General features: G+C 40.0%; 7 protein-coding genes and 1 long non-coding RNA gene across 12 annotated transcripts in view; 6 read left to right on the forward strand and 2 right to left on the reverse strand.

Annotated features, from left to right (window-relative positions):
- The window catches only part of pld3 (phospholipase D family member 3), a 10,422-nt gene extending 1,532 nt beyond the window's left edge, over positions 1 to 8,890 (forward strand). The window contains exons 2-12 of the mRNA XM_085130817.1: positions 1,471 to 1,557; positions 2,735 to 2,782; positions 2,941 to 3,104; positions 3,336 to 3,516; positions 3,698 to 3,815; positions 5,437 to 5,564; positions 6,575 to 6,772; positions 7,346 to 7,485; positions 7,714 to 7,879; positions 7,995 to 8,094; positions 8,415 to 8,890. Coding sequence (XP_084986943.1) covers positions 1,531 to 1,557; positions 2,735 to 2,782; positions 2,941 to 3,104; positions 3,336 to 3,516; positions 3,698 to 3,815; positions 5,437 to 5,564; positions 6,575 to 6,772; positions 7,346 to 7,485; positions 7,714 to 7,879; positions 7,995 to 8,094; positions 8,415 to 8,608 — 1,464 coding nt within the window. The 5' untranslated portion in view covers positions 1,471 to 1,530 and the 3' untranslated portion in view covers positions 8,609 to 8,890. The remainder of the gene's footprint in view (positions 1 to 1,470; positions 1,558 to 2,734; positions 2,783 to 2,940; positions 3,105 to 3,335; positions 3,517 to 3,697; positions 3,816 to 5,436; positions 5,565 to 6,574; positions 6,773 to 7,345; positions 7,486 to 7,713; positions 7,880 to 7,994; positions 8,095 to 8,414) is intronic.
- On the forward strand, positions 1,564 to 2,243 carry LOC146503802 (uncharacterized). The gene is made up of 2 exons (XR_014868715.1): positions 1,564 to 1,989; positions 2,026 to 2,243. It is a non-coding gene; the product is annotated as an uncharacterized LOC146503802 (long non-coding RNA).
- Positions 8,891 to 22,396: 13,506 nt separating the features above from the next.
- prx (periaxin) lies at positions 22,397 to 72,224 on the forward strand. The gene is given in 12 exon segments (XM_085183862.1): positions 22,397 to 22,620; positions 43,762 to 43,811; positions 46,889 to 46,996; positions 50,493 to 50,618; positions 51,175 to 51,334; positions 52,410 to 52,603; positions 52,754 to 52,989; positions 53,210 to 56,333; positions 56,433 to 57,345; positions 57,440 to 57,729; positions 57,731 to 69,122; positions 69,904 to 72,224. Coding segments are annotated over 12 exon segments (16,941 nt in total). The 5' UTR covers positions 22,397 to 22,562; the 3' UTR covers positions 70,194 to 72,224.
- Positions 72,225 to 74,611: 2,387 nt separating this feature from the next.
- On the forward strand, positions 74,612 to 92,876 carry LOC146503804 (uncharacterized). Its single transcript, XM_085183867.1, has 6 exons — positions 74,612 to 75,014; positions 75,696 to 78,646; positions 82,385 to 82,584; positions 83,611 to 83,732; positions 85,781 to 85,895; positions 90,255 to 92,876. Exons 2-6 carry the CDS (start codon positions 76,255 to 76,257, stop codon positions 90,384 to 90,386), a joined length of 2,961 nt encoding a protein of 986 aa, XP_085039993.1. The 5' UTR covers positions 74,612 to 75,014; positions 75,696 to 76,254; the 3' UTR covers positions 90,387 to 92,876.
- Positions 92,877 to 98,476: 5,600 nt separating this feature from the next.
- kcnk6 (potassium channel, subfamily K, member 6) lies at positions 98,477 to 125,905 on the forward strand. 2 transcript variants are annotated; one of them, XR_014877823.1, is made up of 4 exons: positions 98,477 to 98,999; positions 106,707 to 107,099; positions 113,053 to 115,132; positions 125,038 to 125,905. XR_014877823.1 is itself a non-coding variant. In XM_085183883.1 (3 exons), exons 1-3 carry the CDS (start codon positions 98,684 to 98,686, stop codon positions 113,292 to 113,294), a joined length of 951 nt encoding a protein of 316 aa, XP_085040009.1. In that variant the 5' UTR covers positions 98,477 to 98,683; the 3' UTR covers positions 113,295 to 116,978. The 2 variants fall into 2 exon arrangements, 1 of the variants encoding a protein (XP_085040009.1); XM_085183883.1 differs by lacking the exon at positions 125,038 to 125,905 and having other exon boundaries at positions 113,053 to 116,978.
- sertad3 (SERTA domain containing 3) lies at positions 109,707 to 123,161 on the reverse strand. 3 transcript variants are annotated; one of them, XM_085183886.1, is made up of 3 exons: positions 122,048 to 122,927; positions 119,652 to 119,908; positions 109,707 to 119,420 (listed from the first exon to the last, which is right to left on the reverse strand). In XM_085183886.1, the coding sequence occupies exons 2-3, from the start codon at positions 119,902 to 119,904 to the stop codon at positions 118,990 to 118,992; spliced, it is 684 nt and encodes a 227-aa protein (XP_085040012.1). In that variant the 5' UTR covers positions 119,905 to 119,908; positions 122,048 to 122,927; the 3' UTR covers positions 109,707 to 118,989. The 3 variants fall into 3 exon arrangements, with proteins under 3 accessions (XP_085040012.1, XP_085040011.1, XP_085040010.1); XM_085183885.1 differs by lacking the exon at positions 122,048 to 122,927 and adding an exon at positions 122,939 to 123,161 and having other exon boundaries at positions 109,707 to 119,908; XM_085183884.1 differs by having other exon boundaries at positions 109,707 to 119,908; positions 122,048 to 122,930.
- On the reverse strand, positions 124,093 to 128,099 carry blvrb (biliverdin reductase B). The gene is made up of 5 exons (XM_085183887.1): positions 127,891 to 128,099; positions 126,479 to 126,640; positions 125,321 to 125,410; positions 125,101 to 125,232; positions 124,093 to 124,507 (listed from the first exon to the last, which is right to left on the reverse strand). The coding sequence occupies exons 1-5, from the start codon at positions 127,973 to 127,975 to the stop codon at positions 124,353 to 124,355; spliced, it is 624 nt and encodes a 207-aa protein (XP_085040013.1). The 5' UTR covers positions 127,976 to 128,099; the 3' UTR covers positions 124,093 to 124,352.
- A 1,404-nt stretch (positions 128,100 to 129,503) lies between these two features.
- sptbn4b (spectrin, beta, non-erythrocytic 4b) overlaps positions 129,504 to 144,179 on the forward strand; it is a 103,615-nt gene continuing 88,939 nt past the window's right edge. Inside the window, exon 1 of one of the 2 annotated variants that reach the window (XM_085183866.1) lies at positions 129,504 to 129,917. Coding sequence is in view for 1 of the 2 variants with exons in the window: in XM_085183865.1 (XP_085039991.1) it covers positions 138,981 to 139,156 (176 nt within the window). In the remaining variant the exon portion in view is untranslated. Of the gene's footprint in view, positions 129,918 to 138,669; positions 139,157 to 144,179 lie in introns of those variants that run through there. The other variant, XM_085183865.1, reaches the window with a different exon arrangement.

The following is a 144,179-nucleotide window of genomic DNA, read 5'->3' on the forward strand; positions in this document are numbered from 1 at the left end:
ACATCCACCGGGTCACCAGCAAAACTCGTAGTGTTCCTTAGATGCATTTGGCCCTTAAATATGTTCTGTTTAATGTTTAACATGTCAAAGCTAGTAAAATTTACAATTTGATACAAACAAAACACTCAAAGACTCTTTGTGTAATGAGGTCAGGGCCATTTTGCTTTTAGCGTGTTAGCAATAATTAAGCATTTACATTCATTCATCTGCTTTTTCTTAATTTAAGAAATTTCTTCATATGCTTAAAACAACAACAACAACAGTGCGTGAAACTAAAATATTAGTCACGTGTTCCTCTCTGACCAGAAATATGTCTCTAGCAGGAAATATGTTTCCCGTCTTTGAAATCATTTTTCAGGAAGAGTCGGTTACCTGAAATATGTCCTGTATGTTAAAGAGCTTGTTTGTGACTGAGCTTTATAAGGAGCGAAAACTTCCGGTGGCCTGAAGTGTATAAATGTGTTCAGTGTGTTATATTAAAAGTTCAAAATGATGCGGTTGTTTTAATTGACTTTGGAGTAATGTGTATTACAAACTAGCTATCAGCCATCACACTGTGCTGTAATGTAATAGCACTTATAGTGGGAGTAGTAGAGAAATATCTTGGTGCAGGTCGGACAGCCTGTATAGCAGTATGTCTGTGATAGACCACAATGGACTCTACTTTCATAAAAACTTTCATAAGTGTGACTTGAAAGATTTCCAAATATTTGTGCATGACTCAGAGCTAAAATGCTTTTGCTTCGCAATGCAGTATCACATGCTTCTTTGACTCTTGTGACTTCCAGCTCAGCGATATCGCAATTTTACCAAGTCACAGCACTTCCTCTGTCTTTGATGTAGTCAGATCTCGTAAAGAAGCATCACATTCTGTCTTTATCACGTTTTTGTGTTTGATCAGATTAGATTTCAGTACAAAATACACTAATCCTTAATCTCTGTACTTGTAAGTTTGTGGGGGTCCTTTTTTCTAGCTGCTAGCTGTAAGCTCAGAGGCCCTGTCACCCTGCAGGCAGCTTTTCAGCAGCTGGAGCTGTCTTTGTGCTGGAGATGGTGCAGTTCATTCTGTGTATGTGGTGGTGAAAACAACTAGAACCTTCTCTTTGTTGAGTGTGTAAAGGACAAGCTGAGGTGTGTGTCCCACGTTTGGTTGTGTTTGAGACTGCTGTGTTGTTGAAAACTACACTGCTACTTTAAGTTAATGACAACCTCTTAAGTCAGATAGAAACTGCAGGTCCGTCCTTTCTCAAAGCCATGTACCATTAAATAGCATTAAATGAATATCCACTGCTGCTGGTGCTGTTTACAGATATCATTACAGCCAAAACTTGGAAATGAAATGTTTTTTAAACCGTGCAGGAAAGTTTCCTTGGGTGCAGCTTCGGGATTGGTTGAGTCGTCATGTGTTTACCCCTGAAACATGATGACTTGAAGTAACGTTTGTGTTTTGTTCCTCTTGTTTGGTCTCAGAGCTGCAGAGCAACACAGTGAATGTGAGCTGACAGGACGGAGCTCATTTCTTCTGTGAACATGAAGACCGGCATCCCGTACCACCAGGTAAAGTTCCTTTAATATGTGGGCTTCATCAGTGTACAAACATCCCAGTTTTTAATCATTTCCTGATGCGCTTTTAATATTTATTTAAGTTACTTATTACTTAATTATTTATTACTTACCTTCACTGTATTCTTTTCTTTCATATTTTTTAAATCAACTGTCGCCCCTTTGATGTGAGACAGAGTGATTAATGATTTATGCAATCACTGGTCACTGTGCATAGAAAATTAAGTGGTCAGTTATAAAGCTGTGTACAGTCTCTCGCTATGACGCGGTTCACCTTTCGCGCCCTCGCTGTTTTTTTTAACAGCGCATTGTGTTCTGCGTCCTGATTGGCTGTAGACCGTTGTCAATCAATCTGGTGCCGTGTCTCCTGTACAGTACAGAATGCATTCAGCTTGTCAAATTTACATAAATCTTTTATCGCTAGCAGTGTGACTCTGAAGTGCTTTACTGCATGTTTGTAAGATTTCACCCCAATAAACTCAACAATCACTGTCGAAGGCAACCGCAGGTTTCATTCTCTAATACTGGACTTATTTTTCTACGAAGGTTTGAACTTTGAGAGTATTTAAACAAGAGAGAAAAGTGTGAAAATGTTCATGCCTGTCTGAGAAAAGTGCATAAAGTGTGTAGTGACGGGTTTTACAGCCTTGAAGTGTCTATAATAACTGTAAAAAATAACATTGGCTACTTTGTGGATTTCACCTGTCGCGGGTTATTTTTAGAACGTAACTCCTGCGATAAACGAGGCGCCACAGTATAGTCAATGTTCTGTTTTGTTGTGAAAAATATTCCAAGCATGTTGCTGAAGTTTGGCCACGTCGTTGTTTTTCCTGTAATGTTGCAGACGTGCCAAATGCTGGAAGTCAAGGGAATTTTTAAATCATGTGAGGAAGTGAAGGATTGTGTTTCAGGAAATGCTTTTGCTTTAGATTTATATTGACTGTAACTGCTTAAATTAAATGATGTTACTCGAATGAGTGCCAGTTTAGGAAGCTGGCAGGCATAGAACTCTTTTCCTTTGTATGTTCAGAGAATGATGGTTTTTCCATGACTTTAGCGGGTGCTAGCAGTTATTGAGAGCGTGGATGTCTGGTATGATAGAGGTTTATGGTTCAGTCTGGATCGAATGTTCTCACAGTGTCCTTGTGTGGTGGTTGTGTTTGTGCGTTAGCTGGAGGATGAGTCCCGGGGACAAGAATACAACAGGAGGACACAGGTGGTGAGTTAGAGCACTAACACACAAATACACCTGAATTTTTACTCGTCAATATAAATAAATCGCAATGATTTTTTCAGTTTATGTCAAAAATAAAGACAGAGAAATAAACGCTGAACAAGAGCTGCAGATTCTAAGGACGTCTCCTCCTCCCTCCTCAGTATTACAGGTGTTTGATAGCTCTGGCCACTGTGGCTAGTGTGCTGCTGGTCATCATGGCGCTCTGTAACCTCCTGATACCGAGGGCCTCCTCTTCCTCTCCCCACCCTGTTCCCGACATCAGCCTCCGTCTGCCTAACATGGAGTCCTGCACAGATCCCTGCAGGTAAGTTTACTTTAGAAACCACCACCTGCTTCCAGCTTAATCTGCGTATGCAGAAGAGTTCAACATCCAGGAAAACAAAAAGCTTTTTAAAACCTTATTTGATGACAAAGCCAGCAAACTTTCTTACTTAAAGCTTAGTTAAACTATCTGCTTCACATGAATTCGTGTAATTTCATTTTTCTTGACGTTGGACGTTGAGGAAAAAACTCTCCCACTCTCCTCTGTCTCCAGGATCGTGTTGGTGGAGAGCATTCCCGAAGGCCTGGAGTTTAACTCCAGCACCACTCATCCATCCATCTTCCAAGCGTGGATGAATCTGATGAACGAGGCTCGCAGCAGTGTCGACATCGCCTCCTTCTATTGGACCCTCACCAACAAAGACACGCACACTCGTGAGCCGACAGCCAATCAGGTCAGCTGGAGTTGTCTGCGGTTTTCTTTTTCTATTTTCCTCTAACATTAAATTATGCTGAAGAATGATTGATTATTAATTGATGCAAAGTGCTTTTAATTGTGCCGACTGACCTTGATCTAAAGCAGTTATTGTGAAACAAACAGATAACTGATCCCTTATTTTCTCGCCGTGCTCACAGGGTGAGGCTGTTCTGAACAGGCTCGCTGAACTATCGGGGAATTTATCAGTTCGTATTGCTGTCAACATGCCGCAGGAGAAACAGCCACGGCACGACCTCAGGCTGCTCAACGACTCAGGTGACTCTTGGCTTCCTTTGAACGTAGGGCTGGGTATCGTCACTGATTTCTAGAATCGATTCAATTCCGATTCACAGGGTCCCGAATCGATTCGATCCACGATTCGATTTAATTCGATTCGATTCGATTTAATTTGATTCGATTCACTTTGATTTGAATCTGGGAAATTTTGACAGTCAGAAATATTATAATTCAGATCAGTACATTTACATATTTTTGTATCTATAAAAAGGAAGCTGACACACCAAGACTTTATCAAAGGTGTGAGCATCACAGCAGAGGCCTTTGTGTCAAAGTAGCTGAGGATAAAACACAGAAAAACATGAAGGTGATTTTCCTGTTCTGGGATTTTATAAAAATTTTCTGCAGTAGATCAAAAACGAAAGAAAACCATTAATCAACACATGAACATTACCTCTGAAGTTACAGCGGTTTTATTAGAGACAAGGCTGAGCGTTTTGCATTTTGCATAATTTTAAAAAGTTTAAATTTGTTCGGTATTGAACGGCAGAAATTAGGTTTTATTTTCGGAAGTATATAAAACGAAAAAAAAAAACCGTCGGCCGACAGCGCTGTAAACAACGGTAGACTTGTGCGTAACAAGCAAGCGAATAATGCAGAAAACAGTACAGAGAGAGAGAGGGAGAGAGAGAGCGCAAGAGAGCGAGCATGCGAGAGAGCTGTGCATCGTGGTTGAAGCAAAACAATAAAAGTCAGAGTGAATTCATGATGTTGTTTATGTGAAGCCTAGTTTGGATCTTCTTTTGCTGCTGGTTCGGTCAATATTGTTTGGAGAGAGATAAAACTAACAGCTTTAGAATCAGCGCATAAAGGGCGTGAACACAAAGCGCGGACCGCCGACAGATCAGAATCAGCGCGCTGTCGGCTTTCAGCCCCGACTGTGAGAAAGGCAACATCTCACTGATTCTGATCCGAGGTTGGGCTGTGTGTTTAAGTCTTTGTGCAGAATCCATGTTCCTGCTCTCATTTACTGTCTTAGCTGTTTGGTGGTTGTTGAAATTTTGTGAGATTTCACCAGAGATTCTGGCATTTCGGGCAAAATAAATTTATATTAAAAAATCGATTCAAGATTTTAATGAATCGATTTTACGTTATCCAAGCCAGAATCGATTTTAATCGATAAATCGATTATAAAAACCCACCCCTATTTGAACGTCACACCTGCAGGGGTCAGACTGATCTGAGCTGTCTGAGTTATTATGAAATTAGTTTAATACACATATTGTGATGTCTCACTGTATGTGGGACATCACATGAAGTCTGTGAGCCTCTTATCGACACTTGTGTTAAGTTGGTTGGTTGTGATGGGAGTTATTTAGCTGCGACATTAACAATAACTCTGGTATTGCAACATACAACTATGCATAAGCACCATTTTTTGTTTTTATTTCTTTGTTTTTGTTTTTTGGTGCATAAGACTGATAAGCATTCTGATTTACTAAATGGATTATTCTGAGATGCTGAGTATCACTTCCTTCTGTCTAAAATAATCTAAAATGAATATGTTATGTTCATTTATCATTGTCCAGTATTCCTGTGAGCAAAATGCTTCCAGAATTGTTAGTTTTTAGGAAATAAGTGTTTGTTTTGTGAGTTTTAGGAGCCCATATTAGGACCGTAAACATGAAGGAGCTCACCACAGGCGTTCTTCACACCAAGTTCTGGGTTGTGGACAAGCAGCATGTTTACATTGGCAGTGCCAACATGGACTGGAGGTCCCTCACACAGGTACACAAACACTCAGACTCTCTCTCACTGTCATGTAAATGCTGTTAGAGGTGGATGCTCAGTACAGTCGGTGTGTTTAAAGGTAAACAGAGCAAACTTATCAGTATATTTATTATTAAACAGTTCTTTCTACTATTGACTTGGTGTGGCATTAAAGGGAGTGGATGTCCCTCTGCTTAAGCACCAACCTCTGAATATGACAACAGCAGCACTGCCCACCTGCCCATCAGAAGGGCGTCCAATCAGAAGAATGGTGGCCCAGACCTTATGTTGGATTCTCTCTTCAAAGGGTGAAAAAAGTCCACACACCCACTCCCAACAACCGTTAACAATAAGAAAGAATCAAAAGTTCAGCACGTTTAATAATTTTCCCTAAATACAGATCAGCATGGTCTGTATATGCTCAAAAATCTATTGTTTTATTATATTTACATTAGCTTCACTTTCTTCACAACAATTTGTGAACTAACGGCTTAACTGGAACAGTGGGGAGGGGGTCTGAAAGTAGAAAGCAGTTTATTTCACACAGGATGAATTACGGGGCTCCACCAGTAAGAATCATCTGAAGCTTCTCTAACAGGCCTGTAAATCTATAAACAGCGTCAGTGTCGGTAGTCCCGCCCGAATACTGACACTGACTCTGTCCCATTTCTTCTGCTTTCAAGAAGAAGTTTTTATGTTGGTATAAAGTTTCAGTCACATGCTGACACATGCTAATGTGGGACCATCAGTGTGGTAAACCACATCTCCCATCTACATTTCTCAATCAGACTTTTGCTGAGCTGTCATTCGCATCCTCTTTTTACAAGATTGTGCTAAAGTCCCAGAAACATATTTGTGATAAATTAATCAGAAAAGATACTGGCTTAACAGTAGGCCAAAGAAATCTAAACTGGGACAGAAGAGAAGGAACAACTTTTCCTTCCTATTTCCTCTTTGTTTTCTGCAGTTTCAAAAATGCAAAACCAGCAAAAAACGAATGTAACTAATGTTCTAGTGTTGGTCTCCAGGTGAAGGAGCTGGGTGTGGTGGTCTACAACTGCAGCTGCCTGGCAGCAGACCTCAGTAAGATCTTTGAAGCCTACTGGTTTCTGGGGGAGAGCAAGTCAATCCCATCACCGTGGCCAGAGAGGTTCTCCACCATGTACAACAAGGATACACCCCTCCAGCTGCCTCTTAACAACACGCCATCCAACGTCTATCTGTCGGTGAGCGGGATTTTCTTTTGATGTTGAGTCATACAAGCCAGTTAATCACCTCTAAGCAGTTTTAAGGTTTGCTTTCTGACCAAATGGGAAATAACTGGTGTTTCTAGATGGTCACATCATGCAGAGAGAGGGACATTTTCAGCATTGTGCTTGTATACATGTAACGTGCAACCACAATTTGTCACTTTCTGACTCACAGTTGGCCATCAGTACTGAAAGAAGATGTGAATGTTTGGTTTCTGTTACAGTCACAGAAATGGGCAGATATCGGCACCTCTTTCAGGGCGATGCAGGGCCGGGGGATTCCAGAGCTTTTTGAAAACAATGTGCAGCACAGAGTTTTGGTTTCTGTTACAGCGCTCACGTTTCCAGGATTCAAGATTCAAAACCTTTTTAAAATGTAATGTTTTTTAAATACAGCCCCACTGAGGCTACTAAATCAACCCACAGTCCCACATAGCCGCGTGTTCATCCAGTCGTTACTGTGCATTTGTAGTTTAGCATATTGTAGTTTTTTGTATTTTAAAAAATGCTGCTAAAATGAACTGATAATCCTTTTTTCTGCTCGATCAGAGTTCCCCTCCATCCTTATGTGCGGCCGGCAGGACTCCAGACCTTCAGTCCATCCTCAGTGTGATGGAGGATGCTGAGAGCTTCGTCTACATCGCTGTCATGAACTACCTGCCCACCATGGAGTTTTCACATCCTAAAAGGTGCAGTTTTGTTGATAGTTGTGAAATGTAACTACAGGAAAACAGTTGACCTTTGTTTTTGTTTTATGGTCCTACATCAACTCTAGTCAAATCAACAGTAATAAAATTAATATGAACGTGTTTGCACAATAAAACACCAGGATATCCTGATCAAATCATCCCGAAAGGAAGTGAGAAACATTAAGTTTTAACATTGTGCTTGTACTGTGCGTATGGCGCCCTCTGCAGGTACTGGGCGGACATTGACACGCAGCTGAGACGAGTTGCATATGAGAAGCGGATTAAAGTGCGGCTGCTGATCAGCTGCTGGAACAGCACACAGCCAGTCATGTTTTCTTTCCTGAAGTCTCTGGCCTCGGTTTATAACCCCAAGAATAACCTCGACATCCAGGTGGTGAGTGGCTCTTATGGTCAAGCATCATCTCCCGCTGGGAAAGGAGGTTATACGCTTTATAGCGCTTATTCTTAATAAAAACATTATGTTATGACTTTGTGTTTTCTTTATTTAGAGGCTCTTTGTGGTGCCTGCCACCCCCAAGCAGAAGGAGATTCCCTTTGCAAGAGTTAACCACAATAAGTACATGGTGACGGACAAGATAGCATACATAGGTGAGGCACACTTTTTTGTTTACTAATAAATTTGTTTTCTTGAAATCATTAAGAGGACTTAAAGAGTACACATAGAGAACTTTTTCAACCAGTTTCAATTAATCCCCCAAAAAACAGAAAAATGTGATTTTCATCAAGATGAGAAAATACATCATGATACTGAAATTGAATACTTGTTGGTGGTGTTAAAAGCCAAGCTGATGGCTGCTTTTCTAAGCATGTCATTAGTCACACATACTTTATTATCATCTGTCCAATCAGTCTTTCAGAAAAAAAAAAGATAATGTGCTTAAATATAATCTGTGGCTTTCTGTTTTCAGGTACATCCAACTGGTCAGGAGACTACTTTGTGAACACGGCTGGCTCAGCATTGGTTGTCAACCAGACGGCGTCACAGTCTGTTGAGTCAACTGTCCAATCACAGCTGAAGGCTGTCTTTGAGAGGGACTGGAACTCGGGCTACAGCACTCCTCTCACCCAGCACTCAAACCTCAAAGACTTCTGTTACTTTTAACAGCATTACAGACACACAAAGTCATTGTTTCGGACTTCGACACAGCGCACTTTGATTTTAGTAGTGAAGTGCGAAATGTATGAAAATTGATCAGCTGTAATGTGGAAACCTTTGAGCTTAAAATCAGCAACAGGCAACCTCTTAGCAGAGTGTTTGCTAGACTGCTGAGGTTTAATGCCGCACTCTTATTTCATCAGAAAAAAGAGAGAATAGTTTTTTAAAGAGAGTCCAACATATGCTCTGTATTTTAGACTGGTTTTAAGTAACGTTGAAGCTGATCTGTTAGACTGTTAGTAAAGTTTTCACACCAGCATTCACATGGATACAAAAAACATGAAACTGGCTAATACTGGCTGGATATGTTAAGCTCAACTTTCAACTACATTTGGCTGGTATCACAGTGTTATAGTATACTGATGTACTTACAAACCCCAAGAGTTTGATTGCCAAAAATAGCACCGCAAAGAGTTGCTTTTCTTTATTCTTAAACTGGTACAGAGATGCCAATTTGAGGCCATATTTTTGTGCACTACAGAAATATGCCAACAGAAGTTGGGAATATTCATCTGAGCTCAGTGAGCTGTGAAATATGCCAACTGCAGGAAGTATTTAGGAATTTTTAGAGTTCATTTACATGCAAAGCATGGGCAAAGGTGTATGCAGGATTAGTTTGTAGATATTTGCAGATAACGACGTTAACACATCTCGCATTATATTTGTCAGTGTGAGCAGGACCTCCTGCAACAATCTGTGGGTGAAGGTAGCGGTGCCCCTGATCTTCTCAGCTGCTGATTTCCTGATAGATTAAATGTAAATACACACTGGTCATGCAGTGATGGGTCCGGTGGTTGTGTCTTTTTGTTGTGACACAGCCTGCATACAGAAGTGTTTTTCTTTTCTTCAGTGCCTCAAAGACTGCAGCCTTGAGTAATGAGGGGTAGCTGCAGTGAGTCTGTGTTATAGATTGATAACATAAATAATTCATTCAGCATATTAGTATTTCTTAAAGTGAGAGGAGTAAAGTTTGTTTAGTCAGCGAATCCCTCACATCCATAGCTGCAAAGGTTTGTATGATCAGCAGCTTTTTGTACTGTCATATATTGTATATACCAGGAAAACGTTATGATGGGATAAAAACATGCACACAAATGCACACCATATCTACTGTTAAAGGTTTTCCAGCAGTACCGAAGCAAAGGAGTCAGACATGAATGTTTAACTTTCATCATGTGGTTTCTATCATGTACTCCCAATAGCTGTAGGGTGCGCTGTTTCAGCATTGGCATCAGGTCAGTGGTGAACGTCATGTTTTCTGTAAAGGGATCAATTCAGTGAATCACAGCTTCAGCCTCGGTGGGAGTTTTCATCCCAGTTCATCTCAGGGAGTTTGAGTGCTTTTGTAATTTTCTGGAATTTAAAATGATTGATGCTGAACCAGGTTTGCTGTGCCTGTAAACAAGAAAATCATTTAAAAATCCTCTCTGGACTGCTTTGAAATAAGCAAATAAAAGTAAAGTCTGCAGTGCATCTAAGGGAAATAAAAACTTCTTTCATACCACGTGTCATTATTTGAATTACTCCAGTGCAAAATAGTTTTTTCACACACTGATCACAATTTGACCATTTGAAATCAATTTAATCCACCTATAATGTGTTAATTATGATTGGAGACATTGTTTACAGTGCTAGAAATATCAAACTGAATTAATTGCGTGGATTGTAAACTCATCAAATATGTTGGAAAACCCCTAGTTTGTAAAAACACATATAGATTCGGGGCCAAATGAATTAGCTTAGGCAAGCAATAAAAAAGAGAAGCACAACATTTTATTGCTTGCTCAAACAGCCCAAGTGTTCCTAAGTAATCTAAACTTAGTAACAGAAACTTGCTAGACATGTCTACGTACAAATGAAATGCGAAAGCACATAGCAAAGCCTCACTACCTGCCATTTAAAAGAATAAAAACCATGCTATGAGTTAAGCTTGAGCTGCTCTACCTGAAGGTTCACATTTGTGATGCTGCAGTATCAGATTTCTAACACTGGGGGGCAGTGTTGGTGCAGTTTTGAGCCTTGTCCGATCTGTGAGATTCAATTTCAGGATTCTGTTTTAAAATTTGTTTCTGATAAAAAGTCTAAACTAAAAAGTCTCATGACCAATGAAATCAAAGTTTACCAAAGGGGGATAACCTAGTGCTGCTCCTATATGATGTAAATACTGAACTTTACTATGAAATAAAAGGAAATCCTAGTATCGGTGCTTTTTACAGCCTGTGTATTTAATACTATGTTGTTGTAGTTGTTTTTGTTTTCATGTTTTGAAGTGAATCTGAGCAAAAACACTCGTTTCAGACTAAGAGGGTCCAGCTGTGCTCCTGTGGATCTGATTATGGGTGGTTTTAAATGTGAGACTCGAACACACCCAGTCTCTGCTGACTGCAGACCAGGCTGATACGTGCTGTTTGATAAATACCTACTGAGTAGGTTTGTGGTTGTTAACTCAAATACACTACAAACACCAGCAGTGAAAGTGTTGTGTGCAGTAAGATGATCCCTGTACTTTCAAATTAATTACAATGTTTTTAACTTAATATACATATACAATATACAGACATGTAAATACTACATGTCTTTGAAGAACAACCTTTTATGAACTCCACAAAACAGTCATTTTTAAATTGGAGGGTTTTCAATATACTGGAAACTGAAATTGTAATGAAGTAAACTTTACATTATTATATTATTATATAATATTAGCCCCTCAATTTGCAATTGTGGGTCCTTTCAAAAATTGTTTCAAAACAGCTATGCCAAATTTCTTTTTTTGAAGATTATTCATAGCACCAAAACACTAAACTCACACAATTTTCTCACACAGCTGAGCTCAAACATCTGCTGACTGATTTTAATGTTATTTTGCACTTGAACAACACGCCTGTAAGTCACAGGATCCAATGAGCTCTGCTTATACCATCCTGAATTTATTTAACTGTGGTTGTTCTACCGGATATCCAATACAAAAGGAGTCCTGCTGCTCTCTGTGCATTAAAATACAAATGCCTTATAAAACTACACAGCAGATCTGATGAGCCAAAACTCTGATCAGTACATTTGCTCTTCTTCAGGAATCATTTGATGGTGTCACCAGCACCTCAAACAGCATGTTCCCCCTCCTCTTGCCGTGGTCTGAATACCCAACAATAAACTGTATCCCTGATACCTCACGCTGATACCTGTCTCTGCTCAAACCCACAAGAATAGTGGGTTGCAAAGTAGTGTTCCTTATAAATATATCTAAACCCGAAACATATCCTCTTAGGTATCTGCGACATGTTGCTTCCCGGTGTGTAAACTATGCAGTCGTCAGTGGTCATGGAACGCAGAAGAGCCCAACCCAGGAGGTTATTTCCGTCCATCGGCTAACTATCCAAAAGTGCACAGTCTCCACCCATTCAGTGAGCCATGAAGTGTGTCTGTGGTGGGAGAGGCAGCTTGGGTTTAGGTCTTCTGTGGACACTTGATGGAGCTGCTCAAAAATATTGAGTTCAGGTGCACCTGTGATGGGATTTAAAAAGATGTTTGTGTCCGTAATCTTCCCTTTGTGAGGTTGTAAAATTATATTTGTACCTTGAAACTTAAACGTTTCAAGGCTGACAAAATTTATATCTTTATCTGTGGAGCACTTATCACTGCAGCATCAAGCTGCACCGCCCACTAAATGCTGTTACGGAAAAAGTCTCTGCTGCCAGGGGGCCACTTCAGTCTGTTTGTGCCAACCTCAGGACCACCCAAATTACTCTTTTACTAGCTGCACTGTGACAGATTGATATATTTTTCTCTTTTTGCTGCTCTTTGTGCAGATGTTTCAGTGCCAAGGTGCTTAGACGCGCAGGAAACACTAACATAATAAGTATTGTGTGTGTGTGACATTTTGTTTTTATCTTGAGAATAACAATTAAACAACAGTATTTGCTCCTGAGTGGGAAGACAGCATCTGTATGTTAAATATTTATGCCCCAGATTGTTTGAGGTGATGTTGATCTTGCTCTAAGTGTTTTCTGTGAAGATACTAAGCTTTGGGAAATTAAAAACTGAGGAAAAAGTTTGGTGTTAGAGGTTTGGTGATCCAGGTTTGTACTTCAGTATTTTATTTTAAAAAATGAATAAATGGAAGATAAAAGGAGATGGAGAGAGAAACTGTAACCATGGTTTTTATAAAGGGAACAAGTGTACGGTCAGAGAAGTATGTGAGGCTGGTGCAGGATATGAGGACAGCAAGATAGTGGTGAGCTGTGCGGTAGGACTGACAGATGAGTTCAAAGAGGGAGTGGGATCATCAGAGATCAGCTCTTGTTTGGAGGTTGATAGATGAGGTCAGTCTCTGTGGGCTATGATGTTTGCAGATGACGTTGTGATCTGTAGGGAGGGTGGGGAGAAGGTGAAGACAGCCTGGAGAGGTGGAGGTATGCACTGGAGAGAAGAGGCATAAAAGCAGAAGCAAGACAGAATAACTGTTAATGCGGGGGAGGCAAGAGGGAAGGTGAAGGTGCAAGAAACAGTAGTGAGGATGGATTGTTTTAAATACCTGGGGTGAACCATCCAAAGAGACAGATGTAGTACAAGAGAGGTGAAGAAGAGAGGGTGGACGGGGTAGAGTGGGTGGAGATGAGTCTCAGGGCAAAGTAGAGTTGGAGATGCTCAGATTATCATTTGCAGTTACCAGAATGGACAAGATTAGAAATGAATACATTAGATCAGGGTGGCGGAACTCCAGGCCTTGAGGGCCGGTGTCCTGCAGGTTTTAGATTTCACCCTGGGTCAACACACCTGAGTCAAATGATTAGTTCATTAACAGGCCTCTGGAGAACTTCAAGACATGTTGAGGAGGTCATTTAGCATTTTAAATCAGCCGTGTTGGATCAAGGACACATCTAAAACCTACAGGACGCCGGCCCTTGAGGCCTGGAGTTTGACACCTGTGCATTAGAGGGACAACTCGGACTGAGTACCGGGAGACAAAGTTAAAGAACATGAAGAATAGTGGATATACTGGGCAAAGGATGTTGAAGGTGGAGCTTTGAGGTGAGAGGGAAAGAGGAAGATTACAGAAGAGACTCACTGATGTAGTGAAGAAGACATGCTGGCTGTTGTCAGTGAGGAGGGTGCAGGGCAGGGTGAGATAGAGATTTTTAATTACTTCCTCGAAAAGCTTTATTGTGATGTTTGAGTGCTGAAGTCATTGCTAATTCCTGTGGAGAAAGGTGTGATTAAAGCTGATTAAATCATTAAAACTAAATGTGTGTAATTTATAGGCATTGTGAACTAACCACAGAAGCGAATACAGTGTGAGAGAAGAATAAATGGCGTGCATTTGTGAGTAAATGCCTTTTGCCTATACTGAGCATCGGAGAGGAGTGGTGGTGTGGGAAAACTTGAGATGGCTGGATACCAGGCACGTAGCAGCTTTCTGAATTAACTGCAGAAGTCTGCAGGTCCCCCTACCTTGGGTTATAGAGGAAAAATGATGGCAGTGGGATACTGCTGCAGTGAAAAGTGTAAGCAGGCGTGTCTAAACTGGAGAAGGGATTCTAGAAGACGATCAGTGACAGTACAGGTTTATTTTATAGGATGTGCGCCTCTGATTGAATAGCCTTCAAATAAGGCAACACACAAATGGGAAGAGGGAACAGCAATACCAGCATGTGGGAGTGTCAGCAACAGGTGTGGATGTATTCTCTGGTGTTGTCGATACCTTAACTAGAGCAAGGAAGTGCAGGGAGAAATTTCCACAATCCGCCACCACCTGGAAATGGTCTGAAAGAGTAGGCTGAAGGGTCAGAGGCTCACATGGCGCTCACTTAGAAGAAGAGTCAGACGTTTGAAAGAGTCTGACTCCTTTCTTTGTTCTAGCCTTCATTCACCCGTCTTGGAGGATATGCTGCATGCATGTCATGTCAGAGTGACTAATTACTTGTTTTCTACTTCCAATTAGCAATCATGTCAACGTCCGACTGGGAAAGTCGTATTTTTTAAGGCTCCAAGGTAACAAAAAGAATTGAGTATGAGCAACAGAAAGATAACATCAGCCAAAGTCTGGTTCAAAATAATACTTTCTCCTATATCTCATATAGTCTCTTATATTGTATTAGATTCAAAATCGCAACATAGCAGCTCAATTTATGTTCAGTTATATGACATAACATTTATGTCTTTATTAATGCTCATGTTTATTGATAAAACAGACTGGAAAAATCACCACTAGTATTTGCTAACACAAGTAAATGTATAGAAATCCTCCCATGGGATGTGGAAATTGCACTCTGCCTGAGTGGATCTTCTTTTGTCTGAACGCTGCGTGCCAGGAGTGCAGACCCAACTCTGGAGCTATCATTATGATTAAAAGCTAAGCCCAGACTCACACTGGCAGGTGAACACCATTAAGTCTTATACCATATCTAAAATCTTGTACATTTGTCCTTAAACGTGCTATTTTGAGGTTTCAGTATGTTCAAACCAACAAGTACAGCTACAAGAACTGCACTACGAATACCCGGGTGATGCACTAATAACAGTCAACATGTTGGCCCCCCGAAAACGCATAACCTTAAACGATAACCACTGATTATGCAGTGGAAGTGGAGAGACAACCAACGAATTTTCATCCAGTAGCGTATCAGCTGCACATTTCTAACATTACTAAATCATTGCAGAAATGAATCCAGTTGCTCTAACTAAGTACTTTTACTACCGGTCAGGTTTCACAGCAGGACTGGGAGCATAGATGAGGAAAACTATCCTTCTGAGTATCTATATAGTCCCTTCTCCTCATCCCTGCATGCCTTTGAATGTAATCAAGCGATTTAGATCATTTCTTAAATCTCTTCAGTGTGATTGGACTAATTCAGTTGGTCATTAATGGGTCTGGAAAGCTGACGCCAAGCCGTTTCAGTGCGTCTCTTGTGTGATTCATTAAAGGTCTTTAACTCGTACAGGATACTTTCCTGAAGCACTGAAATGGATTGCCAAAACATGTTTTGCAAGATGGGCTTCTTGAGGAACGCCTCTTCAGAAAATCTGTCACAGTTCCCACATGGTGATGCTGGCAATAGCTCAATGTAAAATAAAATCTTTTTTACTTAAAAATTGAAAACCAGATGGATTTCAATAATTTAGCTAATTTAGAATCAATTACCTCCAAAACTACCCAGCAACTTTCCATTTTAAATCTTTTTCCACTGTAACAGAACAAATGTAAAGGATAGATGGACAGTAATGAGGAAAAAAGCAAGGATGAGGGGGGGAAAGGACAAATGAAGGGGAATAGCGGTCGTCTACTAGCAGTTCTATGAAACTGTATGTACAGGATTTTGCTTTGAGAATAATGCTGTCATCTTACATCGTAAGTGTTAGGATAATGTTGTTTAGATCAAAAACAAACCTGTTTAAATTTTAAAGACATTGAAATGATAGGAAGCCACCTTTTGGTCATTTTTAGCATTAACCTGCATGTACATGTAGTCACTTCTGGTTCAGCCTGTGTCAGTTTTTGCAGCAAGTAATTTTCTTGTGGTCACCTCACAGCTTGACTTTACATCTTCTTTATGCGCCTGTGTGTTTGCTCCAGTTCCCCATCTTTCTTACACAGTCTAAAGACTTACATGTGAGAATAACTGATAATTATAAGTTGGTCATGAGTGTGGGAGTGGATGGTATGTCACTGTGTTAGCCCTGTGATAGACTGGCAACCTGTCCATGTTTTACTCCTCCATCTATTCTATGTTCAATTCAATTTTCAATTCAATTTTATTTATAAAGCGCCAAATCACAACAACAGTCACCTCAAGTCACTTTATATTGTAAGGTACACCCTACAATTATACAATAATACATACAGAGAAAAACCCAACAATCATATGACCCCCTATGAGCAAGCACTTTGGCGACAGTGGGAAGGAAAAACTCCCTTTAAACAGGAAGAAACCTCTGGCAGAACCAGGCTCAGGGAGGGGCGGGGCCATCTGCTGTGACCTGTTACGGTGAGATACAGTCTTTGATTTTTTTTTTTTTTACACATTCATATACACATTCCTTTCAGCGCTCCTCTGCATTTTCTTAGCCATTCATTCAGCCAACGTTCCATCCTTTCATCATTTTCTTCTACTTTATATAATTTAGTGTCATGGGATGCTGGAGCCTATGCCAGGCAGGTACACCCTGGACAGGTTTCAAGTCTATTCAAGAGCCAACACAGAGAGGGCAATAATACACATTCACATACCCAATTTAGAATCCCAAATTAGCCTTTGGTATGTGGATGGAAGCTGGAGTACATGGAGAGAACCCATACAGGTTCAGGTAGGACATGCAACCCAGCTATCAGGTGGATTCAAACCAGGACCACTCTCTTTGTGAGAAGAAGCTTAATTTCAATTTCTAGCTATCTTAAGTTAAAACCAAGAGGACCTATATAAGGAAAAAAAAGAGCCGGGAGAGCATTATGAGTGGCAAAAAGTGTCAGCCTTCCCAGGCTAACACAAGCTTGCCCTTTTCCATACCTTATCAGGTGTTGACAGCAATCAGTTAAGTAAACACTTAAAGACTCTTGCAGCAACACTGCAGGCGCTGCAAAGGGCAATAACAGGAAATACTGCACTTTGACCTTCTGGCTGTGTTTGTGGCTGATACAGGAGCATTTGGAGTCATAAATGCCAGAGAATCATGCAGAGTTATATACCTGCAAAATGCACCTGGATGCAGTAATTGTATTTCTGGCATGTGACAGAATACATAATCTGCATTTTATGCATTCTGGCATGCTAAATAGTATGGTAGCATTATTATTGGAGCACATTCTATAAGATCTTTCAGAAAAACAACCACAAACACCCAGTTTGGTTCATAAATTGTTGGACTTTTCTCTTTGTGTCCTTACAATATCAACAACCTTGAAGCAATTTCTTTGTGAATAGACACTATGCACATACAACGGAATTGGACTGAACTAAATAACAGTGCTCTGGTTTCTTTGTGTTGTTATTCCTCTTCTGACAGCAGCAGACAATAAGGATTCATGGCTCAAAACAAATGATTCCTCTGTCTGAATGGTGGGAAAGCAAAGGAGTGCTGTCAGTGGAATTCTTAAGATTAAAGAGCTGAGCTGTGAGTAGGCATCGGGAGGAGAAAACCTGTGTGATCCTTCTGAGTTGCTTTCGGTTAAACCCACAGGATTCTCAGCTTTGTGTGAAGTCAAAGTGTGTGCGCGCACCACTCCACCCTCGATGACTCAGCTCTCAACTGCTCTGCACTTTGTAGGGATTAACCGAGGCATGTGGCAGACAAATGTTGTTTCTAATGAGTACGGAAACTGCATTTATCACCCTGAAAACTGACGAAGCATTGCATACTCTCTGTGAGGCAGAAATCACAATTTTCTTAAATTGCAGTCGACCACCTTTCAAAAAGAAGCACTCAACCAAAAAATTGTTTGAGGTAGTGAATAAAATCAGACTTTGTACGAAAAAGTGACTGAGGCGGGTGCATTTGAAAAATTTATTATAAAATACATAGAGTAGCTCAGGTGTCTTTCTCTTTGTCCAAACTGGGATGGGGATCAAATTTGGTATATTTGTCCTTTTATATCTGCCACCGTTGTCCTTAGTATTTCGAGTAGCTCCTTGGTGTAGTGGTAGACACATTTACCTTGCATGTAAGTGAAACCGAGATGAGACACAGAACGCTCAGATGGTCGAAAGCTGTGATGACCTCCGCCAAAAGTATGCATAATAATTATGTGATCAATACTGGTAAAAACATGAGAAAAAAACAGAGCTTCAATCATTTCAGCAGATTCTACAAAGGAGTTCTGGTTTAGATTCAAGAAATGTTCTCAAGCTGCTCAATCAATCCACAGCAGGAAACTAGGGGCTGGTGTCTTGTTGAAGGAGTGATTTTCAAATTGGGTTGGGGAGAGCTCGTACTAGATAAGTTCAAACAGTATTTTTCGTTGTACTTGACAGTTGTGCAGCACACACTGGTGCCAGTGGTACAGCATAAAAAGCATTTTCTTGTGTTGTTCAGCCAGCACAGTATATGCAAGAAAACCTGATTTAGATCACTTTAACATAAAGTCTGAAGCTGAGATGACAAAGAAACATAGCTTCTCTTCTTGAGCTCACGATACATCATCAATATAAAATACCCTCAAGCAGCAAGAGCCTGCAGTGCTGCAGCCAGGGAGCTGGAGAAGGCTCAGACTGAGTAATGATCTTCCCCTGATTAGTCAGAGGGCGGGCAGGACTGTACAATAAGCAGGAGACAGGAGAGACAGTGGAGAGAGGTAATGACTCGGCCTAGAAACAATGTTTGGACTAACAGGCTCCACAGATGAGGAGCCACTACAGACAAAAGCATAGCTTCTTGTTCTTTGCAAGAATTTCATCACGAGTCTCACAGGTTGAATCAACAACTGCTTCAGTGAGAGATGGTCTCTGTGGAAGGAGACGATGCTGCTCTCATTTTCAGTCAGAAAAGAAAAAAGAATGCTTGCACTTTCTTAATAGGAGACACAAAATTGATTAATATTAATAAAGAGTGAGTGAGGAAGGAATCAGGAGCAGCTTAACAGCTTAATAGTTGTTCATTAGTGGTTTCCTAATAACTTGCAATCCATAGCCAGAGGTTAAAGTGGGCGGAATGGCATTCTGGCACTTTCAGTTAATGTTATAATTCATTTTAGATTCACTAATAAGTGTTAGAGCTGTACATGATGTGTTGTTGAAGTCATCTGGATGTTTCTTAATCTATTTTTTAAGGAAATTAAATAATGATAATTCCATGTTTTTCAGAGTTTATACTAGACACTAAGTGCAGGTTAAACTGGATAGTTTGCAGTGTTGTGTTCCAGATTAGAGTGAGAGACTATGTTGGACAAGTGCATGGCCCGCTTTGGTATCTTTGGCCCTGGGAAGCACCAGGGACATTATAAGAGAGAGAGACTGGGCACTCAGTACTGAATTAACATTTATGAGAAAATTTTGGATAGAAAGTAAGTGGGGGAACTATCAGAGGGGAAGCTTTTAAAACCTCGCAAAGTCAGCAAACTTTTTGGCAATCTGTATCAGATTTGACTGAATATCCTGTGCATGGCATTTTTATGTGTAGTTGAGCTTTGAAGTGAAAGATAATGCTTCAAAATAACTGTAACTATAAGCCATTGGATGTGTTTTGATATAGCTGACATGTAAAGAGACTTTATCATTTTGAATATAGGTTTATCATCCACTTTTCAGCTTTAATGGTACATGTAAACTCCGCCTATGTAGCTTTTCCCACCTCCCAAATCCCACTAACTCTTGTCTGTAGCTGGTAGTACTTGGAAATATTGATTTCTGATAATAACAGTTTACTAAAGAACGAGCTTGAACATATTATGTTAGGATCAAAAGTAGTTTATAATTATCTATAAGTCAATCTTACTCATTTTCTTTGTGAGTTTTTACCTCTGATCCAAACACATTCACTGCTCTGTAATTCTCTTTGTGTCAGCATCATTATGAGTAGTTACACATATATGTAATGGTTCTGGATGTTAATAATGTTCCTGTTTTATTTCATACTGCTTTCAATTTCCCTTCCTTGCTATGGTAGTTTTCCCTCCATCTGCACCACCTGCTCCCAATCAGTTAATCCCTCTCCCCAGTAAACATTCTCCCCTCGGTGTTTCCCTGTCACTGACCAGATTGGGTTGTTACAACCAGATGTTGAGGTATTTCAGCAGTTTCTTGAGTTTCAATGTTTTTTGGGCCATACTTGTTTTGTTTATTTTGCTTCATTATGTTCTCTGCACAAATAACCTTCTGCCTGTTTTGTTCTCTGTCCATCAGCTGGCCACCCGACCGCCATGAACTTTTGATTTAAGATTTGGATTTTATTATCGTCTCCTGTGTATCATTTGTCATTACAAGATGCTCTGAGGACATCTTCCCAATTAGCTTCTATGTATCTGTCCTCTTAAGTAAAATAAAGCTAGTATTGGTATATAAATATACAAAAGAGTGCTATTACAAAGTTAAGAAATAAACCCATCACCCAATTACCTTTATATATACCTATATGTATATATGTATGTGTATATATATGTGTGTGTATATATATATATATATATATATATATATATATATATTTATTTATTTATATATTAGGGGTGCAACAATATTCGTATCGATATTGAACCGTTCATACAGTGCTTTCGGTTTGGTACGCATATGTATTGAACAATACAAAATTTTTAATTTATTTTATCAACTTTCCTTCTGACGATGCTGTCTGTGTTGAGCGCTCAGTGGATCTGCACTCGACAGTGCAGCCTAGGCGGAGTAGTCGAACGCAGATTCACTGAGCGCAGGACAAACTAGCCAGACAGAAGTTAAGCTCTCCTTGCAACATGGCAAATTTAACCTCCCCCACCCTCATTCAGATCTGGCGTTTGGAAATATTTTGGTCTTCATGTGAGGCATGACCCTGAAGGTAAGCGAGTCATGGACTAAAGTAAAACAGTATGTTGGATGTGCCAGGCAATGCTCAATTACATTGGTGGGAACTAGTGCGTTAGCGCAGTTAGCTCGTTAAGGTTTTGGCCGTCCAGCCCCATGCATGGGACGATCCTCGGTAACTCCTTAACGGAGATTTGCCGTGTTGTGGCGTAACGTCATTTCAACGAGATTAACGCTGACAGCACTAGTGGGAACACAACGAATATGACTGCACATTTACTCAGACATCATCCTAGTGCAAAGACAAGTGGAAGCAGACAAAAACAACAAGCATGCATGCTACAAACTTTACCCCAGTCGTTTAGACAGCCGTTAGCACATGATTCTCCTTATGGGGACCTGATATGTTTAATATGCTGCTGAGAATATAGCCCAGAAGAAGCGTATAGTATAGCTTTTATTTTGGAAAGAGACATTTCTCTGTAATAAACTCTTTTCCTGTAACTTTACTAAAACTTTATTTATAATTTTAATAAATGACAAATTAAAAAGGCATGAACATTTTTTTGTATCGAAAAAATATCAAACCGTGACACCAAAGTATTGAACCGAACTGAACTGTGAATTTTGTGTATCGTTGCACCCCTAATAAATAAATAAATAAATATATATATATATATATATATATATATATATATATATATATATATAATCTGCAGTATGCAATCACTACCTTTAGCTTTTAAGTGAGTTTCCTGACCACTCCGTAATGAACTGCTATAAGCAGAGGTCATGTTGTCCAACTGACTGTGTGTCGTTGTGTCTGACTGGTATCCAGTGTCCAGCCCCTCTAAGCCCAGGAACAAGGCCCTGCTGGGCCACAACTAAAGCCTCCAGCACCACAAACAATGGAGCAGGGCTTTATGATGGGTCGAAGCAAACTGCTGACTGTCCACTAGTGCTAATACGCCCCTATTCTGTCTTATCTCAGTGGTGTCACTCTTCCTTCACAAACACATGCGCACACACACTCACACATATGTGCATATTCAACATCTATTTGGTGGTTTGCAGAAGAAAAAGGGATTTTAGCCATCGTTACATTTATAAGTCCATACACTAAGATGGCCCCTCCATACTCCTGTAGCTCCATTCACCATCTACTATCTATCCATTTACCATCCATCCATAGATTCATCCATCCATCTCTCCACCCATCCATCCATCCATCTCCCAGCCCTCAGACCTCTCCACCCTCTCTCAATTGCTCTCTTTCTGTTTGTGATTGATGCCAAGCGTGTAGCTCAGTCTCCCTCGGGCCCAAACAGTCAAACGGACCCCCTGGATAAACTCCAACATTCACCTGCCTCCCCCAGCTCTGCCTCCCAGCTCTTCCAATCCCGCAGCCTGCGCTTGGGCTGCTCCACCGGTGTGTTTCCTCCTTCGGATTCCCACTGTGGACCATGTGTGAGTGTCTGCGTGGAATATTCAGAGTCACCTGGACACCTTCCTCCGATGCAGGTCAGGATGAATCAGTTATGTGTTGCTTTACTGCCCGGAGAAACACAAGCTCCCTGGAAATATTTTGCAAACTTTGTATTTGATGCAAAAAAATGTATTTTATACTAAATTATATTTGCTCATCATCAAAGGAAACAGATACTGTATCTGTTAAGCTTTAGGACCATCTCCGGCTGTGAGTAGGTTAAAATAAAAAAAGTTATATTTGGAAAAAGAATTGTCCACTTAATTCACTTTAGTTTAAAGAAATATCTGGAGTAAATTATGATAATGAAATTGAGGCTCATTACCATGGATTAACATCCTCTTCCGTGGTTTTACTTTTCTGCTTTTTTATTGTCTTTGTTTATAAGATTTTTTTCCCACTTTTGGGATGAATTTAGTTCATCTTATCTTGTACCTACCTTGAAGTTCATCAGAACTGGTTTGTGATTAATGCAAATATTGTGCCTTGGCTTAAATTTTAAGAATATTAAGGGTTGATTTCAAGTCAATAGCCTCTGCTGCATGCTGTTTGAAACAGGAATAGCTCTTTCTGGATTTTTAGTCGTAAGATGTGGGCTGCATGGTGATTTGGTCTTTGTTCTTGTTCAGTATTTGGTGATACTTTGGCCAAAGCTTGGTCACAAAATTGTTGTTGCCCATTGTAAATCGCTGTAAAAATAACAAAAATTATGTCAGCTTGACAAGCTGATAGTGACTTATTGGCTGTTAGTAGATCTGCCAGGCAGCAAGTCAAAATGTATCCTGTTACATGTAACTCTGTTTCATTCACACTGTATTCTGCACATTATTAGAATCAGCCTTGTTACAAACGATTACGTACGTACTTTCTAGTTAGACTGTTTTACATTTTTGGATCTTCACAATCAGCAGATTTTGCTTTACTTGCAAAATTCTCCTAATTAGAATAAACATTTTAGTCCGATGTATTTTTTCTTTTACATAATAACAAATTAATAAAAGGCACAAAGGAGTCGCATATATAGAATTCACTTGATATAGCATTTACTGTAATGTTGACCACTAGGAGGGAAGATAAGCAGAAGAAGAAACTAGTAACAGAATAACAATATCTTTAGCCTGATACATTCATATGTGCCAAGCTCACAGTAATGTAAGCATTTGATGAATGAAGTCTAACAGTTGTTTGAGATTTTTGTGTCACTCTTTTGTCATGTAGTTGTAATTTTGTTTATACACTACTTGCTTTATCAATTTTCATATGATAAAAGTTGTAAATGATTACATTAATTTTGGGCTATGAAGTACCTACTACCGCTTATACTTTGTGCATTGAACACCCCCAACCAAGTTTTCGTTTTAGCTGTAAACACAGAAGATGAACATTCCAACAAAAACACATTTCTTTCTTTCTTCTTTTTTTGCAGATCCAACTATTCATAAAATGTCATAAACAATCAATCTTTGTCAAAATGCAGTTCAAAGGCTGCTGAATCCTTCACACCCATCTCTATTAATACCCTCAGGTCAGGTCAGTGCGGTGAACGGTCATCAGGTCACAGGTTAAGGTGAAGCTGAGGGAAGGAAGTGAGCCTTTTGTCACTGATAACATTTTTCAGTTGCTGTTTAGTTTATCTGCTCATGCTGATGAAGTGTGTACACGTAGGAGAGGGAGAACAGCAACAGTCTGCTTCCTCCATGTGTTTCCAAGACATATAATCCAGCATGACGTTAGTCCAGGCAGACTGAGACGATACCCTTCTTCTCATCCAGTTGGGTATCGCATTGAGCACACATTTGCTCTGCATATGCAAGCCACCTCTTTTCATGCTGTAACTGACTTAATCAATGTCATATCTGTTGTCACTGATGTTTTGTTCTGTGTGGGGGACTTTCTGCTGCTGTCCATGGGACATACCAGGAAAGAGAGACAGTGGCAGATATAAATAGAAATAGACAATATCTTCTAACACATACAGCTACATCTGTCTGAAAGTCCTGCAAAATGTATCTAAAATAAATGTTCTTGTTGTCAGACTGCTTCTTCACTCTGAAGGTGTCAGATTGGGTTATGTTTATCGTGTCCACCTGGAAGAACATCTAACCTCAAGCAGAAATGTCTGTTGAGAATAGTTTTCACTTGTATTGATATGTTAATGTTTTTAAGGTGTTACTTAAATTTTAAGCTATATCATGTTTTTATGCTCTAATGGCAGCTGAACTGCTAAACAGAACTGTATTTAAGGCAATAAGATGTATAGTGTGCATGGATGACTTCCAGCCAATCAGAAACTGGTATTTTCAGCAGCCGCAGCAGGCATAAATTAAAAAGTAATAACCTCTGAGAAGTGGTAGCTATGATATCACCCAGCACCCCACCCCCATGCACGCAGACAGGCTGTTAGACGATGTTTTTACTGTGACACACACTGACACACACACATACCTACACACTGCCTGCTCCAGTTTCCTGGCCCATTTAAGCGCTGACGAGGGCATAACTGTGGTTCTGGTGGGACCTCGTGCCCAGTGCCACACCTCGCCCCGTCTCGCCTCCTCCACCCCCCGTCCCACTCTCTAGAAGCACCGCTCCTCACTCCCGTGTTTGCTCTCCTCTATCTGATCCCTCAGTCCAAATAACATAAAATCATATCAGCAGATCGTTGCTGTTTTATGAAAAGCTTCTGCTGAAATTAGGAAAAATATGTGTTTTACTCAGTGATACTTCTGACATAGGACTATGTAATCCTTCAGACCGGGTGAAAAAAATGTATTACTACAGAGTAAAATACCTACAGATACCTTCCACTTTCTTTCTCTCTCAGCCTTCATCCCGCTATTGTCTGGCCCTGCCCTTGATTCAGGATCCCCGGCCTTCTCTGTATCTAAATCCTGGCTTTGTGTTGGAGCTGAAATGCAACAATGACCATGTTAGCTGACACAGTGTTGGCTGCCTGATCTGCGCTGACAGCAAGCCCCCCACTCCCCCCCCCCCCCCCCCCCCCCACACACACACACCTCTGCTTGGCTCACTGGAAATGCAGATAGCTATTGCTCATCTGCAGGGCTATGGGCTGGTTGGTTGGGTCGGCTCTATAGGGGGTTACGTGGTTGGTGTGCAGGTGATAGGTTATAAAGCTCTGGGCTTTGAGTGGAGGTTTAAATGGCCTGCAGGTGTTTTCAGTTGTATTTTGTTTTTTTGGCTAATTAAAAAGATGTCAGCCAAGTGCTGTGTGGTCATATCCACAGTCCAGAGAAGATGTGTGTAAGCTGCCCTGCAGGGACTGTATTATTCAAGTATCCATGAACTTCATCGGTTCACCAAAACATTTTTGTTTTTAAATTGCCCCACCTGAGCCAAGGCTGAGCATTATTCTCTGTGTTTTTGCTTGTCTTTGTGTGTCAGCAGAGAATTGTGCAAATCACTAAACTAAATTTCTTGAAACTTGGTGAAGAGGAGGAGAATGGGCAGAGAAAACATAAACTTTGGTTGAAGACACCTTTAGCATTTGCAATTAATAATTCTCCTATACAAAGTTCACTAGAGGGTGAGACCCTTGTGTTTCCAAGTGAAACTAATTCACCTCCTGGGACAAAAGAAGGCTTGGAAAGAAATGTTTTGAGTTTTTGGAGGTGGTACAGCAAGATGCGTGTTTCTACATGTTGTAAATTAAATCCAAAGTTTTCTTCACATACTTGTTATTGCTGATTATTTGGTATGGACTCACTGCGGCCAAAAACAGTATTCCTCCTTCTCTGCTCCTCTGGTTATTTAGCCATGCAGTTACTGAAAATGAATTCCTTTTTCATGTGAGTAAACCATGAGCATGTCTTTTACTTTTTTACTTTTTCGTCTGTTCGCTACATGATGCCTTTTCACATTCTTTCAGTAGCCCATATCTTTGGACTAAACAATATTATATGGTGCCTTTGGCACAGGAAGCAGGTCATATTCTAATTGCAAGGTTGTCGGTTCGATCCCTGGCTGCTCCAGTCTTCATGGGATTGGATGTTGAACCTTGAGTTGCTCCCAATGCATTCATCGGAGTTGCTTACAAATGAATGTGTGTGAATAGGTTAATGAGACATGCTGCATAAAGCACTTTGAGTGCAAAAGCGCATATCAGAACCAGTCCATTTAATATATTCACTATGAATCCTTTGGGCAGGAGCACCTTCTCTGGAGAGTTTAGCTGTGATGATCTGCATAATTATCCTACATACCGCTAAGCATTTAGGAGTGGAACCTGCAGCTACGGCTGATGAAGTTGTTTTGGTATTTACTTTCCAGGATCAAATTCCTTTTATGCAGCTGAGTTACTTCCACTGGAGTGAGCGCCTCTCCACTTCGTTTCACCTCAGTGAGTGTGAAGTTGTTGGTTGTGTTTTGGTTTGCACGAGTGCCACCTTGAATCTCTTCTGTAAGTGGCAGCTGCCAAGTATGAGTTTGTATACAGCAACATGCAAGTTCTCAGATGAGTGGGGATGTCAAGGGAAGGAAATATGGAGTGAATCTGAAGTTTAATAAAATATAATACTGTTAATGATTTATTTAGAAAATGTCAGTGTAGATGTAGGTGTTTTAATGCTTCTGAAAGGAGAGGAGAAAAACATTCCCAGTGCCACTGCATTAATATTTGGACAACATCCACAGTGTTGAAGATCCTTGAATCCCAACCAGCTCAGTGGGTGTAAAGGAAAAGAGAGTTCAGCAGCAGGTAATCTTTTGGTTTCTAGATGACAGTTGAGAGGACTTTGGCTCGCCAGCTGGCATGTATAAATTCTGCAACCAGCTGGATTACTGCAAATCATCATGAATTCAAGGAAGCATACAGAGACATACACAAATACACAGACAGACACGCATGGCAATGCTCAAATTCAGGCAGGAATACACAGAGACAAGCATATATAAATACACACACAACATCCAGCTCACAACAGCAGCTGCCTCCTTGAAATACATCACACTTTCTCTAAAACAAGATCCAAGGCCTGCTGTTCCTATTTTCAGCCACTTGGGATAAAAATAGCTTCTAGGGAGAAACATCACTCACTGATAAATTCATCCTGATACTTACTGGAAGCAAAGACGAGCTGAGTTTTTATTAGAGCTGTTTTCTTGTTTATATTGGCTCAGCTGAAACACCGAAGCAACCAACAGTTGGCGTCTTGCTGGAAAGAAAATCCACCTTTCAGATGTCACACAGCAGGCGCTTACACAAACTCAATACACTTTTCTTTGGAAACAGTCCCATTTTTCTTGCATATTAAGTCATTATAACTTATTGGAAGATCAATGACTCTGGCATATTTTGCAAGCTCAGCAATGTGCAGTTGGATAGCAGATGAGTAGGAGGAGCGATTTCAAAGTAAAAAGAGTGACCTTTGAGCTTTTGTTTTATAGCCTGTTGTCTGTGTTTCAGAAATGATATATCATTAACTCAATATTGTTATAGGCATTATTTACATTCCTCTTTGAAACAAGTAAAGGGGTCTCTCTATAGAAGCTAAGAGTTAAGTCTGCTTATCTCCTCATTTTTAGATTTAAGATGATGAAGTTCATCTTTCCTATTGTTTTCATTCACTGTCTTAATAGCTTGCAGCAGGCACTGAGAGACAGAGAAACACTCGCTGCTCCTGCAGTCTACTATGACACAAACTTTGTTATCTTCTTCTCCTCCCTCCTTTATTACTATGGTCGTTCAGCCCCACCTCCAGGTGCCCTAATATGGGGGCATATCTCTACCCTCCAGCCAATCGGGTGGCTGCATGCATCCCTCCTCGAGATGGGGCACTGGCCAGGCCTGAGCTTTCAGTGAGGGGAGCAACAGGCTGGCTGGTGACAAGGGGCAAATGTTTAAAGCAAAGAGAGGGGGAAAAGAGAAAAAAGTACCAACAACAAATTAATGACAGCAGCCGACCAACACGAAGTGAGTGTGAAAGAGTCATAAGAACAAGAGAAGAGGACGAGCCTGAGAGTGAAGCTCTGCTTCTGTTGCTGCTGCTGCTGCTGCTGCTGCAGGTGGAGGGCCTGTCACCTTTGAGGACACGCTGAGGTTGAAAATTAAGGTAGGCTGTGTGGATGTGGTTTAATAAAGTCTGTGCTCATGAAACACTGCAGTCTGTGGATACCAATCTGTTGCTGTTAGGAAAATGTGCTCAAAGATGGGGAAGATTTTTGCTGGTTAGAGCAAATATGAAAGCATGTGTTCCTGATATTCTGTGTTATGGAATAGCAGCAGTGTTTTTTTCCCCTTTTTTTGCTCTGCGTCTGTATAATTTAGCTATAAATCTGCCTGAAAACACATTGTTGTTTTTCTGAAAGGTTGGTTTAACATTTGGCAGCTCAGGAGCTGCTGAGAGCTGAGCAGAATAGTTTATGGAGCTGCCTGCAGACTCCAGTTTGCTGACATTGGAGAGCATAACAATAGTGTGCTGTTTAAATGCAAAGACAGTTTTAGTAAGACAGCTGCTGCTAGTGTTTATTCCAACATGCCAGTTGCTGGTTACAAACACTCGAGTATTCACTGAGGTTTATAGTAACTATTTGCAGCATGACATGTCATCATGCTCCAAGTTTATAAGGGAGTTTTGTCAAGAGACCCAAGAGAAATAACACTTGAAAATTAATCAGAGCCCTTATTTTAACTGTGTATCTGGCAGTGCCATTTGTTCAGCCCACATAACAGAGTGCCCTCATCATAAATAAACCACTCAACATTGTAAGTAGTTTACTGCTCTTTTAAACAACTGTCAGTAAACTACTCATGTCCCAGCAAGGTTTTTTTTGTAAAAACACCCAGTGACCCAGCTCCTGGTGTATGTACTAGTAGCTCTTTATGCTGCAGAGCACGCAGTCATTTCCAGTAGTCCCTGTCTTAATGTTACACACAGTGACAGCTGCAGTGTGACGGTCACAGGATCTGTTTGGCCCCCAGGTCCAACTTCACCGCTTACCAGCCTGGTATGTACGCTGGCTTAAAGTGGGTACAGAGGTATCACAGCCAAAACACACCCACTCTGTGATTGAAGATCACAAACAAATAAGTCCCTCTGGATTACATAATGCATGCACTGGACATTTTTAGGCAATAAAAGCTACATCTTTGACAACAACACCAAAATAGACCAGCGAAACCAGAAGGCAGATTCTTCTTTCCAGCAACATTTGCACCAGCGCCATAAAGGTTAAAGGTTAAAATGGTTTCATTTTTCCACTAGTTTAGGTGAACACATTTGCTGTGTGTGGATATGTGTGTCCACACTGAACTGAGAATAAATGACGTCAGAAATGAAATGATGGATGATGATGATAGCAGTTTCCTGGCGACAGATTTTGGGTGGTGGTTGCAGTTATGGGTGGGGTCAGTTTTAGACTGGCATTTAAGGGGTCGAGTGGGGTTAAGAGCTGACGGGGTAGTTCATGGGGGAGACCTCATGAGGAAATACCACTTGACGTACATGCAGGGTGAACTTCCTCTGGTGCACGCAGAGAGCTGAGAGGATGTTACAGGAAGGAAGACTCCTGTAAACAAAAGACCTGAAAGTACACTTGTTTTGCTTTGCTTTGCTTTTCTTTGAGGCTTTATTTTAAACATGGTAAAATAACACAATAAAACATAAGGAAGAAGGAGTGGGAAGAAGCATAAGGTTATTTAATCACACCCCATCTTCAATATTTAGTAACTTAACTTCCTGTTTTTTTTCCTTCTCGCTGATAAATCCTTGTTTACATTCTTCTTTCTATAAATTTATTGTATAAGCCCAATAACACGCCAAAAAGACGCACAGATAAGAAGGTATAGGTATGCATAGATACTAGGGGTGGGGGAAAAAATCGATACTGTGTAGTATCGTGATATTTTGTTTGCTAATAATGTATCGATACAGGGACAGCAGAAATCGATATTTTGTCACAAAAAGATTTTTGTGCTCTGACTTCAGAGCATGTTGATCCTTTTTCTGAGCAAGAATCCTGACATTCCTTCACTGTCCAAATGTGTTTAACTTTTTTTTGGGAGTAATAAACATGACAGTTTACTTATTTTAATTTAAGACATGTTTTATTTTAATTAAGTTTAAAACTTTTTTATTTAATGTAAAATTATATTTTGTTTTAATTTACTTTCAAATTCTTCAGTTGCTGAATGGGCTGCATAGTTTTCATAAATTGCATAGTTCAGAATAGCTATAATTGTACCAGATGGTTGCATTCAGTTAAGTTGGACTAGACTGTAATACAAACCGTTCAGTTTGTCAATAATACAACTGACTGAAATGAGAGACTGAGTGTGAGACTTTGATATTAGATAAAATGAATATTGATAAAGTTTACCTTTATGTACAGAATCGGAATATTGCAAAATATTTTTAAAAATTGCAATAATATCGTATCGTGCGTTAAGTATTGTGATAATATCGTATCGTGGGATGTATGGTGATTCCCACCTCTAATAGATACGCACACTTATAAATACATATACATGCACATGCATCTATATATACATTTAAAAAAAATCAAAAATAGAAAATAAGTATAAATAATTGGTGAGACATCCAATCAAAACCTTTCTTTGTTCCTTCCTTCCCTGTAAAAACTACCTCTACTATTTTACGTCTTTTTAAACTGTGTCATGCTTGTGCATTGGTTCGGTTAATCACTCAGTCTGTTCCACAACTTCTCTCTGCATACAGAAAATTTTTTATTGTTGTGTGAACACAGAACTCCCCCCTCAAATTTGGTCTCCCCTTCTTTTCTTTTCTCTGTCAGTTAATTAAGATTTTGTTCAATTTATAAGATGTTTATAGTTTGTGTGTTTTATCCTAAGCTAACCTGAGCCGTGACTGAATTTTCACATAGTGAAAGACAATCGTTTAAAATAAAAACAAACTTCTGTTTATAAGAGGCATTTCCTGTCCAGAGGCTAACGCCTCCGGGTGTGCCTTGTTTTGCCCATCTGATGTCTCAAAGGGGCAGGAAACACACTGGGATCTATCTCTCTCATCTTCAATGGTTTGGACATGATGCTGTTTGCTTGGTGCTTTTATCTAAAGTGGCGCACGGCGGCAACACTTCTGAAATTTTCAGTTGGAAAAGACCCGGTGGGAGTCAGGGCCACCCGTGGTTTAGAGGCCACTGAGCTCCACAGTCTCTGTCTTCTTATTCAAACAGGACAGCACATAGTCACCCAATCACAGTGCATTTAAATTTACTTGTTGAACACCATTTTCCCTTTTGGCTCCAGATTGTTTGTAAACGAATTACAGGTTAAGATTCAGGTAATCAGTCTTTTTGCAATCAATGTTCAATATCCAACAGGACAAAAAAAAGCTGGAGCATCTCTTGGGTCCACCACTGAATTTTGCACCACTGACGCATTCTGCAGACTTCCAGTGGAAAAGATATTATGTAACATTTAGACAGGCAATAAAATAGCTAAGTTGTAAACTAACATTTATCTGTAAATTAAAACCAGTGGAGCATCTTTCCTAAAACAATGCCCTTATCAGATTGAATCATGACAAGCCTCATTATAAACACTCCAGTGTGTATTATACTGCAGGTACTAATCCAGAGTCCCTCATAAAAACACAGAGCTGCACATATCCAAACATCAAAACTCTCTGCACGTACAAGTGCTGATATTTTAGGTGGGAAACTTGTTTTGAATGTGGTTGAAGTGACCCTCTCACTATAATCTGTTTAATACTGTTTACTGTTCACTGTTTGTTGCCAATATGTGTTTCTGGGACAGTGCTTCACTGACTTACGTGCAAGTTGAAATAAAATCAACGCAGTGTGGGCTTGCATGATATAACGCTAATGTATGAGCGCAACTGCAGTCACATCACTCCCCTTTGTCTGTTTATTGCATCACTTCTAAATTGTCATATTTTGAATTTCATTTGTTTCAAAATGCAGAATTTACAGTGTATGCAGATGACATTCAGTATAAGCATCATACATGAAGGGAGTTAGATATTATGGGAAAAAAGATATATGAAAAACATTGTATGTAACACACCCTGAACAACAAGTATGGCATTTGTTTTAAATTATTGTTAAACATGTCAAGGAGAACTTGTACTCTTTGCTAATACTTAATTACTCACTTACATCATGCATTTCTTCTGATTTTCCACCTGCAGCTCCAACATACCAGTAGAGTACATATGTCATGATACAGGCAAACAGAAGGTTTGTTATCACTCCCCAAGACAAACATCCGTTTCCCTGAAAACAATCGAATGAAGATTATTTCCATCTGCAGTAATTTACATTTGGCACCATGGTGCTGTTCTGGGACATCTCAGCTTCCTTGTTCACGTGTGCAGAAAAATAGTGAGGACAAAATAAAGCAAACATCAGTGGCATCAGACACGAAGGAGCTGAGTCGGAGGTGGGTTGCAAAGTGGCTTGTAGATTTAGAGCAAACGCTATGACATGAGACAAAACAGTGTTGTTGTTTTTTTTCTTCGTTCTGTTCATTCGTGTGGACGGTAATGTTCTAGTGAATGTTTTTCTACATATCCATTAGCAGTTTTGCATTTTCAGTGGTGACAAGAACAATCTTTTTTTAAAGCACATACAGTGGTCCCTCGTTTATCACGGGAGTTAGGCTCTAAAAATAATAAAATAATAGGTGAAGGAGTGAAGTTTATTTTTTACAATTATTATAGATGCTTTAAGGCTGTAAAACCCGTCACTACACACTTTATACACTTTTCTCAGACAGGAACATTTTCACACTCTCAAAGTTCAAACCTTTGTAAAAAAATAAGTTCAGTATTATAGAATGAAACCAAAGATCAAACCCTGGTTTCAGGTTCAGAACCTGGGAATAGAGCAGCTGCCAGAGAATTCAACATTAATGAATCAATGGTACAGAAGTAGAAGAAGCAAGAAGAATGAGTTGAGTAAAGTTTGAATTATCTGACTGTTTTGTTTCACTTAATCCGTTTTATAATCTGTTGTGCCTTATGGTCTGAAAAATACGTTAACTTCGACCTTCCTTTAGCATGTCCAGAAGTCCAACTTTTTGAGCGATGGTTAGCATCTTCCTCTGCCTTTTGGGTGCTACCGCAGGCGCCTTTGATGGTGCAAAACGTTTCGTCAATATTGTTGTGTTTGATGGGGAGAAAACTTACAAACATACAGTACAGCACTTCAGAGTCACACTGCTAGCGATCGAGGATTTATGTAAATTTGACAAGCTGAACGCATTCTGTACTGTACAGGAGACACGGCATGGAGGAGATTGATTGGCTGTAGATCACTGTCAATCAGGACGCAGAAACATAATGCGCTGTAAAAAAAAACTAAGAAAAGCATGCAAAATTGCACAAAAACCATGAAAGGTGAACTGCGTTATAGCAAGGGACTGTTTAAAAAACTGTACAGGTTTTTAAAAATTTGAAAGAAATTGTTTAGACCAGGGGTGGGCAATCTCAGTCCACGAGGGCCGGTGTCCCTGCAGGTTTTAGATCTCACCTTGGGTCAACACACCTGAATCACATAATTAGTTCGTTACCAGGCCTCTGGAGAACTTCAGGACATGTTGAGGAGCTAATTTAGCCATTTAAATCAGCTGTGTTGGTTCGAGGACACATCTAAAACCTGCAGGGACACCGGCCCTCGTGGACTGAGATTGCCCACCCCTGGTAGATCCACTTCAACTTCATACATCAGGTACGTGAACAGACTGTGCCAGAACAAACCAGTGATGCTGAATCACAGATTTCATTGTTTTCCTTTTTTAAGAGCTGATGTTTTTTGAAGTATTTACAGTCAGTCTGGAGACTGGAATAGAAACAGCTTCCTTCTTTTGCTCTCTGTCCTAAATTTAGACCCAGTAAGTTTTGTGTTATCTGCTCAGTCTCCCACCAATTGTAAAAAAGTGTGGCGGTATTTCCTCTGTGTGTGAACTCTTGCATAAGTGCGTGAGGAGAAAAAATATTTTTATCTAGAGTATATGTGGCCTGTGCTGATAATACTCCTCTCTAGAAATAAATCACAAACACATCCTCAGCTGTTTGTCAGGCGCTATGTAATGTGTTACGTCAAAGACATGTTATCAACTTTTTAAAGGGCAGACTTGTTTTCTTTGTGTGGACACCTGATGCTCAAGTCCGGCCATCATTGAGCCAACTATAACATCATTAACTTGTCCATCTTTAATAGGCTTAAAGCAGCCGCTGAACAGGATTAGAGCAGCAGGGTCAGTTTCATGAGGCTTCGGCTTTAAGGCACTGCGGGACAACAAAAACAATTCAGCTGACATCACATCATCACAATTCGTGATGGATGTCCAAACTAGTGTGAGGAATCACAGCTATCAGTCACACACTGACAGCAGACAAGCGATACTGGTTGTTCAGACAAGTGCCTTCTTGCAGCTATACATTGTTAAAGTGATAGAAAAAGAAATCAATGGGTTGTGAGGACAAAATGTCTAATTCAACCGCGTTTACCTGTGGTGTAAAGTGGTACATGGGTATGTAGTGAGTCGTGGTAACCTGGAGCTGAACTGGAGCTCAGTTCTGCATAACTCAAAACAGATATGGTGTCCCATGAATGCCCATTTATCCATTTTCTTAACTGGGTATCCAGTTCAGTGTCACTGGGTAGCTTGGAGGCTATCCCATATGTCTTTGGATGCTGATACGAAGGCTCCTACCAGCTAAACACTCTGCCCATGTACACGATTGAAAAAAAAAAAGACCATTTAAAATGCGTAAAGTAAGGTCTTGTATGAATTGGTGTGAATGGGTTAATACTGTTTCTAGTGTAGGACAGCAGTCCCCAACCTTTTTTGCGCTACGGACCGGTTTATGTCCGACAATATTTTCACGGACCAGCCTTTAAGGTGTCGCGGATAAATACAACAAAATAAAACCAGTACTGGTACCCAAAAAAAAGAAGATTTATTCACAAAATACACACGAAAGACCCAGGGAAATCCCAGGGACATCATAGAACACCCATTAAATCCTAGTCCATCTAACTAAGCCCTGGAAGTAAATGCTAAAGATGCTTATGTGGTATTTTAGGAATCTTCCGGCAAGGCTTTGATTTTGGGCAAAACCTTTCTAAAGCCAGTCGTTTATTTTAGCCAGTCTTTGCTTCAGAAACAGGCGTGAGCCTCTCCCACACATGTCAGTAGAGCAGTGTGATTGGTTGATGTGTGGTCCGTGTTAAGCGTTAAGAGTGGAACAACCATCTTTGCAGTTGCAGAATTCTCCCACATAATCTACTAAGGACTTTTTTTTTTTAAGTTTAATGTCTCCCACTCCCATAATGTCCCAGCTTTGTTCATTTAATGTTCTGGAACAAATGTAGGTACAGAAAGTCTAATCCCTAAATATAAAAAAAAAAAAAAAAGCTGGAGTTGGGTTTTAAAATATGTGAAAAGCAGGGTGTCAGAGAGCTCAGCATTACTGACGTCCAAATGTTTACATGTACCATGGCTAATATGGAAAGCAGTTCTTTTCTCTATCACTAGAGTTCACAGACCATTAGACACATTTGTTTAAAAGATTTGTCCACCAAATCACTCACTTCCCTTCTGTGTAGACTCCGAAACCAGAAATGCTGTGACGAACAAGACTAACTCCTTGCTCTCCTTGCAGCTCACTGACAGTTAAACTGAAAGAATGGATCATCTCAGGAGGTGATTGGGGTCAATATATTTTACTGAAAGGTGATTTGTTCTTTTAAATGATTACTTCACAAACAACACAATACCGCTGCATTTTAAGGGACATGAGAATTTGTTGCTTCTTTAATCCAAACACTAGAAAACTAGAAAAATAGTTCCGGTATCTTTCTCTGAGAGGACATCTCTCTTATTAGTGTGAATACTTGATCATAATATTGGTGCAACAGGTAAAGACAAACCAAGTAACACTCTCCATTCAGGAAAGGCTGCATCTATCCCCCAGAGTTTTTACTCCGCACTGACCTACAGCGCCATAGAAATGTTGCAGAGCTGTAGTTGGCATTTAAATCCACTTAATCCCAGCATACTTTGATAAACACTGCATAACGATTTACATGTGAAACTGGCAAAGAAGCTTTTTGCCCAAACTTAGCAGTGAAGCTGTGAAGTACTGTCAGGCCCCGTTTAAGTTTTTTTTCCACTCTGACTTCATAAATAAACCCACCCACACCATCAAATATACTTTAGACAACTTAATCCAGCTCCTGTTAGGCAAAATGCAGAGTGGCTGACAGCACTAACACACTCTTTGGCTTTCAAGTTTTTCCTCAGATTCAGAGCCCATCGTAAGACCAGTCAGGCACCAAGGAATAAGACTATTAAATACATATTACTGTATCTGTCTTGGACATGTTGCTTAGAAATTATACGACTGTACACGTTTGGGCTTAATTGTAACCTCCTGGATATTGTTCATGGTTTTGTCATTTTGCACAGTGCAAAGCACTTTGATTGGATTAGGAGCCTGTGTTTATACTAGCCATACACACTACACAGTTTTTTGATTTTGTACATGCACAAGTACATCTCTCAGCTGGCTTGGGAAGACCTTTGTTTCCCTCCAGACGAGCTTTACAAGCTGATCAGGGAGAGGGAGGTCTTGGGGTCTTTCTTTAGAATGCTAGCTCCACCACCCAGACCCGGATGTGTGGTGGAGGCAGAATGGGAGTAAATGGATGGATGGACAATCCGGTCGTTAAGTGATGACGTGACGAATCCTACTTCCGGGCCTAAAGTAGTCTGCGTTTAATATGGCTTTTGTGTTGTTAACATGTTTAATGTTTTGTATTTTCTTCTATTTAATCTCAAAAAGCTCCTAAAACAGTCAGTGATCACTGTTGACCTCCCTCGGCTTTTATTACCACTAATCATTTATTTAAGCTCAGTTTTTAAAACCTTACGATGTAACTACAGCGCAGCCCATGCAGCAGTATATGAATGACTAACCTCGTATTGTGGATGGATTATCTCAGTTGTTCTCCTGGCTGAAGTTTGGTCCTTTTACAGCATCCTGCCATGCGATTACATTTGTTCCTGACCACTGAGAACACTCACGTTAACTTTTATCGAGTGGAAAAAAAGTTAGCTTGTTTATATTATGCTAACATAGCTGTGTCGCTAGCGGTTACGTAGCACATCATTATATACCAGCTAGCCAAACTTCAGTAACCCTACAAACGTTACTGCTGTTTAGTTTTCTGTCTTCATTTATGTTGGAAGTGATAGCAGAGCTGTACGTTTTAATTTGTTTCCAAAACCCTGCAGTCAGGACATGCTATATTGTATTTAGATAGAAGCTAGCGAGCTAACTTCCTGCTAACTTCTAACTCCGTTAAATGTCATAAATTCTGTTTTCATGGATGCCTGGATGTTAAACTCAATTGTTACACCTGGTAGAGCAGAACGCTGATCATTTTATTAAAGATGAAAGACTTTAGACAGTTTTTCAACTCTCAGTAATGCCATAGTGATCGTTTGATATATGGACCTGCAGCGGAGTTTAGGCCCAGACACGGCTAGTGACGTCAGACTTAACGACCCGATAGTTTGAAATAAAACAAGTTCTCCCAGGTTTAACCAAGAACCTTTGACTCTGTGCATATACAGGCAAAGTTTTTTGGCCACCTTTTTCAGGTTTAATTTAAGGAAGTATTTCCTGTTCATTTTGTTTTCACTCACTTCAGAAGCTTTAAACATTCACTTCATACCTCAGGCCATTTCGCTAAAGGTCAGGGACTCGAAATTTTAAATAAACTGCCTGAAAATTCACCAGAATACAGAAAACACCAGACCACCTGCATAATGTGCATCTCCAAATTCAAAGCTGTGGCCATGATTACATTTACATGTCGTCTTTAAAAAAAAATGCATTACAGTTTCATTATGCTCTCTGTGTGTTGTCTTCACTTCAGTGGCCGTGAAATCAACAGTGTAGAGAGGAGATGAGTGTGAAGGAGAACCATACACACATGCTTAGTCTTAACCAGGAGATTTATCCCTGAATGGCTTCCAGCTGCTGTTATAATGTTGAACATTTCCCGCTGGCCCGAGGGTTGTTCTGGCCTGTAGTTTTCAATTTCAAGAAAAGATTGTACCTGAAGTTTTAGAACGCTTCAGTATGTTTGATGGTTTGCTTGTTAATGCAATCATTAATATTTCCACCTCATCTGTGTAGGCAGATTGGTTTGTGTGACTAGTCTGTGTGCTGAGTTTCGTATATTTGTGTGAGCTACAGCAAACACAGTGATCCGCTTTAACCTTTTCCTCTCGTAGTTTTAAGTAGAAATGTAGAAGAACCCAAAAAAGGATAACAGAGGGTTAGACTGCAAAACCGGCAGTCTGGTAGTTTACAGGAACACAGTGGTCTGGAGATGAGTCAAATTCCCAGCCTGGGCTGTTGTTTCAGTCCATACCCTGTGATTCTGCCTTGAAGAAAAATAAAAGAGTGGATCCTGTGATGCAGCAGAATAGTTATTTACACGAACAAGCAGTAAGTATGGTTGCAATACTTGCAGTTATAACTAAACAAATACAGTTACAATACTACAAAACTGCTTTACCCGTAAATTTATTATGTAAATATTACTTTAAATGCATTGTAGAACACTGTTAAAAGAGGCTAATTTTCACATTTTTATGAGTGCCACAAATTTCCATAAGTCCTAATCAAGGAAGTTTTCTCCCAAAGAAAACAGGTCTTCTAAACTACCCCAGATAGCTTTTTTTTGCAGTCCACATTTTTCTTGATTTATCTGCACCACTATGTACCAATTTTACATAGTATCCACCTAGCGGGTATTATTCAAAGTAGTTTGGCACTCCCTCAAAAATGAGTGAACAGCTGCCATGCAGTCTCCCTCTGCAGTGCTGCTTTTGCCAACTGTAATCTCTCTCAGGGACAACCAAAGCATAGAGATGCTGTTATTGGCTGTGACCTTGGACACACAAGTCTTCATGCACTCCCGACCCCTGAGAGGGTGAACATCCAGCATCTAATTGTTATTTTTGATTGCAGTGTCCCCTTTAACATTGCAGTGCAAATTGAACAACTTGTGTGGTTAGCTTTAAATATATTCCCACTGGCCATAGTTGCATTAAAATTGAAAGGATAAGGGTCAATCAGTTTGAAACCAATAAATAGCCATACTCAGTTAGTTGTTTGTTAGTTCCTGTGTTTTCACGTCATGTTTTTGTGTTATTTACTGCAAATTATACTTGGCTGCCTTTCTGAACACTTCCCGATGGTATGTAAAGGATCCTTTTGCTCACCCTCCAGGTCCTCAGCATGTTTCATTAAACTCTGCTCTGTAATTTCCTTGTAATTTTGCTGATAGTGCTCCAACTAGACTCACATTGGCAGAAAAACTAATAATCAGAAAGTAATTTGTGTGAATTACTATGAAAAATATGAAAATAAAACTGCACCGTGTAACGCCTTAATGCCTGAACAAGTTGATTCTGGTTCTTATACATAGGGGATACATAGCTGAACTCCAGGGTGTCGTCACCCGAAAGCTGGCATCAAGGCGACTGCATAAATCGAGTGTTATGTCTCTATTTTGCCTGGTTGTTTACTAATCAGAGCAGCAGCAAAGAGGCAATCTTTCAAGCAGTGATGTAGTAAAGTATGAGGAATGATACTTTTCTAACATCCTCTTTTCATTGAAGAAAGTTTTAAACTGTGGGTAAAAATACCTCCCACTTCACTACTTTACACCTACACATGCTGGGGTGTTTGTGGGGCAGTCGTGAGGCGTGTGGGGGCCTGCAGATGTGAGTCTGATCTATAATAAGACCACTCTGTGAGGCATTTCAAATCTTCTCCTCCTCCTCCACTGCCATGCCTCCATTCCTTAGCTCCATCCAGGGAGTGGCACCTCCTCCACCTGTTGCTGTCCATCTGCAGCACAGAGCTGCAGTTTAAAGCTGCTGTAGGTGAAAACCTACACAAGCTTAACAATCCCCAGTCATCTGCATGTTTACACTTTCACTGTAATATTCTCACCTGAAAATGTTTCTTCACTTTTCTAATTTCACAGATCAGGAAATGTAAAAATGTGTTTTAAGTGTCTTTTATTTTTATTTCGTTTATTACAGTTTCGATAATTGAACAGATTTCTATATAGTTTGTATATACCGATACCGGTATCGGTGCATCACTAGTTAGAATATCCTAAATAAAAATATTCTGTTTCTAAAGATCATATTTTGTCTTTAGTCTGTGCCTGATTTTAAGTTTAAACTATATTCAAATGCACGTGAAAACACAGGAGAGTGAAAACATCTTATTCCAGAGCTCAGTGTCTAAAAGTAGATCATTATTCTTTAGATAATTGTCTTAAAACCTTGAAGAATAAACATGTGTGAGGGTGAAGTCTCTGTCACTACTAGAGCACTATTCAGTGAATTAGCAGGTACTCTGGGAAGGTTCTGATGTCTCCACGGATCTTTTAAAAGCATCAGTCTCTTCAAAATGTTGTTCTGTTCCATTAATTTGTGTCCCTGCTCCTCCGTGACTGATACACTGACGGCTGGGATGCAGCGAATGTATGTTATGTGTTCCTCTGACCCGCTAGACACCAGATACCCCCTACCCACCCAAACAGGCACGGCATCCATGCTGACACTACACGCCCAAACACACGCACTCAAATTCACACGCACATAGCTGAGCTGAGGCACCGAAAAGTAACCACATGATTGCAGAGAAACAGAGGTGATTCCTGCAGAGTTGCGCTGTTGTTGGCAAGTCCATGAATTCAAGAACGTTCTTAAAAATATTTCCAACAAACCAAACTTTGTCCAGCAGATGCACAGTGCACAGGGGCAAAATATTAGCCCACTTCCTGATTTCTTAGTTTATTTGTTTCTTCCATATTTGTCTCACTTAAATGTTTCAGATCATCATGAGTGAATACAGTGTGGGAACAAAAACTAATCAAACCTACCTAACCCTGTGTGAATAAGTAATTACCTCCTTCAATCTCTGATTAACTCTGATTAACAACAGCTTTTGCAAAGCTGAGACAAATTTCTCTAGCCACCCTTAAAGAGAACATGTCTGACAAACCAAAGGAGTCTAAAAGATCTCAAAAAGCAACACATCGTGCCGTGATCGAAAGAAACTCAGAGTTACAAAACCATTTCTAAGGCGAACCATAGTGAGAGGTTTCATCCACAACTTGGAACAGCGGTGAACTTTCCTAGGAGTGGCTGGCCTACCGAAATTTCAAAAATAGTGCATTGACAAGTCAGCCCAGAATAACTTGTAAAGAACTGCAGGCCTTACATGCTCCAGTTAAGGTCACAGTTCATGATTCGGCAATAAGAAAAAGACTTGGCAAAAATGGCATCCATGAGAGAGTTCAGAGGAGAAGATCATTGCTACCAAAAAGAACACAAAGGCACATCTCACGTTTGTTAAAAAAAAAAAGAAGATAATAATGAACCCCAGGACTCTGTAGACTAATGGGACAAAAGTTGAACTATTTAGAAGATTTGATTAATGTTTAATCTGGTGTAAAACTAACAAAGTATCTCAAAAAGAGAACATCACACCAACAGTCAAACTTGTGGGCGCCAGTGATGTTCTGGAAGTGCTTTGCTGCTTCATGACCTGGACCATATGTCATAATTGATGGAACCATAAAATCTGCTCTGTACCAGAAAATCCGGAAGGAAAATGTTCGGGCATCAGTTTGTGCCGCGAAGCTCAAGAGTACTTGGATTATACAGCAGGACAATGATCCAAAACACGCCAAGATCGTTTTGACAGTCTGGATTTATCCAATTGAACAGCTTTGGCATGACTTGAAACAGACTGTTCATGCTGAAAAACCTTCCAATATTGCGAATGCCTGATTGCAGTTCTTGCTCCTAAGGGTGGTACTTTAGGCACTTTTTCACATAGGGTCAGCCAAGTTACACTGGATAAACAGAAAGGTTAAGACAAGCAGTGGAAGTATTTTTGCCTTGATCAATCCTCATTTTAAACACGCACAAACCTAAACCTGTATTTTACTGTTTGACCTACAAACAGCTTGATTTGTCATGCTTGTATCTGCACTGCAGTCTGTAGGACATCGCCTTTGTTTAATGAAGTTCATTTGTGCCATGTGAACAGTTTATATAACTCAAAAACCAAGAAACGCTGCACTCTCATAGGCTAGAAGCTTGCAGTGTCACATGAAAAAAATGCCCTGCTTTATCATCCATTTTAACTCTTGTGGCGCCTTTAACCACAACAAGAGTGAGTAGAGTCAGACGGTGCACCTGTAAGGAGGTCAGTTCTTTCCTGCCGTTATTCCAAACGTTGCATATTGCCACTGCGGTAATATAAGTTTATCAGCCTTCAGGGAGCATAGTGGTGTGCATCACCTCTGAGCAGCTGCTGACATGAAAAGTTACCAAAATAATCAATTTTGGCATTTTAGTATTTCTACAGAATATTTATAAGACACTAGTTTAGGCTTGTTGGGATCACTGGTTTCCTAAAGGTGTGAATGGACAGTTTGTGCAGATGGCTGTCTCGGGCAGTCAGTGCAGAGCAATAACTGAGACTATGGAAAGAATGTAAACCCTTCCAGAAGCTTCAGACTGACAGCTGTGTCACTATATCAGAGCCTCTAACTCCATATACTTAAACCTGACATGAATACCAGATGTTCATTTTCTCAAGAGCACTAAGGGGCTAATTTACTGTTACATGATGCTGTGATATTTCGATGGCATGTGAATAGTGACTGGTGTCCTGCTGTCTTAAAGAAAATGCTTTATGTCACCAAATGTCCACTGAAACAACAATTATTGGCGTTTTTTGTTCTAGTTTTATTCTGCTCTTTTTGCTGGGCAAATTTTCCCAAGCATCCGCACTTTCATTGCTTTTGATTTATACATGGAAATGAACTCACATCTGAACCATCTTCATTTTTTTTCTAAAGAAACTTGAGGTAATTGCACAATTGCATTCTTCCTTGTTTATCTTCTTTCAAATGCAGGAAAATGGGCTGAATAAATTCAGGAAATGTCCTTCCACTCTCATTCTTTATGCCGCTCAACAAATCACTAACATGCTCCGTACAATCTACAGATAATACCAAAGACTTTCTGTTCATCACAGATTGATAATCAACGAATTAACAAATTAACAATGAGTTGTTTTCTTTTAATGTTTTAGACAGAGACCAAGAGGACAGCCATGTTTTCAACCAGACCAGAGATCCAGCCGTAAGTACACAGCCTTCTTCCTGCTCATGCAAACACACCCATAAGTCATGTTACAGGTGTTACAGAGAAAATGTTTGATACGAACAGTACCAAGAGTTACCTGCATGAATGAAATTTGGAATTTACTCTAAACAAGGTGTATGTAAAAACTGAGCTGTCACTTTAAAATGTGCAGATCTGCACATAAACAACCAAACAAAAGCTAAACTATCTTGGTGCACGCAGAAACTATTATGTTTAGGTTTTAAAAGTCTGAACAGCTTGAATAGAAAATAAGAATACAAAGGAGACAAATTCTTAATCAGTGTCAGAATTCCAAAAATAATTCTTCATCCGTGAGTTTGTTAGGATCCGATTGTCTGTGAGTGACAGACATTTCATCATCAGATGTCAAGTGGACATCTGGACTTTAGTTATAATTCACCAACTACACATGCATCTTTCATTTAGAGACAGAAATGGCAACTAATTCATGATATCTATGTGCATGAAAGGGTCCCTGGTCTCAAAAAGGTTTAAGAACCCGTACCAGACTTTCTTTAGATCTTGGCATAAATTCATGAATTCTTAAAAATACAGAGCTGACATGCAAGAGATTTAAACAGATCATTCCCTAATCAGTGGCAAATAATCTCATACATAAATGTTATTGTGATTTTAAAGTTTTATAGATTTTTAGGCATGATAAATATAAGGAATATTCACTTCTCCATTAGACAGTTTTGGGGGTTTGTTTTTTTTATACCCTTTTCTTGCTTTCTGTCCACAATGTCGATGATCATATGAAACACGGCCACCAGAGACTCAAACATTAAGTAAAAATAATAATAATTCAGACTCCACCAAATGCTCAGTTTCATGCATTTTTTTTCTGCTTTTGGATTTGTATGATTTGTATGATTTGGCATGTGGTCATATCAGGCAAACAGCTCTAGCTGATGTCCCGCCCACCTGCCATTTAAACCCTCTGTTTACAAGAAGCAGCAAATCAGAAGAAAGCTGACCTTAAAAAGGAAACCAAGGAATCAGTCTTAAATAAATAATGGTGATTTTGCACAAAACATCATGCAATGCGACTTTTTGTCCAACAACAAAAATACGATACTGGAAATGAGCTGAACGGGTCTCCTTTAAATTACAACATAAAAACAAAAAGGTAATTTTTCAATGTCAATTGAGTATTTTAGATTTTAATTAAGTAACTGCAGTGTTTGACCAAGAATCAAATGGTAAATGGCCTGCTTTTGTATAGCGCTTTTCTAGTCCTTAAGGACCCCAAAGCACTTCACACTACATTCAGTCATTCACACACTGGTGATGGCAAGCTACATTGTAGCCACAGCTGCCCTGGGGCGCACTGACAGAGGCGAGGCTGCCGGACACAGGCGCCACCGGGCCCTCTGACCACCACCAGTAGGCAAACATGGGGTTAGTATCTTGCCCAAGGATATTTGGCATGCAGCCAGGAGGCAGCCTGGGATCAAACCACCGACCTTCTGATTAGTGGCTGACCTGCTCTGCCACCTGAGCTACAGCCACCCCAAAATCAACCGTTTGCTTATCCCAATACACAAAAAAAAAAGTTGAGCAATTTCCATTTGACTGTATATAATAATAATAATAATAATAATAATAATAATAATAATAATAACTCTGTAACTATAAAAAACATGCAGCATTTCAGCTCTAAGTACCCAGCAGACACTTTCAGTCAGTGGAGTGATTCTTTTATGCGACAGCTGTTTAACTTAAACGAGCATCGACAAACGTGACTGTTTGTCATGTTGCGCAGCCGTGTATTTTACCGTGGCTGTTCATTTGCTCTAATCAAATCTATTTTAAATGTAGTGCATTATTGCACTTTATGAAGCAAGCTGCACATTATCTCTGGTGGCGTAGCACCTCATAAACAGAGCACTAAGTCATTACAGCTTTAAGTTTTATGCCTGCTGACTGCTGTGTTTCTGTGAGAGGAAATGTGTGCATTTATGTATCTGTGAACAAGCAGCTTGCGGGGTGAGCACTAAAGACATGAGCATGGTAAGACAGCTTTCAGGAATATTACATTTGGTAAGCAAAATGGTTTAAAACTGAATTTTTCTAATGGGAACAATTATAAGATGTATTATCACAGGCATTCAGCTTTCACTGTGTGCTGGGAATTTATAGTTTGTGTCAGAGGTTACACTGTCAAAGTGTTGGAACATAATGTTTTGACAAGATCATCTGTGCAAGAGTTCATGTCACAAGCAGAGGAAGGAGATATAGGAGGGTTGGACATGGCGTGCTTCCTCTAGAAAAGGGGGCGAGAGGTAAATGCCCCCATTTTTAACTTTGACTTAGTCTAAAATTAGTCTTGGGGAGAAACACCGTTTCAGTCCAAGAAAAAATATTATTTGCAAATTAGAGGCAGCAGCATAATAACAACAATATGTCATGGTGGATTTAATCAGATAAAATGAAATTATAAAGTAGATCACAAAGAGTTTATTTCATAATTCAATTTATAGTGGTTAAGAGTCACCTGAAAGAAAATACCTTCATCTTTTCTTGCAGCTGTCTCTGAAAAACCTGCTTCAATAGGAGAACACAGCCAATGCAAACAACAGAATCGCCAGTCATGTGGGGGACATTAAAAAATGTAGCTGCTTCAGAAAGAAACTTATATTTTTCACAATGCTTCTGTATTTTGCAAATACTGTTTGCAATAAAACCTACTGTGATTTTCATCCTGATACTGGATGGTACTGAAGCATGACTAGCACACAGAGTCAGAAATTTTACTCATGCAGAGGACGTTTGCTGAGCTGGACATGCACACTGTAGCTTACATTTTTTCACATTCCCAGTACATTTTTCTTCTGTTAAACAGCTTCACTGGAGCAGCAGAGAAAGAAATGTCAATATGTGTTAAAATTTAAAACATACGTCTCCCTGTTCTTAAGATTTTTCCCACAGCTTCCACTGCAGAGCTGTTCACAGGGCCAAAATAATCGTATTAATTGAGTTAAAGGGTAAAACCACCAGAAACTGCTGCCTCATGCGCTCAAACATCTCACTTTCTGTTGTCTGGGCAGGTAAAAGATAAGAGGCGGTCACCCCCGTCTTCCAGATCCCCCTCCGCCCCCCAGCGCAACCCTCACCACAGCGGCTCCACAGAGGAACAGGAGAGCCCTGAGAGAGTGGTGAGACACAGAAAATGACCTGCAGTGATAGGATGCACATGAAGGTTTCATACATAAACTGAGTTTTACTGCCATGCATCCATGTGTCAGATTAAAGGTGTTTACAAATCTAATTGTCAATAAAGAAAAAAAAGGTTGTCTGAAAAGCAACAGCGCTGACAGATCATTTTTTTCATCCATTGTTCATAAAAGGTAAAAACCTTGGGTCATTTTAAAGTGTATCTGAAAAGACTTTTAGGTAATCCATCTTTTTGTGATCAGTATAATAACAAATGCCACTTCCTACCAGGCAATATCTTACACTAGCTTTATGAATTTTACAGAATTGGTCTTTACCGTACAAAATAACGTATCTTGCAGTAATTGCTGTTGTGATGTGGCACTATATAAAAATAAATAAATTGAATTAAATTTGGTTAGGGGGAATTGATTTACCTTTGGAGCCAGCCTCTAGTGGCTGCTGAAGGAACTGACAGGCATTTAAATATTAACGTTTTTCAGCTGTGGAGCTTTCTGTATGTGTAAAGGGTTCTGATCAGTCATGTACAGTGTTGGTTACTTGAAAAAAGTAATCAGTAACTAATTACTGATTAATTCCCCAAAAAAGTAATCCTGTTACTTTACTGATTACTTATTTTCAAAAGTAATTAATTACTTAGTTACTTAGTTACTTAGTTACTTTTTAAAAACACGATTTACAACCTGAATAGGTGATAAAGCGATAGATCTTTCAGCCCAATTCTACTTTTTCTGCATAATCCATCATACAAAATGTAATCAAATGGAAAAGTCCCTTTTTAAAACTTGTTTTATTAGTTTTAATCTTTTAACTTTATGCATCAAGCAAAAATTTAATTATATGCAACATTCTCTGACTGGAAGAATTTTGTTTAATATTTAAACCTATTTTCTGCACATTCCAGCACATAAAATATTTTTTTTGTGTGTTTACACTCACTCTTTCAAATAGTAAAACACAGCAGAAAATAAATAAAGTCAAAGACTAGCGGTCCTTTGGCTCTATTTTCACCTGTAAAGCAGGAGTAGGGTAGGCGGAGGTTTACCCTGGTGCAGGTGTGCCGCAGCGGTCAGTGGAAGAATCCGCGAGTTTCTCTGTGCTTGCTTGGAAGTTTAGGGGGGTTTTTTTCACTGTAAAAAGAAGTTTTCTTCCCACGCATAATGGATGCTAATGTTTTTGTCACTTTTTATGGAATCAAACTTAAAGTAAGGTCAGTACTTCCACGCTTTAAACGCTGTATGCTCATACTCTCTCCCGCACTCGATATATTATCCATTGTTTATCTGCACACAGCTGTTGTCACGAACGCCGCACTCGCTTACGTCACTGTCATGAGACATTCTCGCAAAAAAAATCACGGTTTTAGTAACGCAGTAACACAGCGTTCCTACGGGAAAGTAACGGTAATCTAATTACCGTTTTTGTAATAGTAATACCTTACTTTACTCGTTACTTGAAAAAAGTAATCGGATTACAGTAACAGGTTACTGCCCATCTCTGGTCATGTAAATATCAGATTCTCTATGCTAGTGTTAAAAATGTAACCAAAAAAACAAAAAATCTTTATTTATTTAGCTTATACACCGTATCAGTTTAGTTAGTTTTTGCTTTATTTCAGTTAGGTAACACTAATTTTATTAGCTAGGTTCATATTTATTTATGATTTCTTTGATTTGGGTCAAAGCCATCACATCTCCACTCACATTCAGAAAATGTCTATTTAAAAAAAAACTATGTTGGTATATGGATATATTCAGAGCAGAGAGGTGACTGACCTCCTGACCTGGACACAAACCAGGACCATTCAAACTGGAATACAATAGCTCAGGACAGATATGCTGAGGTCATTGTCCCACACGTAAACAAGCTCTCATTTCTCCCAGCTCAGCAGGAATGTCACTCCAGTCTTTTCATGCAGCAGCAGGTGACCGCCAGCCACTGGACGCAAAATGAACAACAAAATGTCTAAATATGATGAAGCTGAAGTGACAGTGCAGGTGCTGGGACTCTGTAAACACCCCAACGCACAAACTAGAATGTTAGCAACTTTAGGAGGAGGAATTTTAGGAGGATTTTGCAAAAAGCGGTTGCTGTTGGATGGGACCGGACAGTAACACATACTGGTTGCAGTTATTTTGTGCCCATTTGTCTGCATTGCTAACAAAGTGAATGGGATTTATGTTGTTATCATGTGGGAACAACAACAGCTGGAGGGGGGGGGGGGGGGGGGGATATATTATTATCCAAAATTATTTGAATATTAGCTAGGTGATATTTTTAGTTACATGGTTAAATATATAGTAATTATATGCATGTAATTAAAATTCAGTTCTTATTTTTCACATTTAGATGTGTAAAAGCATGTTGTAAATTTGCATTCTTATGTAATTATCAATTAACAAGACAGTCTATACAAAAACAAAAGTGGGTGCCTTGTAACAAATGTATCCAATTAATTACGTTTTGGTTTTTTTGGGGTTTTTTTTAAATTTCATTGATTTTAAGTTTATTTTTTCTTGATTACTATTTACAGGTATTACACTAAATAATGATATTAGTTATCTTTTAGCTTTCAGTTATTTTACAGTTTTGTCCTTTTTTCCAAAGGCTTGAAAGTAACACAATAAACTGCTGAAAATATATCTATTTTTATCTTCATTATGTTAAACTATATTTAAGTAATTTTAAGCCCTCACACTTTGAGTCAGCTTTCTTATTATGGCTGCCAGAAGTTAACTAGTAGTTTGAAAAGGTGGTGGGTCTAAAATGCCATGAGAAAAATGTCTAAAACTGAAGATTTAAGGCACTCTGAAGGCAAAATTTGGGATATACAGTAGAGTGTCATGAACTGCAAAGTTTAAGCAACAGACAAACAAATGTTTGTTTGTTGGCTGACAAACAAAGGGTAAGCTTTATTCCAAAGCTGATAGCTTTAGTCCAGGAAGGGAAAAGATAAAGTGTAATCCAAGAATATGAAGCTGGTTCCCAAAAGGCTATAAACAGGACTACAGAGACTTATGCTGAAAAGACAACAAAGGCTAGAATAAAGACAAACTGTTTCTACACATGAAGGCAGATGTCAGGTAGATGGAAACGCTTCTCCTTCCATCTACCAGCACAGTTGAACTTAATCTAGACAGTGAGACAATTCAGCAAGAAACATTGCGAGACATGCGAGACACAAATATCTACCAAAATAAATCAGGAAGTGAGTGACAAGAACTGACACGGCAGATGTAGAGATTTGAACTTTCACACATCGGAGGATGCAGGGAGGAAGGGAATGCAAGTGACAACTTACAAACAGAACCTGGAAGTAAGAATTTGAAGTTCAAAGCACATGAAAACAAAAAACATAAATAACAAACTAAGAAAACAAGAAAAAGCATAACAAATCCACTTTGGTGTTTTTCTTTCTCTCTTTTTTTGCTGCATCATGATATGGCACCTCAACCCCTGTCATCTGTGTTGTTGCAGGTGCAGAAGGAGAAGCTCCATGCCGAGCTGAAGCAGGTACTGAGCCAGAAGAGAAGTCATCTGAGAGAGTCGACCTGCCAGCTGGCCCAACCAGAGATGGACTCTGAGCCAGCAAATGAACAGACAGTAAGCAGAAGTCTGATAGACTTTTCAGGCTGAAATACATTACCTTTCTATGTATCAATGGCTTAAAGCTGTAATGTGCCAGGTGATGCTCAGCTAAACACAGAAAACTGTTAACTTTTTCCTGCATTTTACTTCCTCTCTTCAGCCTGTGGAAACGTGAATGTAGTCTAAGAATAGAATGACCTTTCTTCTGCGACAGCTTCATGGATAAAATGAACTTTGAAGTAAAGTTGAGAACAGTACAGTAAAACATGCACCTACTCAAACAAGTGCAAAATTGGAGCCCAAAAATAATTAAAATTCAAGACCGAAAAGTGGTTTTGGCAATTTTTTACTTGCTTTTGACCTGCTATTCAATTCTGATGCAGTAGTGTGATGCAGGCTGACAAATCCACAGGATTTATGCACTGACTAACTTCTTTTAAAAGACTGAAATAATGACTAGTTTTGTGTTTAACTATATTTTTGCTATTACTAAACTAGAATTGGTAATAAGAAAACAAAAAAAGAATCTCGTGGATAACCGAAGTTTTGTGTTGGTGTCTGTGTGTCGCAGAGTGTGGAGGAAGCCTCTAAATCTGTGGAGATTGTGGTGGAGACAGAGGCAGGGGCTGGAGCCAGCGGCTACAGCGTGACTGGTGGAGGAGAGCGAGGGATCTTTGTAAAAGACGTCCTCAAAGACTCTCCAGCTGCTAAACACCTCAGTCTACAGCAAGGTGCCTGCAAGCACACCTGAATCATTTAGAAAGCACTACTAGCATACATAACATTTATATACGATTTAAAAGGTAATTAAAAAGATATTTAGACTTCTTTTAAGGAGTTTGCACAGAAAACTTTATTTTTTGTGGGGAAAAGCCCAATATCACATTTTCCACATCATCTGTTCTCATTTTATTTCATATCAGCTTTGTTTATATCCCAACTTTAAAAATAGAGTTCATGAATTGCTTCAGTAATATAATGAAATATGAAACAAAAAGCCAAAGTGTTGGGGCCAAATAAAGCAAATAAAATTAAGGTGAAATTAAGTTGAAGTTAAAAGGGGAAAAAAATCTAATGTAACATAATATCAATAGAAGATAATAGACAAGTCTTGACCCAGAAGGTGGAAATCTACAAATTCCAACAACATTTGAAGCCTATTTTTGTTACAGAATTTTGCAGAATTTTTGTAAAAATCTTCAAATATTGATTAAAGGTCTTAGGTGTCGGCCGCTGTTTGTTTTTTGTTTTTTCGTTTTGGTTTGTTTTGGGTTTTTTGCTTACTTCCGACAAGAAAGCCTCATTTCTGCTGTTCAATTCTGAACAAATTTAAACTTTTTAAAATTATGCAAAATTGCAAAATGCTTAACTGTGTCTCTAATCAAACCTCTGTAACTTTGCTCTGCTTCCCTTTGTGTCAGCTTTCTTTTTATAGATATAAAAATATAGATATGTACTGATAAGTGATCAGAATTATAATATTTCTGACTGTCTAAGGCAAAATTTCCCCGATTCGAATCGAATCGTGGATCTAATCAATTCTAGAAATCAGTGACGATACCCAGCCCTAATTGTCATGGCTAACTGTAAAAAAAAAAAAAAATCAACTGGTTTCAGGATTACTAACAGATTTAGGTGTACATTTAAATTTGCCAATTAATCTAGCTTGACAGAACTTTAATTATTTGTTATTTAATAAATCACTTTTACTTTTTCAACTTTTTCCACTAAATGCATCCTATACTAAATATACATCACAAACTGATGTACATGAATATATTGTTCATACTGTTTTTCTGTATGAAGGTGACCAGCTGCTAAGTGCCAAAGTCTACTTTGACAATGTGAGGTATGAAGACGCTTTAAAAATCCTTCAGTGCGCAGAGCCATATAGGGTCAGCTTCCAGCTTAAGCGAACCATCCCTGGAGCGGATGGCAGCGTGCGCCCAAAGGTTCCCAGTGTGGAGGTCAAAGGTCCCAAAGTCAAGATGGCCAAAATGGTAAAGTAGCTTTATCAATTTATTGTAATCACTTTTAATCTTGAAAGCCATTGTGTTGAAAAAATATATTGTGAGTGATCAATTAGTACAGATAGATGCAGGTCTTCAAATGTTGTTGACTGATGCTCTTGTCACACGTGTTTCTTTCAGAGTGTGAAGGGGACCAAACCATTCAAGACTCAGAAGAAACGAGGTGGACGTTTTGGTCTGAAAAGGCTAAAAGAGAAGCGAAGAGAAGAGCTGGTGGTAGAGGGAACACCTCCCAGGCTGGAGATGAGTGATGTAGAGTTTTCTCTTCCCAAATTCAAACAAAGGAAAAGTCCAAAAGTTGAAGTAGAGGAAGCCAGAGGAGCAGCAGTTGAGAGGAAGGCAAAGAAGAGGATGAGGTTGGCCTCTTTTGTTTGTTTTTTTCTCTTTGGGTAGCTCCAAATAATACTACAATTCAATGCTTGTTGTACATTAAATTGCACAACATTAAATTAGATCTAATTTAATTAAATTATATCTAATTTAATGTTGTCCTTTAAATTAGATATAATCTTTTGGGGAAATATTACAATGTTCTTTCCTGTTTCTTTTTTTCCTCTCTATACACTGTTTTCCAAGGTTCCCGCAAAAGGGAGCAAAAGTGGAGACAGGACGGTTTGAAGGACAAGTGAATATTTCCCCATCTGAAATGCCTGGGGCTAAAGTGAAAAGCAAAGAAAAAGGACACAAGTTTGGCATCACCTTTCCTACAAGCAAACACACAAAGTCAGGCTCTACTTTGGAAACTGGATCTGTGGAGCTGAAGCCTCCGGGGGTAAACATCCAGCCGCCATCTGTGGAGTTCAGTTTGTTGGCTAATAAAGATGTGGAGAAGGGAGCATCTAAAGTTAGCATACCTGATGTGGAGTTTGCTCTCCCTTCAGGAAAAGCTGAGACATCTTTGCCCAGTGTGAAGGGAATCAAAATCAAAGCTCCTGAAATGGACATCAAAGGAAGAGCTGAAACAGCTGAAGGAAAAGTTAATGTAGATGCAGACAAAGGAGATGCAAAGGTCAGAATGCCAAAGTTGAAACTACCCAAAGTTAGACTCTCACACCATTCAGATGAAATTGATGGTGACATCAAGGTAAAAGCGGGAGGCATCAAAATGCCTCACACTGACATAAAACCTCCAGAGGTAGAAATCAAAGGAGATGGACAGATCGGTCTTCCCTCTGTTGATATTTCTTTGCCTAAAGTGAAGGGAAAGACTGACATATTGATCAAAGATCACGAAGGAATTAGGAAGACTGCAATCAACATGCCTGCCAGTGACATCTCTGTAGCTGATATTGATTTGGAATTAGACAGCAAACTGAGAATTCCCGATGAGGTCGAGGGCACTTTTAAAGGGCCCAAGACCTCTATGCCAAAGGTTGATATCTCACTACCTAAGATGGGATCATCGGTGGACACTGAGTGCCCAGAAGTGGAAGGAAAATTCTCTCTACCTTCTGTTGAGCTCTCACTCCCAAAGGTCAAATCAGACAGTGGAGATGTCCATATGGACTATTATGTTGGTGGTGATGGAAAATTCAAAATGCCTGATTTTGACATTTCTCAACCAGGAGAAGTAAACATAAGGGGACAAGGTATGGAAGGGGAATTCAAGTTACCAAAAGTGGACCTGATCCTTCCCAAAGGCAAAGCAGGAATGACTGATGTTGAAGGGGAAGGACATTTTCATCCAAAAATAAAGCTACCTGACCCAGATGTCAAACTTGAAGGACCAGAACTTCCAGGTGTTGACTTTTCACTATCCAAGCCAAACATTGAGGCCAATGTGGAGCTCAGTGGCAGTGGTGGTGACAAGTTCCAGCTCCCAACATTTGATATCTCACTTCCAAAGGTGCCCACCAAAGAAGGAGAATTTGATATTGAATCTAAAGCCAAAGGAGGAGCAAAGTTCAACGTCCCATCACTTGACTTCTCTCTTCCTGTAATGAAATCACCAGAGGGAGAGGTAAAGATTGAGAACCCTGAAGTCAAAGGAAGAAAATTCCTGATGCCTTCTTTGGATGTCTCACTACCAAAGATGAAGATGCCTGAGGGAAATCTTGTCCTAGAAGGACCTTCTCTTGACATCTCTCCGCCAAAGGGAAAAGCAAAAGGAAAAGCCGAGGGTGACATACAAGTAAAAAGTAAAGGAGAACCTTTTCAGATCCCTTCAGTTGATGTTTCTCTACCTCAAATCAAATCAAAGCAAGGTGATATAAATATTGAAGGACCAGAAATTACCTTTGAAGGTAATGGAAAAGGAGGCAAATTCAACTTGCCATCTGTTGACATTGATCTTCCTGTTGTAAAAATGCCAACTGTTGATATTTCACTTCCAAAAGGTAAAGAAATGGGAGAAGTTGACACTGGCATTGACATAAACAGTGAAGGGCCTGAAGGTAGAGGGGGAAAGATAACAATGCCAAAATTTGACATTTCTTTACCAAAGGTAAATTTTCCTGAGGGTGATGTCAAATTAAAAGGACCTGAAACAAAGGGAAGAAAGATTGAAATGCCAGATATTGACATATCACTCCCCAAAGGAAAAGTAGGGGGGGAAATTGAAGGGCACACTGGCAAAGGCAATAAGTTCAACATGCCCTCTATTAACATCTCTCTCCCTAAAATGAAATCTAAAAGACCAGATATAAATACTGAAGATCCTCATGTCAAAGGTGGAAAACCAAACATGCCATCCATAGATATTTCTACACCTAAAATAAAATCTCAGGATGTAGGTGTCACTCTTGAGGGTCCTGATGTCAAGGGAGGGAAGATCAAAATTCCATCTGTTGATGTTTCACTTCCTAAAGGAAAGGTTGAGGGTGACATAAATATCGAAGGCCCTGAAATGAAAGGGGGCAAATTCAAAATGCCAAAATTTGATGTTTCTTTGCCTAAAGTCAATCTCCCGAAGACTGGAGTCAATGTTGAAGGACCAGATGTAGGAGGAAGTCTTGAAATGCCCACTGCTGATATTTCTCTTCCAAAGGGAAAAGCAGATGTGGATATTGACATTGAAGGAAAAACTGGTAAAGGTGGCAAGGTTCACATGCCTTCAGTTGATATTTCTCTTCCTAAAATCAAAGCAAAGGGACTTGATGTTGATATCCAAGGACCTGAAGTCAGAGGTGATATGTCACTCCCTAAAATCAAGTCTCCAGAGGTAGATATAAGCCTTCAAGGTCCAGATATTAAAGGGGGGAAATTTAAATTGCCCACTGTCGACATGCCATCATTTGATCTCTCGCTACCCAAAATGAAGTCTCCAGATGTTGATATCAATCTTGAGGGTCCTGATGTCAAGGGAGGGAAGATCAAAGTTCCATCTGTTGATGTTTCACTTCCTAAAGGAAAGGTTGAGTGTGACATAAATATTGAAGGCCCTGAGATGAAAGGGGCCAAATTCAAAATGCCAAAATTTGATGTTTCTTTGCCTGAAGTCAGTCTCCCAAAGGCTGGAGTCGATGTTGAAGGACCAGATTTCAAAGGGAAACTTCAAATGCCCACTGCTGATATTTTACTTCCAAAGGGAAAAGCAGATGTGGATATTGACATTGAAGGGAAAACCAGTAAAGGTGGCAAGTTTCACATGCCTTCAGTTGATATTTCTCTTCCTAAAATCAAAGCAAAGGGACTTGATGTTGATATCCAAGGACCTGAAGTCAGAGGTGATATGTCACTCCCTAAAATCAAGTCTCCAGAGGTAGATATCAACCTCCAAGGTCCAGATATTAAAGGGGGGAAATTTAAATTGCCCACTGTCGACATGCCATCATTGGATCTCTCGCTACCCAAAATGAAGTCTCCGGATGTAGATGTCACTCTTGAGGGTCCTGATGTCAAGGGAGGGAAGATCAAAATTCCATCTGTTGATGTTTCACTTCCTAAAGGAAAGGTTGAGGGCAGCCTTGATGTTGAGGGCCCTGAAGTGAAGGGTGACAAGTTTAAAATGCCAAAATTTGATATTTCTTTACCAAAAGAGAGTCTTCCAGAAAGTGGTGTCAAAATAAAAGGTCCTGACATTAAAACTGGAAAGATTGAGATGCCAGACATCGATATTTCACTCCCCAAAGGAAAAGCAAAAGGAAAAATTGAAGGAGATGTTGGAAAAGGTGGAAAGTTCCACATGCCATCTATTGACCTGTCTTTTCCTAAAATCAAAGCCAAAGGTCCTGAAATTAATGTTGAAGGCCCTCAGGTTGATGGTGGGAAGCTAAATATACCATCCCTTGATGTTTCGCTACCCAAAATGAAGTCTCCAGATGTAGATGTCACTCTTGAGGGTCCTGATGTCAAGGGAGGGAAGATCAAAATTCCATCTGTTGATATTTCACTTCCTAAAGGAAAGGTTGAGGGTGACATAAATATCGAAGGCCCTGAGATGAAAGGGGGCAAATTCAAAATGCCAAAATTTGATGTTTCTTTGCCTGAAGTCAGTCTCCCAAAGGCTGGAGTCGATGTTGAAGGACCAGATTTCAAAGGGAAACTTCAAATGCCCACTGCTGATATTTTACTTCCAAAGGGAAAAGCAGATGTGGATATTGACATTGAAGGGAAAACCAGTAAAGGTGGCAAGTTTCACATGCCTTCAGTTGATATTTCTCTTCCTAAAATCAAAGCAAAGGGACTTGATGTTGATATCCAAGGACCTGAAGTCAGAGGTGATATGTCACTCCCTAAAATCAAGTCTCCAGAGGTAGATATCAACCTCCAAGGTCCAGATATTAAAGGGGGGAAATTTAAATTGCCCACTGTCGACATGCCATCATTGGATCTCTCGCTACCCAAAATGAAGTCTCCGGATGTTAGATGTCACTCTTGAGGGTCCTGATGTCAAGGGAGGGAAGATCAAAATTCCATCTGTTGATGTTTCACTTCCTAAAGGAAAGGTTGAGGGCAGCCTTGATGTTGAGGGCCCTGAAGTGAAGGGTGACAAGTTTAAAATGCCAAAATTTGATATTTCTTTACCAAAAGAGAGTCTTCCAGAAAGTGGTGTCAAAATAAAAGGTCCTGACATTAAAACTGGAAAGATTGAGATGCCAGACATCGATATTTCACTCCCCAAAGGAAAAGCAAAAGGAAAAATTGAAGGAGATAGTTGGAAAAGGTGGAAAGTTCCACATGCCATCTATTGACCTGTCTTTTCCTAAAATCAAAGCCAAAGGTCCTGAAATTAATGTTGAAGGCCCTCAGGTTGATGGTGGGAAGCTAAATATACCATCCCTTGATGTTTCGCTACCCAAAATGAAGTCTCCAGATGTAGATGTCACTCTTGAGGGTCCTGATGTCAAGGGAGGGAAGATCAAAATTCCATCTGTTGATGTTTCACTTCCTAAAGGAAAGGTTGAGGGTGACATAAATATCGAAGGCCCTGAGATGAAAGGGGGCAAATTCAAAATGCCAAAATTTGATGTTTCTTTGCCTGAAGTCAGTCTCCCAAAGGCTGGAGTCGATGTTGAAGGACCAGATTTCAAAGGGAAACTTCAAATGCCCACTGCTGATATCTCTCTTCCAAAGGGAAAAGCAGATGTGGATATTGACATTGAAGGGAAAACTGGTAAAGGTGGCAAGTTTCACATGCCTTCAGTTGATATTTCTCTTCCTAAAATCAAAGCAAAGGGACTTGATGTTGATATCCAAGGACCTGAAGTCAGAGGTGATATGTCACTCCCTAAAATCAAGTCTCCAGAGGTAGATATCAACCTCCAAGGTCCAGATATTAAAGGGGGGAAATTTAAATTGCCCACTGTCGACATGCCATCATTGGATCTCTCGCTACCCAAAATAAAGTCTCCGGATGTTGATATCAATCTTGAGGGTCCTGATGTCAAGGGAGGGAAGATCAAAATTCCATCTGTTGATGTTTCACTTCCTAAAGGAAAGGTTGAGGGCAGCCTTGATGTTGAGGGCCCTGAAGTGAAGGGTGACAAGTTTAAAATGCCAAAATTTGATATTTCTTTACCAAAAGAGAGTCTTCCAGAAAGTGGTGTCAAAATAAAAGGTCCTGACATTAAAACTGGAAAGATTGAGATGCCAGACATCGATATTTCACTCTCCAAAGGAAAAGCAAAAGGAAAAATTGAAGGAGATATTGGAAAAGGTGGAAAGTTCCACATGCCATCTATTGACCTGTCTTTTCCTAAAATCAAAGCCAAAGGTCCTGAAATTAATGTTGAAGGCCCTCAGGTTGAAGGTGGGAAGCTAAATATACCATCCCTTGATGTTTCGCTACCCAAAATGAAGTCTCCAGATGTAGATGTCACTCTTGAGGGTCCTGACGTCAAGGGAGGGAAGATCAAAGTTCCATCTGTTGATGTTTCACTTCCTAAAGGAAAGGTTGAGGGTGACATAAATATCGAAGGACCCGAGATGAAAGGGGCCAAATTCAAAATGCCAAAATTTGATGTTTCTTTGCCTAAAGTCAGTCTCCCAAAGGCTGGAGTCGATGTTGAAGGACCAGATTTCAAAGGGAAACTTCAAAGGCCCACTGCTGATATTTCTCTTCCAAAGGGAAAGGCAGATGTGGATATTGACATTGAAGGAAAAACTGGTAAAGGTGGCAAGTTTCACATGCCTTCAGTTGATATTTCTCTTCCTAAAATCAAAGCAACAGGACTTGATGTTGATATCCAAGGACCTGAAGTCAAAGGTGATATGTCACTCCCTAAAATCAAGTCTCCAGAGGTAGATATCAACCTCCAAGGTCCAGATATTAAAGGGGGGAAATTTAAATTGCCCACTGTCGACATGCCATCATTGGATCTCTCACTACCCAAAATGAAGTCTCCAGATGTTGATGTCACTCTTGAGGGTCCTGATGTCAAGGGAGGGAAGATCAAAATTCCATCTGTTGATGTTTCACTTCCTAAAGGAAAGGTTGAGGGCAGCCTTGATGTTGAGGGCCCTGAAGTGAAGGGTGACAAGTTTAAAATGCCAAAATTTGATATTTCTTTACCAAAAGAGAGTCTTCCAGAAAGTGGTGTCAAAATAAAAGGTCCTGACATTAAAACTGGAAAGATTGAGATGCCAGACATCGATATTTCACTCTCCAAAGGAAAAGCAAAAGGAAAAATTGAAGGAGATATTGGAAAAGGTGGAAAGTTCCACATGCCATCTATTGACCTGTCTTTTCCTAAAATCAAAGCCAAAGGTCCTGAAATTAATGTTGAAGGCCCTCAGGTTGAAGGTGGGAAGCTAAATATACCATCCCTTGATGTTTCGCTACCCAAAATGAAGTCTCCAGATGTAGATGTCACTCTTGAGGGTCCTGACGTCAAGGGAGGGAAGATCAAAGTTCCATCTGTTGATGTTTCACTTCCTAAAGGAAAGGTTGAGGGTGACATAAATATCGAAGGACCCGAGATGAAAGGGGCCAAATTCAAAATGCCAAAATTTGATGTTTCTTTGCCTGAAGTCAGTGTCCCAAAGGCTGGAGTCGATGTTGAAGGACCAGATTTCAAAGGGAAACTTCAAAGGCCCACTGCTGATATTTCTCTTCCAAAGGGAAAGGCAGATGTGGATATTGACATTGAAGGAAAAACTGGTAAAGGTGGCAAGTTTCACATGCCTTCAGTTGATATTTCTCTTCCTAAAATCAAAGCAACAGGACTTGATGTTGATATCCAAGGACCTGAAGTCAAAGGTGATATGTCACTCCCTAAAATCAAGTCTCCAGAGGTAGATATCAACCTCCAAGGTCCAGATATTAAAGGGGGGAAATTTAAATTGCCCACTGTCGACATGCCATCATTGGATCTCTCGCTACCCAAAATGAAGTCTCCAGATGTAGATATTAATCTTGAGGGTCCTGATGTCAAGGGAGGGAAGATCAAAATTCCATCCGTTGATGTTTCACTTCCTAAAGGAAAGGTTGAGGGCAGCCTTGATGTTGAGGGCCCTGAGATGAAAGGGGCCAAATTCAAAATGCCAAAATTTGATATTTCTTTACCAACAGAGAGTCTTCCAGAAAGTGGTGTCAAAACAAAAGGTCCTGACATTAAAACTGGAAAGATTGAGATGCCAGACATCGATATTTCACTCTCCAAAGGAAAAGCAAAAGGAAAAATTGATGGAGATATTGGAAAAGGTGGAAAGTTCCACATGCCATCTATTGACCTGTCTTTTCCTAAAATGAAAGCCAAAGGTCCTGAAATTAATGTTGAAGGCCCTCAGGTTGAAGGTGGGAAGCTAAATATACCGTCCCTTGATGTTTCGCTACCCAAAATGAAGTCTCCAGATGTAGATGTCACTCTTGAGGGTCCTGACGTCAAGGGAGGGAAGATCAAAGTTCCATCTGTTGATGTTTCACTTCCTAAAGGAAAGGTTGAGGGTGACATAAATATCGAAGGCCCCGAAATGAAAGGGGGCAAATTCAAAATGCCAAAATTTGATGTTTCTTTGCCTAAAGTCAGTCTCCCAAAGGCTGGAGTCGATGTTGAAGGACCAGATTTCAAAGGGAAACTTCAAATGCCCACTGCTGATATCTCTCTTCCAAAGGGAAAAGCAGATGTGGATATTGACATTGAAGGGAAAACTGGTAAAGGTGGCAAGTTTCACATGCCTTCAGTTGATATTTCTCTTCCTAAAATCAAAGCAAAGGGACTTGATGTTGATATCCAAGGACCTGAAGTCAGAGGTGATATGTCACTCCCTAAATTCAAGTCTCCAGAGGTAGATATCAACCTCCAAGGTCCAGATATTAAAGGGGGGAAATTTAAATTGCCCACTGTCGACATGCCATCATTGGATCTCTCACTACCCAAAATGAAGTCTCCAGATGTTGATGTCACTCTTGAGGGTCCTGATGTCAAGGGAGGGAAGATCAAAATTCCATCTGTTGATGTTTCACTTCCTAAAGGAAAGGTTGAGGGTGACATAAATATCGAAGGCCCCGAGATGAAAGGGGGCAAATTCAAAATGCCAAAATTTGATGTTTCTTTGCCTAAAGTCAGTCTCCCAAAGGCTGGAGTCGATGTTGAAGGACCAGATTTCAAAGGGAAACTTCAAATGCCCACTGCTGATATCTCTCTTCCAAAGGGAAAAGCAGATGTGGATATTGACATTGAAGGAAAAACTGGTAAAGGTGGCAAGTTTCACATGCCTTCAGTTGATATTTCTCTTCCTAAAATCAAAGCAAAGGGACTTGATGTTGATATCCAAGGACCTGAAGTCAGAGGTGATATGTCACTCCCTAAAATCAAGTCTCCAGAGGTAGATATCAACCTCCAAGGTCCAGATATTAAAGGGGGGAAATTTAAATTGCCCACTGTCGACATGCCATCATTGGATCTCTCGCTACCCAAAATGAAGTCTCCAGATGTAGATGTCACTCTTGAGGGTCCTGATGTCAAGGGAGGGAAGATCAAAATTCCATCTGTTGATGTTTCACTTCCTAAAGGAAAGGTTGAGGGTGACATAAATATCGAAGGACCCGAGATGAAAGGGGGCAAATTCAAAATGCCAAAATTTGATGTTTCTTTGCCTAAAGTCAGTCTCCCAAAGGCTGGAGTCGATGTTGAAGGACCAGATTTCAAAGGGAAACTTCAAATGCCCACTGCTGATATCTCTCTTCCAAAGGGAAAAGCAGATGTGGATATTGACATTGAAGGAAAAACTGGTAAAGGTGGCAAGTTTCACATGCCTTCAGTTGATATTTCTCTTCCTAAAATCAAAGCAAAGGGACTTGATGTTGATATCCAAGGACCTGAAGTCAGAGGTGATATGTCACTCCCTAAAATCAAGTCTCCAGAGGTAGATATCAACCTCCAAGGTCCAGATATTAAAGGGGGAAAATTTAAATTGCCCACTGTCGACATGCCATCATTGGATCTCTCACTACCCAAAATGAAGTCTCCAGATGTAGATGTCACTCTTGAGGGTCCTGATGTCAAGGAAGGGAAGATCAAAATTCCATCTATTGATGTTTCACTTCCTAAAGGAAAGGTTGAGGGTGACATAAATATCGAAGGCCCCGAGATGAAAGGGGGCAAATTCAAAATGCCAAAATTTGATGTTTCTTTGCCTGAAGTCAGTCTCCCAAAGGCTGGAGTTGATGTTGAAGGACCAGATTTCAAAGGGAAACTTCAAATGCCCACTACTGATATCTCTCTTCCAAAGGGAAAAGCAGATGTGGATATTGACATTGAAGGAAAAACTGGTAAAGGTGGCAAGTTTCACATGCCTTCAGTTGATATTTCTCTTCCTAAAATCAAAGCAAAGGGACTTGATGTTGATATCCAAGGACCTGAAGTCAGAGGTGATATGTCACTCCCTAAAATCAAGTCTCCAGAGGTAGATATCAACCTCCAAGGTCCAGATATTAAAGGGGGAAAATTTAAATTGCCCACTGTCGACATGCCATCATTGGATCTCTCACTACCCAAAATGAAGTCTCCAGATGTAGATGTCACTCTTGAGGGTCCTGATGTCAAGGAAGGGAAGATCAAAATTCCATCTATTGATGTTTCACTTCCTAAAGGAAAGGTTGAGGGTGACATAAATATCGAAGGCCCCGAGATGAAAGGGGGCAAATTCAAAATGCCAAAATTTGATGTTTCTTTGCCTAAAGTCAGTCTCCCAAAGGCTGGAGTTGATGTTGAAGGACCAGATTTCAAAGGGAAACTTCAAATGCCCACTACTGATATCTCTCTTCCAAAGGGAAAAGCAGATGTGGATATTGACATTGAAGGAAAAACTGGTAAAGGTGGCAAGTTTCACATGCCTTCAGTTGATATTTCTCTTCCTAAAATCAAAGCAAAGGGACTTGATGTTGATATCCAAGGACCTGAAGTCAGAGGTGATATGTCACTCCCTAAAATCAAGTCTCCAGAGGTAGATATCAACCTCCAAGGTCCAGATATTAAAGGGGGAAAATTTAAATTGCCCACTGTCGACATGCCATCATTGGATCTCTCACTACCCAAAATGAAGTCTCCAGATGTAGATGTCACTCTTGAGGGTCCTGATGTCAAGGAAGGGAAGATCAAAATTCCATCTATTGATGTTTCACTTCCTAAAGGAAAGGTTGAGGGTGACATAAATATCGAAGGCCCTGAGATGAAAGGGGGCAAATTCAAAATGCCAAAATTTGATGTTTCTTTGCCTAAAGTCAGTCTCCCAAAGGCTGGAGTCGATGTTGAAGGACCAGATTTCAAAGGGAAACTTCAAATGCCCACTGCTGATATCTCTCTTCCAAAGGGAAAAGCAGATGTGGATATTGACATTGAAGGAAAAACTGGTAAAGGTGGCAAGTTTCACATGCCTTCAGTTGATATTTCTCTTCCTAAAATCAAAGCAAAGGGACTTGATGTTGATATCCAAGGACCTGAAGTCAGAGGTGATATGTCACTCCCTAAAATCAAGTCTCCAGAGGTAGATATCAACCTCCAAGGTCCAGATATTAAAGGGGGGAAATTTAAATTGCCCACTGTCGACATGCCATCATTGGATCTCTCGCTACCCAAAATGAAGTCTCCGGATGTAGATGTCACTCTTGAGGGTCCTGATGTCAAGGGAGGGAAGATCAAAGTTCCATCTGTTGATGTTTCACTTCCTAAAGGAAAGGTTGAGGGTGACATAAATATCGAAGGCCCCGAGATGAAAGGGGGCAAATTCAAAATGCCAAAATTTGATGTTTCTTTGCCTAAAGTCAGTCTCCCAAAGGCTGGAGTCGATGTTGAAGGACCAGATTTCAAAGGGAAACTTCAAATGCCCACTGCTGATATCTCTCTTCCAAAGGGAAAAGCAGATGTGGATATTGACATTGAAGGAAAAACTGGTAAAGGTGGCAAGTTTCACATGCCTTCAGTTGATATTTCTCTTCCTAAAATCAAAGCAAAGGGACTTGATGTTGATATCCAAGGACCTGAAGTCAGAGGTGATATGTCACTCCCTAAAATCAAGTCTCCAGAGGTAGATATCAACCTCCAAGGTCCAGATATTAAAGGGGGAAAATTTAAATTGCCCACTGTTGACATGCCATCATTGGATCTCTCACTACCCAGAATGAAGTCTCCAGATGTAGATGTCACTCTTGAGGGTCCCGATGTCAAGGGAGGGAAGATCAAAGTTCCATCTGTTGATGTTTCACTTCCTAAAGGAAAGGTTGAGGGTGACATAAATATCGAAGGCCCCGAGATGAAAGGGGGCAAATTCAAAATGCCAAAATTTGATGTTTCTTTGCCTAAAGTCAGTCTCCCAGAAGGTGGTGTAAAAATAAAGGGCCCTGATACTAAAGGTGGGACAATTGAGATACCCGAAATTGATATTTCACTCCCTAAAGCAAAAGCACACGGAGAAATTGACCTCAACATCAAAGGTCCTGGCAATAAAGGAAACAAATTCACAATGCCCAAAGTTGATATTTCACTTCCAAAGATGAACTTCCCAGAAGGTGATATCAAAGTGGATGGACCCAACGTGAAGGGAGAAAAGGTCACAGTTCCAGAGGGTAAAGTAGAGGGAGATATCAATATTGAAGGACTCTCTGAAAAAGGAAGGTTTGATATCCCAAAGGTTGAAGTTGATAAAAAAGGAGGTGGATTCCACATGCCAACTCTTGACATAAATCTGCCCAAATTTGACCTTGACCTCAGCCTGCCCTCTGGTGTAAAAGCTAAAGGCTTCAAAGTTGATACTCTAAGTCCTGATGCATCTGGAGATTTGGAGATGTCTGGTCTTACAGGAGGCCTTAATCCTGCCAAATTGGAAGTTAAGAATGAAGATATAGGGACAGGTGGTCTAGAAGGTCCAGGTGCATCCCTAAAACTTCCCACAGTAAAACTACCAACAGTTGACATCTCAGCTCCAAAGATGGATCTCAATTTTGGCCTTACAAAACCCAAAGGTGATGATGTGGAAGTAGAACTTCTGAAAGCAGAAGGAGGAAGGCCTTCTTCAGGGGGCAGCTTTGATCTACCTGTTTTCCTCAAAGTACCTAGTTTCACTCTTCCTAGGTTTGGGGGAAAGACAAAGAGCTGTAACTTGGAAATACCAGCACCTAAGGGAGATACTTCACTCAGTTTACCACATGTAGAAGGAGAGATCAGAGCACCGTCGGTGGAGTTTGATGGAGGTGGAAAAGTCAAGGTGAAAAAACCTAAAATCAAACTGCCCTCATTTGGCATGTCCAAGAAGGCTGCAGATGTATCAGTCTCTTGTCCTGATGTTGATGTTAAAGGGAAAAAGGGAAAAATTGACATTCATCAACCGGATATCAATGTTGACAACTCAGATGACATGTCAAAATACAAAATGAAATTTCCCAAGTTAAAAATATCATCACCCAAAAGTGAACTCCCAGAGGAAAAAGTTGAAGGAAAACTGGATGTAGATGTAGAGGCGAAAGGTGGCTTCCATGCACCTGACGTCTCTTTAAAACTGCCAAAGTTTTCTATGCCAGGCTTTGTCTCTAAAGAAAAAGACCTAGGTAAGCCAAGTGGTGACCTTGAAGCTAAAACCAAGGTTAAGATGCCTTCTGTTGAGCTCTCGCTACCAGAAGCTAAAACACCAGAGACTGAGGTTCTTCTCCCAAAAGCAGAAGTTGATGTCACAGAGGCTGATATAAGAGGTTATGAGGGAAATCTTAAAATTCCCAAAATGCCAACAATTGATGTTTCTCTTCCCAAATTAGACCTTGATGTGTCCTTGCCCAGAGGAAAGTCTCCAAAGATTGAAGGACCAGACCTGGAGCTAAAAGGGGGTGACGGAAAATTCAAAATGCCTCATTTTAATATGCCTGCACTTGATATTTCACTTCCAAAAGCAAAGACTGATTCACCAGATTTAGAAATGAAGGAGACTACAGAGGGAAAGTTAAAAATGCCTCACATAAAAATGCCCAACATTGACATATCGCTTCCTAAAGGAAAACTCAAAGGTACTGAGGCAGAAATAGAAGTGGATGGACAAGGAGAAGCAAAAGTCAAAACACCTTATCTGAAAATGCCCAATGCTGATATTTCTCTGCCTAAAGGTCATATTGAAGGTCCAGAGATAGAGATTCAAGGAGAAGGTGGAAAATTCAAGATGCCACATCTAAGCATGCCTTCTGTTGATATTTCATTGCCCAAAGGGAAGATTGGAGGTCCAGATGTTGAAGTAGAAGGACATGGCAAAGGAAAATTTAAGATGCCTCACTGGAAAAAGCCAGATGTTGATATCTCTCTAACCAAAGGACAGATTGAAGGTCCAGAAGTGGAGTTAAAGGGGGAAGGTGGAAAATTTAAGATACCACATCTAAGCATGCCCTCTGTTGATATTTCACTGCCCAGTGGAAAGACTGGAGATGCAGAGACTGAAACAGAAGGAAATGAAAGAGTGAAATTCAAAACACCACAAATGAAAATGCCTTCAGTTGATATTTCAGCACCCAAGGGAAAGATTGAAGGTGCAGATCTCGAAATGAATGTTGATGTTTCTCTACCTAAAGGAAAAGTTGAAAGTCCAGGAGTTCGAGATGTGGAGATCAAAGGAGAAGCTGGAAAATTCAAGATGCCCCACATCAATATGCCTTCAGTTGATATTTCACTACCTAAAGGAAAAACAGAAGGTGCAGAGATCGAGCTGGAAGGAGGTGCAGGGGGGGGGATCAGAATGCCTCAGGTCAAAATGCCAGGTTTTAACGTCTCTCTACCCAAAGGAAAATCTGGCAAAATTAAAGGAGAGATGGAAATTGAGGGAGATGGCAGAAAAATGCCACATATGACAGTGCCTTCAGTCAATATTTCACTTCCAACGGGAGAGACTGAAGGTGCCAACGCTGCAATTAAGGGTGAGGGAGGAATATTCAGGATGCCAAAAGTTGACATTTCTCTTCCTAAAGGAAAACCTTCAGTGCAAGGTCCTGAGGCAGATATCAAGGAGGATAGAGGAGAGTTCAAGATGCCAAATGTGGGCATATCACTTCCCAAGGGAAAAGTAAACATTGATACACCAGCAGAGAAAATGGAGACAGAGGGAGGAATCATCAAACTGCCAGATATCAAGATGCCAAAAGTTGATATTTCACTCCCGAAAGGCAAAAGTAAAGGTAGTGAGGTACCTGTTGTAGAGATGAAAGTAACCAGTTCTGATATTAAAGTTCCAGAGGGACAAGTACTACTGCCAATGGCTAAAACCACTGAAGCAGAGATTAACTTACCAAGTGGTAAGGCTGATCTGGACACTGGGGCTCTTGGAGAAGCTGATTTGCATTTTGAGGGTGAGCACAAACGCCTAAAATTAAAAGTCCCAACAATAGATATCAAAGGTCCAAAAGGAGGCTTAGAACTTGATACTGGATTTCACAAAGGGGAGGGCAAAAAGGACAGGAAAAAGGTTGATCTACCTGACTTAGATGTCACTACAGAAACCAGCAGAAAAGTAAAAGGGCCTAAAGTCAAAGGAACAAAATTCAAGATTGGAATGCCAAAAAAGAAAAACGGTGGAAAAAGATTTGAGTATTTTGAAGTTGAAACCCAGAATGGTCATAAAGATGACAAAAATCGTGTTAACCATCCAGTACCAGAAGTTACATTACCAAGTGTAAGTCTAAAAACAGAAGTCAAAGGAGAGGGTGGCTCCTCATCTCCACATGCAGGAATCAGACTCCCCAAAATACCAGACATAGAGTTTGATATTGGCTCATCTCAAGATGGAGATGACAGCAAAACAGAAAAAGGCAAGAAAATCAAAATCCCGAAGTTTGGCATCCCATTACCTTCCCTATCCTCACCAGAGGAAAGTGTGAATGTCCATGGGCCAGAAATTCAGTATGAGGGCCCTAAAATGCCTAAAGTAAAGAAAGCGGTTTTTGTCTTGGTAGACACTCCTCCAACAAATGAGCCTGCTACAAGCACAAGTCCCTTAAAAGGGGAAGCAATGGCTGAGGCTGAGACAGAGACTGTCAAAGTGAAGATGCCCAAAATCAAAAAGAAGCCAAGCCAAAAGTCAGCTGCTGCAAGTGCAGAAAAAGAAGGGGCAGAAGAAGAAAAGTCAAAGGGGGGAATAATAAAGATGCCTAAAGTGTCGTTTTCGTCTGGCAAATCTGCATCATTTGGTGGTGACACTGTCAAAAGAGAAGGTTCAAGTTCAAGTCTCAATGGTGAAAGCCCTCACAAGGGCTCCAAGGAAGAGAAGGTGGCATTCAGTGGTAAAGTCAAACTCCCAAAGGTGGAGTTCACCAGTCTATATGGGAAGATGGGTGCAAGAGGAGCAGACATGGAAACAAGTGGGGAACTGGGAAAGCATTCATCACCAGAAGAAGTACAATCAAGCACAATGTTACCAGGGGGTTTCACTGAGGAGCCTTTGAAGGATTTGGTGTCTTCTCGTGCCAGAACAGAAATGCTGGACAGGGACAGCTCAGAGTCCCCTTCTGGTTTTGCCACAGAGTTCACCTCAACAAAGTTTCAAGCTTGGAGCAAGGTGGAGAGCAAAAGCAGGGAATCAGAAGAGAGAGAGTCTTCCTCATGGTTTAAGGTCCCAAAGGTCACCTTGAAGCCACATGCCACAGGTAAGGCTAAAGGAGATGCTATTGGGCTGGCATTACATCAATACTGCTGTTAATGTTATTATTAAAGCCGCTTTTTGTAAAAACCCTCTGAGATATTTAATTAAAAACTTCACCACAAGATGGCAGCATTTTACCAGAAAGTTTTAGTGCAGGTTTTGAACCCAACCCAGTCAGCTTCTGCTTTCATTTGAATCACTGTGCATTGCCACACTAAAAGACTAGTCATCCAGTGGTTGATGTTTCTTTAAGAAAAATGCATAGCCTGAGCTCTTATATATATTAATAAATATAGTAAGGACAAGAAAATAGAGATTTTTTTATCAAAGCACTACATGGAAAATTTAGAAAAATCAAAATTTGTATCTACCCCGTCTATTAAATTTGCCTGTTTAGTTGCATTATGAGAACTGTAAGACTCGAGACTATAGATCAGTATATAAATGAGAAAATGAAAAACTGTAAAAGTCTACACATTCAAAAATGATGTTTAATCAATTTTGCATGTGGTTTTCATATGTTATGTCTGGATTTTACTGTGTTTTTTCACTATATTACCACAGGATTTATTAGAATATACTTTACACTATCTATACTTTATTCTTGCTGCTACCTTTGATGTGTTTTCTATATTTTTTTGTGTGCCTGGTAAATAAATCTCTAATCTATATACTCTTCTGTTTTGTCTCTTCTACATAAGACTAAGTTTCTTTTCCCTCTTGATTTCTTCACCTATCCTCCTCTTTTCCTTTCATTTCTCTATTTCCTGGCCTACCTACCGCAGGCTTCCTCCAGATAACTCCAGAGGGTTCTCCTCAGGCCCAGCGGAAAGGTGAGGTAGGGGGTGAGGCAGATGTCTCAGGGTCTTTCTGCCTCCACACCTCAGGGCTCGACTTCACCACCTCGCAAATGACAGAAGAGCACCAAATCTCTTCCTCCGAGGAGGGAACTGTCACCATGGTGACAAAGACTACCAGAATCACCCACCTGGCTGAAACACGAACAGACGAGTCTTCAACGACCACAGCAACAACAAAGACAACAACAGCAGCTCACCAGGTGTCAAAGTACTGAAGATGCTGGAATGGTATCTTTAATGTATTTTACTTTTCTTGTTATTGTTGTTTTGTTTTTTTGTGAGGTTGCCGTGTTAATATAAAGTAAACCTCTAATAAAAGGACAGTTCATCCCCAAATTAATGATACATTAGTTTTTTCTTCTGACCTGTTGTGCTGTTTATCTACTGAACTTTTTTGAACTGATTATTTGTGGGCTCCACGCATCATTTCTCCAGCTAATATCGCCAAAACTGGGCAACTCTAACCAAATCAATTTAGATGGATAAATAGTAACATAGCCCAGAGGAACACCATGTATATTAATTTGGGGTTCATCTGTGCCTTAACAAAAAAAATTACATTATATTTTCATAGATGATGTATGAATGTGATGAACTACAATAACATTACATCAAGCAGTATTATTGTCATTATTATAGCTAAAGATTACTATATACTTCCTTCTCTCATCTTACATGTGACGACTTTTTTTGTTACGGTTTGTTAGTTTAGTCCAAATTATTTATCCGATTTTGTTTGGTTTTTAAAGGTTTCACTCTGAATGTAAACATGTCGGACTGCTTCATTATTTATTTTTGTTTTGTGTTTGAAATGCGCTGGAATGAGTCTTTTACTCACATCGACTTCATGGTTCATGATTCAGTTTCATGATCATTTAAAAATATTTCATTATGAACCATCACAACATAGGCCAGAGGAATATTTATGTAAATAAAACAATATAATTGCTTTTTTGAAGCTGTTTCCTTTTCAGTTCATAATGTATTTTCATATTTACCAAAGCATAAATGATATTGTTTTGACCTGAAACGATGTTTTGTTTATCTTGAAGAAAAAGTGTGAACTTTCTGAGATTATGGGCTTTTTTTTTTGCCATAGTTTTATATATTAGCACATTTAGCCTGTGCTTTTTTTCCCCCAGAGACGGTCAGTGAGTAAGCAGGACGCTCTGGACTCTTTTTCTGCTGTGGGGATCAAACCTGTGACTATCTGGTTATAGGTTGCTCTCAAATATTTAGCCCAACCTGCTGCTAATATATTTTTTATTAATGTTTTTACTGTACAATGCCAAAAAAAAGGGCACCACTGTATTTTTTGTGAATGAGGCTGTAGCTTTAAAATACACTGATATTTATGAAGCTCGGCTGTTAAGTATTGTTGCGTTTCAAAACATCAGCAGTGAGCTGGACGGAAATTTGGGGATTTAAACCAGAAATTCAGAAATTTTAGAGAGGAAACTGTAAAGTTTATTCTGTTGATCCAAGTTGCTAAAAGGCTGCTAGAGTGAGACTAGTGGGGGTGGCGTGTCTTGATCTTGTTGCAAAGCAATTGTGTTAGAAAAAAAGGCCAGAAAACAAATATTTATTTCTAAAAACACCAAAAATAACTGTCAGAGTGATTGAAACTTTAAGTGCCTTTACCCAGTACATTTTAAACAATGTATCTACTATTTAATGTATAAACTGTTTTAAAATGGAATAATCTTCTTGAATATCAGTTTTTATGTCTCTAAATTTTGATATTTAAGTTTAATTTATAAACAAAGAACTTACCATTTATAAACATGTTTGTAATTTTTCTGGTATTCTGTTAAAACGTCCTACCTTAAAGGATACACCAATCAGGCTTTTTGAACGGTTTTCTGTTTTCAAGTAGATGTAAAACATTTAAGAATAAACACTTTTATGTTTCCTTTATTTGGTTGACTGATGGAATGAAGCTGCGTGGTAAAATGCATGAATCCATAAAAGAGTTGTCTCATTAACAACGTTTAGCACAGTGCCTTTTTTTGCAGCTGAGAACTAGAGCTTTAAAAAAAAAAAGAAGCTGAGACGAGTAGTGACATGTGAAGGTAACGCGCACTGAGGTAGGATGTACATGCAGAGAGATTTTTAACTTTCTGGTTTAACGAGGTCTTCGAATTTCTTTTTGATTCTAAGGGTTTCAGTGGCAAGTGTTTTGTCAGAGCTGCATTGAAAGAATGTTTGTAAAGATGTTACTTAAATAAAGTAATATTCACACAAAACTCTTCTGTCCTGTAGTCAAATTTTCAAAGAGCCAACATTATTTCCTACTCCATATTTTTATATTGCATAATTCACATCTCAGAGTTATTCTTCATCATAAGCTGGGCCTTGGTGCAGATCCTCACTTCATTAAATGTCTGAAACAAGCTGTTTTTAAATCTTCACTTTAAGGCCACCTAACTGTCATAAACCAACTGCCCCCTGAATCGATGCCCCTCACAGGGGCAACGGGTAGGTGGAGCTTGTGTGTAGCACTTTGTGCCTTAATTGACCATATTAGGGAGATCCTTCCTCTATGACATCATCCCTAGCCAAGGGTATAAAAAAATGACTGAAAAGCCTATTTAAAGCAGTATATAGCAATTTATGGTATGTGTATACTGGCCTCATTATTTGAAAACAGCTTTTTTTAATATAAGCATACACCATTTAAGAGTATGACAGAACATATGAACAAAGCACAACATGTACATTTTAAATTCCTAATATAAGAAACGCAGCGGTCTGGAAGCCCATTTAAATCCAGAAAAATAATTAAGACTCTTAATAATCTTTAATGTATTTCTTTTTGAATATTTTGACTATATAATACCAAATTAGGATAAGCTCGGTTTTCCTGGCCTGTTTATATTAGAGTTATGAAAAAGATGCATAGCACATGAATGAGGCTTATTGAAAATGTCTGGAGAGGAGGACTTTGGAGGAAAAAAGTAAATTGTGCACATGGATGTATGACGTCTTCTTTCTATGTGTGTGTGTACTCATCTGCTGCTGTGATGATGCTGTGAAAACGTAGGCTCTCTGGTGAGAGTATGTGAGGCTACACTAATGCTGTATGAGGAGTAAACAATGCCATGAAGCAGAGACAGGGGAGAGTGCAGCATCACCAGCTACAAACTTACTGTTTTCAGTTCACTGAACAATTTCAGCATTTTTAAAATCTCATAATTTCATCCCTTTTAAAAGAAAGTTTCTTTTGGCCAATACCAGGGTGTTTTTGTTGTTGTTGTATTTGTTTGGAGCCCGAATTAACCATATTTGGATGAATCCTTGCAAGTTCCGTTAGCAAGGGGTTAGCAAGGTAAATGCTAATGCTAAGCAATGGAAACATAAATTACTAGAATTGTAATCACTGAAACTAAAATCAACGCCTCTTAGATGGTGTCATAAAAATTTAAACATACTCCACACTGTACCTTGATATCCAATATGCTGTCACAAACACACACACACAAAAAAAATGGTAAAATCATAAACTATGGGTGAAAGTAGCATCTAGTCTGCACTTTTACTACAACAAGCACAGGTACTGGCTCCCTGATAGGTGACTAACTCACTGTCCTAATATAGATAATGTAGATAATACAGTGAGTAGAAAAATAAACAGTTATTAATGCAATGAAACTCAACCATTACATAAACAGTAGCACTGTAGCCCAAGTGACTTATGTAAACACAGACACCTGTGGCTAGTCTACTGGTAATTTTGGCAAATTAAGCTAACAAGTAATATAAAAAATGACCTCTTAAATTTCAGAATATTTACTCCTTTATTTCAAATGCTTATAGAAATATGGAGAGAACACAAATACTTTCATAGGTGACCTGTGGGTGACATTTTAACTTTCCGTAACTGTTTCTCTTGTGTATATTTTTCTTCTGCACATTGAAAAAAAATCAACTGATTTGATTGATTTTATTTATTTATTTTCAGAGAAAGCTGCTTGTACGGAAGAGGATTAGGGACACTGGGGGAAAAAAAAATAATAATTCTGACTTTTTTCTCAGAATTCTGACTTTAATCTCAGAATTCTGACTTTAATCTCAGAATTCTGAGATTAAAGTCAGAATTCTTTTTTTTTTTTTTTTCCAGTGTCCCTAATCCTCTTCCGTATGCTTGTCATATCTCAGGAATATATCAGAGAAACTGGGAGTGTTCCCAGAAAAAGCAAAAGTAGCCATATTTTTCTGTGATTTGTTACTTTTTCTAATAGTTATTTGAATTAACTCACCAGTCAATAATAATTTTGCTACTGGGATTCTTTCACCTGTACTTAAAAAACACATTTCGTCTAAAATGTCCCATTTTGTTTGGTTGTTTTTTCAGAATAAACCCATTAAAACTATTTTAATGGGGAATGGTTAAAATTCCAGACTCTGTGTTTTTATTACATGTTATATTCACCTCTGAAAATGTCAGAAATCAACGTACATATGATAAATTTGTGTTAAATTCTAGCTCTAAGTCTGAAGCTCCCAGTAGCAAACAAATAGATTCTGTATTTTAGACCAGCGTGTTCTTTCTCCTTAAGTGTGGCATCACGAACCCTCCATACACTTCCGCTCGCCTCACCTCTCCCTGCTCTGTGTGGCACGAATCACGCCTCCTATCAGTGAGTGGGCTGTAAGTCAAATTAGCTCTTCGTCATCCTGCTCGCTGTGCACACCGGAGGCTACTGCGGTAAGATGCGGCGGCGCACGATGCCGAGCCGCGGCGGATGAGATGATGCGCAATGGCTGAACGAGTCGGGAGGAGAGAGCGAAAATAAAGAGGCTGTGCTCTGATTTAAACGATGGGACAGGACTGAATGGATGTTCGAGCGATTTGTAACGTTTGTGGTGCAGGCCGAGTAGAAAGATGAGGCGGCGCTGATTCCACTTTAGGATGCTCCAGAGCCCGAGAGGATGGAGAATAGGCTTCGTCTGTAAACAATAAGGAAGCAGAGGGGCATTAAGTAAAGGACACTTAATCCAGAGCCTGGACCTGAGACCCCGGGGCTTCGAAAAAGGTAAGAAACAATTAGCACTCGGCTGTGGGCATCCCTCTCAGGACATGCTGGCTGGGAACACAGGTAGTGCTGGTACACTGTGTGGTTTGACGTGGCTCATCTTCATCACAGTGGTGCTGATAGGAGTAGGTTAAGTATGACATACGTGGCTCAAACCTATTTTCGTCGCTTATGTGGCGGGTTATTGATGCTCTTCGGGTAAATCCTTTAAGCTGTGTGGGCAGGAGAAGTGGATTTATGGGTTTATGGCCACCTGTGTTTCGTTTTTAGTCTACTGGATGATTGTGTGTGGCTGATGCAACAACTAATCTAATTCTCACCACAATGCAAATGGTGTCAGTTCCCATTTTCATATATATAAAAGAGCCTGTTTGGGTCAGAGTTGTGGGAAAAGAAGTCACTTTGGATTCAAATGCATGACCTCTCACAGACTCACACCTCCCACACTGAATTATAGCTGCAACTCATTGAGCCAAACCAAAGTGAAGTCAGCATTAAATAATTTTAATAATTTTAAGCTTTTTATTCATTAGCTCATCCTGGTTTACTGGATTGGGCCTCCTCCTGGCGGGATCCTTGCTCTTTAATCATATCACACTACCTTATAATAAGTCTGCACTATGAGTCTTTAATTTCCATGTTTGTTTTATTTATTTATTTATTTTACCCATTCCCCTGCAGGGTGCTCTGTGACAGCTGAGTCAGTCCTCAGTGAGGAGAGGCCAGTGAACGGGGAGGGCGGCGAAGCTCCGGAGACGGCGTCACTGAGCGTCAGCCTGGAAGAAAACAAACTTCTCATTTCCCTTGCTCTCATCAGCACTGACAGCTGGACATCACACCTGCATGTTTCTCTTCTTCATCAGGAGACTTTCTAAGTTGAGGAGTTATAGATGCAAACAGTGGCAGGTCGCCCGTCAGAAAAACAACTGATTCTGTCTTCAGATGCAGTCAGAATAATCTGCTAAGATATGAGATTACAAAGAGATTCATCTCCCTCCGGCCATGTTAGGAAACATCGTCTTCGGTACCACTGTCAGAATTAATCAGTGAGAAATTTGTTTTAGCTGTTTCATGTGATGTTTTTCTAAATGATGATCTTTTTACCTTTGAGCTGTCAGGCTGTGAATCAAGAATAGATTCTTGATTGTGGCAGCGCTCCCTCTCACAAATGAGAATTGAACTTGAGCCGACAGGCTGCATTTTAATAAAGGATAAGCAAAAACCAACTAATAAAAGATAGATGAGGCCCACAACAAGCACTATGCTCCAGCAGAATAACAACAACAACTACCCGTGCCTGAGCATGTCAGGCTCTAGCCGGGAGATGCTCCAGAAATGCTCCAGAGCCTCTCTGCCCTTCCCCAGCCGACTGGAGCTGGGACTGGCAGATCTGCCGCTCATTCGGGGTCTCCGAGCCTGGGCCCTGTGTTCCAGGAATCGCCACAAGACTGCTAATCTGCTGGGAGGAGGACAAGCACCCACAGCTCCTCCTGCAGGTCGAGGAAGTTCAGCGTCCTGCCCCAGGCCTGCAGATGTTTGCCTGAGTGGCGAGTGGGGTCGCATGGGATATGGGCTTCCGCTGGGGGTGGACAGTAGGCAGGCTGGAATCGGAGCTTTGGTAACAGTTGCCACTCTGAAGACCTCAGAGGGCAGCGGGAAGACTCAGACTCAGTGTTTGTTCCTCCGGACTGAGAAAGGAAGCTGTTTGTATTCAGCAGCTAAGCCCAACTCTGGAGTGACAACCAGTGCAGCATCCAGCGTGGTTGGAGGATGGCTGAGAGGAAAGACTGGAGTAGGAGGAGGATGCAGAGACACTCCAGCTGGGCCAACTCCACCGGCACAGACTGGAGCAAACCGGGTTAGGGTGCGATCGGGGCGGAGATGGAGGAAGTCTGGTAATGCAGCGTGCCGGGAGAAAACAGGCGTGAGCAGAGAAAGGCAGCAGAGGAGCAGGGAAGTTCCTGCTGGTGAAATCGCTGTGGAAGAAAGGCAGGAAGAGCAAGACAAAGGAGGCCTGGACTGTAAACAGTTTCCCACCCCACAGCAGGACAGCCGGCGAGCCAGATGCAGCCACAGCGTTTCTCCTAAATCCTGCGTCCAGTGTGGAAGGAGAGCACAGAGGAGGAAAAGCCAGGATGGACACGAGGGAGGCATCCCGAACAGGCTGAACAGTGAGGTGACGGGAATGAGGAAGGAAAGGCAAAAGAATGAAGAGGAGGATAAGGGAGGCCTCGGCAAGTTAGAGTCTTCCAGCTCTGTTTTGACGGAACTAAACCCTGACCTAGAATCTACCCGTTCTTACAGTGACTCCCATGACAGCTGCGATGTGGGAGAAACGAGAGAAACTGAGAGCAGCGAGGGGCAGAAGACACAAGCTTCTCAGAGCAAGGATGGCTATTCAGAGGAACAAGGGGACAGATACACTGAAGGAAATATCGTGACCCATGGACATTCTGGGTTGACAGATAATTTAAGACATAAGAACAGCGTTACTGAGAGAAAACCAAGTGAATGTCCCTGTGAAGAAGAAGAAGGGGCTAATGTAAACAGATTTTCTGATCTCGATGAAGCAGGTGAAGAATCAGAGAAAAGGGCTGAGTGTGCAGATGTTAAAGATGAAAAGGAGAACATCAGCGAGGCTCTTGATGAATTCTCCAGCTGGTGTGCAGTCTTTACGCCTGCCTCCAGCAGCACTGCAGTCTCCCTCAGTTTTAACAAGTCAGCCGCACCCATAGAGGGCAGCGTCTGCAGTGCTGACCGTGAAACTTGTTGGGTTCAGGCTGAGCAGGAGAATCACGTTGAGGGGTATCAGCAAGAGGAAGAAAACTCTGGGGTAGAAGAACAGGCCAATGGGAAAACCACTGTGAATGAGGTATTACATAATAAACCTCAATCTGTGTTTAAAAATGAGGAGGAAGTGTTACCTTCACCCCTCACAGATGGAGATCATTCCATCTCTGAGTCAGGCGAGAGGATTGTGGCAGACAAGAGCAGCAAATGTGGGACGAAAGATGAGCTGGAGTCAGAAGAAGGAAATTTAGAAGAGAGCCTCAATCCTGAACATGGAGACGGAGCTGGGGAAATTCGGAAGTCGGATGAATGTAAAGGAGAAGTCACACTCAAAGATAATAATGAAGGGACAGAGATAAACTGTGCTTCAGAGGAAGACTGGAGGTTACAGGAGGTTGAAGATGAACACAGGAAGTGGGAGGAGGATGGATACACCTGTGCACAAACAAGCAATGCTCCTGTTGAACCAAGTGGAGAGACTAACATCACTAACACTGCCTGCACCAATCTCCCCACCTCCCCTGCGCTCTCCCAGGCTAATCCTGCCCCTTCCCTGCCCACCCTGGGATCCATGGCAACCGGCCTGCCCTGTCAGGAGAGGGAGGAGGAGGAGGCAGTCAGTGCAACAGCAGGAGACAGAGAAGGAGGCCAAGAAGGGAAGAGAAGAGAGCTGGAGGAGCAGGGTGAGGTGGAGAGTGGCTCCACCGTGGCCACTGACGAAGGGAGGAAGGAGGAGGAGGAAGATGAGTTTGGAGTGTTCATGCAGGCGGAGGGAGAGCCAGCCTGGAGCGAGGAGTTCACCATGTCTGCCTCAGTGCCTTGTGGGAGCAGAGAGAGTGTTGGTGAGTCTCGTGGTTGTTCATTCTCTGTCCCTTTCTGTGTTTACGAGCCAGGCTTTCCTCTCATTTTAGTATCTCTTTCACTCCTTTGGGATCTTTAGTAAATTTGCCTTTCTGTGTGCTGTAGACTTGGATCTTTTGGTCCTGAACAACAAGGCTGACACAGAAAGGCTTCAGAGATTTTCAGAAAAAAGTCAGAAATGTGCAGATTTAGACTTTTTAACACTCTTTGTGTTGTGTTGGGAAACAAAGAGTGAATGGCAATGACTCCCTCAGAGAATTAGTGCATTTTTAACCTTTTGTACACTTTGAGGAATGCAAGTGCACACAATCTGTTTTCAAGAAGCGCACAAGTAGTCATGCACAAGTGGGTATTTACTTTTATCTTTCCAAAATCCTGTTGCTGTTATAGTTTCTATTTTATAAAGATGTGTTTGCGGCTGGAAGTCCTTACTTAAACTGCATTACTATGTACTATTTAAATACTGCAGACTTAATTTTTACTGTTTGTTAACTCCCTCCTCAAGAATTGAGATCTAATTATCTGGATCTAAGTTAGTGTTTTATAGAGAACATCAATATATTTTGCAGTTTTTTAATATTGTCGCCCTCAAAAGATCCATTCAAAAAAATTAAATAAAAATACTGGACTGAGATCAACTCCAAAAGGCAGTTGGGCCCTTCCTTATCTTTGGTACAACTTTTCCTACAAATCTGCCTGATTCTTTTCGACTAATCCTGCTAACAAACTCATGGAGGAACAAAACTAAACCCATCTCAAAGCTTCCTGGGTACGTGGAATTAAAAAATATTGGACACCTTCAGTGCAAGAAGGTAATTGAGAAGAAAATATTTTTATTGGATTTTTTTAAAGAACTGTATGAGGAACAAAATAAAGCAATGCTAGTAACTGAATCATAAATAAATTAATTTAATTAGTAGTGTGACAGTATGATGGCTCTTATCTGCTACACTCATGAAGCAGACACACGCAGGTATGTCAGATCTTTTACTCCTTGCGCCTCGTTGTTTTTCTCTCACAGCCGGTGTTAATCAGTCGTAATGATCCCTCATTCTGCTCCGTTTAGCTAATCACCTAAATCATGTTAAGCCCAGTTTCCACAGGGGGGCTAAATGAGGCTGTGCTGAGGTTGGTGCATAATTATGTCTCAGTCTGTTCTACTGAAAAGTATTTCTGTTTATTTTAACATGTTGCTGATTTATCATCAGAGCGACTGATGTATGTAAAAGGGCAAAAATTAAAGGACCAGCTATAAAACCTAAAGGCTTGTTTCACCCACATTACTTATGCATATTTTCACACTTATCTGGCCTTTTAGTTTATTTTGGTTTTAATTATTAGTAATTAAAATGGGCTTTCAATAAACATGTGAGTTACAGTAGCAAATGTTCTTATTAAACATAGCTGAAGTTGGGGTTTTTTCTATCCATGGCTCTGTATGATGTCACTTATGATGGGCATCCCTAATAAGGCAATCTCACGGAAGCCCCACCCACTCTGTTTAAGCATCTCAATGAGGGCCAGCCAATCAGGAAAATGCTGGCTTAAAAGGAGGAGGAGATAAATCTACTTGTTTCACACAGTGGATAAAGTGAAGTAGTTCACCATGACCCAAAAGTCTTTTAATAAATAGCTACAGTAGAGTGTAACAAACACCTTTCATAGCATTTGCAAACAGAGGTCAGGCTGTGGCTGTGTGAAATCTGGGAAAATACATATTATAAATCTACACTGAATATAACAACAAGGTTGAAAAAATTAGCTTGAAATAAAAAGAGTGAGAGGCAGAAAAAATATGGAAAAACATTTGATTGGAAGTGTGTTCCGGAACAGGTTGTTTTAACTCATTCCTCCATAATGATACATTTGATCCCTCAGTGTATATCAATAAAGATGCAGTTTGAAGGGTACCTGCAAAGGCAGCGACCACCCTCACTAACATGTGATGCAAACTTAGTCAATTTGTTCTGTAAACAGGCCTGAAATGGGGGTAAAGAGTTAAAGTAAGGCAGCCTAATAATCATACAGCTAATCATTGTACACTCAAGCACATGCTGTAACTTAGATGACGTAAATAAGTTGTTGAGCAGTAGTACTTTTAATCTTGTGATAAATATGCAGAGTTCTTTCTTGCCTTGGTAGGCATCACTTACCAGCACAGTGGAAATAAGACTGTAGTTTGTCCTGACCTGGATTCCTAACTGATCTCCCCGTCTCACTACATGGTATTAATCATTCAGAGTCTAGCTAAGAGAGGGGGAGGAAGCAAACGGGCCAGTGAGCTCTCCTGTTAGCCTCAGGTTATTGGGCAACGGGTGAAAAGGAAACAGTCTCACAGACCAGTGTCTGATAGATACATCGTCGGATAAATACACCGAGCAATGGAGAGCGACATGTAGATGTGTCAAAGCAGCAGGGATCGAAGAGAGATACAAATATTCGCTGAAATGTTTCCACGCAGTGAGATTAAAGTCCAACATACAAACTCAAAGAGTCCCGCAGAGTCTGGTACAGCAGGCAACTTTTTAAGCAACAGCAGGAAGCAGTCACAGCCATAGACAACACAATGATACGACAAGGAACAGAATAATAAATGCAAGTTGTCTTGCTGTGCTGCTGACTAATAGAAAGCTGAAGAGCTACTAAAACTGTGGGTTTTAATTCTGGCACATCTAATAATAATTTAAAATATTAGCATGGTGCCTCCGTAACCAAGATTTACAGGTGTCCCCTAAATGCATCACATGCAAGAAAAACAAAGTTACTGCTTTGGATGTTACATTCGGTGAAAAAAGGTGTGTGTGAGTTCGCTGGACTGTTTAAGACGGCTGCAGCTTTCTCACAAACCACTCATCCAAACAACATAAATGGAAATTAAAAATATAACCACTATCTTTTTTTTTACACACCTTTTAATGGGAGCATGTCTCCACACCATACCCCCTGAAATATGACTATGAAAGGTAAAGACCCAATAACTCCCCATCAATCAGACGACCTCCTATTAACAAGCACTGGGAAACAGTGGGAAGGAAAAACTCCCTTTTAACAGGAAGAACCCCCCAGTGGAAGGGAGGGGCAGAACTGGATAGGACGGGACTGGTCAACAGTATTTTGGATGCACATATTGTCTGTCCGTCCATCTTTTGAACTGCTTTTCCAGTTCTTGGTCACAGAAGACTAAAGTCTGTTCCAGGTGTCGCATGAAAAATACTGTACTTCCCTTTAAAAAGCATCAGGTCTATTTTATAGGTTAGCTGCATCCATCTGCACAGAGCACATGAGGACGACAGGAACAGTTTAGTCTGCAACAGTAAGACTCCATGAATTGAAACCATCTAAAGCATCTTAGAAACTTGTCATGGTTTAAGTAGACTGAATAAACCGTTAGTGAAGATATGCAAAGATCAGACAGAGATTTCTTAAATTATTAGTTGGATGTGTTGTAGGGTCTATAGAATTTAATTTAATTTTCCAGCATTTAAAAACGATTGTGGACATTTGTACAAATCAGTTATTAGGATTCTTCATTCATTTGGATAAACTGGCCCCGTTTGGAAGCCATCCTAGTAATTATTGTCACCTTTAGCACCAATGCTGCTGTTGCTGTATTATAATACAGGGTTAATGCCCATTATTATCCTTTAAGAGCATCTAAGGTACATACTATGTACTAAGACTTAATGTGCATGTGCCTGTGTGTGTGTGTTTGATAACAGCACTTGGAAAGCATGCTATCACCAGTGAGTCGACCCTCTGGACGCCAGGCAAGACGGACAGCTCGTTCCACCAGTCAGACGACACCTGGACAGCCTTCCCTCAGGATTCATCAGATGAAGGTGGAGACGTTGTGGAGCAGTGGTGGCCAGCCAGTGCTGTGGAGGAGAGGAGAGACAGACTCTCAGCCAATCAGAACCTGGTACAGTTGTCCTTCAGTAACTGCTATAAAAACTGTTCTGTTTGTTCAGTAAGAGCTAAAGTGGCCATTACATTCACTTCACTGAGTCCACAAACTCCTCAGGATTGGTTCATTTGTGTCACAGCATTGAATTTCTGTCTTGCGTGGTTTGTCTCTGTGACTCTAACCTCTGTTTGCACTTCCTGTACCATCGATCAGGGATGCTCGGTGGATTCAGGGAGTTATTTGTGTAGTTACTCAGTCCCCTGTGGATCATGCAGTAGAAAAGAATTATTCATGTGTAATTCTATGCATTATTTGCTCCATCTGCTATTCTTAGTGTCTGGTAGATATAGCTGGCCCTGGGTGAAATGTGCAAAAACCTTCGTGTGTGTATTGTATGTTGACTATAAGTTAGAGAAGGAGTTTAGTTTCACGTCCAAATCTCTGTTTATGCAGGATTTGTTTTTTGGTGAGAGATGGGGTGATTTTAGTGTTATCTGTGTGGGTTACTAATTCTTATCCAGTTGAAAGTGCATATGTCTGTGACCTAATATTTCCCCCTTTTTCTCAGTTGGCTGTGCCATTACCATGGAAACACGGCTCACCCTGATGTAACCCTGCGGGAGGAGTGACTAAGTTTTATGAGTAAAAATTAATCAGTATTTTCTCCAGCTTTACCCCAGCTTTTTTTTTCCTTAAAAATAAAATTAAAATATAAGAAGTCAGCACTGTGGGGAGAGTCTCCCAGTGGACATTAAGCACAGTGCAAAGATGCAGATGAAAAATGAGCCCTGCCCAAAACTTCAGTGAAGCAGAGTGAGAGGAGGAGACTGGCTGTTTTTAAATAAGTCGGTTCATGTGCCTGCGGTGCCACAAGGAGGCCTTTATGAAAATAAAGTATTAACTTTTCATGCAATGAACCATAAATGCATATTTTTTCCTAAATGCTGCAAATGTGTTTTTGATGCTTGTGTTTTGACTGTTTTCTTGCGGATGCTGAGCTCTCAAGCTGTATTTGATGAGCTCTCTCTGTATTTACTGCAGGCGGCTGTCTTTGCTGAAGCCTTCCCCTCATTTACTGGTTCATCCTCAAGTGACTCCTGTGACCTCAGTACTGTTCCCACACTGAGCCAGCTCCTCAGAGGCGGAGCAAGCCAAGACCAGGGGTAGGTGAACCGTGCTGACGAAGGCCATCATGTGTAGCGATGGCTCTAGATAAAAGATGGATGGGAATAAACCTAAGAACCTGAGTGAAGTCAGTGCACAAGTACCTTCAATGTACATTCTTCAGCTCTCTTTATCCATGCCATCAGTAAACACTTTCCTGGTTTCAATCATTAGTTTCAGCTTTCACCAAAGACAGCACAAGTTTAATTTAGTAACATGTGTTTCCCACCGTTTCCCACAAGGATAAGCAGAAGAGATTGGATGGGATGTTTCCCACTAGTGTCTAGAAGGATGATAAAGTAGGCTGTGATTCAGGGCTAATGAAACCAGTCATAAATACTGTTTTTATTTCTATATTATTGCATAAGTACTCTGTACTGAATGGGTCAGACCCCCAAAATCATCAGACTCAGTTTTACTCCTGCAAATTTTTATGATTGTATTTTGACAGATTGTCATCCTTCACCAAACCCTTCAATTCTCCAAACTGATTTAATAAAAGAGAACAAAATCTTTTTAGATCTTTCTCATAAATATTGAACTTTTTCTTCTTCATAAAACTATTCTATAAATTCACCATTTTATCACTATCATTCAGGGAAACTTTCATTTTAAACAATCTGTATGGGTTCATTTAAAAAAATATATCATTATACATACAAGTCCTTTTTTAATGTAATTATTCACAAAATAACTTCCTTGTCCCTACAACACTGAATATTTCTCTAAATCATTTGTGTCATTTTACTCGAGTCAAACAGGAATGAATACAAAATGCATAATTTGATGTTCTTTTATGGTGTCGGTGGTTTTACGAGATAAAACACAATACATTGACAAGTTGAAAGAAAATGTAGCCACCTAGTGGTGACTTTGTGAAGTGCAACTATATTTAAAAAAACTGTTAGAATTGACTATAACCTATCAGAGCAAAGATGTTTTTAACTTTGTACCCCTGGACAGCCTAATAGGAGCAACCCTTGAATTCCAGATAGGCTTACAGAACAAAATGACTGGGTTGGTGAGGGTGCTCTCTGCCTGTGCAGCTACCCTTGAAAAAACCTGGGAACTATTCTAGTGGTCGTAAAACCACACCAGATGGGTGGGCTTGTCAGATGTCGTCTTTATGGGAGAAAATGCGTTTGATACAACTTGCAGTTGAGCTAATATGGACTGTTGTATGTCAGAGCAGCCATTTACAATTATTCACTATCACAGATTCCTTAACACTTAATTCCCATATCATACTCTAATTATAGAGATGTTTTCTTAAACTGGAGAGTTTTATATCAAATGAACTATTTCCTAGAAGAACACATTTGAAAACAAACTCTTAAACAAGGCCTTTATCTGTCATTTTTAGCACTCTATGTTTTTCTTTGATTCTAGTAAAATAACATTGCTATTAATAGTTTTTTTTCCCTTTATTTGGCCTTGGTATACTGCCTCAGTACATTCACTGTGTAATACACGTGAGTGGAGCTAAAGGACACCTTTGATCTGACTTTCTTTTATGTGGGCGGGGCTTCTGTGGTCACAAACAAAGATGACCATGCTGACCACACTGTCACATAGTACAGAGAAAGAAACGTACTTCTATCCCAAAGGTTCGCCACAGCAGATTGCATCCATATTGGATTTTGTAGAAGTTTTACACCACATACCCTCCTCTTTATCCAGGCTTGTGACCCCTCAGGCTGGGAATGCGTCTCCTCCCTGTCTTGAACTGGGGATCTTTTGTGTGTAAGATGAATGTGTTAACCACTATACCACTTGAAGCAGAGTAGGAAACCAAGCGTTTGGAGCAGTCTGAGCTTTTGACTTCTATACATAATATATGGGGAAAGAAAAAAAAGGAGAATCTTAACAGGCCCACTTTATGTTCTTCAGATTTAAAAGATGTCTGTATGTGAAATAATCCTTAAACCTGGTGCAGACAAGTTTTGCACTCAGTCTGTATCTGATCTTGAATCTTTGAAAAGCAATCATTTAAAACAAATGTTCTTCTTGTGCATGAAATCGCGTGTCTGTGTCTTTGAACCTTTAGGCTGTTGGACAGTTTCCACGACTTGAACAAAATGATCGGCCAGAGATACAAGAGAGCCAACGGCGTGTCTCGTAACCTGCTGCTGAAGACTTTACACCTGGAGCAGCCGCACACTGTGAGTAAAGACCGACACCATGCGCATGGAAATGCGAGCCCAGCAGCTTTGGAGACGAGTGCGTCTTAATCACTCGCTGCGGACATGTTTCAGTGTTCACAATCTGATAGAAAACACTTAAGAAATCAAATTTTACAGCAAATGTTCCGTCTCTTTGCTCATAATTTGCTGCAGGGGAATTAGCACAGAGCACTTAGTGTTCACTTTCAATTTGTGAAGCTTCGCGGTTCTTAAATTGAATTTGTCAACACAGCCTTAACATGTAACATGAACTCATAGTGCTGTTTGACCCTTGAAACCTGCAACCTCATTCAAATGATGTGACTGCTGTTTTATGCAGAACGCTCAGTACACAAACAGCCCCGAGCGCGCTGCTGAACCGAGTCGCATCAGAAAGCTACAAGGCACCTTCGAAATATGCAAGTGTGGGGTTTACCCGTCCACTGTGTGACTGCTTGCTACAGGCCACAAGCAGCAATCAGCATTATCACAGTGCGTGAAATGTGAATTTAATGATCATTTTATCTATGCTTCTTTTTTCACTTGTCCCTGCTTCGTTATATTTTAAACTGGGTTACAGCAGAGGCCAATTTGCAGCAGCAGATAAATCGTCTTATTTTACTCAATTATAGTTTTCGTCGTTAATTTTTACACAATGCTGCATCTTTCACTGTACATAAATTCAAATAGAAGTTATTGCTGTTTAATTACTTTGCTACTGAATGTGGTGTGAAAATATCACTTTTTGGTTTTCATTATCATTTGACTGCGGTGTTATTTTCTAATTGACCAATTATTAAATTATAAAGTCTTCAGTAACCTTTCTAATTAACAGTTCAGACATAAAGATAGAAGACTGAGAATAGTTCTATGTGATAACGTTTATGATGTTTTGACTTTTTGAAGAAAGGTAACTATGATTTTTTTTTTAAAAATCAAATTGAGACTGGTATGATAAAATTATGCTAAGCTATGAACTACAAAAGCTAAAACCTCTGCAGATTGATTAGGGCTGCCACAAACCATTATTTTGATAGTCGACTAGTCACCAATTATTTTTGCGATTAGTCGACTAATCAGATCATCATCCATTGGACATAAAACGTACAGCTTATTGCACCAGCAGTATCTGCTCTTATATAACTATCATTAGCTTACAGCTTTAAGTGTTTAAGGTATGTGCTAACTAAAAATAAAGACAAGATGATAGTTTATTAAATTTTAATGAAGTTTGCAGATTGTTTCGGTGAAGTTTAATAAACTCTTTGCTATCTAAAATACAACAGGACACCGGAGTATATTCTCGAGCATCTCACACTTCTGATAATCAGTTGTCTGCTTGACGTTTATTCAGCTGTGTAAAAACTATAACTTTAATCTCAGCCAAACCGATTTACTCAGGAACAAATAAAATACAAAAAAAAGCCAAACAATAACATTTTTAAGTTATCTAAGTGACTTATATATCATGTTTAACCTGAGTAGCAAAAGACAACGGTGGGTTTGAAAACGATTTGCTGGGAGTCCGGTGTTCTCAGCGGCTCTAGTGAGCCTTGCCCCGGCTAACTATCGAGCTAGTGGGTAACAGACGTCTCCGAAAACGTCGGAGCGCTTTTAAAAATATGTGGTGTCTTGATAAACTGAGCAGATATTTGAGGTTTACACAGCGACATTCTCACCTGAAAATATGCTAAACTTTATTTTGTGAGCCAAAAAGAATAATAAATGGTAAATGGTAAATGGCCTGTATTTGTATAGCGCTTTTACTAGTCCCGCCTAGGGACCCCAAAGCGCTTTACACGTCCAGTCATCCACCCATTCACTCTCACATTCACACACTGGTGGAGGCAAGCTACAGTTGTAGCCACAGCTGCCCTGGGGCAGACTGACAGAAGCGAGGCTGCCATATCGCGCCATCGGCCCTTCTGGCCAACACCAGTAGGCGGTAGGTGAAGTGTCTTGCCCAAGGACACAATGACCGAGACTGTCCGAGCCGGGGCTCGAACCGGCAACCTTCCGATTACAAGGCGAACTCCCAACTCTTGAGCCACGATCGCCCCAATAATAAGAGTAATATTAAAACTAACTAGCTGCCGCCATTGTTGACAACTGCACTGGGCTGCGCTATGAATCTGGGACCAGTGTTGCCAACTCCTCAGTAAGGAAAATCGCTATTGGCTGTCCTAAAAGTCGCTAGAAGTCGCTAAATGACGTCATCACCTAATTTGCATAATTAGTCACGCTAATGTAATTGTAATCTATGTTGTTGGAGAGAGAAATAACATCGTGGAAGAGACATAAAGTGAAATGCATTTAGAATTTATTTAGAACTACAAATTAAATTTATTTTAGCAATTATTGTTTTTTTAATGTCACAATTCCAACCCTGCTCCTGACATGGGGGCCTACAGTTTATCAGAAAATAGATGTTTACATGTGTCGTACTGGCTGTGCAGCAATGATAAAGCATACACAAATCAAATGTTCACTGAAAGTCAAAGTGATATTGTTTACGCAGGCGACAACAGTGGAGGACAGGATGAAGTGTTGGTGGTGTTTCAGCTGTCGGGTGGTTAGTGCAAGCCAAAAATTTGAAGGTGAACTTGTGTTTATTTCTGCAGAAAATAGTCTGAAATGTTGTCAGTATGTCTTTTGATTGCAGGCACTTTTGCAGCATCTGGACCTAACGCAGTACCTTCAGCAGTCTCGCTGCCTCTGGTTCAGATCAAGTGCTCTTTTGAAGTAGGCCACGTTTCTGTCAGAGGGGATGTTTGCTGTCTCTTCGGCTCCATTGTTAGCATTACCTAGATTTTCCTGATAGATGGCTCTGTTTGGCACAGGAATGTCTTTTTCCATATTTTTCTGATAACTTCCCTTGCTCACAAATTTTGTAATCCTCCTCACTACCAATCAAAGCTGCCAATGTGAACAAATATGTTCACATTTAATTTGATTCATTGCTTTTTGTAAGTTGTATATTGCAGTAAATATAGCTGACCCAAAATTCCACCTGTGCTCTCCTCAGGACACGCCTTTCCCACCTGGTTTAGAGGGGTTTGCATATCGTTACTCAGGAAAGGGGTTTGGTAGGTGGCCTCTTTCGGTAACAGCTGTGTTTTGTTTGATCCAAAAAGATCTGATGCCTTTTAAAGTAACATTTGTAGCTTGCTTTAGAGGAACTGTGTCGAAATGCTTTATATAATCTCTACAGACTTATTAGAACTGGATGATTGATGTGGAGCCAGGACAGCTAGAGTCAAATAATGTGTTTTTATCTGGAGTAATCTATATTTGGTGGTATGGCTCTGAAAAAAGCTGTGGTTGGGTTGCAAATCAGGCTGCAGATCCACAGCATGTATTTCGTGCCCGTAAGAGGATCAGCTGAACCATCAGCTGATTGGAGCTTTTATCAATATCAGCTGATCCTGTGGCAGAGCTCGACTTTATGGTCTGCCTGAACTACTGCTAATGGTTCATGCTCATTATAGATATTACTACATTTTAAACTGACAACATAGCAGTGTTAACACTGACTGTAACTCACCGCCATAGATATAAATATGTGGATGAATCACTAAAAAGTAGATCAAAGGGAACAACTATCTCATATTTAAGTCCAGTCCTTGCCTATTCATGTGTTATATGATGGCTATGTGACTAAAAACTAAAAAAAAACAGTTTTAATACTGAATATTCATATTAATACAAAATTTAAAGCAGGAGCAAAGAATTCAAATACTAGCAAACTTCAAGGAGACACAGAACAAGGAGATGCATGGCCATGAGGGACAATCTGACAAGGAACAAGGACAGACTCAAACAATAGATACAAGATAACAAAGGGAAAAGTAGCAGGTGGCAGCATAGCTGAGGACACTTGTACCAGCAGAATTCTGGGTACGATCCGGTGATGTTGATGTTTTCCAGATTTGTGTGTTTGTGTGTGCGTTTGCAGATCCAACTGGAAGTTTTGTTATAAGGAGGCAGAGTCCAATTCAACTCTCACATTAGAAATCTCAGTTTATTCACAGATCAGGCGTCCTGAAAGAGAGAGGGGAGTGTGAGGTGTTTTTTCTACAAGGCTGTCAGTACTCCCCCTCCTCGTCTGAGCTCACACCTCACAGTTCTGATAATTGGTCTTCATTGTAAGATCCGCAGGGAAACCACGCTCACATCTGGTGTGTCATCCTAATCAGAGCTAATGGCACTGTGTGCTTTGAGCCTACGACAAGTCAATTATTCTTGAATAATGGATTTGATTTTATCATTTGTTCATATTTGTTGTAACCTTCTCTCCGGCTAGTTGATAAACTACGCTGTAGTCAGCTGTGTTGCTGATTTTAGTTTTCATCTTTGCAGGAAAGCAGACCTGCTTCCTCGACAGCAAACTGCCGCCTCTCCCCTGGTCTCCCTTCAGCCAATCAGCATGCTCAACATGCCGCTGCTAAGCGACGGCTGTCCTATGACTACAACAGGAACATCATGGAGTAACTCTGTGGACCTTAGCTCTGGTTTGGCTGTCAGCATTCACAATGAAGGACTCCAGGTTTTAACATGTTTCCCGAGGCTCCAGATTCACAGCATGTTAAACTGCAAGTCAAGCACTCATCAACCTGCTGACTCTTTGCACACTTCCTGGTTATTTAACAGTGAGGAGAGCTGGTGTCTCCTCCACCACCTGCTGATGTATACTGGGGGAGTGTTTTTTTTATATTACGTGTTCATCACCTTGTTCACTATCACCACTACCACCCATTAAGTCTCCACTTTATCTACTGAGATTCTTTAGAGCATTGTGACCTGTTACAAGGTACACGCCGCCAGCTTAAAGCCACTCTAGTTTGTTCCTCCTTTAACAGAAATAGATCTGAAGTACCACTGCTTTTTGTCTCAAGGGTAGAATAAATATAAAGGAGATAAAACTCACATGGGGTGAACTTAAATAATAAAAATAAATATTTAAGGCAGAAGAAGTCACTTTGATGTGTGACGAAACATTTCTCCCACTGAAATCGCTACGTCCGGATGAACAGAATCAACCTTTTGGGGTATATAAGACATCGTTTTACACACATTGGCGGCCCTGTTAGTCATGATTTTGGAACGCTGACATGCCGGTTGTTTAGCTTTCATTTGCAGTCTCTTTAAAAGGTTTGTTTTTGTCGTGCAGAAATGGAAGAGCGTAATTGGGGCAAAAGGTTATTGCCTCCAGTGTTGCTGATCTAACAGACAAATAAAATAATGTTGCACTACACTACAGTTTAAATTTGAAATAGATTTTTTTATTAAGTAGGAAAATCCCAGTTCTGAAAAACTGGCATTCTTCATATACTATATACTGTATACTGTAAGCATATTCATAGAATATGTCAGTTAGGCTGAAAGGGGAAGAACATCTGAGGTTATTGGTTAAGTTTCAAGCCATTTATAACTCATGAAGACACAGCTTTACTTCATGCAAGGGGCCTTTAAGGCTTCTCCTTATTTCCTGTCATGTATATACTCTTACATTGATGGATGCTCATGTTAAACATGAGCATCCATTCAAATATTGAGCCTAAAACTCTGACGTCAGACTACTCCAAACACTCAGTTTCAGAACATTTTTTTTCTACTTTTTCCCTACATATCATTTCAGTCACACAGGTGTGGCTGTGAGCCCCACCTACCTGTGTTCAAACCAATCAGGAGAGGCTCTAATACAGCTTTCAGACGGAGTATGAGCTGGGCGGCTGCATCAATGACCAGTGTGAATTTTGAATGAGCAGAACAGGTACAAGACAAACTGTGTCAGCATGACATTTTAAATTACCCAAGCATCTGTGCTTTTCAGCTATTTCAAATTGGACTAATAAGCGATTGTGATGGAGGCATACATGTCTGTATTATCGAGTGCCAAGTCAGGTAAATGGGAACTATCCAGAAAACTAGATTTGTAGTTATATTTCCAGCCACGTTTTATGAAAGTAGCATGAAGTTCCAGTCCTTCTCCTGGAAAAGATCTCTGGGTTTAATTAGAGACTAAGACTCGATGACACGATGCTTGTTTTTGTTCTGTAGCTCCATTAATGTGGTGGCCTGACCCTTTGTAACAGCTTCACTCCTCTTCAGTTTTCCTGTCTGTAGCAGAAACCTCTACAGATGTCACCATCACCTGGATTCATGCACACGTTCAGTAGAAGTAACAGAAAAACCTTTTGTCTAGTGGTGTCATCACACAGAAGATCAAAGTTGAGCTTTTTGTTTTTTTCAAAAGCCTAGAGCAGATATAATAATGAGTACTAAAGAAAGATCAAGACTTTTTGTTTTAATTTTGTTTACATTTGACATTTTGATGCATGTGCTTTCATTGTGTATTTGCTACTGAAAAGCCAGTGACAGGAACAGGTCTCAACTTTGTTCTGGTTCCTCAGAGAAACAAGTTTGTCTTCCAGTTAGTGCCAACAGAGAAAGTGCCAATGTTTACGAGGTTGAGGAAGTGATTTCAGGAGGAAATGTTTGTCTTGTTTCTCAAACACACTGAAGTGGACTCAAACAAAAGCATGTGATGTTCCACCTTTTTCTTTCTTTCTTTGTCTTCCTGTCTCGCTTCTTGTCTGCCGAATGTTTCAGTGCATTCGTTTTAGTTCAGCGCTGTTCTGTAGTCAAGTCCACTTCATGGGCAAAACTTGAATTTAGCTGCCAGTCAAAATGACATTTTATGAGAATATTGTTCACAGTTTGCCGATCATGCGCCGCGTTTCTAATTTGTGTCACCTCAGAAAACTTTAAGTCGCTCTGTTGTGTATTTCAATTGTTAACTCTGTCATCTGTGATGAAATTCAGAATCAGTCGTGTGTGTGTGCGTGCGTGTGTGTGTGTATGCGCCATTTATACAACATTCAAATTCTTGAAAAAATTGGATATTTTCTGTCACAATGAGGAGAATCCAGCTGTCGCCTTGTTGACTGATATAATAAAATGATACTGCGTGTTGGCTAATGCTTCCTCCTGACATGCAGAATTATGTGACCTGTTGATTTCATGAAGAGGGAACCGCTGGCTGACTAGTAACTCAGATAAAATCATCACATGGTCTGCTCTTCTGGGCCATGTTTGAACATTTTGAAATCCACTCACTCGTCCTTTGTAAATATTACGAAATGAACAAATATTTCCCAGACAGACCAAGAAGAAGTCAGACCTGACGTAATTCAGCTGACGTCTCATGGAGTCAATGAGGGTTTTTCATTGAGCTTGTCATGAAAAACATTCAAACCCATCCATCTTTTTTCCTAACCACTTATCAGATTCACGGTTACCAGCTGTCAGTGGGTGATGACCTCTCCTCAGATTTCTGGAATCAGACCAAAAAATTAATGAACATAAATATGTTTTAGGTTTACTCTTTGCCAAAATTGCTGCACATTATTCTAATTAATATATTAGCATATATCTGCTTTATTGCTCTATGGATTAGCGTGGGACTTTGTTCATAAGTCCATAACTTTGGTCCATGTTTCTTATACTTATACAGGAAATATATAGATACAGAAAAGATGTCTCGTCTTTGTGAAAGCCATTGATATAATTTATCAAGACAACTTAACCTGAAGAGGCTTTGATCCGAATGTTTCTCAAGAATAGAAACTGTTGTGCGCCTGACAAACAGAAGCTGTAAACTAAACTGAAACTAGAAAATTTACTCCCAAACTATTTTTTTAACTGTGAAACCAAAATAGAAACAAATTTTTCTGCTTTGGTTAAAAACTGACCAAACATTTAATAGACTGTCATTTTCACACTTTCACTTGAGGAAGTTTGAGGAGAATGAGGTCACGATATTTTCCGCAATCATCCTGTTTCACATTTAGCTTCAAACATGTCTCCACCTCTGGAGATACTCCACACGGTTCAAGGCAAAGGAGCTGCACCGACAGGGGGCGTAACACACATCTGCTCTCACTAGCTGTAAATATTTACTGCTCTGTCCTCACAGTTTCAAAATCTGTCGTATTTTGGGAACTGGAGAGTTAAACACCGTGTGATGGTCACCACTGTTGGGCGGTGTTGAGCTGCAGGCCATGTTTGAAGGACTCATGATAATGTCCCCGCTGTTATTCTAGCACCATTTAACGTTGGCATTTTAATGACATCTATTTAATTGATTTTCATTAAATATTTGTGGCACATAGAGCCTAATGCATTTTGTTATATCTGCCTTTTACTGTCACGTACCCTCCAGCAGGTCAAAGGTTTCATTAGTCTACAGGGCAGAATTCAGTTAATTATGTGCAAAGCAATTAAAATTAGTCTCACTTTGACTCTGTTATGCAAAAACATTGCATTATGTTGATTTTTAGAAAATATTACATCATCAGGAAAAGTAAAATCTGTAAATGTCTACTTTAGAATAAAATCCCTCGTATTGAATATGTGAACAGTCATCAACTTCTGCAGGATTAATGACACTTAATGCTGCTTCTGTAACATATGCCAGCAAAACGGTGTGGAACATCAGAAAACAAGCCAAACGTCTGCTAAACTTGATGGCCTGTGTTTTAAATGTGGCTTCAAAAAAAAACAAAAAACTTGATACCAGCTGCTGAACTGGTAAAAAGCTGCTGGTCACACGGCAAAAGATTTCTGGCCTGGTGGCTGTTTACCATCACAGCCTGACTATTAATACAAGGACATATAATAGTGCACATTGTGATAACCAACTGGGACATCGTGTGAGGAAAACAGCGTGTAAAATATCAAGCTGCGTTCTTGCATGTAATAATTCATGTTGCAGACTGCGAGAGGGGCTGAAGTGATTCACAAAATTACTGCATACAGATGCCTGTAAATACAACGTAAAAGAATCTTTTCATATTTATAGAAGATCATATTTTATTTCAGCTTTAGCAGCACTATCGCCTAATAAAGTCTATTTTATTTTATCAGAAGCTGAAGACATGGATTGGTTCACTTTTTAACGTGATAAATAATCCAGTATTAGCGAGATTATCCTGTGTGGCATGTCACCATCACCTCTTTCCGAGATCAGTGGCACAGAGAGAGTTAAGCACTTTATTTGCTGAGTCAGAGCAGCTGCCTGCCTGCTGTGTTATCATAACAGAGCTTTATACTGCAGGGTAGAAAACAGACAGATGAGCAGCAGACTGCCCTGACCTCACCGTTTACACCGCATGAGTCAGCTGGCCTTATGCATAAACAGCACAGACAAGCCAGCGATTACTTCCAGGAGAAGCAAGCAGAGCACAGTGAGAGCGTTTTGTTGTACCTAGTAACCGCTGGGTAAGAGCCGAACAGCCCAGGAACTCCCATATGACCTTCACATGAAGCGGCAGATCAGTTAAGTTTCCGCCAACTTGAGTTAAAGAGGAAGTCCAACATTTGTGGGAAATACAGTACAGATGACATGCATAGCTGTCCAGGCTTCTTGATGGACATTCAAAGCGCTTCTTTGCAGCTTGTTCTCTGTCATGATGATTCCACGATGCTTTAATGATGGTGGGGTTAGGACTAAATTTGGCTTAATCGCGGTATAAGACCAGTTTCAGTCCAGTTCTAGTGTAATCTGGCATATTTCTCTCTGTTCCCTTCCTTAAGACGGACCTCTTGACAGCCACCCTTACACCGTGACCATTTCTGCTGAGGCTTCATGAACAGCTGGATCAACTGAAGGGCCAGATGTGTCTCTCAGGCCTGTGTCAGGTCTTTGCAGGATTTTTTCCCCTTTAAGGACATGAATTTCAGATAATTGAACTTTTGTTTTTCCCAAAACATTGACTAACTTGTCCAGTTTCTTTACATTTTTATGGCCACACTGCACACTACAGTATGCTGACATATGCCAAGTTTTTGGCCAAGAGCCATTTGGGAATCACCTTGTTGGTGCACAAATACCATTTTATGCCTTATCTTTTGCAGTTTCCATAGATTCAACTAAACAAATGGAACAAATTATATGTTTTTGTAACATGGTGTACTTAGAGCTAAAATTACTACACTCACACTTGTAGCTGCTGAAGGGACTTTTAATTAAAGGGGACCTGCAATGGTCACGGCCTGTCCAGGATGTCCCCCACTATGGTAGCTTGGAAAGGCTGCAGCTCCCTGTGACCCTGAATTGAATAAGCAGAAGAGATGGATGGATGGATGGATGGATGGATGGATGGATGGATGGATGAGACATGAAGTTTTGAAAAATAAGACCAATGAATGTACAAGCAATCCCTTTGAGCCAAAAGCTCAAACAGTTTTGGGGGTTTTTTCTCTTCCTGGCTCTCTGTGATGACATCGGTACCTGGTCAGCTCAGGCACAACAGCTCCACCCACCTGTTGTTCAGGTGTTGTTCAGTGAGCAGCAGTTGATCAGCAGCAAAGCAAAAACCTTTCTTAAAAGGGAGGGGTAAAGGTAGTAAAACAACCTTTCAGATAGAGGATGAACTGAGGTGCCACACAAAGGCCGAGTGTAAGACAAATAAAGATTATTTTGAAGTGGGATGATCATGGATATCATGGAAACTGATTGATCAGAATTCCTTAAGATTGCTTTAAACTCCGTGGCAGAATAGACTCAGTTTACATGAAGAACTACTGAACAAAGTTATGAACAGTAAAAGAATTTAGCAGATTTCATGGGGTGTTTTCTTCTTATCATCATCAGGATCCAGAATGACTTTTCTTCTGCTTATCAAAATATTGAATGGCACATTCAGAGGAGGACACGGGAGGGCTAAATGTGTGGAAGGGTGTGGACTTCCTCTGAGCCCAAAACATGCGAAATAAAAGCAAAAACACTTTGGGCCGTAATACGCAAGAAAAATACGGTATTACTGTTCCGTAAGCAAGGCAGCACGGTGGCACGGTGGTTAGCACTGTTGCCTGAGTTCAATTCCACCAGCAGGCCGGGGTCTTTCTGTGTGGAGTTTGCATGTTCTCCCCGTGTTTGCGTGGGTTCCCTCCGGGTACTCCGGCTTCCTCCCACCGTCCAAAGACATGCAGCTTGTGGGGATAGGTTAATTGGATAATCCAAATTACCACTAGGTGTGAATGTGAGTGTGAATGGTTGTCTGTCCCTGTGTGTTGGCCCTGCGACAGACACGCTGGAGCCCGTGTCTCGCTCTGGTTTTACCTGAACACACAAAAAGCCAAAAGACGCTATTATTCTAGTTTGTCGTTTTTTTTCTCTTTCTTTCTTTTCAGGCGTTTTTAATTACAAGCACAGAGATTGTTTTTTTCTGGTGATTCTTAAGAACAGTGGTAATATTTTTCAGGCTTTTCTCGAAATTAGGGACGGGTGTATCACGGGAAAGATGTGATCATTTAAGTCTACTAGACGAATAAACACTAGTGATGGGTCGTTCGCGAACGACATGGCTCTTAGAGCCGGGTCTTTGAAGTGAACGATGCGAGCCGGCTCCTTATTGGGAGCCGTGAGGTTTTTTTTTTTTTGGTTTTTTTTCTCTCTCTCTCCCTCTCTCTCGCCCTTTTTTCCGCTAAACTCCGCATGCGCGGCCTGTACTTTGCGCTGGGCAGAGGGGGGAGGGGCGTTAGTTACACTGGCAGTAGCACAGGAACAGAGCCAGAGAGAAAGAGAGCGAGGGACAACAATGTCACATTAGAAAGGTATAGTAACCATCCACTATTTTCAGTTGCAGATGATAAAGGATTCAGAAATCATGCAGGCCCATATGACAGAGAATGTGCATCTTCTTTTTGTTTTAATATTTTAATTTATATTTAATTGTGTTGTGGTTTGCAGTGTTTTGTGTTGTTTCACGTTAAATTTGTTTAAAAGGAAAAAGCTGAAAATTTAAATAGTTAAAAGTTTAAAATGTAAATTGTTGTTTTTTGTATTATATGATTTATTTATTACATTTTATGTGGAGTGAATAAATAAAGTATATTTATGGTGGACCTTAGAGATAAAGCACGTACAAACTCCAAAACACGTACAAACTCCTAAGCATGTACAAACTCCAAAACGCGTAAAAACTCCAAAACACGTAAAAACTCAGAAGCACGTACAAACTCAGAAGCACGTACAAACTCCAAAACACGTACAAAAGACATCAGAAGTGCTCCAGGTTTCTAGGGCGCAGTGTTACCTTACCTAGTGGCTACACAAGCCAGGAAGTATCAACAACCGGATTTGGTGTGTGGTAGTAACAGGTAAATGAACTTTTTTTTAAAATTATTTGAATAAATATGAGTGCTTGTCTATAAATACACAAACAATACACACATGCTTTCAATTGTGTAATTTAAGTGATCTGGGTAGCTCTGTTTTGGAAGTTCAGTAAACGCTAGAAATGTGTTTTGGAGTTTGTACGTGCTTTTTGGAGTTTTTATATGCTTTAGAGTTTGTACGTGCTTTGTCTCTAGGGGCCATATATAAACACATATAAATAAAACCACTTTTTTTACATTAGTAATTCCTTTAATGCATAATTTTATATTATTGTTAATGATTAAATAATTAAAGCAACAAACAACCTGAAGAGCCGGTTCGGAGCCGAAAGAGCCGGGTCTTTTTAGTGAGTCGAGCCGAAAGAGCCGGATCTCTAAAAAGAGCCGGAAATCCCATCACTAATAAACACACCTGGATTCGTGCAGGACCCAGGATGTACAACGGACTGTGAGCTGAACACACCCCCTGTTCCTGCTGTGGGAGGAGGATGCAGTGACAAGGAGGGGTTCAAGTTCAATTAGGACAGCCCCCGGCTCCGAACAGTTTTCACACAAAGAGGAAAAGAGAGGAACAGAGAGAGTAGCTCCAGAACTAAACCTAAGACATGGCTTTAGTAGGCAGGTCGTGGCTGTTGCTCGTAGGCTTTATATTGTTTTATGTCATCTACTTGCTTTTCGGAGCCCTGATTTTCTCCACCATCGAGCGGCCGATGGAGGACAAGCTGCGACATGATATGGAAGTTCTGAAGAAGGAGTTTCTGAACCAGAGCTGCGTCAGCGCCGCGTCCCTCGAAAACTTTCTGCTCAAAGTGCTGGCGGCCAACAAGTACGGCGTCTTCGTCATCAGAAACGCCTCCGCTACCTCAAACTGGGACCTGGCATCGTCCATGTTCTTCGCTAACACTCTGGTCACCACTGTCGGTGAGTGCAAACAAAGGTGTGAAGAAAGTTTGGCGAGGAAACACGTGAGGGCGTTTTTGCGCACAGTGGAGCCTCGGCAGTTACGCGTTACCGTAAACTTCAAACAGGCTGAACCAAAGAACGTCTGCAGTCCATTGAGGGGACGTCTGTGGCTTTAGTATGAGGAGGGAAACACAAAAACAATGCTGGGTTAAATGCAGGTGGCAGTTTTCTGGAGTTGCCACGTGTTGTGGATGTTGTAGCTGTGACTCAAAGCTTGAGCTATTTAAGACCTAAACGCAAACCGATGTATCGAGCTCAGGGGAGAAAAAAAAGTTTCCGGTATACGTTGTTTCCTTTTAATCTGTAAAATTCCCAAATCTGCATGTAGATGAGGGAAATTCCCTCATCATGTGATTTATTTCTGGTCTTACTTTGAAAGTATGAAAGCAGGTATTTAAGAAAAGGGGAAATTGATTATCATAAAGTGATTATCATACATCGGTGATGTTACCAAAATATTCGTGGGTCTTGTGTGATCTGAGCACCTGTTCGGTATGTAGCACTCTGACCTGGATAGAGGAAGTGAAGGTTCAGCTGTGTGAGAGCAGAATACATCACAGAGGTTTTTGTGGGACCAGCCAGGTTGTCCACACTGGGTTCTTTGTGGTGTTCTGCTGGCCTTGAACGACTCACTTACCTGCAGGCCCAAATATTTAAAGCGCGTTGCACCAAATGCTAGTTACTTAAGTGTTTGATGATACGATTAGGTTAGTTGTTTATATATTTATTTTGTTTTTCAGGCTTTAGGCTGGAGGGAAAATTGTATTCTGTACACGCAAAATTCATATCAGCGGTGTCAGTGCGTTAGAAATGGGCTTGGAGACTTTAAAGTCATAACTAGAGAGCTTATGACAGAACCAGAGGAGTAGATACTGCTGCATGATGGGAAATGTAGGATCAGATCATTTCACATTAAAACAGAGGGTTTAGGCTTCCTCTTAAGTCCTGCTACTTCATGAGAGAAGTTAAGTGACAATGCAAGTTCATTAGAAATTTCATTACAAATAACCTTAAAATTTGGCAAATTGTTCTATGGTGTCATTGCAATCACGGGAGTTAAATATACAATCATGTGAAAAGGAGTATTCAAAGGACTCTTGTTTCTTTTAAAAAAAAAAAAAAACTAAACTAAGTGATTCAGTAACTTAAAGGTTTTCTGTATAATTAGCAGTCTCTCACATCTTTGTGAAGCCTCCCACTCTGGGGCCTGTGGAATATCAGATGTAGTTGTTCGGCATTGCACAGTCTGACCTTAGGGTGAGTTTGCAGGGATGTTAACAATTCCACATGCTTCCTGGGAATCTGGTGGAATTGTTGACACAAATGCTCAAATGCTCTGACCAGATTGTGCAGAGACCAGTGAAAACTTCCTTTTTCACATGACTGTACATTATCAGTAGGTTTTCTGGTCCCAGGCTGGGAAAAATTCAATGAAAACTTCTGCTGACAAAAAGGTTTGAGCAAAGATTGGTTCGATCCTTGTCTGGGCAAATAAACCTGCAACTAACATGGATTAACAAAATCCTGCATTAAAAAAGTCCTTCATTCTACACATTTCATTTTATTTTTCATGCATCTTTACCATATAGCTCCTCGTGTTGTTGAACATATCCAGTGAAGGTTTGCTGTGGATACACAGTGTCATAAAACAACACCCTTGACGTTTAATTAGACACACTGGGACTCCTCTGTGGGACGCTCTCAGCCGAGCCACAGAGCTGTCTGTCGTTCAGAGGTACAAATTCATGCTCTGCTCTCAGAGCTTCTCAGCCGGTTTAGTTATTTCCATTAAAAATGCACATTTACCTACATTTTTTCAAGTCCCAGTAAAATGGTACAATGTGCACTTAATTTGTATGTATTTTAATGTATATCCTGTTTAAACAGGATGTTGAGGCAAAATGCAAAAGCAGTGCATGGTGGGCCTGCCAGCGAGGCATGTTCTGAGATGTTAAGTAACAGGAAGGAAAAATGTTTGTCACAACGTTCTTGTGTCTGTGATTAAAGCTGCAGTTTCAGCCACGTAATTAACCTCAGCTGAAAGAAAAATAATGTCTAGAAAAACAAGCCAAGCCAGATGGGCGGTTTGTAAATGAGATGGCATTCAGGTCTTACTTTTTGTTTTGATTTTTAATTGCTAAGAAGTACAGTGCTGTGCAAAAGTCTCAAGCCTGTCCTTATTTCTTAATTTTGCCAGGAAAATGGGAATGCAATGTTTTATTGAAACCTGTGCAAACATAAATGTAAGTTCAGTGCATAAAGCAAAAGCTGAGTTGGTACAATTCTGATGAACCTGAGAGTCAACGTTCGGTCTGATCGCCTTTAATCGCCAGTGCAGCCTGAACTCTCTTAGCCAAGCTTTCTTGTACTTTCTTTAATTAGTCTCCAGGATCAGTTCTTCAGGCTTCTTGGAGGACATTAAAAGCTCTTGTTTGGATATTTATTTGCTCTATTCTGTCATGCTGCTCCACTAACTGCCACTCTGTCCTCATGGTATCGCAGTTATCAGTTTGGGAAGAAAGAATTATTATTCTCCACTCAGACCAACTTATGTAAAATGATGGACTTTGGTACTTACAGTTTCTTTGGCAACTGTTTTGCAAATCTCTGTGTTATAAAACACAGTGCATTGGTCCAGTCTCAGCTACACTGGCTTCTGGTATCCTACAGAACTAAAGTTAAAATACTCATATATACAATCTTACTTGAACTTGTACAATGTTGCATATCTGACAATTTGTCTCCTCATAGTCCAACATGCCCTTTTAGCTCCTCTACTGCCAAACTGTAATCTGTTCAGTACTCCTGACAGAAAAATTAGGGAACCAGCTGTTGCAGTTTTTGAATTTTTATATGTGGACTTTTTTTTTTTTATGCATGTTAAGCCCCTTGAATCACCATATGTGATACACAGTAGAATTGAAATGCATTATGTTAAGGTCCAGGCGCTGGTGGAGCCAACCTATGACTGATGGAGAAAAACACAATGGAAAACTAGCTTTGTGTGCTTTTTTTTTTTTTTTTTTTTTTTTTTTTGTACTGTTAGTGTGTTTGGAATGACTGTTTCCAGATGGTACTGCATGATGGATAAAAGTCTGACGGTACTTTTCTGCATTCGTAATTCCATCAATTGTGACAAGATCTCCAACATCTGTGGCTGAAATGCAAATCTAAACCATGACAGAGTCTCCACTGTGTTTTACAGATAGGTTTTAAACACTCGCTGCTGTGCCTCTGTAGAGTGTAGGAACTGTGACAGATTTTCAGTCCAGATAACTGCCCCTCCCTGAGCCCGGTTCTGTTAAAAAGGAGCTTTTCCTTCCCACTGTTAACTGATACTTGCTCAAAGGGGCTTGTTTGCTTGTTGGGATTTCTCTCTATTATTGTAGAGGCTCTATTTTACAATATAAAGCACCTCGGGGCAACTGTTGTTGTGATTTATTTATGAATGAAATGACATTGAATTGAATACTCAGGGTATTTCTGATGAGACTAGGGATAGGACTCAGATTAACTCATGACATGTTATTCTCACGGTATGGTCAGACAATCCAGTGAGTCTGTGATACATTGCAAAACAATCATGCACAGTATATCATGATATCTTTGTAACTGAAAATAAATACCCCAAAAAAGCTGGAATTATCTATCATCATTGCTGTATCTTTGTGTAAATTATCATTATTATTCAATATTAACATGTCAATATTGCCTCCCTTTGTGCTATACTTCAAAGGTATTGCAGTATATTGCCACTGAAATACTTTGTCTCACACTAGCTTGTGATGTGGTGGCAAATCTGAATTAATGTTAAAGACATACTAGATACAAACCTGTACACTTAGATTTTAATTCTAGCTTTAAAGTTACAGAAAGAGTATGCATGTATCAATGACTAGAAAATAATGGGCGAAGGTCAAACTACAGGGCAAACTATGTGTCTGCTACGCCCTCATGTTTGAGTCTTCCCAGTGTCTCTGTGTATAACCAACCTAAAGAGTAAACTAACTGTTTAAGATAAAACTGTCAGAAATTAGCTGTCAAGTTGGCGACTTGAGCTTGACAGTTTTTGACGAATGTCACAATCAAACATCTGCAGCAGCTGTCTTCGTGCTGCTCTTATTGCACCGCGCTCCGCTGTGTTGGCAAACTGCTGCGAAGGCGGTCACATTCACAGGCTTGCTGTTATAAATGACACTGGCGCATGATCGCTGAAGAAATGCAAATTCATGCATGAAGCAGAACAGAATGGCCGTTTGTGTTCAATAGAGGCTGGGTGACACTTCCTTAAATGGTGTAACGTGTTTAGCTGCGTTATGATCTCACTGAGTCTTTTTTTTTTAACATGCCGGTACTCAATTCAAGGCAAAAAAGAGGAAGCAGCAGATGCACTTAGTGAAAATTATAGTCTCTCACTACAACAAGTATGTTGAGTAGAAGGAACAATAGTTGTTTTGTTTTTTTTACGATCTGTGGACATTTTGGGGAGTAATTAAAAAATAATAATAATTTCAACCTGCTTTACCACACACCACGGCTAGATTTAAGCTTTAGTGCACAGGTGTCAAACTCCAGGCCTCAAGGGCCGGTGTCCTGCAGGTTTTAGATGTAACCTTGATACAAGACAGCTGATTTAAAGGCTAAATTACCTCCTCAACATGTCTTGAAGTTCTCCAGAGGCCTGGGAATGAACTAATCATTTGATTCAGGTGTGTTGACCCAGGGTGAGAGCTAAAACCTGCAGGACACCGGCCCTCGAGGCCTGGAGTTCGACACCCCTGCTTTAGTGACTGACATGTTTCCCTAACAGCAGGGAGAAAACATCCAGCTCATGTTCTTTGTAATGTTTGTCCGTGTCACTGTTGAACTTTTGGACAGAGCAAAGGTAAGAGGGGGACTTACTAAAAAGTCTGCAGGCAGCTAACAGCTGATGAGGCGGTATAGCTGGGACCGAGTGGATGAAATGTTACACTGCACATTGGATAAATGGCATATTGTCAGATGTTAAACGCCAAACAACAGCTTCCATGTGATTTTAAATGCCTTCTAGTCAGAGGCTGACATCATTGATCAAACATACTGCGCACACACCCAGAGACGCAACACTTACTACAGGGACACAAAAGCATTGAAGATAAGAGCAGAAATGACAGACAAGGACAAAGTGACCTTGTTGTACACCAGGAACAAAAACTACTAAGGTGTGACAGAAAGATGGCCACAGATCTACATCAAAACTGCAGCGCTATCAAGAAGCTACCAAAAAAAGGAGTGAGGCGCTAATAACTGTGCAATGATCATAAAACATGGAAAACGATCACAAAGAGAAGCAAAATTTTCAATTTCCCAAATTCATTTTACAGGGCGATACTTTTTACCCTGATTTGTTTACATTCTTGATTCAGTCTTCTAATGTTTGTGTATATATGCAATACAAACAACACAGCAGTCAGCTCAAAGAACAATAGCTCCGTACTAAGACAGGCCTGTAAGCTCCTGTGTTTTGCTGGTTTTAAAAAATATGAGAAACATTATCTCCGACCCTGCCATGGCTTTAAATAAATGTATTTGTCTTATCTAATTTTGTGTACCTTTGCACTGAATAAGCCCCTGGATAGAAACTTTAATTCAGGTAATCTCACTGAGGCTCTAAGTCGAGCTTTGGTAGTGTCAGTGTTAATTTAATGTAATCTATTTGTGACAACTGCAAAGTCCGATCAAAGCCAAATATATCAAGCCAACAGGCAATATCAGCACTGGGCATGATCGTGTGGAGTGGTCTGCTTCGGTCAGAGTGATGCAGATTTCATCAGCAGAGATAAACGGTTCCACGTGTCCGTTAACAAGCCCTCCAGTTTACACTAAAAGTGGGAAATGGTACTTTCTATGGTATTTGCTGCTGTCTAGATGAGTATAGTCCACTGCATATGTGTGCGTGTGTGTGTAACGTCACAGTAACTTTAGCTACATCTGCCTTGAACCTGTGCTTGCTTTGAAAGAGAGCTCACGCTGAACTCTGTTAAACGCCCGAAGGCTTCGGTTTAACTGACAGGAGATTGTGTCATCATCTCAGCTGCTCTGTAGTCCAAGTGACATCAAATCTTTAGTTTGAGAAACACATCATGTTTTTAAAGCATGAGTTCACGACCCCTAGAAAACAAAGGCTGTGCTCATTCTTAGCGTGCACATCAACATTGTCTTATCAACATCAACGCTGCAGACAGCGGACCAGTCTGTGGCAATAGAAACATTTGCCCAGGTTTTTGTAGTCGTACACTTTACACACAGCTCATGTGATTTCAGCGCCATACCCATCTTAGCATTGCTGCTTTTTGTTTGTTTTGGTTTTGTTGCCCGTGTCCTTTGGAGATGATGATGATTTTGACAAAGACAGCTTTGTACTTTGAACACCCGGCAGCACCTTTTTAAACACATCATCCAAATGTGGCCAGTGATTTGGATAACGTTATTATGGCAGGACTGGATAATAATGTTTTCTTTATTACTCAGGAATGTTTGTGTCATTCTTTTACAGGCTAAAAATACCATTTAAATAAATGTAGGCAGAATTCAGACTTTTTCTCAAACAGCTGTAACTTAAAGGGCTACAGATGTTCTGCACAGGCGGCGGGCTGGATGGTTGTTTTATAGCTCCATTTTACAATGAAAGCTGTTTTCTAACCTAATGTTTTGTGATCACATACAGCAGATGGTGTGCTGTTTGCACAAACCAAATATAAAGGAACCTCCTAATCCCCCACCCCGGCTGATTATTTACATATATATTTACACTGTAGAAACAGTTTTCCAGGATACAGTCCTTTCTGGTCTTATCTTTCTCTGGTCAGTACTCTGTGTTTTCAGTCTGAGGTACTTTTAACTCAGCTGTTGTTTTCGTTCCTTTCCTTTGTGTTGCTGTAAAGCTTTTATATCACGCCACCAGGTTAAAGCTCCAGCAGAAGATTCATTTGCAGTAGTTTCACTTCTGCTGGTAGATAATCCCTGTAGGCAGTTGTGACAGATCCTCAGTGAGTTGCTTATGCTGGAGTCTGAATTTTATTGTCTTCCTACCAGCACTGGTACCCTGACATTGACTAAAGCTGCTGTTTTTCTGTAGCTTCAAGTTAAAAAGTCTGGGGCAAATTACGTGCTGCTGTTGCAGCCAATAACTCTACCTGACTCTGTAACATCAGTGTGCTCATTAGCACATTAATCTATTTTTATGCTCTACAGCGGTCCAGTAACTCATTAATGTTCTAATGCTCCATTTTTGCTAGAAACCTTTGGAGTTGTATTGACTTGAGTGCTGATGATCAGTGTGGAGGCTGCTAATTTGACTGCATTATACTGTTTATATTGTTTTTGCGCATCTGAGTTATATCAGTAAAGATAAAATACATAAGATCCATTTTTTGTAATCCAATACAGTTTAACAGCACCAGAAATAGCAGCTTGCAAAATCACAATACAGCTCAAATATTTTAAAGTGTTACATTAATGTTTTTAATTAAATTACATTTAGATTTATTGAATGACTCTCGTAACATATGTGACTTTTGATCTAAAAAATGTACTAAAGTAAAGAAAAAGCACAACAATTTCTATCGTGTCTTTTCTATCATCTCATCTAATTTCCCACTTCATGTCATGTTGCTGTTCCTCCAGGTTATGGTCACTCCACTCCTCTGTCTGACACTGGGAAAGCTTTCTCCATCTTCTACGCCTTGTTAGGAGTTCCCTTCACCATGCTGGTGCTCACCGCCTGTGTCCAGAGGCTCCTGTACCCTCTGGTCCTCGCTCCGGTGAGCCTGCTTCAGCGATCGGGCCTGGAGCCTCGGCCCGCCACTGCTGTCCACTTTGTGTTGCTGCTGTTTCTGGTGGTGCTGTGCTTTTTTGTGGTGCCAGCAGCCATCTTCACCAAGTTGGAGGAGTCCTGGAGCTTTTTGGATGGCGTCTACTTCTGTTTCATCTCTCTGTGCACCATTGGACTGGGGGATTTTGTGCCAGGGATGCAGCCAGAGCAGAAGTATAGGACACTGTATCTTGGTGCTGTCATGGGTGAGTCCGTTTGTTTGTAGACTAGAAATGCATTCATCCAGTGCACTCAATTAGAGTACAGCCACGGGCTGAACCAGGTTACAGCTCAGATAAACCACATTGTTAAAGTAATTTTTGGCTCTTTTTCTTACAGGCGGGGGGCTTGCTTCTAATCAAACCGATGTTACATTACTTTCACAGACACAGATTTTCTGGTTGATCATGTCAGACATGCCTGTGATTAAAACATAAGGCATTAACGCTTAACAATTCATGTATAATTTCTGTGTAAGGGGCTCAGGTCAAATTTTCAAATTTGAGTTAGGACACAGAGTTAGGAAAGTTGGCTTAGAAAAAGAGAAATGAATCTGTAATATCATCAAATCGGCCAGATTCTAACATAAAATAAAAATGTAAAAAACAAAAACTGATGTGAATCCACTTAGTAAACTGCTGATAACCACAGTTAGGAGGAAGCAGACTAAGGTTAAGTTAAGCTAATAGAAAGCATAAAGAAAGCTAATTTTGTAATGACACACAAGATAAACATAATCCGATTCTGAAAAATCAAACAAAGAGCTGAAAACTGCAGCTCATCTAGTGGCCACAAGAAGATGGTTCCTATAGCAGATGATATCAAGATGATTATCTTGATCAAGACTACATTTCTGTCAGCTGTGCACCCCTTATTACTTGGCACTGATTAGCAGACACTACTACAATTTAGCTCTAGTCTGTAACGTATTACTCCACCTTTTCATCCAAATACGGTCACATCTGGCTGTGAGGAGCGAGGTTTTGAGATGCTGAATTAAATCAAAACTAATATTTGGTGATATGGCAACTGCTTCCATCTTTCATTTATGGTCTGAAAGTGAAGCTTTTATTTGGTTTGGATTTTATGCTAACATAAATGAAGTGCAAGCTGTCCAACTATGTTTTAAGTGGATAAGTTCATTATTTCTATCCAAAGTCGCTCGCTGATCCACTTCACTTTAGTGGATCAACTTATGTGGAAGTCATTAATAACGACATGGCCCTGAAGTCACAGTCCCAGGCTAACACACCTCTCCTTTAAGACTGCTTATCTGTATGTTTGAGAAGAAGGTGTTGTCTCATCATGGCCCAGAGCACAGCAGAGCTCACATCAGTGTATGTTTAAGCTCAGTCGGGTCTTACAAACATGCATTAAAATTGCTACCACCATTTTTAATCTTAGTCCTAATCTCACAGTAAATGTATCATAAATAAGTAAAAGCAACCTTCTGAGTTGGGGTTCAGTGCTTAGGTGACTATATTCATGTCTGAAATTTCTGTATAAAAACTTGCATGTGCACGAGGATATGCGTGCCTGTGATGCTGCACACAGTCCAGCCAAAATTTTAACTCTGCTTTAAAATTTTACAATTTTGCACAGTAGTATGCTAAGAATAGGGTGAAATGAAATACACAAAGAGAGGCGGTGAAGAAGGTAATCATGGATAGAATAATACATCCAGTACAGTGTGCTTTGAATGTGAACCTTTATTTACTGGAAAATCTCCACGCATTGCTTGAACTGTGGTGACTAAAGATGAGTAAATACATGGGAGCAACCAGGTTTTTAACCTGGACAGCTCCTGTAACTAACCACTAAACACACTGTATGTGACCTGTGACTTACACTAAAAAGAAAAGGTATCATTTATTTACTTCTAACATAAATTAAAATAAAACATTAGAGATTTGTTCCAGCATGATAGAAAGCCGGTTGTTTCATGGTGTTTGTGCTTTGATGCTAAGAATATAGCTGAAACTCCACTGCACCTGTGGGTGTGGTAGCAATGGTTGATAACCTGGGTACATGGCACACGCCGAGGTTGCTGTGGTTTGCTTGTGGGGGTCACACGTAGCTGCTACATGCCTGCAGAGCTGTAAAGGGGAGCAGGTCCACCACAATATCTGAAACACCTGCAGAGGCACAGAGTGAGAGGAGGGCGGTCTTTCCAAAAATCATTAAAGAGAGAAGAACTGGGGGCCGAAAAGTTGATAGTATTTTTTTATAAGAGAACTGGATTCAATGCAATGAAAGGAACTGCATGAGATGCATTGAGATCTGTGAGTGTAGAACATATTGGCAATATGTTCTACACTCACAGATAATTAAAATCTCTTGAATCTTTTTTTGTCCTGCTGCTCTGACAGATTTGACCTTTGTGGCTTTGTCTTCATTCTCACCTCTGATGTGAGAAGTAGCACCTCTCGCTGCCTTTTTCTCGGTTTCTCGGTTCCTCATAAATTGTAAATTGAAGTTCACTCTTCTGTGTAACTCGTTTCAAGTAGAGCTGACTTTGAGGAGAATCGCACAAAAACAAAATAAAGTGATATCTGACTTTGACGTTTGTTCTTCAGTAAGTGCAACAACACTCAGACTGTGAAGTCGGGCTTAAGTGCTTAGATCAGTCATCGGCTGTAATTATAGCCCACATAACCCCGGAAGACCTTTTTGTTTAGTGGTATATAGACATCCATGTCCACACCGAGCATAGGAAACAAAGAGCTCTTGTCTTCAGGATGGAGTTGAATTGAAATCTATTATTCTATGAGTGTGTTTTGTTTTTTTGTTTGTTTTTTTTTGGGGAGGGGGGGTTCTTGTGACCCAATGAAATAAAAGTTAATTTGGGTAATGCTACAACAATGACAGATAAATGCTCACAGGTGTTTGCAGGTTACTTATGAGCATTAAGACTGCCTCGCCTTCTGGAGGGCTTTCATTTCTCTGACTTTTTCTGAAAATCGCTGGAATTATTGGGATAATTAAGAACTCTGGTGCATGCATTCAAATCCTTTTCATTCTGCACCAACACACGCCATACTTTACAGTGCAGCTAAAATAAGGAGGTGACCGTGGTGATCAATACACACTTAACATCTGCATGTTAAGGCTCTCTGAGCATTTTAACAGGCTGATGTTAAAGTTGAGCTTCTAAGCTGTTTGTTTTATTAGTAAATGAAGACTGTGCTCTTTATAGAGTGCATTTCCATAACATGTTTATTAGTGTATATGATATTATGGAGGGGGTATTTGTGAGAGGGCTGCACTAATAAGCTTGTAAAGAGATAATTATGAGCAGAATTGAGGTCTGTCACGACAGTCCCCGTTTCACAATTGCCCACCGCTGTGTAGGAGGGTATTCCCATGAGTCAAATGTGCATGTGTGCGTCGTGTTTAAAACCTTACATAGGTGCCCGTCTGTTTTTTCTGGCAATCAAAAAACTCTGTTATCACATGATGGAGGTTATTTCCATAGTCGGCTGTTGTTGTTCAGCTTCTGTGTGGGCTTCCTTTCGGTAATCGAGTCAGAGCTGGAATGACCTTTGTGTCTAAAAGCAGGCTTGCTGTTTTTTTTTTCTGTGGGCTCGGTCAGAGTGAATATCTACAGTGAATATCTGACAAACACACTGGGATGAATGAGGTCTGCTGTTTACAGGGTTGAGAGAATGCAGCATTTCACAGTTTCTTTAATTTTCCTCAGAGCCCTCCAACAATTTAACTAGGAAGGAAAATTCACCCTGTAGTACTTTAAACTCCTTTGATCTCACCTGTTAACGTGTTTCATTTTGATGAGGAGCTCAGGAGCTCTGCTGAAAGCTGTGTTTTCTTTCGTGTTGCCCACAGCTAATCCCTTGACTTCAGGTTGGAAGGAGGCCGAGTGGAGTAGCTCACAGAGGCCGGCGATGTTGCTCTCTTGTCCCTCAGGCTGCTTTATATAACAGTGTAGGTCGAGTCAGATTAACCCAAACAGCCCCTGGTGGTTCTGGAGAGGATTAGTGACAGACTGCAGCCTGATGCATTGTTCCTCAGCCGAAGTGCTGTGTGGTAAAATTGAAAAGGAACCTATTTTGAAAACTGAAAAACTACTTTAGCTCCTCTTCCTTCTAAATATGCTGTCATGGTTATGCATTGGTAGCAGTGTAGGTGCTTTGAAGAGTGTTGCAGACCTACGTTTGCATGCTTATAGGACTGTGTTCTGTCACTTTACATATGCTGTTTTTATACAACTATATATATTTATGTATAACTCAGAAAATAATGTGGATGTGGTAAATGAAAGTAGGTAATCTTCTGGAAAGTGTGCTTAAACAGTTTTCTGTTAGCAAAGACATTTCTATCATTTTCAATTGTCGTGCCATTTTCTTAAGCATTATGAGAATTATGAGTTTTCCATCGCTCCTGCTGGTGGTATTTAAGTCATTCTTTGCAGGATTATGTGAAATTAAGGTTGAATGCAATACGTACAATGATGTTTACTATAAAGTTATGCTATTTAAAGGCTTCAGACATGTTGAAACGTATTTTTTACGGTTGAATACATCAGTTTTTGTTAACTTATTCTGTGTGCGTGCCTTTCCAAATCATGTCCAATCAACTGAATCGACTGGTCGACTGCAGTCAAGTTGTAGAAACGATGTTCTAGAGTAAACAAAACCTTAGTTTGGCCTAATACCCTCATACTTGGGTGTCAGGCATGTCCAAGTAGGAGGAAATCCTGGGACAGACCCAGGACATGCTGGATAAATATGCACCTTGGTTAGTTGAGGAACAACCTTGTTAACCTTATGCAACACCTTCAACCACTCTGGATAGCCACCTGTACAGGTTGCCTGGTGGGAGACAAACTTTCTCCAAACAGTCATGGTGACTGACTGGAATCGCTCTCTGATTTGTGAAGGTTTGCAAGTAACTGCTGTCTTTACTAACTGCTACTTTAAAAACAGATTGATTCCCAGTATGTTGGCAATCAGTCTGAGTTAGTTTGCACCAATAAGCACAACCTTTTGGCAACTTATACCAATCATATCTATAATCACAAACTGATCGTAGCTGCCAGCTTGACCCTATTAACTTGCAAACTGAACAGACTGATCGCTGCCTAAGTAAGAACAAGTCAAAACAACTCGCCAACTGCTGCAGGGCTCTTCCACTGCACTGCAAATAAATACCCGGGAATCCCCAAACCTAAAAAAACAAGTCTTGCTTGCCTTTAAATAAAACTACCATAACTTGAATGGCAACCTACACAGATACAGTGAGAAGTAAATCTTCTGGGAAGTTTGGAGTTTAAACCAATCTTAAACTCATCACCAGCTGCTGTTTTTAACCATGATGAGTTTTATAGTCTGTGAGAACAAGATTCAAACTCCTAGTCAGACTAATTCATATAAAACATGCGTTACATTTGTAACATCGAATGATGTTTTCTTAGAGCTGGCCTGCTTGTGCTGTGAGTGACTGGTGCTCATGGCCTGAACTCTGTGAACCACTTAATGCACACATTACACAGTAAAACCACACGGATTTCTTTAAGGCACTCGCAAGAATCAGAGCAGAAGTAACAAAGGTTGAGATTTTATTTTCACCTTTGCCACCTTGAGGGCACTTTTGTTCTCCTTTTGATTAAATGAATGTTTAAAAATTGGTTTTTAGTCAAGTGTATTCTGACTTATTTTCTCTTTACCAGCTACATGAGTTTTTAAGTTTCTTGCTTGTCTAAGATCATAAAGTAACCATGCATCTTTGTAGTATTTTTTTTTAATTAATACCAACAAATAATATACTTGAAATTCTGCACATAATGCATCACACAGCTATTTGTGGTTGCATGTACTGGTAGTGTACCGATGCCTAAAAGCTGTAAAGAGCTTTAACATTAACATCATAACCTGCTGGTTCTCATAAGCCGATAGATTTAGTATCACACCTGCTGCAGTATTGCTTTTTCCAACCTCAGTGTTGCATAATAAGCAGCTCACCAGCGCAGTCAAAGAGAGAATACCTACATGTGGTTTTATGTGGTATTTGGAGCCACAGCAGAAGAAAGGCTGAAACATTTATCGAAATTAATCACCAGTCAAATTCTGTTAAATATCCTTACATTTTTTAAAAAAAAAATCCATCCCTTCCCTCCTGGCTTCTCTCTCTCTCTGTCTCCAGTGTACCTGTTCTTGGGTCTGATGATGATGTACCTCTTGCTACGCACCTTCCACAAGATGTCTGATGTGCATGGCCTGACTACCATGCTACAGCTGCCACGCTGTGAAGATTCTGACCCAGATGAGGACAGAGAGCCCATCGTGGATCACGGCGAGAGTCCCCAGAGGCAGACAGAAAAGGGTGCCAGCAATCACCTTGTTCCGGGATCACAGGTGTCCTACAACACCATCAACAGGGGCTGAGCTGTGAAGACGGAGAGAAAAGGGAAAGAAGCTCCATCTCTCACAAATCCCTACGTCTTGAACCACTGATGGAACGAGGACTTGGTGGGCTGATTCTGAATTCTTGTCTCAGTTTTCTTTTTTTCCTCCTTCTTGTTTATTTTCTTCCTTTTCAACTCATTTAAAAAATCCATTGGAGGAAATATTAAAGAGGATTGAGATGAGTTTCAGGATTGAGTATTTGAGAAATAGAGGGCCACCAAAGAGTTTAGGAGTGGGTATTGCACCTCGTGTTGCACACAGGGACAGATTTTCCCAACCAGGGCTAAAAGGAAAACCTCTCCCTCTTACACACCAGTGTAACTGTGCTGTTTACAGTCAGGATTGCACATGATGGGCTTCGGCCTAAAACTTCTGATACAGTTTAGTTGTTTTTTTTACCTTTTTTGTTTCCTCTTTGGTCTTCTTGCTTTTCTGCGACAGGTTTGTCTCGCTGACAAACAAATATTGTCTTTAGTGTATTTGTGCTGAAGCTGAATATTTTACATTTTTTATGTGGGTGCATTCATTGTTTATCTCCTTATTCTTCTTCCTGGTCAAAACACCTCCCACCTATCCATCCATCTATGTTCATAGCACTGATCAGACTTGAGCTAGTTTGAACCCTTCTATCTTTATACCACAAATGATCACAACTGCAATAAATTAAACATATTAAAGCTTGAGATCATTACCTCAGATTGCGTATTTGAAGCAGCAGGAGCGTTAAGGGGAATCGTATTTAATCAGACATTGTTTAAGTAGTTGTTTTTATGTGGGTGATGAAGAGCAAAGAAGCCACAGATGAGCAGTTTACCTCCTGCTTTATGCTGCTGCCCCCTAGCGTCTGCCTGTGTGTAATGCAACATATTGATAATTATGTCTTTAAATGTTCAACATAAGAATGGAGGGAGTGAACAAAGGATGAAGAAAAGAAAATGACACCAGATAAATAAAACAGAGCGTTTAATTGTGGTGAATAATTTTAAGAGAGAACCAAATTTCAAACAGAAACCTGTCCACATCTGTGACTTCAAACATCTGGAATGGTGTCCATCAGAGAAACACTTGAAATGCACTTTAATAGTAAAACTGATGTGAACAGTAAAGTTAGTTAAAAGTAGTGAAGTTATCCAATACTGTAAAATAAGTTGCGTGTGTTGTAGTGTAGTACAATGTAGCTTGTATTCACTATGAAAAGTTGTAAATTAAAGAAACTTTGTAATATGTTGCCATGTTTGTCTTTTTATTCTTCAATTCACAGCATTTGTACCTTTTCAGAATCTTAAAATGTTACATATAAGAACTGTAGAAGTTACAAAAAAAGTCATTATTTAAAGGATAACTGATTTTTGTTTTGCCTTACTGTTACAAGCTACTAAATGAGGGTGATGTTTAAAAGCTTTACGTGTGTAACGGTGCAAGATTAATATGTGCAAATAATAAGCTAAAAGCTGTTTTGTGTTGTCTGCTGTTCAACCCTGGGTTGTTTTTTTTTGTTTGTTTTTTAAGGGACAGCCAATCAAAAACCAAATCATCTGACTTAAGGTAAATGAGTTAAAGCAGGAGTGGGGAACTCCAGGCCTCAAGGGATGGTGGCCTGCAGGTGTTAGATGTGTCCTTAATCCAACACGGCTGATTTAAATGGGTAAATTACCTCCTCAACATGTCTTGAAGTGCTCCAGAGGCCTGGTAATCAACTAATCCTTTGATTCAGGTGTATTGACCCAGGATGATATCTAAAACCTGCCCTTGAAGTCTGGAGTTCCGCCACCCTTGTGTTAAAGCAACTGAGCGATTGCACCAAAGCCTAGAATAAGGTAAGTTTATTTTTGACCTGAGAGTCATGCAAAGCTATTTTAGTAAAGGTCAAAGTGGAAAATATGATGCTGGAAATGAAAATAACAGGTCTGCTTTAATGCCCAACTAGTTTCATTTCAACTGTTTCACTCAGAGTTTAAGTGAGAGCAAAGCTAAACATTGGATTTGTGCCAGTTTCCCCATTTGGGTGTGTTTTACTGAAGTGTGTGAATACATTAAAATCCATTTTAAGTTCAGTTACTGGTATGCTGAACTGGTAGCTGGCCAGCTTACATAATCTTATTTTCATGTGCATTCATGGGGCCACTTTGTACCGTAAACCTGCTCATCTGCTTGTTCATGCAAATATCAGCCAATCGCACGGCAGCAGCTCGATGCGTTAAGGCACGGGTGTCAAACTCCAGCCCTCGAGGGCCGGTGTCCTGAAACTTTAAAATGTGTCCCTGCTGCAACACACCTGAATAAAATTAGGTCTAGACTGTATAGATTCTTGACTGCATGCTGAGGTGGCAATTCGGGCATTTGATTCACGTTACAGCAGCTCATGAGTGAATGAACATGGATAAAAGTACATTTTTTCCAAACACTTAGATTTGTTTTAATTTACTTGAGTAGTTAGGGGTTGCCCCCTCAGCATGCAGTCAAGGTCTATAGTCTTGCTAATGACCTAATTTATTCAGATGTGTTGCAGCAGGGACACATTTAAGTTTCAGGACACTGGCCCTCAAGGGCTGGAGTTCGATACCCCTGCATCAAGGCATGTAGACCTGCTGAAGTTCAAGCATGAGAATATGGAACAAAAGATATTCAAGAGACTTTGAATGTTGTGTGGTTGTTGGTGTCAGACATTTGCCTGCTAGTATCAACTGAGAGCATTTAAACACCAGAGCCTGAGTATTGTCGCTTATGTCCAAACTGGTTTCTTTATGACAAGTTCCCTGCACTCTTACACAAGGTTAACATAAAAAAAAAATACTCTGGTATGTGACGCACAAAGATAATGAGTCTTTTTTTTTTTTTTTTTTCCTTTACACAGTTGCATATTTTATTACGAAACATCAGTACAGGTAAACAGGTTGTCAAAAATACACAGTATCTGGGCATTCTGCCCTACACTTTAAAACATATCTTACAAATCTCTAAAGCGTAGAGAAAAAAAGTAAATAAAATAACTGCCATGACGGTATTTTAATATACCATTAGTAATATGTCAGTGTGGTACGATAATAAATTACTCACTGTTGACAAAATGTGTCATTCATAAATATTTTGGAGCTGCAAGCCAGCTACTCAGGACGTATGCATAGAAAGCAACTTCAATAGATGACCTGGATATAAAAATACAAAAACCAGCACTGCGGGTGCTTCCTCAAACATTTCATCCCGTCAGGTATTTTAGCAAAGTTGGTATAAATTCCTACATGTTCCTACAGTAACATCTAACAGAACTGAAAATGAACTTGTTCCCTGCAATGTCGCCTTTTCTCAAAATAAATACTGTTAGTTGAACAAACTTATGAATCCATATTATGACAAAACTGCCACAATTTCGAAGAAACCACTGAGAAAGTGAAGCCCGCTAAAACTGACCTACTGATTCATGAACTGCTCACAGCGTGGAAGTCAGCACCATCTGGACTCAATCACCTGATCAATAATACATCTGAACAACAAAGTGCTGTTACATAACGGCTGCAGATACCCGCAGTGACATGACCAGTGGCTTTGGACTGTCACGCTTGAGTGGGTGAGGATGTTTTGTATATCATCACAGTACTGTAAAGGCTCTAAAACATATATTTTTTTAAAAAATAAAGGAAAAAAAAACTAAAATACAACAGTGCACAGAGCGGTTCACAACCACCATCTGTCACATCATTTCCTGAGCCACAGCTGCACTCAGAGGAAACTCTTCAGACGAGACTAATTCTGCTTTCATGCTTTTCAGTCTCTGCATGAAACGCCAAAATTCACCAAACGTGGTAACTATTTTGTTAATGAACTAAATGCTGTTTCTGTGAACATCTTTATCTAATCCACCTGATCAATCTTTGATTCCTGCCCATTTCTACTGTTTGAAATCCTGACCTTATCACTTGGCATCTGACATTAATAAAAAAAAAGGTTAAGTGATTTCATACTGAAGATTTGACCTATAACATTAGTGTTTCAGCCATCCTCTCCATCCAATATCAGTCAAATCAAATCTCAGAGCGCTCACTTTACATTTGTGGTAACAAGGACTTGTCTCATGTGCTGCTCTGACAGTCAAATCGCTGCATGGATGAACACCAGTGCATGACTCAAAGCTGCCTTTTCTTACATCCACACTAACACTTTTTAAATGAAAATGATCTCCGTTCTAATTGTTTTAGCAGTTCTTATAAATCTCTCCAAACCAGTGGTTCTCAAACTTTTTGTGGCATGCCCCACTTCAGAAGCCAAAAAACACCCTAATCACCAACAAAGAAAAAAAAAAAAAAAAGGGGGGGGGGGGGGGGGGGGGGGGGGAGTTGGATTTTACTTATACAAGGTGCATATCATCAGTGCAACAGCATCAAACGTATTCCTCCACCCAACAAAGGGAATAAAAACATCAGTTTCATTTGAATTTTTCACCCTGTTGTCAATGCCACGCAGTTTGAGAACCACTCGTCTAAACTAGCATGCTGACTGTTCAGGTAAACTGAGCGAGCCTGCGTCGGTGTAAAGAGAAAGTAGAAGGCTCTAGAAAAATCACACCGAGGACTAATGCAAATCTTAAAATGGTCCTTTAAAAGGAAAAAGATCTCTGTGCAGACACGTGTTTCTGACACATTAGAAAACAAGCATGTCTGCCTGCTCCATCGCTGCTGACCATTTAAAAAAAAAAAAAAAAAAAAAAAAACATAATCCAAGCTCAGACTGCATTTTTAAAAATTCTCAGTGTTAGGCGTCTTCTGTAGCAGTGTGATTGTTAGGTCCAAACACAGTTATGGTTACAGTTTAAAACTAAATTGTATTAATGTGGATGTACCCAGAGCTTTACTGAAAACACAGCAGCTCACACATGCACTGCAGGCCTGAATGTCCTCAACATTAACTGGCAGCGCTGTGCTGAGACCGCAAATACCAGACAGTGCACAGCCCTTTACCTGTCCCCGCGGTTAAAGGCGGTGTAATGTTCGACAGAGCAGACGGCAAGTGAAGGGTGTTCATGCACGCAAGCCGTTTTTGTAAGCTCTACCAGAGTTTATGATAAAGATGCTCGAGCTAATTCCTTCCCCTCACATGATTTTGATAAGAGACTGAAGCAGATGCTGGTGGAGAGTGAAGATGGGTACATCAGACTTGGATTGAGGGGGAGGGGAAGAGGAGGATGCGAGTTTATGCTTCTGCCCCCTCGGGATCATCATTAGACTGCGAAGTAATGTACAAACCATTAATTTGTACTTAAAATGGATTAAATCCATCATCGTTATTTTTCTCAGTGTTGTACAGAGACCTTAAAGTCCAGTGAGGTGATTTCTTTCCTCTTTTTTAACATTAGTCCAGCGACTTATTTGTCCTGTTTGCACATTTTTTAAAAAGCTTGTGCACACAGGATTTTTAAAAAAGAAAGAAAGAACCTTTACAGGACTTTGGGAGCGCTGTAGTTTTGTGTAAAGGATAGCTGAATTTAAAAATTCATACATAAAAATAACAACAAAATTCTTAAATGAGGGCCACAACATTTGACAAAATGTTTTTTTTAAACAAGTAGTCGCTCCACAGTTAACCGTGCCCAAAGATACTGTTTTAAAGGCGGTCGACAGCTCTTAGGGGGCTTACAACAGTCAAACAGTCACTATACATAATAAGTGTTGTCTTGTATTCATCATGCCAACTGGCCAATCAGAGCAGGCTGGCCATTTTGGGAGGTGGGTGTTATAGAGTGTGGTGAGAAAGGGGAGTGGGGGGAGAAAGGTGGCAGGTACATAAAGAGGTCATCCCCAGCTGTGTGTCCACCTTCAGTGCTTCTGTGCCCAATCACTCCCATGTCTATGTCCACCAGGGATGTGTCTATATCCTGGAACAAGTCCTCCACAGTGAAATCCCCAAGGTAGCTGGACCTCATTACCTCCATGCTGCCGTCTTCCTGCTGCTCCCTGCAGTCACCGGGATCTCTGAGTCCGTGATTTACCAAGGCCACGCTTCCCTCATAGGGCTTGGACATGTTCTCCAAGGGCCTGAGGGGTATCCGTGGAGCTGGTTGAGGATTCCCGTCTATAGTAGAGTCCAGTGCGGCAAGAATAGAGGAAATGACAGCTGAAAGAGATGAATCAGTATAAGTGGACATCGATCCCCAGTCCTCATCATCCTCTATACTGATATGGAAATTTGATTCACTCGAGTAGTTTGTCTTTTCAGTAGAATTTGGTGAGTAATTTAAGGAAACCATGGGGCAGGAAGCCAGAGCTGAGCAGCTGTCAACCGTTACAGCACAATGACGTTTTGCTGCAGCGGCAATACTTGCTGTCAGTGCAGATGAAGCAATACCTGGAGGTTGTGACACCTCCACGTTGACTGATGGCACCATAGACATGTGCAGGCTGATGTGCCGCAGGGTGTTGGCTATCAGAACGGACCGTCGCAGGCTGGGCTCACGTAGCTGCTGGGAGAACTGATACTTGTTGAGGGAAACTGTGAGCAGAAACTGCTGCTGGCTCTCCCAGGTGGGAGCTCTATAGTCTGAAGACTCCTCCTCTATTGATAGTTTGCGCTTCTGCCCCTTCGGCATCATTGTCGTCATTAAGCTGCAAAATAAGGCACAAATGTTACTGGGTTGTAATAAATATATCACAGGTCATATTTTGTAGTTTTTACATTTAGAATCACTTGAATTCAAAAACTGAAGCTCCAAAAGAATAATGTCAAAATGCTGCAACCATCAATAAAAAAAGAACTACAGGACTTTGTTTTAGTTTGGGGGCTGTGGTAAGCATTTATTTATTATAATGTATTTTAAATAAAAAAGGTACTATTGAGGACCAGATATATGGTCTAAGACAGTAAATATTTAGTGAAATTAGTAGGATTTTTGTGAAGATTGGATTTCATTAACAGAGACTATTTAGACCCGGGATGCCAAGTTCATCTTAAGTGGGCCGAGCCAGCGAAACTCTTCCTTCTGTAGATGTGAAGATATTTAACTAGACGTTTAATGTAAGAAAAAGAAGTGACATTTCAACCAGCACACCTCCCCTCAGTTTTTCTACATGACAAAGAAATGCTGCTGTAGCAAATGAAAAAAAAATCTGTCAACACAAATAAATAAATGTGTCAAATTACAGAACATTTTCCAGTAGCTCACTGCTCATTCACATTTATTCACAGACTATTTCTATTTTCTCTCCCCATGAACCCACTGAGAAAAACGACTAATAATAATTTCAAAAGTAGATAGTGGGGAAAAAAATCATTCTTAGTAATACTAAACCATATACCAATCTTTATCAATAGGAGAAGCTCTAAAATTTATGAAAATAAATTTACACAATCTATCCCCACCCTCACCTTTTCCAAAACCGGACATAGGCCAGATTGGAGTCTTGGCCAGGTCGATTCTGGCCCTCGGGCCTTATGTATGGAAAAAAACCCCAAACAAACTCAAACCACAAGCCTGTGAAAGATCTGCTTAAATTCACCCCACTTTTAAAAAATGTGCCAGACAACAAAAGGTGTCATTTCTTGTTTACCGCAAAAATGATATTACAAACCAGATGATGCCCGAACAATGTTAAGATGCAAAACAGAGTGCAGTATCTCAGCCTTTCACCTTTATATTTACATATGAACATACAGAGTTTCTGTAACTAGCAGGGTTCAACATAGCCACTGTGCCCGTCTTGCTGTCCCCAGTAAAAAGTATGTTGGCTGTTAAAATCACCTAGGAAGCAAACCCACTAAATTAACCATATCCTTTATCAAAATATCTGCTGAGATAGTTTACTGTGCAAATCAAGAAGAAGCAAAAATTAAAGTTATCTGTATGCAGATAAACTCCTTAGTTTATAATATAGTTGTTATAAGATCATAAAATAAATCCTATAAATTTGACTGATTTTTCTGTACCCTTTGCTAAAGGATAACGGCACAGGGGCAAGCCTAAAGAAAGCACTTACTCCAGTAAATGTATTTAAGCTTTAACTACTAATTAATTACAAAGTTCAATCTCAATACAAAAAATTGCAAATAATTTATTTAATTACTACAGTTAAATTACTAGTCTAAAAATTCTGACTGGTTTCCTTTTTTAAACTTACTTTTTGTTTACCCCACAACTGATTTTACAAACTAGGTGATGCCTGTTAAGATGCAAAAAGTGGGGCAATTTTCGAAGAATCTCAGCCTTTCGCCTTTACATTTGACTACTGTAAAAATTCTAGGCCAGTGGAGAAAACTGTTGCATTAAACTAGACAATTCATTTTTATAATCCAAACAACTTATCTAGGGGTAAAATAGCTTTTCAAACCATGTCTCAGTCTTGTGTGGGAATCACCACACCACCAAATAGCATTTTTACTAAAAGACTGCAAATTAATGAGACGATCCGTAACACTACACCCCTGGATAAAGTTTGGAAACACATTAAAATAACAGTTAAAACGATCTCAAGGCCTGCACTTGTAGAGCTCAGACTAAAATGGTGAGCCTGTAAATGAGCATAACAATGTGGGTACTTTAAACGGAGAGTGGGGGTTGTAACGCTGGTTTCACCGTGTAGGAGGGAAACTGTCTCGCCCGAGGCCATCGGGTAAAAATACAAATTAATTCGACTTACAGTCGAAATAATCGACTGAACGGAGTTAAAACCGATCTTAATTAGCCCACCAAACAATAAGTTCGCGATCAAACACATGTGGAAAGTAAGAGTTGTTTTAAGCAAACCAACCTGTTGAATCACTTCCCGTCTCTCCGCCGTGAGTTCAGTCGTCAATGCTTTTGCTGCCTTCGCTTCGACCTTAACTGGCAAATTTACCCTTAAGTTTTACTCGGTTCATTCATAAATAAGTTAACGATTAAACATCGATTTAAAACTCTTGTTCTAATTTAAAAATCCCCAAACGCTCCTACGTCGTTAGCTTCACGTCTGCCTTCGCCTTCTCCCGCCCGTGATTTGAGTTTCATACCAAGAGGTTCAGAGTTGGGGGTTGGCTATAGGAAGGCATTGTGGGTAATGGAGTTTTTATACGTTACATTCCACCAGAGTAGTTTCCATGTACGAAACGCGTTAAATACACGCTAAACCAGTTGTACGGCTAATATATTCTGAAGTTTACATTTATTAAACTTGGAAATAGTGTAAATTAACCCCTGCTGCAATTACCAGCTTGTTTAGATTCTCATTATATAATATCCTTTGCACTAATTCCTAAATGATTACATCACCAAGTGAAGTTGGATTCCAGTCCTTATACTGGCTTTAGTACAGACTCTTTTATTAAAAGAAGAAGAAAACTGGAATAAAACTTGCTGAATAAACGTAAAATTCAGCGAGTCCTAATTCATCTGTGTTTTAAGTTAAATGCTAGACTTTTACGATTGAAATGATTCCAGTAGATTTGATTTTATATCCAATTCAGAATTTTAAAATGTATACACATAAATGTCTACACATTTCTGAGCATGGCACTGAAAAATCAAAACAAGAAATAATAAACGAAAAGGAAAATACGTATGGATCCCACATGTACCTGTCATACACAGCAAAGGTCATTTTAAGCCCAGTAACATTAATTAGTTTGAATCAGTCTTCTTCAAAGCAGATGAGAGAGTTATTTACCTGAAAGCGACCGTCAGTGAAGGCCCCACTCTACTGCCCCAGATCACGAGCGTTTATGTTTTTATAGTTTCGATTTTAATTGTAACACCCGACTTTCAGTCGCATGAAGAACCGGGCAGTCAACTTTAAAAGGACAGCTGTAGCTGCTCCTCTGCTTCTGCATTGAGAAGTATGACGTGCTCAAAATATAAAGTAAGTTCCGGTTGTGACTTTCAAAATAAAACCAAAGTCCTCCCCCCCTGTCAAGCCTAATCATAACTCTACACACTGAAAATATGCAGTTCTGTTATTTGTTCTCCCTAGTCTCGGGTAAAGCTTGGGGATTTTAAAAAAAATCTATGTATGTATTTGATTCTCTCCAAAATAAAGGGTCAGGGTGGGGGAATGGCTGGGGTCATCGTCAGAGATTACTTAAGACCTCATGGTGTTAAAAAAAAAATCAATGGATAGTATATATCAAGTTTCAAAGTGATCACTTACAGTTTTCAGTTAATAAGAAATTAAATTATATTAAAGTCCTGCTAGAAATGTATTCCCACTCCATCCTTGGAGTGGGAAGCCATCCTTGAATCCTTGCAGGCAGTTACTTTTTAAGTATTGTTTGTAATTTACAGGTTATAATCCAGGAGTATTAAAGTCCCTTCTTTTTATAATATAATGTGCCTGAATATAACCTTTGCATTATAAATGTCAATGAGTGGAACTGCTGTGCGCTGTAAAATGTGTGAAACTAGAAACGGTGTAAAAGGGCGTATTCATGCCTCACTTTTTTTTTTCTTTTTAACACCCAGTTTATTTTTGAAGTGAAAAGATTTCCTTATTTGTGCAGCCTCTTCACGGTGAACTTGGTACAGCTTGGTCAGAGAACTGTGCAAAACCTACATATGCTTGGTTGTCTTTTCTGCAGGACACACACAAGGGAGACTGCAACCATTTTGGCTTAAAATACACCCTACCACTTCACCCACTCGAACATGAGTTGAGGAGTGGAAAACAGATTTAGTTCTCTTTTAAATGTGAAAATGTGGTAAAGTTCAACACAACTTTTACTACAGTAAAGTCTTTTATTTTTAGGACAATGGTGAGAACTGTAAGATGCATCTCATGATGTAATGATTGAAATGCAGAAGAAAGAAGCAATTAAAGAGCTGAAGTAACACTACAGGTTTGGCACTTGTTTTTTTGAAAAAAAGATGACCATATATGCAGCTAATAATGAAAGAAAATATAAGAAAGGAACACCAAGCAAAAGATGCTAAATCATAATTACAAAAGGGAATAGAAAAGACCGAAGCAAGGAAAAAAAAAACCCACACACTAGCAGTTCAACACAAAACTCTTCCCTTCATTCATCGCTCAACATCAATAACAGGAAGTGATTTTAAACGGGGCATAAGCAGTGTGCACTACAGGACTATTTGTACTCTCCGCACACTCCAACAGTCTTGCCGTCCCACTCCGACGTGGAGAGACACTTGACGAAGAAATGTCCCAGATCGTGTTTAGAGATGGCTCTTCCCTTTAGCATGTTCTCTGTCACCACGTAATTCTCTGTCAGAGGAAGGTCACCTGGAGATGAGGGCAGAACAAAACATTTAATGAATACAAGAGAATGTATGAATGCTCTCCTGATTTGCAGCTGTGACGCTGCAATCATTTTAGACCACAACCCGCATACTGTTGTAACAGCCGGATGAACAAACTTGAAAATCGTCCCTTCATTGAGTGTAAATGAGTAAAAGTCCATTCTGAAGATATTTACTTTAACCATTGATTTAGAAAAGAGATTATGAGCAGTCTGAGATGTGTGTAGAAAATTAACTCCTTTCCTTAATCGTCTCACTTCGTTGTAGTAGGCAAGGCCACGATTAGAGACACCTTTTGTAAAACCCGTCTGCAAAATTTAGTACAAGATTTCACCACAAGAGGGCAGCATTTAACAAGAACGTTTTGGTATAATTGTGCTGCCAACCTAGTATTATATTTTTATGCACAGACAGATGAGTTATAAGTTTTAACATAAAGGTTAAAATTATATTGAACTATACAGGAAACTGTTTGTCTGGACTTTCTTTTTAGCTGGTTTCAATTTTTTCCAGATGGAATAAAGCTGAAAAATGGACCTTTGCAACAAAAACCCTTTGCTTCCTCTTACTACTGACCTCCAATATGAGGAGGCATGACAGCCACATAGTCCAGCCCTGATGTCTTCAGCACGGTGTACATCCTGTCGTGGTCCTCCGTCACAGGAACCAGACGTGGCGGCACTTTGGAGCGATCCCACAGAAGGAAGGCTTGGAAGAAAAGAGATGAGAAAAATGATTGGTTGTACAGACTTCGATGAGCTCTTCTACTTCCTTTTTTTAACGCAGCGAGGCATACCTGACATGCAGCCGATCACTTTGCGTATTCCACGCGAATTCATAGCTTCCACTATGTTCTTTGTGCCCTCAGACATCATGGTTGTTGGGCCTAATGAATACAAATTATATTTGAGATATTACACACATAAAACTGCAGAACAGCACTTGATTGTTGTTTTGCTTCATTCCTACAGAAGCTCCACTGGGTAAAAGTAAATCCAATGTTTCAGAGAGCACCATAAATATAAACTCAAATCTCTATTATGTGCTTTAGTGACTTAACTGATGATTTAAAATATCAATAACGTGAGTTAATTGATCTTATAAGTTAATATTAATTTAAAATTTAAAAGAAATGTCTTGTTTTTGGTGGGAAATTTGGCTCTGGTTTTTATTTTTAAGTCAATTAAATGTTGTTTATGTGATTGTTTGGCTTGTCTGTCTGTTAGCAGGATTACTCAAAGGTCGTAGATAGATTTGCATGAAAATTGTTCCCAGAGGTGGGCTTTGGTTCAAATTTGAAGTGATACAATATTTTGGCTTGATGCACATCTGCATCCATGGATATTTGAAAGACTTCTTTACCATTGTGAAATAGGAAATATTTCACAATGGTAAAGAAATGGTAAAGATCCCCCTGGATCCAAGGACTCAGTTCATGCATGTTGTGGAGGAAATGTTTAGCCCTGGAGGGAAGAGACTTCTCCAGTTTTTATAGAGTTAGTAGTTTCTATACAGTCCTTAATTTATTAAAATATTCAATAAGCTATGCATATGTTATTTAGTTTTATGCTATAATTCTCATTCATCTCTATACTGTGTCTTTTAGATTATGTCAAACCGACCCAATGTCACGTTTTACATGTAATAAGAATGCTTTGGTGACCTCTAGTGAGTGTTTTACATTATTACATCACTGAAATATATAGTCTTTCTCCTAAAAGGTGAACGTGTAAGTAAGGAAACTGAATTTTAAGATTCAGTGACAGCATGCAATTACAATTACTATGAATACATGAAACCACATAAACTTAAATCCATGCAGTTCTATTGGTATTAGTTTAAGCATTGAAATAAGTCTTCTTGAGTTCAGGTAGGCTGGCGATATGATTGCAAGAGTGCATTTTGATTTAATGTCTTATTATATTTGCTTGTATGTGCGATTCTTCAGCCTTACTGAGGTCATTCCTGGTGCCTAAGATGATAATAACAGCATCCTGGCCCTCCAATGTCTTCTTTACATCCTCTTTCTTGAGCACATCTCCCACCACCACTCTGGATGCCTTGTGGTCATCAGGCAACTTGGCGGGGTCACGCACCAGCACCGTCACATTGTATCCTAAAAAAAAGAGAGAGAGAAAAAACATGGAAATTAAACTAAACTTCAACCATAAACACCTAATTATGAAACACTTTCACTTATAGCATACTGTGCTTTTTGTTTTGTATTGAAGTCATTGGTTTCTGTGCGTGTTGCAGGATGTTACAGTCATGGAAATGTGTTAATTTTATCTAGTGGCTGCAATAAAGGAGCAGGGACTTGTCTTGGTGACACAATGACAACAGATCATCTCACCTGGGTGCCAACCAGCACACTCAAGATGTCGCTTTCTCCTGTTTGGTTATTGTGCAGAAACTGCTAGGAACAAACTGCTTCAGAAGCTTTTATTGCTTGTATTGTTTTTTTAATGTGTTCCTATGTAATTTTGTAGTTTTTAGCAGTATTCTAGTCTTCCCTGTACTTTTAATTTAATTTGTTTAATTAGTGCTATACAAATGCAGGTTGACTGGTGACTCTGTGACAGCTTCAGGAGTTATCCCACCCTTTACTGTGGGGGCAAGATAGCAAACAGCTTTTTACTATCAGCTTTCTGTGTCACAAACTGCTGTGACTCAGCAAAACGCTGCCTGTGCCGTTAAACATGAGTCGACTTTTTTTTGCCATGGGTGAGCAAAAGGAAAGGAAATGTTGCTAAATCGAATGAATCATATGACACAGTGTGTTTGTGTAAGGGATTTTGTGAGAGGAGCAGTGGGTTATTGCAGCTATACTTCTAATGGGGGTTACAGAAAGTTACAGCAGAGAGTGACATTCATCAGGGATTACAGTTTACAAATCAGGCCTTGAAATGTGTTCATTCAGTCCATTCAACCCTTTAAAAAATTAACAAAACTTGACCAAATACATGTGATATAAAAAAAAATAATTATGTCATAAATATTCATGTGAAACTTCTGATTTTAACAGGCTGAGGAACATTTCTACCCGCTTTTTGTGAAACTGTTACAGTTGTGGTTATTACGCAAGGGAATCCCGTGACCTCATGTTTATCACCCTATTGTAACCTCCACAGGTGGACGTGTAACTACCCTGTTACAGGTGCACGAGGACGCTCAGAAAACAGTCTGAAGCATCAAAGTTTGTTTTGCCTGTGCGGAAAACTCCAACTTTAACTCCAACAGTAACAATGCATGAAAAACCTACTGAAACCCACCTGAGAGACCCCAGTGTGACTCCCGCACAGTTACACAAATACACGATCTCTTCTATTTCGTCTGTAACTTATTTTCATTACTCTTATTCCTCACCTGCAGCTACTGCTATCGGCAGGGTCGCCAGCCCGGTCATTCCCGTGGCTCCAAATATCGCGACGTTTTTAATGGAGTCCGACATCGTTCTTAATAAGCGGGATCCAACAGACTGCAACACCTGGTCAGCTGAAGAGTGTCCGGAGTAGAAGATACATTCACTTAAAAATACATCTGGGCTTTAACGAAACGCCTCTTTGGCCTGACAGGAAGGCACTTCCGCATCTTAGACTCCGCCCATATGGAGAGTTAAAGGAGCCGTTCAGCTCCTGTGCGTCACTCCAGGGCAGGAATAGCAACCACTACCATGAAAGAGACATTTTTAAAATCTTTTTAGATAAAGATAGAGATTTACAAAATATATTTGATCTTAAAATGAAGGTGAGACAGTTCATTACGTATAAATTAGCCAATCAGAATCACTAATAGGTGTAAGTATAATTCACATTTTTCCCACCTGTGACTACTGTGAGCTATAGTTGATATACCTAGTTTGATTTATTCCTAATAGTTTTAGAAACTATGAAAGCTAAAGCTGGTGGTGGCAGAGTTAAAAAGTTTAAGATTTCTGTTGGAAGTTACCAGAATGAATACAATCAGAAATGTATCAGCATGACTGTTCAGATTGGAAACAAAGTTAGGACATGAGCAGAGGAGGAATAGTGGATATACTGGACATAGGATAGGACAGGTAGGAGGAAAAGAGGAAGACCTCAGAGAATGTGTATGGATGTAGCAAAGAAGGACATACAAAGAGTTTGAGTGTCAGGATGCAAGACACTAAATGAGATGGAGTCAGATGATCTGCTATGCTTTTCAAATCAATTACATTTTATTTATATTGCACCAAATCGCAGTCAGTGCATCATGGGAATCACCCAGCATCCTAGACCCATTGCAGCATAACTAAGGGAGGATTCAAGTTCACCTGATCCAGCCCTAACTAACTTTATATAAAAGGAAAGTTTGAAGCCTAATCTTGAAAGAAGAGACAGTGTCTGTCTCCTGAATCCAAACTGGGAGCTGGTTCCATAGACGACAGACCTGAAAGCTGAAGGCTCCTTCTCCCATTCTACTTTTAAAATTCCCAGGAACCACAAGTAAGCCCTAATACAGTACTATGGGCTCTTTAAAACAAGATGGAGCCTGATTATGTGGTGACACTTAAACAGAGCAAATGAAAAAAGGAAGAGGAACATTTTGCAGGTGTACTGCAACTCTTTTAATTTTTTTATATGTAGCCTTCGTCACGCTTAAAAGACATGAAATAACGTCCTTATTTCATGTGACAATGTCTTAAATGTTATTTGAAAAAAGAGAATAAAAGTTAAAAGGGAGTTTTAAAAAGGAAACATCAACAGCTAACTTGGACTTTCTTCCTAAATGTGTATTAATTAAAATATTTACCAGTGTTTTCAGATAAGAATAAGAATATTGATCTCAAAGAGAAATTCGCATAGATGTATTATGTGCTGGTATTTCTAACTTTTGTGATATTTATTTTTTTTGTTCTCCTTTAGCCTTTGAATCAATTTGCTGAAACACGGCCTCTTGTGGTTATCTGTTAAAATTCGTCACCGTCAGCGTCTCTCTCTCTCTCTCTCTCTCTCTCTGCCATTGATGCTGATATTTCTCCTCAGCATCACCAGCGGAGAGGAGGAGGAGGAGGAGGAAGGAGAGGTTGTGTCAGGTAGAAACTGGGACCTCTATGGATATCACCATCACCCTCCACCGGCACTGAACCTCAGCATCTCCCGGCCGGCGGTCAGCGCTGCAGGCACGCAGCGCTCTTAACGTGCGCTAAGGCGCAGTTTTTGCACAGTGCACACCCCCCGCGGTGCTTCAGTAATTACCCAAACCAGCCGCTTCCTCGTGTAATAGGGACTAATCGAGGGAAAACCCTGCTGGAATAAAAGCGGAGCGTCAGTCTCCTCCATTGATAAACCGCGCTCCTCATCGATTCGAGCCAGCGACGTCTTGGTGGAGGAGGACGAAACCAAACCAAAAAACTGACACTGAGGCTAAAGGTAAGGCCGATAAAAACGCAAAAAGATGCTTCCTTTTCACTTGGTTGTCGTCTCATTCCCCGTGTGAGAGCAAGGAGTCGAGATGCATGGGATTTTTTTCCTGCTTTTTTGCCGGGATGCCGGCCTGCATTTGGGTGCAGGGTACCGCAGTGATCCGGCAAAGGGACGGACCGTTTCGTGTCTTATTTCCACTTACATGTGTACGTGATGCACGCCTGGAAAGGTGCTTATGATGCCTGCTGGATCTGATTGTCTAATTTAAAAGGAGAAATGAGCTGAGAAACAGAAAGCGGCCTAGTTTTTTTTTTTGTGGGCTATGGTACGCGGTTGCATGTTTTAGCTTCTGTGTAACCTTTACTTTAAATTAGAGATCATTTATTTGGTTTCTAGCCACAGACTGCACACTGTACCCGTATGCACACTGCAGCAGAACTTCACAAGAATAAATATCGACAGCAATGCTCTATGCAGTATTTTAGTAGGAAGTTAAAATGTGCCTGTGGTCTCCTTATGTGACTTTACATTACTCTCGCTTTTCTGCACCTTTCTTCCCAAATCCTGGAGGGATTTTGCTGTCTTGGAAGGGGTGGTTGTAGATTGACTCAATTCATGCTTTAGTTTGACAAGGCCTGAAGCAGCATGCACTGCTTCAGCAACACAAGTAGGAGATGCAGTGCAGCCTGTCTAATGTCTGTTTGATCACTGCTGCAATAAAAAGTGACTACAACCCCTGTTGTGCACGGAGACATGTCACGGGCCATTGTTTGTCCTTTCTGTCTTGATCTGAAGTTTGCATGCAGGTGGGAGTTAGTTGGTTATCTCTACTTTGTGACTGTACTGGAACAACATGAATAAAAGAAGAGGGAAGAAGTGAACAGAGGTATGCGGTTATCTGAATTCATTTAATCATTAATACCAAACCGCTAACGGTACTTACTGTAAGTTTTGTGACTTTTTTGGACCCATTTGAGCCCCTTACTCCAGTGTCTCTCAGTGGGTTTATGTTGCGCACAGTACTGTGAACCTTTTCATACCACATGTGGTGCTCAGCAGGTTTCTATAACCTGAATCCATTGCATTTTGTGGTATTTCAGTTTGTCTTGTGTCACTCATGTAATAAAAAAGTTTAACAGTTTGAACCCAGCTCCCATTTCAAAGTGAACAAAACATGTGGTGGTAAGCAAGATTAATTCATGTATTTTATATATTTAAAAACACTTTACCTTTAAAATGGCACAGGTTGTTCAGGGTTCTTCAGGGACTTGTTGGGGGATTGTTCCAATCATCCAAGAGGACTTATCATGGTTCCTGTGTCTATTCCCGTAACCCTAGACCTCAGATTTCAGGGCTGTGATCAGCGACTGGGAGCACAACTCGTGCTTGGCTGCATGTTTTGGGGACTTTGTTTGCTGCAGAGCAAGCTTGCTTCTACGTTTGTATTGCACGATGGAATCATATTTGAACACCATGCTTAAAATCTTTGCACAGCAGTGTGTATATTGTATACATTTATGGTGTTTCTCAGCTCGATAGAATTACTCTTCCTGTTGTCCCTGTCTTCTCTGGATGCTCAACAGCATCTTTAGGACACTGAAGCTCTCTGTTGTTTATCAGACCACAAGGTCACTGTTTTAAGAGGTGTGTTCTTGTCGACTCAGATTTTGGGTGTGGTTGCTGCCCTTGCTTACAGATGCGGGTTCACTGTGCTGAGGTGAAGTGACTCAAAGTGACTCAGTGCAGTGTGTAAAGTGCGTACTGTCTGACGTCACAGTGAAGGATCTTGTGTGTGTGTGTGTGTGTGTGTGTGTGTGAGTGAGTGTGAAGGAGAGAAGGAGAGACAGCATCACTCCCTCAAAGAATGATCCAGATTCCATATATTTTGTCAGGTAATATCAGTGTGGATAAAGTTTGGGATTAAACCTGGAGTCATGTTTGGGTCAGAATGACAGTCAAACTTAAAGTTATTTTGGATTAAATGTTCAATGTTCGGTTCACTGTTAAATGTTAATGTAAGAGCTGTAGAACATTATTGCTACACATTTGAGTTTGTACACAGATCAATAACAGAAACCTGACTGCAGCAAAAGAATGAACATTGTATAGAAAATATGAAATTACAGGGGGAAATAAAGCTGAGTGTCAGGATTCTATCATTTGCAACCGTGCATTCACTGGCGGTTTTCCAGCAGAAAAATGTCCAAATGTAGCTGTAGCTATAAACTTTAAATTAACATTTACAAGCTATTGCACTGACTCTATAACTGCTATGTATCTGTTATAGTCACGAGGCAGCAAACATTTTTCCTATTTGAAACAACACATGAATGCTCTGAAAGCTCACCTGTCCCAGTTTTCCACCAGCACTTTAACACTCAGAGAGCATAAAAGATGGACGTAGCTTCCGGGTCTGAAAAGCGAAGCCAAATGTGAAAGTTCCTGCGTTCCTCTTGATTCCTGTGGCTGCAAAAAAACTTCCAGGTTTACAGAAAAAGGAAAGCGAAAAAAAACTTACCTTAAACGTGACCTCTGTAAACATTTTTGCCATAGGGTTATGGGCTCAGTCGCTCATTTCAGGTTATAATAAGTAAAAGACGAGGTCCATTTTGGCTATTCTAGGTTTCAGAAAGGAGCATCATGATTCACCCTTCGCACGTAGAAACACCAACAAATCCTCAAGTCGTAGCTTTCGACTTCACTAATGACTGGGTGGCATCATCTTTTAAATACAGTCTTTGCATAAAACAAGTAAACTGAGTTAGATCAATAGTAAAAACACGAACATACAAACAGAAATATAAGACAATGACTCAACAATTCTACCAACGTGGAGATAAGGGACAAGAAATTCTTAATCTTTAAAGCACAGGTGAGTGCTATTATTTAATTTCAGGGTTATTGTAATAGTATTAAAAGACAGTAGTGTTTACAATAGGCATTTAAATCTAATCTGATCTTAAACGAGCCATCATTGTTGCTCCTGTACAGACAGCTGAATTAGTGCGATTTAGCTACTCCAATTGGTAGAATTGAGTTCACATGTTCATGTTCAACATCTTGCTTCCTGTTGATTTGATGGCTGTGATCAGACAGAAAATTGATTTTATTGGCAGTGGTTGATGGGATGTTCTTTCATACTGATAAAATAATGCTTGTAAAACTGTAAAAACAGAACATATGCACTGATATGACAGTTGTGTCTTGTAATATCTTTAACTTTGGCGTTTTTTGACAAAGTTATGTTTTACTGGAGAATAATGTGGTGTCTTGAACTTTTCTTAAACCCTCCAAAGTCTGACACTTAATCACTTAATTAGTCTTTAGACGTTTTAGTAAAGGAGCGTTCTCCTCACAATTGTCAATAGGCAGATGGGATATCAGGGAGCTAGCTGATAATGTCCCCAAATGATGTGTATGTGACGATATTGATGAAGACTAAAGAAAAGAGGGGAGGGGGTGCACTGAGGGTCTGGTCCAGATTAAGCCTTAGAGACACAGAGCTGCTGCCGCTGACTGATTAACACTGGCAGCTGTCTCTCTTTCTTACTCGACTCATCTTTCTGGTGATATGCCCCTATATCTGTCTCAGATCAGTTTCTTTATTTTCCCGAAGTCTTTCTATTTCACTTCTTTTTCCATATTTTCCTTCCTTTATCTCTCTAACATCTATATTCCACAATATCACACTTTATTTTCATCTTTCTAGTTTATTGTCTTCTCACCTCGTCTGGTTATATATTTGTCTCTCCCTCATTCTCTCTATCTCTAAATTTAACTTCTATATCAAAAGAGATGGACAGTCCTGCATCCGTGAGGTACTTTAAGCTATTCTTGGATCACTGGTGGAGTAATATGAAGAGAAGAAATTGCTGACTGGAGAATTCATCATTGCACGGGAGCCGTATTGATCCATACGCAAGCTCTGAGGTAGAAATGTGGCGTGAATATGAATTAGTGGGAAGTTTATGAAGTTTCTGTCGACAGGCTCTGTGGAAAATGTACCCATGTAAATGAATATTGCAGTTTTAATTTGTTCCACTATATATGTGTGTAGCAAGTGCCTGATATAACTTAATCTCCCCCCCCCCCCCTTCCAAAACTGTTAAAATCACAATGAGCCACATATTTGCAGTAGATGAACAAGAACACTATAAACATTTCTTTTTTTTTTTATCAACATCAGAATGGAGGAGAACATCATGAGCTATCATCCTATTTTATATGATCAGAGGAGTCACAGGCAGCTAGCTGGGTTAAACTGGCTTTGTTAAACTGCATTGTGGGTACATATTATATGATTGGTGCCCCTGTTACACATGCATTGGGAAAGATGGGAGAAAGATAGTAAAAAAAAGTATAATGGTATAAAAGAGAACAGTGGTGGGCAGTAGGTGCTAGAGCCATCCCTTATTTATTTATGTCTTCCAAGGAAAATGGGAAATAAGTTGTCAGCTTTCTTGTCAGTTCTTTATGTTGTCTTTAGAAATAGTTCTCCTGGCTTCTGGAAGGACTTTTGTTCTGTTTTCTGTCAAGCTGATCTCACACTGCTTCAGTAATGTTAAAGATCAGTGCCTCCACCGAGTTTTACAGATGGCTGTAAAATTACACTCAAGACTCAACTAAGTGGTAAAGTTTAAAAAGTACAATGACATTTAAACTCTTGTCCTGGTTTTGGAATACGTGACTGAAACTGGAAGTAGACTTAATTAAACTTATATATAATTTACAGACTAGTAATGATGGGATAAACATTCGACCCAGAGAAGCTCTTGGGATCCATCAGCTCTTCTTTCAGCTCCACAGTCACACAGTGTATATTAGCACTCGTTCACGTTACCGTCATTCTGTGGTCACTGCATGTTGTACATTACCATTGATGATGGAACTGCTTCAATGCAGCATTTCAGGGTTAAGTGTTTGTTTCAAGGACACCGGGGCGGTTAGCATTTAGACTATGGTCATTCTTTAGTTAGTTTAGAGGCATCAGTGTCAGATACTAATTGCCAAAACACAAGTTGTGGAAGCCAGACAAAGAGGATGAGAGGTTAGGACGCAGGGAGCGTTGGGAATAGAGAGAGGACAGCTGCAAAAGTGTGAAGGATAATAAAAGGAGAGAGCAGGGAGGCGGGGCAAAAAATAGAAATCTTGTTTCTAATATGGTCAATGAGTGCAGGGGCGTGGGGGTGTTTACATTACGCCGCTGGTGAAACTGTGATTTATTGTGGTGGCTCACTTCAACAGCATAGCTAGTGAGAGAAGGCCATAATAACACTGAGTGGTTTAGAGGAGAAGATGTAACGACTGACATTTCTGCACTCTCACACATGTATGGATGTAGACATGCAGTAGTAATTACACTATTAGAAGATCCCTGAATAACAAAGCAACAGGAAACCTATGAATGATAACTCTGACCAATAATACTTTGTTTAAAGTAAACTTCAAACAACTTGTTTTTTATGTGTATATAGAAATTGTGGTGAAAAGAAAGTAAGTCCTATTTTGAATCCTATTTAAATTCCAAGGTTTTACATATCCGGCCTGCAACAGTGACAAACTAAGTCATGGTCGACTTTGTGAGATTATTTTTATTTGTATCTTGATATGTAAAACCCTAGAACATAAAAGAGTTGTGCTGTCTCTTTACCATGGCCGTATATTGTTACAATAATGGAAGTTTATAATAAACTTCAAGTAGTTTCTGTAAGCTAAAAACTTAGGTTCCGACATTTGTAAAAATAAAAAAATAGAAATCTTGTTTCTAATATGGTCAATGAGTGCAGATATTCCAAATATGGTCATCTCAGGCAAACGAGTCTGGCTGTGGCACAGAAGCCCCTCCCACCTGCTTTTTAAGCCAGTCAGAAGAAAGTCATCTTAAAGGGAGGAGAGCTAAAACTGCATGTTTCAGACAGCGGTGGATGCATCGAGGCTTAGCGCAAGAAAACTGTGAACCACGCAGTGCTACTTTAAAAGCAAAAAAAAGAGAAAAAATAAATAAAATAGAGCTGGAAGTGAGCAGAATAAATCCATTTAGAGGGTTTTTTTTTGTCAAAAAGAATGCAGTTCTGTGTAGATATTCGGCTTATGTTTTTGTTTTAATGGGATAATATGCCTGTGCATTTAGTCAGATTTTAAGCTTCAGTTACAATTTTGGCTTCCAGTGATTATCAAAACAAAATCTCTGAGATTATATGATTATTGTGCTTGGTTCTAACTTTGCTTTTGGTACTCTCTAAATTTACCGACTACCAGGCTGTGGAGGGTTTAATTCAAAATCTTTCTTATTTATTTTTGCATGAAAGTTCAAGAAAATTTACTCCCAAGAAATGAATTCTACGAGCAGTTGTATTAAAAGATCATAATCTCAATATTGACCAAATTAATTGTGGTTTTCATTTCTGCTCTACTCAAACAGCCCTAATGGATAGCTGTGGATTCTAGGCTATTGATTAAGCAAAAGAAATCAACTGAAATGTGACAGGCATGACTTAAAAGAACCGATTAAGGGTTAATGTTCAAAAGCTTGTTTAAATGTACAGGAAAAACTGAGACACAATCTCTCATACCCATGTCAATAAGACTGACAGATACGAGTCTGGATGATAAAACCTCAAAGTAAAGAGAACAGCTGAAAGAGTCACGACTGAGCTGAAAGGCAGCCACGCAAACACACTCAAACCACCTGGGGAGAAACAGAGATGGCCACCCTGGATGTAGAACATTTCCTTTTAGATGCTGTCCTATAAACCACAGTGATATAGGGTTCAGGTCCACCTGGAGAAAAACAGAAAAGCTTCATATGATCTAGATTCTCTCCTAAAAGTGAGAGATGAGACGATATCACTGGGCAAAGTTCCCATTTTTGCTGTCCTGTCTTTATCAGCGCTAATTTCATTTGTTTCAGTATTATCATCACAGGTTGCCAAGTTCAAGGTGACTTACTGAGATAATTTAGTTTACTGTGAAACAGGCAGATCTTGACATTGGAATGAAATAATATCATATTTTAATATAAAAATAGTTACAAAATAAAATAGGACATGTCACTCTGTAACAAATTATTTAAGCAGTAAAAACTTACCAAACATGAGTGTTTTATTTTGTATAACTTCTTTCATATTATCAGGTTCCATACGTAAATATGACAGTGTTTGGTTTTGTTTGTGCGGTTTTCCACTGCATCTACTGGGCTTTAACAATATATGGAAGATGTCAAAGAGAACACACGGCCACAGATGCAATTCATGCTCTTTCTTCCAACACCATGGAGAGTTCAGAGAGGACGCTGCTGTTTAAAGGTTTGATCTTTCGGTGTTGGCACAGCTGCCTCCTACGAAGTCTGTAACCCCGAGAGTTCAACATAAACATCAGAGCAAGATCCCCATTCTGAATCTGTGTTTTTGATTTTATTTATCAAATCTTTCTGGTCCAAGTTTGTTGTTTTTAACAGTTTTTTTTTTTTTTTAAACTACTGAAATTATATTTGCTGAATTACCAGTGCGGTCAGATTAATAGATGTCTGCATGTGCGCTGAATGCAGTGTGAAACACTATGGTGGACTCGCATCTGTTGTCGCCTTCACAGAATAAAACATTTGGAGGTGTTTTGTATTTATGTGGCTGAATGAAAGATCATCAGCAGTGTTACTCAGCACTATCATTTTGAAGCTCACCAGCCCTGATCGGTATCAACTGTTCAGGATCCACCAGGTTCATCTGACTGTTCTCCACCCCCTGCACCTGCTGGGACATGACTGTGCGTAATTATGATGGACTTGTGACATGCTAACTTCACCAGGCAACATTGGCACTTGTTCTGATTTGATTTTCATTATTTTCAGAACTATTTTGAAGCTGTAGTAGTTTAAATGTGTCTTCTGTTTGTCCAGTAGCATCTGATGTTATCACGACACTCCTGGTAGTTAAAGTGTTCTTAATATAGTGGTTAGTAAAACCATTAAACCATAACATATTCTGAGTTGTGTCATAGTCAAAGAAGCACAAAAAGCAGCTTTACAAAAACTTGTGACAAAAATATTTGATATGCAGTGATGTAGAGAGATGTCGATGGAGTCTACATCAATAGTTGATGAAGATGCATCTGATTTGAGCACTAAAATGTATTACAGCAGAAAAACAACAGATGTCTGAAGTAATAATAAAGCTGTTTTATTTGTCTCTCCTGCTTGTGAGCTTGTTCTGCTTTTTGATTTTATACTTCATACAGACAAAGAAAGGGGGGGTGGTGATCCTTCTAGCTTACTGCCCACAGTGGTATTTTTCCCTGAGGTTGGACAAGGAACAGGAGACGAATGTACAATGACCGAAAACAGTGGTGTTACGATCCGTGAAGCTCTGCTGCTCTGTGACACAGTCAGTCATTTATTAAATCATTCTTAACCGCTTATCTAATTCATGGTCAGGGGGTGGCTGGAGCCTAACCCAGCTGTTGCTGTATGAGAGGCGGGGTACACCCTGGACATGTCGCCAGTCCATCGCAGGGCTAACATAAACAGACAGATGACCATTCATGCTCACATTCACACCTACAGACAGCACAGAATCAGGTCACGTTATCATACATGACTCTGATTCTCATTCAAGTGAAGCACAGGATTGCTGCCTGTGGACTTAGGACAAGTAGTAACACATGTATGTTTGCATGTACACTCCACAGTAGGCACCTCAGCTGTTTGGGGGGTTAAAATCCACCATGCCCCAAAATCCACCATTCATACAGATGAAAGTTGCGGTCACATTTTTTTAAACTTTCCTGCAGGCTGTGTTCAGTGTGTCAAAACAGAGCATAAAATAGATAGCCAGCAGTGTGTGTGAGAGAGAGAGAGACTGCCTATGGCTGGCTGATTCCTGAACAGCTGAGTCTGATTATTAGAATAAAGGTGATAACACACACACACACACACACCAGAGCAGCCTTGTGTTTGATTTGATTGATTTTAGGACACCAGGTGGTTGAGGTTCGGCAAAGAACAAGGCAAGGAGAATAGAGGGCACGCGCACACACACACACACACACACATGCACGCACGCAGATACAGCAGTCATGTATTTTGGCTGCAGTTTGACTGATGCGGACTTTTGTTGTGATTCAGCTTTTCCAATCCAATCACCGGCTTTAATCCGTATTTCAGTTTGTTTTATCGCCTTACAAAAATATACAGTTACAGGGTTTTTCCTGCAGTCGTCATCAACTAAAGAGGTTTTAAACGTCCACCACAGGTAACCAACACAGTTTGGATACAGGATAATTTTGACAACCGGCTTCATTTAGTCATCATCAAATGGTAAGAATTATGAGAGAAAGACACAACAAGAGGTTAATAAAGGGGAAAGCTTGTTGGATGATCCACCATGTGAAGAAAATGTATCTTTAAAGTTACATGTCTTTTAGCTTTTAGCTGGACTGTGGATGTTAGCAGCCCTCGGTCAAAGTGGATCATCTGTCAGGAGGGCTAATGCTAGCATAGTGCCACAAGCTAAGGAGGCACTTAGAAAGCAAACATCTTTGAAAGAAACTTGGCCTACTTCATAAACGAGCTAGATATGAAACAGAAACAGCAACACTATTTTTTTGGATTGCATGAAAGTACCTAATGCGGTGATAGAGGTGAGTTAAAATCAGAGCCTAGCTGATATAAGTGTTTTTGTTTTGTTTTTTCAGACTGATACTAATATGTGGTGATTTAAAAATCCAATACACAAACGTAAGCAGATCTCGCTAACATTTGTTATGTGTTGTTACTTCTGAGCCTTAATGAGATACAATGGCAGCACAGTTGTGGAGAACTTAATCTGGCTGACTCTGCTGGTTGTTTGTAGGCTCCGAGCTTGTGTTGGTGCAGAGAGCCTTCATGTTTGAAGATTATTTCTTTCCTTTACCTAAATAAAGCAAAATTGTTGGCTGTTTTAAATGCTAACATCAGTAAGTCTGTAAAGAACAAATATCGGCTGATTTTAAATCTGGTTGAAATTCAGTTTAAAAAAAAAACTGCAGATTTCATGATCAGTCTAAATGCTGCAAATGGGCAAAAATTAAGTAAAAACTGCAATCAAAAGATAAACTATTGACACGTTAGACATTGGACTTCTTTTGTGCAGATACACGATTCACCTGCAGGCCTCTTCTGTTGCTTTATAGTCATTACATCAGTCTGGCCACAGATTTTTGTCAGTGAAGGTTCCCATGTTAGTACTCCTGGTTCTTTCTGGGGTGTTTCTGTCTAAACATTCACATGAGCCTGCTGGCTTCATGGCTTGCGATATCAGTCAGCACAGAGCATGGTGGGACTCTGCAGCCAACCTCAAAGGTGGCTCTCACACATTCTGAAGGAAACTGCTGGCGAGTGACTTCAGTCCACACGGGGGATTAGAGTGAAAACTGTACAGGGATTTAGGGACATTAAACAAGGGGCTAGCTCATTTACAACATCTGAGATCACACCATCAGCTGCCACTCATCTGAAAACTAATCACAAAATAGAGCGCTGCGTGATGTTCTTAGTGCGGCCGTAAAGGGAGAGCCCGTGTGTTAGGGATGTTTAAGAGGAAAGGTCGCGCTTTGGTGTCGAGAAAAAAGAAAAGTCTTTTTTCCCGAACCATCAGTTTGCACTAATATTCAGCAGTCATGCAAGAGCTTGGAAGGATTGCAGTAGGAATGACCTTTGCAACCCAACTGTTTAATTATTGTAGTATAAATGTAAACATATGCATTTGACTCATTTGTTCTTCTTTGAAAACAGAATACACCTGGCAATATATTATAAACAAACAAATAAATAAATACTTAATTAGAAGTATCCAAATGTTCAAAGAATACAGCATTTTCATGATTTTTTTTCTCACAAATTGTATTTTTTTTCTTTTAGATAACGATGAGGTGAGGAATAAAATGTACTGTATAAAGTAGAGAAGATGTATCTACTGAAAGGTTGGGCTTAATTTTATCTCTTTTTTTACATTTCCAAAACAATTCTATTAGTATTTTTGTTATTTAGAGGTTAAAGTTCATTGAAAAGAACATTTTGTATTATTGTCTTTTCATTCACTCAGGTTACCTATAAATTTATCTGATTTACTGTAGGCTTCACTTTGTTGGATTTCACTGCAGTCCTCTTTCTGCACCATCACCAGATAGAAAGCTCTATAATATTTATCCTCTCCAGGGAGGACAGCTAAGTGCATGTGCACAGCTACTTCTTCTCTTTCTGTCTTGCAGGGCACGCTGACATTTACTCGATATGGCTATGTTGTTTTTCCAGTGGTTTAGGTATAGTGACAACCGTGAGCTTGGGTTTTTGTTGCAGAGGGAAGGGGAGGCCAGATGAGGAGAGGAAAAAGAGATTACAGAGAAAAGGGAAAAAGTCTGAGGCAGAAAATTTCAGAGAAACCTTCCTAAACGGTAGCATCAAATGCTTATTTGACCTTTTATTTACTTGAAATCTTCAGTCACATAAATTGAACTTAATGGGTGAGTATAGTGTTACTAACATTAACTAAAAAGTAACAATACAAATTCAGGGCATGTAACTGTTGGGTGAATTCTTCCTATGTGTTGAAAGAAGGGTATAGGGAGAAATGGGGGAGGGGAAAGGGGGGAGAACATTTTTCATTCTGTGTTATCTTGTGAGGCATTTCAAGGACAGGGGTTTTAATGAGTGCACACTGGAAAGGCCAATGATTTTCGGATGCTGAAGGATGACCACCAAACATACTGCTGCATCTGCTAAAAAAAAAAAAAAAGAACCATACTGAAACAATGTAGCCACAAAAATGAGCCAGCAGTTTTTTAAACATCACTTTCTATCTTTGTAAGAAGTTTAAAGAGAAATAAGTGTATGACAAAAGAAGCCCTCTGGATAAATATACAGAGAATACATTTCTATCATCAGTCTTTCCCCTTGAACCCACATGTGTAAAAGCTCAGTTGGCTGTGGGTTTGATTCCCAGTAGGGCCATGGAAACAAACATGTATTCTTCCCCCTCCCTCCCCTTTGTTAGCAGCCTTAGAGAAGAGCACCAAATGGCATCTTTTATATCCGTGGGCACATCTGCTCCTCACCAAGAGAAACCATTGCATGTATTTTCCATTCATCGTGTGTGTGTGTGTGTGTGTGTGTGTGTGTAACACAAAGAGTGAGAACATGAGAAAACTAACAATGAATGTGGTGTATTTACCTGGGAATTCTTATTAGATTCCCAATGTGCATCTAAAATATTTATGATTTATTTAATGTCCAGTGCACTGCTCTATACATCATTACCAACACGAGCTTTTATATTTCTAATGCCTGTTGTGATACGTACAATCCCTGGTCACTTTATTAGGTACACCTTAATAACATGAAGAATTAAGAGCTGCCTTAATTCTTCACTGTGGAGGTTCAGCAAGGTGCTGGACACATTCCTGAAAGACTTAATGAGGTCCATGTTGGCATAATAGCATCGCACAGTGATGCATAGATCGGCTGACTGTAGAGCCCATACAGTGAACTCACTGTCATGTGAAAGATGATTTGAGCTTTGTGACATGGTGTGCTATCCTGCAGAAGATGGGCACACTATGATCACAAAACGTGTTCAGATGGTACCAAGGGGCCCAAAGTTTGCCAAGATTATATCCCCACACACCAGCACCAGGCTGAATCGCTGATACAGGATAGGATGGATCCATCCTTTCATGTTGTTTGTGCTAAAGACTGGCCCTACCATCTGAATGTCACAGAAACGGAGACTCAGACCAGGCAACATTCTTTATATCGTTTGGTGAGTATAAACTGTAGCCTCAGTTTCTTGTTCAGCTTGAAGGGTCAGTGTGTTGTGTGTTCAGAGTCCCTCTTCTCCATACCTTGGTGGTAACACGTGGTTATTTGAGCTGTTGTTGCCTTCCTGACAGCTTGAAGTAGTCTGGCAATTTGCCTCTGACCTATGGTATCTACTCATTAGATATTTTCTCTTTCTTAAACCATTTTCTGTAAACTGTGGAGATGGTTTGTGTGGGAAGATCTCAGCAGTTCAGCACTTTCTGAAATTGTCAGACCAGTTCATCTGACCAGTTCCTACCCTAAGCCTAACCATTAAAAATCAATGCGAACTCTAACCTTCAGCCTAAACCTAACCATAACCTAATTGTACTCCTGACACTAAAAACACATTTTGAGCTTTAAAAATGCCTTCAAACCTGTGGGGACGGGCATTTAGTCCCCACAAGTATAGTAGCATGCCAATTTTGTGTCCTCACAAAGATGTCTAAACATGTACACACACACACACACTGAAAACAACAAACTGTCAAATTCAGGAAAAGACAGGAGGTACCATCTATTTTTTGCATGACACATCCTTTATATGTTAAAAAAAAAAGCATTTAAAAAATTTGAAGAGGGTGTGTATGAAGAAGGCTGAAACTGACGGTACCATCTTTTTGGTGCCTTAATTTGGAAAAACCCAAATTTTTATTTCAGAGCCTCCAAGCTGTTCTAGCAGAGACGCGTTTAAGTTTTCACCCAGTCTGCTGATTTTTAATGTGAATTCTGTCGTGAGTGCCACAAACCGAACCGTGGATTGCTCGAAGCAGACTATTTACACCACATTATCCAGTGCTCACTGTTAAGGTTTCATTTTAATTTTAATTGAAGCCTCTAACTGATATCAAAATCTCTGTGAGCTCTTCAAACGAATGTAGCTGAAGCTGATGAATATCAGAAAATTGAACAGGAGGTTTTTCATTGTTGTTTGTTTCGAATGTTTCTGTTTCTTAACTCTCAGCCGGCACAGTGTGATTTCATGCAGAGGTTTAGAAGCTATTTTTATGTACCTGCTTTCAGCTGTCAAAGGGACGGGCTGAAGAGATGAGATGCCCAAATCATTTTAAGTCTATTTTAAGCTTTGCTATTGTAAAACGCTTTGATGCCAAGGACCGGTACTGCATCATTCATGAACAGGAAAGGACCTATTGACTCCTTATTCCTGCAGAAGTCTCCTTATTAAACGGTGAATTTTGAATCTGAATTTCTTCACTGGCTAAACTTGTGCGGTTGAATAAGGGTTAAGAGATATCTAATAAGAACGTGTGAAGTCAGTGAGAGTTTAATTATCAGGTGCGAAAGGCTTTTCACCTATGGGGATGGAGCAATAGCACTTGTCTTTGCCACTTCTTTTTCTCTCCTCTGCATGTGCCAGTGTGCTCACATACATATATATGTCTTTTTGTATGTGAGTAATGCATTAAAGCAAATCCACTGAT

This window comes from Neolamprologus multifasciatus, chromosome 14, assembly GCF_963576455.1.
Source record: "Neolamprologus multifasciatus chromosome 14, fNeoMul1.2, whole genome shotgun sequence".
NCBI classification, from domain to species: domain Eukaryota; kingdom Metazoa; phylum Chordata; class Actinopteri; order Cichliformes; family Cichlidae; genus Neolamprologus; species Neolamprologus multifasciatus.

Coding starts and splice junctions, on each gene's coding strand:
- kcnk6 (XM_085183883.1), top strand. CDS start 98,684: ATGGCTTTAGTAGGCAGGTCGTGGCTGTTGCTCGTAGGCTTTATATTG. Junction 99,000..106,706: donor CACTCTGGTCACCACTGTCG/GTGAGTGCAAAC, acceptor CTGTTCCTCCAG/GTTATGGTCACTCCACTCCT. Junction 107,100..113,052: donor GTATCTTGGTGCTGTCATGG/GTGAGTCCGTTT, acceptor CTCTGTCTCCAG/TGTACCTGTTCTTGGGTCTG.
- LOC146503804 (XM_085183867.1), top strand. CDS start 76,255: ATGAGGCCCACAACAAGCACTATGCTCCAGCAGAATAACAACAACAAC. Junction 78,647..82,384: donor TGGGAGCAGAGAGAGTGTTG/GTGAGTCTCGTG, acceptor GTTTGATAACAG/CACTTGGAAAGCATGCTATC. Junction 83,733..85,780: donor GGAGCAAGCCAAGACCAGGG/GTAGGTGAACCG, acceptor TTGAACCTTTAG/GCTGTTGGACAGTTTCCACG.
- blvrb (XM_085183887.1), bottom strand. CDS start 127,975: ATGTCGGACTCCATTAAAAACGTCGCGATATTTGGAGCCACGGGAATG. Junction 125,411..126,478: donor AGGCACCAGGAATGACCTCA/GTAAGGCTGAAG, acceptor TGTATTCATTAG/GCCCAACAACCATGATGTCT. Junction 124,508..125,100: donor CATGCCTCCTCATATTGGAG/GTCAGTAGTAAG, acceptor CCTCATCTCCAG/GTGACCTTCCTCTGACAGAG.
- sertad3 (XM_085183885.1), bottom strand. CDS start 119,904: ATGACGACAATGATGCCGAAGGGGCAGAAGCGCAAACTATCAATAGAG.